Raw genomic sequence first — 132,862 nt, forward strand, 5'->3', positions numbered from 1 at the left:
ATCGATTACAACTTTTACCACTTGGTGACGCACCTGCTGCTGTTGCGACGTGTTTTCGGAAAATGCAAGATATACTAAATGTATTTTACCGCTAGACGGTGCAGTAGAGCTCCAATTTGGTCACGATTGAGACCAATTGAAATAAGATGATCCCAATGATAAAAAAGTTTGGCGGATATTGCTAAAGAAACATTCCTAAATGTCATTAGGACGAATTAAGCTTGTTTACTGCCCTCGTGGATACAGTCGCTGCTGCGAAAACAACTCCATTTCATCCCGACCTTATTAAAAATCTCTCAAAACATGTCGGTTACCCCGATAAGCAGCAATTGCCATCCAAACTGGGCGTAAATGAGTCCTTTACGAGTTTTCCATTGGCCTCTTTACACTCCTTAATGGAGGCATATTGAAACAGGATGTGCTTTTTAGCCACTTTGACAATCCGGTTTGCCCACCAAGACCCCTGGAATCTTCTGCAGCCTTTATCGACAGCCATCGTGCATGTCAGCTCTGCTAATGAATGTTTATCTTTCCGGATTGACCGCTATCAGCATTACGACAAAGATCGTGTAGTGAGACATCAACGGCCGATTCCACATGGAAACTCATGCTAAAAGGTGTGGTGGGTTTAAAACCTGTCACCTCTGAAAGGTTACGTTGGTGTTGAGGTTACGGCATCAGTGCACGGGCCAACTTCCCCGTACATGTTTGTTTTTTTAGCGTTTTTTGCTGCCAAATGTAGGTGAAGGGTGGGATTTGGTTTTGCGTGTAAATTTAAAGGAAACGACATTTTCCACAATGCATGAAACTCCTGCTGATGCTGGCGAAAGTAACAATCACACGGCAATGCGCCTATACAGTCATCAATTATCCATTCCCATCGTATTGCTTACATATGGTCCTGGGTTAATTTATCGTGCCGTATATTTCTTGTTAAATTATTAATTCCATTCTCCAGCGCATTCTATAAGGGCGTGCCTAAAAGTTCCGTTAGGAGTATCCCCAAAGAATTTGGCAAACACGACATAACAATGTTTTGTGTACTCGGCACACCAAGCCTTTATTAAAATAACCGCACTCTGACGCACATACACCGGTGGCAGGTCGATCAAAGTCGAATGTGCGTTTTATTGCCAGCCCGCCCGGTACGTTTCTTGTTCAAACATTCCCAGTGCTGTTAGGCCGTAGAGCATCATAAAACACTATTACGCGTTAGTTCACGACAAAGTCTGACAGTTCAAAAATTACAACTTTCAGGGCGTCTCTCTTTATTTTATAGATAGAATAACCTTTAAATAACGTGATAAATTGCCACCAAAGGCTATCGATATTTTTGAAAGGCGGTTTACGATTTCCTATTGTAGCACTTTGTTTTTGTATTCACAGCGCTCAAAAATGACACTAACAGTGCAACGTTAAACACATCATATGGTTTACGGTGTCACATGGTGAAACGCATTAGCGATCGGTGCATTACAGGAACGTTTAAATCTTAGTTAAATGATCTGGTTTCGGGATGGACCTATCCACCCAGGTGGCATTCGGGGTGGTACTGCAAACCACACATATCTAAACAGAGGGAGATTGGCAGCCACATATCTCCACGTGTTCCTAAATCTGGCGGATGCAGGTTTCCCACTACACGTTTCGACACTTTAATCCCCATGTTGGGTTACGTTGATGGCTGGGAAATTAACGTTTTTGTCAAATGTGATGGTTATCTTCCATATTCCGGCCGTGGGGAGAAAATGAAAGTTTGAAATACATGAAAGAAATCATGTAAATTGTTTTCATCGTGGCCTCGACGATGAACTTGAATAGTTGAAGCTCAAAGCTCACGAAATGAAGATATTGAATATAGATTTGTAAACATAACACTTCTCATGCATGTGAGCACATATTATATATACCTTATACAGCGGTACATGTGATTTTAACGTTTACGCGAAACAAAACGATTTGCTTTATTCTGTCTATAGGTACAGTATATGTGCACAAATTGACTTGCCCTTGTAATGAAGAACATGGTGAAGAACAAACAACATACACTTATCAGATTTTCCTACCTTGTCATTGCGATAGATTTCAGCCCCGGTCTTCCAGAAATTTCTTCGGAAAGTGACAAATTACGCATTCAAATACAGCCTTGTTTTTCCAGCTGTGATGGTATGATTGTCTGTTTAGGCAAACATTAGGCGGAGTTCGTGCACTGTATTGTCTGCGAATCGCAGGCTTAATTGTACACTCGCGTCCGCGAAATTACCATATAAGCAGGAAAAACATTGATTCCGCTTTAATCGAGCCAAAATAGTGCGGCCGTTTAGCTCCCGGATGTTGTGAAGGTGCGGGCACTTGGGTTTAATTACCCTTCGTTTCCAATCGACACATATTCGGAGAAATTCTCGAATCCCGACTATTCGAAATATGCTAATCAAGTGCGGGTGTATCTCGTCTCCTAACATTCGCTAAATCACCATTGGGATTTTGAAAACTCGCTAAAACACCAAGCCTGCTGGAGTTGTTGTTTAGCATGAGTTGAAAGGGCACAAAATGGCCTTGGTGTCACCAAGAAAAGATTAAGGTGCCAAATGTCATGATAAGCCCATCCCTTTCCACCAGCTTCAAGGTTTCGATTGTGCCTTGCATAAATTGAAAGATTATAGGATAAAAAAATCAGATTTTCCACAACCACGATAATAATTAAACCAAGAAACTGGTTCTACAAAGATCAGTGAAAATACACGTAGAACTTCGGCCCGAAATTGATTCTGAATACCCTTATTTAGAATCAGTGCTTTTATAGGAACTATACTTTACCATGCGACGACGTCGGCCGTCTTCGCACTTCACGGCTTCCTACAACGCCCAAAACCGCCCATAACCTTGCTTCCGGCCCCCGCAACAAACTAAACATTTCTACTATCTTTACTCTCGATGTATGGGCAACGTGTCTCGCTTAGAGGCAATTAAAGCAGGGCGTTCCTTGGCAAAATGGGCCACAAAACCGCAGCGTGCCGATGTCGTGTTACCAAATCAAGTAGAAATGCCACAGACCCCACAGAAAGCCTTAATACACGCCTTCATATCTAACTTACAGGCGAGCCAAGACGATATCTTTGCCGCGGCGCCATTGGCGGCTGCAATCATTTCTTGAGCAAATTGTGGTATTAAGGATTGCTGGCGGTTGGCTGCTATTTTGGGCCAATACAAGGAATTGGCCATCCGAAATTAAGCGCCGGATTGAGCAATTAACCACACATACTTATATTGCTTGCTTGAGTAAGTGACCTTTAACGTATAAGTACAGACGTGCAAACAAGGCGCTTATATGTGACTAATATTCTCCACACAAACACTACTTTGAAACGGAGAACTTGTTTATATATATTTATCAACACTACTCAACATTACGCAAAATAATTTTAACATTAATGAAAAAGCATGAATATTAATCAAATGCAACCACAGAGAAGAAATTGCAAAAAAAGAATTTGATATCCTTCGTAAATTCATCATCAACAGATGTTAGAGTTAAAAACGTATTTTAAGGTTGTATGGTGTGTAGGGGGATTTTTGGCCTACACATTTCAAAAATATAACCTAATCTGTGGATTACGAACGATTATTACTGGGGACAAATTATGTACATATGCATCAAAATCAAGTACGAATGCACAATTTTAGCAAATACTTCGCCCATTGCACAAGAGATACGGGCATAAGGGGTTGTCAAATGTTGAAAGAACGTTTTTTTGATTTAGCATTCACAACTTAGTTACTCAGTCAGACCCAGATTTAAACATTTTGACGTCCCAAAAGCTCAGACGATACATTTGCGACCTCAATTTGAAGAAAATCTTCCCAACTTACGAATTGAATGACCAAAAGTATTTTTTTACTACTCTTTGTGATAAAACTTGACTTTGATGACAAAAAATTACGTTGGTGATTTGCCAATCCAATTCCAGCAGATCGTGGAATTCCTTGAATTGCAAGGGATGTCGTGTGTGGTCAATACCACAGAGCGACTCTCGACAAACCTCGTCCCGCGAAAACACGAAACTTCAATTTGGGATTGAATGGCGTACCGCGGGAACTCTGATTTGTCGACCCTGACATTTTTTCTCAGCCTGATTTCCTAATCTGAATGCCTTGGCGTGCGATAAAACGATTTAATTAGACGTCAACTGATAGGAATCGCGCGCTTCCGCTCCAAGCAGAAAGAAAATAAACAATGAAAGCCTGGTTTTATACATTGCGGCTTATCTCGTCTCATACGCCCCGAAAGCCCTTCGTTTTGCCTTCCTTTTTAACTATGACGCTTCATCTCTAAATCGGTCGCCAATACGTGGAGGTTGATTGTAACACAGAGGCACCTTTGCAATAACGTTGAACAAAGAGGCCAATTTACCTCATTTATTTAGGGTTTGTACGGACTGAAAGCACAAAAACGATGAAGCAGTGTCCATATACATATATACGTATGAGCGTATGTATGCGTGACGTTTTGCTTTATGCCTGTTATTTTTCCTTCGGTTGTATTTAGAGGTATTTCATAAAGTTTTATTTTGACAAATGCGTCCAACTTCACTATATATTAAGCATTTTGATATACACCACGTCGTTATTATAATACTGCGACATTCTAACAAATAGAATAGCGACAATTTTTGAACATAAAAACTATAACTAGAACACTTTAAAGTCTGCTGCAGGTACCCCCTTCCAAAGGCTCTAAAACAAAATTTCCAAATTAACTCCAAAAATAGTTTATGGCGCCATCACCAGGGAAAAGTAGAAAAATAATTGGTGCTAAGCGAAGGTGTCACTGATTAATAGCGACAATCGATTCTCGTGTTTACCTTTATCGCCAAACGCGACCAGCGCCCGACTGCAAATGTTGAATCGACGCCGCCGCCCCATGTCAACACCCGGATCGTGCGCGCACGCGAACCTTGCCACGCTATTCTGCTATTTCCTACTAAAATTCGACCACAACGATAGTTTCAAAACAACCACGCAGATGCAAGGCGGGATCCTTAAGCGCCCTAGGAAGAAATGGAACTCCCTAAACGCAAAGATACATCAGCGTGCCGGCGTTGAAATACGTTAGGGTGCGGCGCCAAATAGAAAGTCGCCTGGGCGAAGCCTACCAGGCCCTATGGGTTCGCCCGCAGGGATCAAATCCGTATCTTCCGGCACCCTCGGCCGTTCAATTCTCTTTGCCTCGCTTCAAAGAAGATTGACAAATGCAGCTGCGCCCAATCCTCTTTGTAGAAACAACAGTTGCCCCTGAATACATGGAGACGGATATTTTTAGGTCGGTTTGACCTCCACCCACTAAAGGGTTGATGTTGTTGTTGGTTTTAACTGGTAACCAACTTACACACATCCCACACACATACGTAGGCATTGAATAGAAAAAAATGGGTACATTATTGCATATTCCCTTAACATATGGGAAGAGACCTCTTTCTACTAAGGGTACCCACGGTTGTCAAAACTATTCTTTTACCAAGAATTTTTACATTGGGAATTGACGAGGTATTTTTTCATTTGGAATTGACGATAAATAATAGAATCTGCGGCTACACACGCAAGAAACTATAGACAAACGTTTCTTGGTTCACACGATACCTAGAATTATTCATGATATAGGAAGGGAGGATTTGACCACAATTTGCGTATGCTTTGTACTGGCTAAAAGGGATTTTTGACAAGCTGGTTTGGTCGCAAACTTGTGCAAATAGTCTGTTTCCTGACCATTGCTTTCGGCAAAGCAAAATTGCGGTGATACGGTTGTTGGGTTTTCCACAATGCAATGTTCCGGACCAAACTTGGCATATTTCCACAACACTTTACACTCGGAAACTGACCACTTTAACACCACGTGCTGGGGGTTTGATTTATCGCGAATTCAGCTGTGTCCGCTTTACACGTGAAAAACGAAAAAATATAGGATCTCTAGCGAAATTAACCTTTTTTATTTACACCTATTGCTATTAACCTATGAGAAAAAAGTTTAAATCGTTTTCGATTTTTCTCTGTACTTGATCCAAGCCGACACAACCATTATAATTATAGATGGTGGTTTTTCACATTTTTTTGGAGCCCAACTTAAAAAATGGGAATTTTTTCTCTGTTCGTGTTTCATTTCACATTTTATTTTAGACGATCTTAACATCGTCTTCGTCACACTTTTGTAAAACTCTATGTTTTTTATCTCCGCACCTTAAACACATACACTCAGAGCTAAACGATCTATAAAAAGTTACATCGCGTGCTAATTGCCTTCACCAAGCCCCGCATCCTTTCAAAGACCCACGTCAAAGCATTATGTTCAAACCCCTGCGACTCACAAGTTACCGTGACGTAGACAGCAGGTTGTTTACGGTCTCGCGTCACAAAAGCGCCGACGTCGGTTGGGCCGTTGACGCCCGGACCGTGGATCGCGTAACGGCCAATCAAACAGGGTGTGTTGCTCAGTTAGGGAGATTTAGGCATTATGACTTTACCGGTGCCGTTCCTGGGGCTGGTTATCACCTTGGGAAAGGAATGCAAGCTTTTCAGGCTTACGTTCCACAGCGCGCGGGCAATCTCACGGGCCCTTGAAGATAGTTTCACATACGTTCATTGTCGGCCTTCCTACGCAAATTGTCAATATCCTGCAGGGCTTTGGTAGCGCGTACTGTAAGTGGCAAACGCGCGTCTTCTTAATAACGTCCACTTAGACTGCAGACGCTGCCGCGACCGCAAAAGCAAGTTGGCTACTTGGCCAATTAGCAAACATACGCAGGGCAATTAATTAAGGTTAACCACAAGTGAGCCCCGGCCCGCACACAACGTGGCCCGGAACGCGGCGCGCTCTTCGTTCAACTGACAAATGGCATGCCATCCTTCTTCTGGGGCATTTTTTCGCCGGATAAACAAAGCACTTGGCGTTTCGAGTGTTCTGTATTTAGAATCGCGCGGTGAACTGTAATTGCTTCTTCAGACAAAATTCGCCCACCGGTGTTGCGCGTCGGTGTTTGATGTTCCCAGACCGGCACGCGAGTCTACGGAACCCCAGCCTTCCAGTGCTTTACAGTAGCACCGCGGCTTCTGCAGCACATCTCGGCATTCGCGCAGTTGTTGTGCGTAAGAGTCGTCGGTTACTTTGCCTCGCTTTCAGAACAGATTAAGTTACGCCTAATCTCTTGTTCACTCGTTTCGTAGAATTATTATGCCGCGCCGCTGACTGCTGCTCTCACAGCGCGATTAGAACAAAAAGAGCAGAGTATCGATTGGTTCCTCGTCTGCTCATGTGTCTTAATGGCAGGATTTGTAACAAAATGTGGACGTGACCTCAATTGCTGCTAAAAGCAGCAAGCTCGACGACCAACTTGCACAAAACCAGGACAGAATGTCGTCCTCTTTCCCGTTGGAAATCCCCTGTGAATGTTTATTCTTAGTGCTTGCACCAATTTCTAAATATGTGATTTTTAAATCACCGCATTGTCTTGAAAAATGTTGCGAAATGGTACTTACAAAGCCGCCAAACCCATTGACCTTTCGGGCAACCTCGAAACGCGTATTGTTCTTTACAGTTGGCGTCATGTTTAATTGCATGTTATTAGGTTGGCATAAGCCTAGATGACATTTACACAGGCGACACTCACACAGGAAAAACATGGACAAAACCCACACGAGATAAAACGGTTTGACGTCTCTTGACAACTATAAATTTATATGCTGTTATGAAAATATAAGTCATCACAGATTTCTTGGGATTTAAACATTTCCGCAGAGAGTTAACTGAAGGATGAATAGTTGCACCCCCAACGCAAACACGCCGACACCACGAAGGGTAGCTACCAAAAAAACGCTGTTTCTCCATGTTGTTTGTTTTAACTACAGCAAGAGTCAATTATCCAAGATATTTCCCCTTGATATGTTTTCATAAATTCCTAAGAGTGCCGCCAAAAAACACATATTTTATCAAATGAAAGGAATTTGCTCCCACTGCCAGGAGGAACAGGTGGCCGGGTATGATCCAGACATGATTGCGGTCGAGCTTGCGTAATACTTCGCCGGGTCGGCGTTCGTGGAAAGGCACCAGCCAAGCTGTAATTGTGACTTCTTGCCCGCCCAACGCCACAGGTCACCGCGGTTCCCACAACTGTGCTACGACCCGCGCTCTCACGCAACGCCAGTTGGAAGCATTCGCTCCATTCCGGTTAACATCCGGAGTTCCGGAAAATGGGGAACAAAAATAAGCGGTGTGGCGAAATGTGGTGAACTAAATTTCTGAAAATGGGCGGTTTCCAAAATCCAAAGTGCACGACCCACTGTTGCATGAGTTTAATCTCTCAGCGCCAAACTTTTGTTCAAATAAAATCTGCGCCTACCGACATTTCAAAAACTTTAATCAAAATTACATCGGATTGCGACGATGTTTTGCCTTTAACCAAATGCCCGCTATTTTGCTCAAACTAATTTCTTTATTTAAATGACAGAGTTTTGTGTTTTCTAAAAAAGTTAAGATGTTTTGGTAACGTGTTATCAAGTAAAATTTCCAGATTGGGTAGATTGGGTAATGGGAGAGGCCAAGATCTCTATTGTTTTTAACATACACCAGAACTGACAGGCAATCTTTGACCCTTCAACCAAAAGACAAAGGCTTAGTCGACTAAATGGTTTAGGGGAAAAGGTGCCTAGTCAGCTCCACAGTTCGTCTTTCGCGCCTAATTTTGTTTCGCCGGCTTGTCGGGCGTGGCGGTGACTCTGCAGAAGGTTTGGTGCGGCAATGCCTGTTGCTGAGCAGCAGGTTTGTTCGACCTATTATGCAAGAATAAGCGTCTATTTTTCTACTTTCAAAGGCACTAAAAGAAACATAATTTAAACAGCAATGCTGCCATGCCATGGTCTGTTTAATTTAAAAAAATCACATTTAAGCACAAAAGATTTATAAAACGTACATGCAGTGAAACGTCATCAACCATCACATTTCAAAGTATCGCGCAAACGCATGGCGGTGCATGTTGACAGCGATTATATTTTGCAGAAGGCCGCCGAAATTTATGCAAAACAAACTGTACCGCCCGGTATAAAGCGCCAGATATATTCACTCCGAACCGGTTTTCCGCTAATAAATGCCACGCAGGCTGAGAGCATTAGAATTCTCGCCGACGTGGCCACTATTTCGCAATCCCTACAAGTACATGCGAACAAGCATGTTAACGGCCCAGTTCGGAACGCTGATTTTCGCAAACGCTGCATATATGATAGGGTTCCCACGTTCGAATGCCCTGTCGCGGGCAGCGGGCTTACGTAACAACGTGACGGCCTTTGATCTCACTCGCTGTCCATTCATGGTAGACACCGGGTCACCGGATCCCATTGTACCCGGCCGTGCGCCGAGTTATTTATAATTCATCAGGGCTCTATTTTCGTGCCTCAAAGTGACTTACGCTATCACTTCACGATACATGTTTTCAAATTTTGATTTACTTCGGATTTCGCGGGCACACCGACACACGTGCGATTCGCGCAATAAACCAGAGCCGGTCAAAGTTCACCTCTGAGCCCTAATTAACCCATGCATATATCCTGCTCTCTCAGGCTATTGTGAAAACAGGCAGCCTATTGGTATTGAATAGCGTGGAAGCGGGCAATCTCGCTTTCAATTTTCGGGGTAAATTGCAGGACATTGCCGAGCTTGCCAGAACTACGAAACTGCGTGCGTGACTTGGACCAGCTGATTGACTGCAAGGGACCACGTCTGATGTTCAGACATCTCTCTCACATGCTGGGAATGCGCAAGTCAAACATACATACATACTAACAGCTGGTGGTGGGTATATGGCCTACAAGTTTGTGACCGATAACACATGGAAACATCTTGCAACAATGACGCTGTGATATTTGACCGAATTCTGAAGTAAACATTTTCGTTTTAAGACAGATATCCACGTTTGCACTTAATATCCACAAGTTTCACATTAATTTTATTGTTTTTCGTTTCACAGCAAATTTTTTTGGGTTATGGGCGATTCGTCTGCTGGTTCTTTTATTCTACGGGTGATTTTCTAATGGCCAATAAAGTCTATCCGACAAAAATAAATTGTGTTGTGGGCAGCGCTAAATTTTTCCTTTTCCTCTAAAAATATAGCAAAGGTTTTTGTGGGCGTTTTTCCAACTCTTTCGACATCAGTGAGTGTTTTGCAGCGCTCCGTGTCGCGTCGTTTCACTCTTATCCCACGCTCTCAGTAAATATTTATGTTCCAGGGAATGCAAAGGCGCGCGCACCACACGTGTTGAGGAAATGTCGCAGGTTGTAAACGTCCCGATAGCTCCCCAGTTTTGGCTTTGATGCGGTCTACCCTCGACTAAATATAGAAGGTTGCTGGCCTTTCGTTCACTCACTTCCAGAGCCAAATTTATGCAAGTATTGCTAAATTGGTGGAACAAAAAAATGACCCAATGGGTTATTTTGGGGAAATTGTGCCGAGTATCAGCAGCCTAATGATAATTTATTGACGGTCTGTTATACACGAGTTTTAAATGTGCCCAGTCGCTATTGATATCGCAATTTCAACCGATGTCATGTAAGTATACAAAGCACAGGAGTTTAATTTTGTTTATCCGCAAAAATACTTGTGGTAGTGTTAAATAAACGTAACATATGGAGGTATCGTGGGATCGACGTCATCGAGACTTGTTTGCAAATGCTTTAACTGAAGTGAATGTACAAACAATGGTTATATTTTGCAATACATGTGCTGATAGCGGTCGTTCATTTGTGTATTTCTAAGTCGACTCCCTTTTGTAAAATATTGCATGTATTACTCGTTAGTTACTTGACTTTGACACTCCTGACCGTTTTTTTATATTGCGCGACTCGTTAGTGCTTAACATTCAGAAGAAAAAAAGGTGCGAACGAGGCACGTTTGTCGGAGGCCAAGGTCGACAAGCACTTCGCCGTATGGCGCTCTATTCTAGGTATGCGCACATAGCTACGTGATACTAGGAGTGAGACAATGTGTTGCATAAGACATTTGGCTGAGTTAACCCCAGTCGCCATTTTTCGAGGCGCGGAATTTCGGCGCTCTCGTGTCGGCGTAAACAAAGTCACTACAAGGTTAATCCCTGTGACTGCGGCCTATTTGCTTTCCACGTTTGTATACACACGCCGTGCAGACATTTGTACTGGCTCGTCTAACGTTGTTGCACTACCCACATACTCGTCTGTATGTGTTAATGGGTAAAGCAAGCATCGCCTGCACAGCGCCGTGCTTCCGAACTGGTAAACAATATAGCACTGAGATGTTAATGAGCTTGTTGCAATAGACAGCTGAGAAATACTGCAATGAATTGAAGCCTCTTTATTATTTTGAACTTGGTAGTGCACGCACACACACACACACACTCTATAACGAGAACACGCAATGACGCGAATTTGGGTCGCGATAATTTTGTCGCTCGTGAAACAACAGTGATTTTATACCACGTTCCAATAGTGCAAGTTGGTTGTAAATTTGCAGCCAAGTAAACGTTTTATGTCATGAAAACAAACAAATATGGGATTGCAATGGCCGGAGTCTGGCGCCTGGCAAGAATTTGGAACGGTGGCAAGATGGGATTGTATATATCGACAAAGCAATGCGACGGATCCCGCGTTTGGCGCAGTTAAACTGGTTAGACGGTGTTTCACGCGACGACGTATTTCTTACAACAAGCTAACAAGGGAACTTTTGCCGGAACGGCAATAGAATGGCCAAAGACGCCTTCTCCAGTCTGTCGCTTCGTTTCACAGTGTGGAGCACAGTTCTACATTTGGGCCGCCGGCAGCCACTGCCTTTTGCCGCCGCGATTGATCGCGACGCGATCTTCTGATTCTCCTGCTCAACACACCTCGTGTGAGAGCTCGGCACGTTCGTTGGAAATTGCTCGCTTCTGATCGACGCAAAATCTTTAGTTGTTGAGCATTCGCACAACGCGAGGGCAGTAGTGTCGACGAATATGCATCACACTGCATTCATTCTGGCAACAGTCTCCCGAGATGCCCCGCCGTATGCGTGCGTGCTCCACTTCGAAACTTGGTAATTCTCCAACTGCTTTTCTGCACGGAAAAAATGCATTTTATTAACCACTGGCCTGTTTCCTGTTATAATTTGAGTGCCAGGTTCTAAATAGGGCTGCACTGCAGAGTTATTTAACAGAAGTCTTCTCCCACGATTCCCACGAAATGGTGTTACCGCAGGGCGAGACAGTTAGCCGGGCATTTAGCAAACATCAGAACGCCATTGCGCGATAATACCGGCGTATTGACAACGAATACAACTTCTCGGTGACGCTTTGCATCGGCTTACGGCCTCCGCGATTGTTTTGTGAATACAGGCGATGACGTTACCTGATAATTCGCCTTGTCAACGGCTCGCTCAAGCGCTGCTCGATCATTATGGAATCCATGGAGTCGACAGACCTCCGTGAGCGACTGCGCATGATCCTTCGGATTGCTGCAAAAAAAGACCTCGTTTTTGAATTGCACACTTGCAAAATGCCATGCGGTATACGTTACAAATACCAACTACGCCGGGTCCAATTTCAGTGGTTTACAAAACACCGAATCGACTTAAAATCAGGCGCAAACGTCAATCCGTGTGCAAGAAAGAACCAGGCATGTTTGACATAGCACACGAGGCGAGGTGTCGGCAAGCAATACTTTGGTTATTTGCACAGAGTTAACGGGTCAACTGTCTTCGCACCTGACACTTGACAATGTGCACCAAATTGCCAGTACTGCGTCAGCAATGCGATTAACCTGTATTGCATCTCGGTTGCATTGGAGGCAGAAATTTTATACAATGCTTTTTGCATATACCGGCTTACGTATGACATAAATGTAATCGTTCTTACCTTTACGGTAGTAATTATTGTATTTCCTTATGAGCATCCTCTCACGGCTGTTCGGCCGATGACCGCACACTTTCGTGAAAAGGTCCATTAAGTTGCCTCCACAAGCTCCAGTGAACCTCCCGGAGCAGATTGATACAAGGGCGAGAAGGACGAGAATTGCCAATGCAAGCTTCATGTTGTGTTTCGAGACGTGGTGGTCGACGTTGTTTCAATGACTCGTTTGGCGCGCGCTGATGTTCTTCGCCTTCAGACTGGCTGTTGCGAAGCATGCAGCAATGGCACTCCAATTCAGTCTAAGTTCGTGAATCTATTAGCGTTTATTCGTAAGGAAGAAATAAACACACTGCGGTTAGTCAACAGCAAACATAACTCAATGCACACCGTTGCACACTTATATGTTACACAAGCCGCGGGCGCGTTTTTCTCTTAGCTCGAACATTACAAGAGCCGCCTAGACCTTATCGTAAAAATCAACAATAACAATACAAGTGCCTGTCCCTCCCGCCACGCTCCTTGCAATGCTTTCAATGGAATCCAGCGGCACCCGCGGCTGTGCTTGGACACCGGCCGGCCGAACCCGCTGTGCGTTTACGCGTCATTTCACTAAAAACCCGCCAGATCTTGTGGCGCAAACGATTACCGCAATACGCAACAGAGCACTGGCCTATGGGGGTCATAAGTCGCTGCGCTTTGTTTATTGATCTACAAGCTGACGGTCCTTTTTCGTTGCATTACGCGGACCACTAATTGTCGGCGTTAATATTGGCCGTGCAATTGGCTGTAAACAAATCTTGTCCCGGGTTCACCCTGCGTCGAAACGCACGTGACTCACTCACTGCATCTTGTCGGTCAACAATGCACCAACAGATGGATTAACTCTCCACCAGGCGTTGGTGTGCAAACAACAACAGTGCTAACTTGGAATTTTTCGTGGCGCTCAGCCCTGTTAATCAGTAACTTGGTGGTTATTAACAAGCTGCGCTCTATGACCTTCCTTTACAAGGTCGAGCAATGCAGTCTTTACGCAAGCCGCTACCACTCACACGAAGCTGAGCAAACTCGACAACTTACCTCTCGCTTGGCTTCTGCCTTCCGCGGCGTTGTCTCGAGCCCGCGAGGCTTATATACCAGTGCGATTATGACGTTGCTACTTTTTCTCTGTGCTTGAAATCACGCGTCGTCCCACAACATTGCCGTTCGCGGAAAGATTTTCTTAGTTTCTGTACCAAAGGCTCGGGGTTAAAACACGAGCAGAATGATTAGCTGTAAAAAACGCTTGATGAAATTAGTGGAATTTTTAAAAACAATGTTTCTACAATCATATTGGCACATGTTAAGTACAGTCGTATTGGTTACAGCATTTTGCATGGGTGCCGCCTATTAGCTGCCAGTGCGCATAACAAGTTTTGGGTAAAGCTTACCCCACTTCGGATTTACATAATTTTTTTACTTGGCCCGAGGTTAGTCATGTAGGTGACTCTACCTCCACAGCTAGGTTTGCTTGTTTACGCCATGTTTTGCCAATCAGCTGACGGCGTTCGGACGTATACGCGTCACCCAACATCGCACATTTACTTCCAAGACTTAGGCGCTGACGTACCGCAACCTGTCCCAGTCTGACCTTGCCTGGCCTGGACTGCAGGGTCATGATGTTAACCCGCGACCCTAGGTGCACAGGCGGTCGCATCGACGCTGCATGAGGTAAACAGGGGATATCAACTTGTCCTTTCCGCATCCATGTAGCGGCCAAATATAGAAAGCCATTTGGTGGCGCATTCGGACGGGAGCTTGTTTGTTTTGGAAGCGTGTATTGTTTTAGACGTTGTTGTTTGGCTCTGCGGAGGGCATTGTGCGCCGCTGCGGCCGTGTCATAAACCCCAAGCCGCGTTGGATCGGATTTCGCCAAGAACAACAGCGCGGAACGCTTATCGGGTTATTGTTCGTCGATTAAGAAACCCACTAATCAGCACCGATGTCCCTCATCCGGTCGATAAGATGTCGCGGGTGCGAACTACACTCACCGATGCTCTTTTCTGCAGCAAGGCATTGACCAAACCCTCGTCTAAAGTTGCGAACATTCCCCCTCGCTGCATGAACTCACAAACTCTGAGTCATAATTCCGCCGGCACATGAATGCTAATCCGCCACTCGAGAAGGAGTTGTCGGCGCTGAAGGCCAAAACCACAAGGTATTCTTCATTTTTGTATCTCCAATGCAACGACGCAACGACACTGCTTGGGCAGCGGGACCTTGCGTCAATCGACTGCGGATTTTTGCACTCGTCGCAAAACCCAAATGACTTTTGTGCCAGCAAGTTTGCGGCCGAACTTACAACGAAACACACATTTTGGTCGGTTTCTCGGAAACAAGAATGTGTTGTTTTCATTGCACAATTGTTCAGTTCAATTGTGTATAGGAAAGTTGTCCAACAACAAAGAACGTCACCCTAAAAATAGTCTTCTTTCTCCCTACAGAACACTGGCTCAATTAGCTATTTTATATATCTATTCTTGGAATCATGTTTTTATGGGAGAAACAATTCGCTAAATGTTGTTTTGGCGTTGGTGCATTTTTATAGCATGAGAACATACATAATATTAAAATGGGCGGTTTTGTGCAGACAACAACTCTATTAGCTATCCAGTACAACCTTGACTGCCCCCATGCACTTTCACGCGATACAAACAACTTCATGCATCCCAAAATGCCAAGCTATCGAACTTGTTTACCTGTTACGTCACAATGCATAGCGTTCAACTGAGATCGTGACGCGGCCTGTTTATCACGTGACCAACGCGTGACGTCACAGACCTGCGCGGTCGGCGAGTACGCCGCGTCTAAACAAACTCACCACGTCGATGTGGGCTTCCACTGTTGTCCGTTGATGAATGGTTCTCATTAGCGTTTGTCCGCGAAAAATCTATTTTTCGCCTTATTGTGGCTGCTTGGAAATGATGTGATCTTCTCGGGGTCGATGGTTACATTCCGAGGTGACGAGGTATTTCGACTATTCGAGTCGGTTTTCATTCGTTGCGCCGAAGCCTTGGGGGTTGGTTGTTGTTCAGCGCGTGCCGGGGTGCGGGGTCCCAAACCTCCCATGACGTTCTCAGCGACAACAAGCGCAAGTATTTGGGTGTTTTGGAGCCGATTATCAGGTTCGCACGCAAAAACACAATCTCCGAATGTCAGCAAGATTTATAACGCTGTTTTCTAGGCGAAAGCACCACAGGTTCCAGAAAACAAAGTTTCGCGCGTGTGTTTAAACATGTGTTGTATTTCAACGTTCATTCACAAAACAACAACAAACAAACTAGTATAAGCGACATATAATGTTTCACGCATGATATTTTGCCATAATTGAAACTGTCACCAAAATTTTTTTGCAAGCCTACTTTCTGAAGTTTCAGTAGCCACTAAGAGAAATGCAAATTCCCCCACAGTTCATGCGGGGTTTCGAATCCTGACCTCAAACAATAGTCCCTGAAGTGTCGTAAATGTATTGTAACCACTCTGGGAAAGTTTCTCGGGAAATTTGCACCGTGACATACTGCCACGTGGGTGTGGAAGAGGGCGCGTTAGTTTTGCAAACCCTTTCTTGCCCTCGTCCGATAACTTTGTGTGTTAAATGTCCGTTCAAACAAAGTACCTCGAAATTGTTCTTGTCCGGTAAAACTAATGGCCATATAGTTCTCGTCAAGCAACACAATTCCTTTCATGTCAAACTGTTTTCATTGCAGTGGCCGCTTATTGTTATAATCCGAAGCAGAGGTCACAAGGTGCACGCAAAATGTTATCACACCGGCGGTCTGACCTTGAGTTGGCCTGCATAAGCGGATAACTATCGGGATGACGCTTCCTTCATCTGCGGAATTGTCGCTTCTTAGATTGTTAGCGTCCGACATCCGTCGAGCGTATTTTCGGACGTAACGCTTATTTTTTGCTTGCGAGGCAACGCCAAAAACTCTCGTTCTCGTTGATTGCAGGCTGTCACCTTGCTGGTTGCCCGACCGCTGGACAGGTGAGCCGCCTTTGGAATTACAATTCATCGAAGATAATCGCCACCGTGGCGCTTTATAGAGCCTTTGTGCGGCCTTTGCATTTCAATTTGTCCGGAGCCTGCAATTAAACGCCCAGAGCAGAAAGTTCGGTCTCGTTTGGAGGCGAGCTTAGCACCTGTGCAGAAAAAGGAGGCACAGGCATTCGCGTGCGGCCGCCATATGTGCGCTTGTTGTCCTGAGCTAGAGAGAGACGAATTCCGAGTCTCTGAGTCAGAGACCGGTCGCGTGCTACACTGCAATCACCTTGAGAGCTGCGAAGCCGCACTCTGCAAACTTGGAAACGGCATCGTGAGCCGGCCGGCAACTTCCAAATCCTTACGTTGGGCCGACGTTACTTCGCTCGAGCGTAGTAGTTGAATGACTCATCCAGAGTCAAATGATCCTATTTTCGGACTGGGTGTCTTTACTTATGCTACACGGGTCATGTTTGTTTGGTTAAATCTTGCTTAAACACGGCGGCGACTTTGCGAGAAATTTAAGCCCGGCGGCGACAAATATTCACACCGTTTTCTCACCCGCCCAACGCATGGGTTTTCGACAACATTTCAATGCATTTTTGTTAAGACGCTTGCGCAAATAGATGCAAAAAAGAGATAAATTTTTGATTTTGTATTTTGATGGTCACAGGATTTGTTTTAACAAAGTCGTGTTTAATACCCCAGACAAAAAAGAGATGGAATTGCTGGTTTTATAGTGGGCGTAAAGAAATGCAACCAGTTTTAAAAGAAATTCTACCGTTATGTTTGTAAATCGCCGATTCATATTGAACAAACCTTTAAAATGTTTGACTTGATGTTTATCGCGCCTTCTTCGTTAGGGCTGCAAACTTATATAATAGCAATGATGTTGCAAATATGTACGATCTGCGCCTAATTATTCCTACATGTTAGCAAATTAACTAAGAAATAGTCGTCTTTCTTTGTTATTCGAGTATCTGTACAAACCCCTTACGTTTTCTATATGCTCAATGCTACATGGCCAACGGCAATACCCAACATATTTTCGTCGTATGTCTTAGATATGTGATTTGGTGACAAGTATCGCGCAAATGGCGAAGTTGATGGAGGAACAGATAAGTTCATTCTCGTATCAAACTTGAACTTTCAACAAGCATCAAAACTTTACCACCACCCCATACATTATGATAAATCAGGCGCAACAACCAAGCTCCCAAAGCAGCTGCAGACTGGGACCACCTAGTCGCATCCTCTTCAAACCCCACTGCGCCATACAAATAGATTTAAGAAATTGCCACCTTTCCTGTAGTAAAGTGTTTGTGAAAACAGACGTGGCGAAGTATTCTTTATGCTTCCTTACTCTCCGTCAAAACCTTTGAATCTCTGTGCAAAGATAAGCCCGCGGCGCGACGAGGTATGCCATTATGTCGTCTTCCAATTGCTCCCAGACTGTTGTCCTGTTGTGCGGTGGGTTACCTGAAACAGGAAGGACAGCTGTTCCTGGTAGACAACAATGGCAACAACGCCTTGATATCGCAACTTGTTTTGAGCACGGTTTGCAAAAGCGGGTGTGTCTGCAGATTAGTTGGTTCCCGCAATGAGATTGTTCTCAATTGGGCCTTGTGCGAACCTCTTAACTTAATTATCCCCAGGGTTTGCGCTCCGAAAAAGGGCTGTAACACTGTTGGCCACATGCAGAAGCCTAAACATGGGCGAGATTAGGCTGTTTTTACCGATAACAAGCAAAATCAAGTGTGGGTTTCCGATGTTGATAGGCCGGGGTGCTTGAAACCGAGTAAAACTTACAGAGATGCGACCGGGCACCGTGCATTGGTTGCCACGGTATCAGATAAGAATGCGCCAGGCGGAAGCCGCAACCATCCCTAATGCAAAAACTCGCCGCGTATGTTTAGCGAGAAATCCCTATCGCATTTAACCACTTTATAGGCACATTAACATGCATGCAATGACGTGTGTAGATGACTTAGAGCCTACTCAAATACAAAGTGTGTTCAAATTACTCGACTCTGTCAGATTAAGCTTGGTTGGTGGTTGCTGCCCTCACGCCGCGTTTACGCAATGTCACGGCTCTGTTTTCAAAACATCGCGTGTGGCAACCTGCAAGCGCGCGCGCATGACTGTCAACGGCCCGCTGCAGCAACAACAGATGCATTCACCTCAGACTGTATGACGCGCTTCTGGCCTCGTCGTCTGTCAGCAAATGCAGAATAACTCAGACGACATACTGACCCCCAATAGCCAGTTTGCCTTTGTTTACCAACGCCACGCCTCCGCGAAACGACGGGGAATGTTGAGCTCGAATCCAACTCTTTGATCTTCCTCCGCGTTTCCAGCATGCGTTTCGGGCACCCGGGGATTACAGGGGCGGGGACGAAGCCGAGCGTGAAAGTCTTTAGTTGAAATCCCCACTTCTCTTCGCCTAATCTGCTTAATTGGCGCGCTGGGGCCGCTCTATGGCACAGAGGGCTCTTCTGTGTCCCAGCACTGTGTTTTGCGCTGCCAAAAACCCCGTGACAAGATAACTCCCGTTGAAACTTTGCTTGACCCCCCCTGCGGTGTTGACAGAAGTCGAAACGAACACATTCAAGTGGTTGCTGTCAGACAGTAGAAATATTTTTGTTGGGATTCGTTACAGTGAAACACAAAAGAACACTGAGCATTCTTATCGCTTGCACAGTGTTGGTGCTACACACAAGGTCAGATGAAAAAAGATTACTCTTCGATAAGTTCAAAGAGAGTAGGAAATCATCCCATGTGTTCTTGGCACAAAATTGTTTCTAGGATCGAGCTGGGAAAAGGTAAAGTAACCGACTGTGAACTCCAACAGGTTCGCCGGTTTGATCGACTGCCGAGACAGATAAGCGACACAACGATGGGCTTAACGTCACAACACCGGCACCGCTTATATTTGTAAACGCCGCAAGATCGCTTTCGCGCATGCTTGGGGGAGCTTTATCGGCATGCGGTTAGCTTTACGTAACCCGAATTTCAGCAGCGGCCTTGATGTGGCTTCATACTTATAATAAAGCACTGTCACGTTGCGTGACCAGGATGTATATTTTCGTCTCATTGTCTCTCCATGACGATGATAGGGCTCCTTTTTATTGCGATCTAATTCGATTGTTATCCTCGAATAGCCAATAAGACGCACACCCAACGGAAGCGGCAAACGTTTCGTTAGCGGCCTGGCTGATTGGACGTTACAGGCGGCAGCCTTGCAATCAACCAGACTGGGCGACGGGTGTTGGCTGTATTCATTCCGCTAATTTTGGATGCCGCTTTACGCCTTCGCAGAAAATTCCCTGTAAAGCCACGTAACCGAATACCGACACAACACGCTTAGTTTTTCTGTCTCGTTTAGGTGCAGCATTGGTAAGCACCAAATAGAGAACGTACCAGCACCGTACATGATTGGGAGCAACGAGCAGAAAAGACGGTGCTGCCTCCAATCTGCAAACAAGGGGGGGACGTAAACCGATCGTTTGACAGTTCAGTGGCCGCTTAAAACTAACAAATTGACTTACGTGTTTGACAGTCCGAGGTCGAAGGGCCAGACGCGTGCTCTGTGTGTTTGCTGTGCATCGTGTGTTGTGGAGCTATCGGCATGCGAAACATTTTTACCACGTTTCTGCAATCTCTCCATGTACCCCTGGAAAAACTACGTGCGTGGTCGTTTTATATTTTTGATGCTGGATTTTTGATGCCTAACTGGACCGACTGCACAACGATCGTTTTTTTTTCAATTTTTCATCGGTGATACGTGTATCGTATGGACATCATAATATATTTGGATTTGAAAGATCCAAAAATAGTTTACACAGATCCCGACCACAAAACCAAGTCACTTTTGGCAAAGAATTAACACAAAGACCAAAAAATTATGCGAATTTTCTATTGAAACGCATTGTTATAACAATCAGATTTGACGAAAATATTTGAACAGTTTCACATTTCCAGGGTATTGGATTTCACACAAACGACGATTCTGTTCAGTGAGCCCAAAATGAAACATAAGTGCAAAGTGGGTCATTCACCATGAGCATTTCAACCCTGAAAATCAACGCGTTATATTGCCTGCACACTTCGTTGCAGACAAGTGTTGGGTTTTTCCCATGAAACTGCCTGTTGGTCCACCCAGGTGGCCAAAACCGAGGTGAAATTTGACCTAAATTGAAACACAAGTTGCATCATTCATAGAGTTTTGTTTTCTGGTCTGCTTTGTATCAAGATTTTGACGATTGTGATGGGTCAATATTTGTCAACCTTCTGAGTTCGAAGAGAAACTGTGGGTATATCCCTGAAAAAGACCAACGACTTTTCGATTTTTTTTTTTTTTTTTTTTCTTTTTTTTTTTACCACACCGCGCGTCCGAGTTACATTCTGTTTGAGGTTAGAGCGACACCAGTCGGTGACTGCTGGGAAACACTGTATTGGGGTTGGTTGCTCGCGACCCCCACCTAACGTGAGCATGATGTGGGCGCGTTTCGCAAGATAAATACCACACTTGACAGCGAAAGAAGAAATGAAAAATTTAAATTTGTCATAAAAACGGAAGTATCAATTTTGGTAAGCAGAGTACCACCGTCAGTTTCTGCCTTATTCGAATTAATGAAAATGACGATGTCAATTTTACATGGGGACATGTACATGGTATTTCTGATTTTTCAAACAAAAATCACTCTTCGTTGTTCTGAGAGTAAATTTAGTTTGTGATTTTTTTGTCAAGACTTTGCCCACATACTTGTTGACGATTCTGAGTTTGTAATTTACAAGCGCAAGGTGTCGCTAATGCATTTACTATCTTGGTTATTAAATACAGAACATGGCAGTTATAGGGTTGAGAGTTAACAAATCACCCAAGCCACATACCCTTAGGGGAGTTTTGTCAATGATGAGTCAAGTGTACGACGCCTTAGGTCTCATTCAGCCTTTTCGTCTGTCCATGCGGCGCCCTTTACAGGGTCTGTGTAACTTAAGTTTAGGATGAGATAAGATGCAGTAGTGCACTAGGAAGAGTAAATTAGACAAATGCCTCTGTTGGAACACCTGCACCTGCTCGTTAATTAAGGCCACCGTTAGGGTTTACTTCTTTACAATTACATTGCTTTGGGGATACTAGTAATTTAGTGTATATGGTGCAGTGTGCTATACCTTCGATTTGTTGACTGGGTTGGTCATGCCAGTATTCCATTAGTACGCGGCAAAAGCCGAGTCACTCCCGATGCACGTAAGATTTGTCTCCTAGAGGCAGCATGACTTGTGTTGCTTTGTGTTTGTTCTGTCGTTTTATTAATTATAAATAATTACGTGATTATTATTTGGGGGTTGGAATGTAACGGACAGAACATGGTATGATTTCTGTGGGTTTGCTTGGCGCATTTATGCGAGTAAACTTGTCTCGTGTTTGTGTAGTGCGAGCTTGTAAAGTTTGTAAGTGTATCGTTTGCAATCTGGTTTATGTTAGGTTATTGGCCGATATAAGTTTATTTCATTTGAATAAGGTGGAGTCGTGTAGGCATTTAGCTTGGAATCGTTAATGTTCTAGTTTATTTATCTGTTTGCTGTGGAACTGTATTGGAATTTGAACGCATGCCAAAATACACGGCAATTGAGGATCTGTATCCTATACACGGCCAGTAAACAGCATGATGGTCATAGGAATTATAAAGTGTATTTTTTTAGAATGGCAGTGAATGTGAGTATGTCAGTGGTGAGATTTCAGACGTGATTTTACGTGGATGTTCGCAGTGAACATTTCGACGAAGTCTTTTTTACTGACTTACTTTAATGAACTAAATTTTGATATTACTGCGATGTACAGATTGAGAATAACTTGATTGTATAGTTACCATACGTAAAACGATGGATTGTCGTCCAAAAAAATCCTTGCTTTGCAAGCCCGAGTAAGTCACACATAAAAATAAACGCCTATTGGTATATTTCTGTTTATTTCAGTTATCTGTAAGACTTCTGTTTATTTCAGTTATCTGTAAACACATAGTATGTAAACACATATTCCGGCAACTGTCCTCCGTGATGCCCCGTCGTATGCGTGCGTGCTCCATTTCGAAACTTAATTCTTCAACTGCCTTTCTGCATGAAAAAAAAGCATTTTCTTTACCACCAACATGTTTCCTGTAATAATTTGTGTGTCAGATTCCAAATAGCGCTGCACTGCAGAGTTATTTAACAGAATTCTCTTGCCACGATTCCCACGAAATGGTGTTACCGCAGGGCGAAACATATAGCAAACATCAGAACCCCATTTCTCGATAATACCTGCGTATTGACAACGAATACAACTTCTCAGTGACGCTTTGCATCGGCTTACGGCCTCCGCGATTGTTTTGTACATAGAGGCGATGACGTTACCTGATAATTCGCCTTGCCAACGGCTCGCTCAAGCGCTGCTGCTCGATCATCGCAGAATCCATGGAGTCGACAGACCTCCGTGAGCGACTGCTCATGGCCCTTCTGAATACTGCAAAAAATACCTTGTTTTTGATTTTTGGCACTTGCAAAATGCCATGCGGTATATGTTACAAATTGCAATTTCAGTGGTTTACAAAACACCCAATCGAATCAGGCGTAAACATCAATCCGTGTGCAAGAAAGAACCAGGCATGTTTGAATAGTACATGAGGCGAGAAGCAGTACTTTAAGTATTTGCACAGAGTTAACGGATCAACTGCGTATCCGCTGATGTTTGACAATGTGCACCAAATTGCCAGTACTGTGTCAGCAATGCAATTAACCTGCATTGCATCTCGGTTTCATTGGAGGCAGAAATTTTATACAACGCTTTTTGCATATACCGGCTCACGTATGACATAAATGTAATCGTTCTTACCTCTACAGAAGTAATTCGGGTATTTCTTTAGAAGCCTCGTCAAACGACGGTTCGGCCGTTGGGCGCACACTCTTGCCAAAACGTCAATCAAGTTGCTTTCGGAATCTCCATTGAACCTCCCGGAGCAGATTGATACAAGGGCGAGAAGGACGAGAATTGCCAATGCAAGCTTCATGTTGTGTTTCGAGACGTGGTGGTCGACGTTGTTTCAAGGACTCGTTTGGCGCGCGCTGATGTTCTTCGCCTTCAGACTGGCTGTTGCGAAGCATGCAGCAATGGCACTCCAATTCGGTCTAAGTTCGTAAATCTATTAGAGGTAATTCGTAAGGAAGAAATAAACACACTGTAGTTAGTCAACAGCAAACATAACTCAATGCACACCGTTGCACACTTATATGTTACACAAGCCGTGGACGCATATTTTTCTTAGCTCAAATATTACAAGAGCTGCCTAGACCTTATGGTAAAAATTAGCGATATACGCTGCGTTTACGCGTCATTTCACTTAAACCCGCCAGACCTTGTGGCGCAAACGAAAAACGCAATACGCAACAAAGCACTGGCCTATGGGGGTCATAAGTCGCTGCGCTGTGTTTATTGATCTACAAGCTGAAGCTCCTTTTTCGTTGCATTGCGCGGACCACTAATTGTCGGCGTTAATAAATTGGCTGTGAACAAATTTTGTTCCGGGTTCACCCTGCGTCGAAACGCACGTGACTCACTCACTGCATCTTGCCGGTCAACAATGCACCAACAGATGGATTAACTCTCCACCAGGCGTTGACGTGCAAACAACAACAGTGCTAACTTGGAATTTTTCGTTGCGTTCTGCACTGTTAATCAGTAACTTGGTGGTTATGAACAAGCTGCGCTCTATGACCTTCCTTTTCCAAGTCGAGCAATGCAGTCTTTACACAAACAGCTACCACTTACACGAAGCTGAGCAAACTCGACAACTTACCTCTCGCTTGGCTTCTGCCTTCCGCGGCGTTGTCCTCGAGCCCGCCTAGCTTTTGTACGACCGTGATTGTGACGTTGCCTGTTTTTCTCCGTGCACGAAATAGCGTTTTCCCACAACATTGGCGTTCGCGAAAAGATTTGCAAATTCTACGCCAAAGTTTCGGTATTAAAGAACAAACAGAATGATTAGCTGTAAAAAACGCTAGATGAAACTAAGTGGGAAAGTTTTGTTTAAACAAATTTATTGTTTTGATTGAGCAAGATACTCCAGACGACCAATGTTTCCGCAATCATATTGGCACATGTTAAGACCTGTCGTATTAGTAATAGCATTTAGAATTGATGGGTGCAGCCTATTAGCTGCCAGTGCGCATGACAAGTTTTGGACTTCAGGGTCATGATGTTAACTCGCGACCCTAGGTGCACAGGCGGTCGCATCGACGCTGCATGAGGTAAACAGGGGATATCAACTTTCCTTTTCGCATCGGCCAAACTTAAAAGGCCATTTGGTGGCGCTCGGATTTCACCAAGATCAACAGCGCGGAACGGCTTGCAATCAACTAGACTGGGCGACGGGTGTTGGCTGTACTCATTCCGCTAATTTTGGATGCCGCTTCACGCCTTCGCAGAAATTTCCAGTGAAGCCACGTAACCGAATACGAACACAACACGCGTGGTTTTGCTGTCTGATCTTGTGGCAACATTCGCATGCAGCAACTTGCATACAATGCTGCAGCATTGGCAAGCACTGAAGAACGTATCAGTGCCGTACATGTTTGAAAGCAACGACCATACAAACAGTGTTGCCTCCAATCTGCAGATAAGCGAAGCAGCAAATTCCCAGTAAAACCACGTAACTGAATACCAACACAACACGCGTGGTTTTGCTGTCTGATCTTGTGGCAACATTCGCATTCAGCAACTTGCACGCAATGCTGCAGCATTGGAAAGCACTCTATGAATGCAACACATTTTGACAAGCGTTCTTTTGCAAACTAATTCTGAGAGAGAGCGAAGGTTACAAAATTTCGTCATGTCAATGGCGTTGGAGCGTCGTAAGGCCTTACGTATTTAATTTCCAAGCGAATTCCGCAAAAAAATGTGATATCCAGAAAAAAGCCAAAAACTTTTCGGTGCATTTATATTGCATTTTGTTCAAGGAAAATGCGACACAAGTAGTGTTTGTTGGGAACCACTTTGTTTGGGCTGGTTGCTCGCGACCGCCACCTAACGTGAGTATGTTGTGGGCGCCTGTCGCATGCGAAATGCTGCTTTTCAAGTAAAAATTAAAAGCGCATACAAGCAAAAACAGAAATTAAAATTTACTTTTGTGAAATTGTAATAAAGAGAGAAATACAAATTTGGGATAGTATTGCGGTAACGTCGGTTTGTGCCTTAATCAAATGGAAGAAACTGACGATGTTATTTTACCAGGGAAAATAGATATTTCTTTTATTTTTCAAATAAAAATTAGTTGTTTTAGGGCGTAAATTTATTTCGTGATGTCGAAAAACTGCCTCCAATCAATGGACGGTTCTGTGAAATAAACCTGGCCCAAAGATTTTCTGATTGTTTTTTCCTTCTTCTAGTTTGAAATTATTTATTATGATTTAATCAAGATTTTGCCCAAAAATACTTGATATTGACAACAATATCAGTTTGAAACATTCTGATTCTAAAGTTGTATTTACGTGCGCAAGATGTTGCCAATGCATCTAATAACTTCAACGTCTTTGCTTCTGTTATGATTTCACGACAATATTGAAAGTGTTGTGGTTTTTATCGCATTGCTGTATTTGTTTGTATATTGCATACCCGAACCCGGCCGGATATTGACCAATTTTCAATACCCGGACCCGGCCGGATAATACCTTTAATTTTACCGGATAGTTGGGTAAGCATTTTTGTCCAAATAACGGACAAACATTTCGCAAATTACTCGTTTTTGGGACCCAGTCTGTGATACTCGCCGACTTCCGATTTTTCTGTTGTTTGTTATTGAGGTTTTTTGCGAAGTGTTATGCCATATTAATAAACACCCACGTTTATTTGTTCCTCTCATAATAAGCTTAACTTAACATTGCATTCTGTTTGGCAATCAAACATTTTTGCCCTACCGATAAAATACACGAATCGGTGGTAACAAACTGCCGGATCCAAGTTATCCGACCGGATTTAATCGATAACTATCCGGATCCGGCCGGGCCGGGCCGGGCCGGGCCGGGCCGGATGATTTAGAACTGGGAACATCTTAATTACCAATACGACAGGTCTTAACATGTGCCAATATGATTATGGAAACATTGGTCGTCCGGAGTATTTTGCTCAATCAAAACAATAAATTTGTTTAAAAAAAATTTCCCAGCGTTTTTTACAGCAAATCATTTTGCTCGTTTATTGACCCCGAAACTTTGGCGTAAAAGTTAGAAATCTTTTCGCGAACGGCATTGCTGTGGGACAGCGCGTGATTTCGTGCACGGAGAAAAACTGGCAGCGTCATAATCACGTTAGTACAAAAGCTAGGCGGGCTGGGGACAACGCGGCGGAAGGCAGAAGCCAAGCGAGAGGTAAGTTGTCGAGTTTGCTCAGCTTCGTGTACGTGGTGGCTGTTTGTGTAAAGACTGCATTGCTCGACCTTGTGAAGGAAGGAAGGTCATACAGAGCAGCTTGTTCATAACCAAGTTACTGATTAACAGGGCTGAGCGCCACGAAAAATTCCAAGATTGCACTGTTGTTGTTTACAGGCCAACACCTGGCGGAGAGTTAATCCAACAGTAGGCACATTGTTGACCGGCAAGATGCAGTGAGTGAGTCACGTGCGTTTTGACTCAGGATGAACCCGGGACAAAAATTGTTTACAGCCAATATAAACGCCGGTAATTAGTGGTCCGCGTAATGCAACGTAAAAGGACCGTCAGCTTGTAGATCAATAAACAAAGCGCGACAACTTATGACACCCATATAGGCCAGCGTATTGCGGTCATCGTTTGTGCCACAAGATCTGGCGGGTTTTTGGTGAAATGACGCATAAACGCAACGCATATCGTTAATTTTTTACGATAAGGTCTAGGCGGCCATTGTAATATTCAAGTGGAGAGAAAAATGCCATCACGGCTTGTGTAACATATAAGTGTGCAACGATGTGCATTGAGTTATGTTTGCTGTTGACTAACCGCAGTGTGTTTATTTTCTTCCTTACGAATTAACGCTAATAGATTCACGAACTTAGACCGAATTGGAGTGCCATTGCTGCATGCTTCGCAACAGCCAGTCTGAAGGCGAAGAACATTAGCGCGCGCCAAACGAGTTCTTGAAACAACGTCGACCACCACGTATCGAAACACAACATGAAGCTTGCATTGGCAATTCTCGTCCTCGCCCTTGTATCAATATCATTCTGCTCCAGGAGGTTCAATGTATGCGAAGGCAACAGGATGGACCTTTTGATGAGAGTGTGCGGTCATCGGATGTTCGGGTGTGAGAGGATGCATTCAAGGGATTACCAGAATTACTTCCGTACAACTAATTACTTTTGTAATGGTAGGAACGACTACATTTATGTCATACGTAAGCCGGTATATGCAAAAAGCATTGTATAAAATTTTTGCCTCCAATGCAATCGACATGTGATACAGGTTAATCGCATTGCTGACGCAGTACTGGCAATTTGGTGCACATTGTCAAGTGTCAGGTGCGAAGACAGTGACCCGTTAACGGGGCAAATACTCAAACTATTGTTTGCCGATGCCCCGCCTCGTGTGCTATGTCAAACATGCCTGGTTCTTTCTTGCACACGGATTGACGTTTGCGCCTGATTTTAAGTCGATTCGGTGTTTTGCAAACCACTGAAATTGGACCTAGCGTGGTTGGTATTTGTAACGTATACCGCATGGCATTTTGCAAGTACGCAATTCAAAAACGAGGTCTTTTTTGCAGCAATCAGAAGGAACATGTGCAGTCGCTCACGAAGATCTGTCGACTCCATGGATTCCGCAATGATGGAGAAGCGCTTGAGCGAGTCGTCAACAAGGCGAGCTATCAGTTAACGTCATCGCCTGTATTCACAAAACAATCGTAGAGGCCGTAAGCCGATGCAAAGAGTCACCGAGAAGTTGTATTTGTTGTCAATATGCCGATATTATCGCGCAATGGGGTTCTGATGTTTGCTATATGCCCGGCTAACTGTCTCGCTCTGCGGTAACACTATTTCGTGGGAATCATGGCAAGAGAATTCTGTTGAATAACTCTCCAGTGCAACCCTATTAATCTGGCATGCAAATTATAGCAGGAAACAGACAAGTTTCCAAATGAAGTTCGAACTCATACAATTGTTCATCTCGGAGGAATGTTGCCGGAATGAATGCAGTGTGTTGCATATTCGTCGACACTACTGCCCTCGCATTGTGGGAATGCTCTGCAACTAAAGATTTTGCGTCTATCAGAAGCGGTCTAATAGGCGTTTATTTTTATGTGTGACTTATTGGGGCTTGCACAACAAGGAGATTTTTGGACAAAAATCCATTGTTTTATGTATGGCAACTATAGAATCAAGTAATTCTCAATCTGTACAACACAGTAATATCAAAAGTTAGTTCATTAAGTAAGCCAGTAAAAAAAAAAATTCGTCAAAAGGATCACTGCGAACATCCACGTAAAATTACGACTGAAATCTCAACACTGACTCACATTCACTGCCATTCCAAAAAAATACACTTTATAATTCCTATTAACACCATGCTGTTTACTAACCGTCTATAGGCCAGTTATTTCCCTAAAGCAAACTTTCCACTGACTCAAACCCGCATTATCCAACCTTGGACCGTTCCGCTTCCGCCCATCGGACTCAATTGGATCGGTTTCCTAGGAAAAAAATCTTGAAGGGCCGTAAACATAGAAATGTAGCCACGCGAAATAAACAAATATACCGATTTCGTTTCTTGTGCGCGACGGACAACGATGATGGGCCGTTCTTAACAATCTTATCAATACAATGGCACACGATTCCTGAAAAACTTACAGAAAGGCAGTTATACTAGCAGCTCAGTGGATGTTTTTTTATTCAGAAAAGTATATTTCGCTTGTGATAAAGTGCGCGATCGACAGCCTGGTACATTCGTTTCAACACATTCAGACTAGTTTTACTATATACTGCTATTTTTGCTGCCAGGCATAGGCAGAAGAAAGATTTTGATAAATTAGTTTTACTTTTCTGCAAGAGCCAAAAATATTCTGACGCAGAAAAAAATTGTCGACATGAGTGCAATACATTTTGACAAGCGTTTAGTTTGCAAGGCAATTTACAAGCGCAAGGTGTCGCTAATACATCTAATAACTTATTACGTTATTGCTTCTGTCATGATTTCATGACAATATTAAAAGTCTTGTGATATTTAACGCATTGTCGAATTTGTTTGTGTATTGACTCATGTGTGAATAATCCATGCATTTTTGAAGGTCAGCTGAAAAGTAGAAAATGATGTAGTTAGAAATCTAGAAGGGCTTGTAACAAAAAGTGGGCAAAAGGATGTCTTTACCACTGTGAAGCGCACTATATGCCAAACGGATCTGCTTGGTAATCGATAGTGCAAAAGGCATAAACACCAATGCAATATATGTGCAAAGAAGCCATATTATTGGAAAACTGCAGACAGGGTGTGTACATTTTGACCTGTAAGGTCTCATCAATGCAGCTGTTGAGTGGCACTGTGCTAGCGTTTACACTAGCAGGCACACTGATCTCCACTTTGTGGTACCTTTCGGTCAACGTCGAACTGCAAGGTACCCTATACTGAGTGCCGAACACTGTGCCTGCTAGTGTAAAAGCTTGCACAGTGCCAGTATCAACAGCTGCATGGTATTTCTATGAAAAATGCTATGGTATTTCTATGAAAATAAATTTCGGTGGTGTAGAATGTACACCGTGTAGACCTCTGTCACAATGGAAAGGGCATGTCACAAAGCAAACCAGTAATCCATTGGGATCAATTTTTCGGTTGTGAATGGTCTAGACCCCACTAAAACTACCCCAAACACCCTAACATTCGCCATGACAACAGCACATATATGTATGTTCATTCAACCCCAAAAAGAGCCCCCTATCATAACTGGTTTACCCTGTGGCGTGGGTTTTGCTACCTTTTTGTTAGCGCTCGTCGGTCTCCTCAGGCATCGTTTGCCATTGTGTTGATGAGATTGTTTGAACGACCCATCATGCTTGTCCGCCGCGCACAAAAAAACGAAATCGGTAGTTGTTTATTTCGCGTGGCTACATTTCCATGTTTACGGCTCTGCTTGATATTCTTCCGAGAAAACCAATCCAATTGGGCCAGATGGGCGGAGGCGGAACGGTCCAAGGTTGGATAATGGGGGTTTGAGTGGAAAGTTTGCTTTAGGGAAATAACTGGCCTATAGACGGTCAGTAAACAGCATGGTGGTCATAGGAATTATAAAGTGTATTTTTTTAGAATGGCAGTGAATGTGAGTATGTCAGTGGTTAGATCTCAGACGTGATTTTACGTGGATGTTAGCAGTGATCCTTTTGACGAAGTCTTTTTTACTAACTTACTTAATGAACCAACTTTTGATATCACTGCGATGTACAGATTTAGAATTACTTGATTCTATAGTTGCCATAAATAAAAGAATGAATGAAAAAAATTAAAGAAGAAAACGCATATTAGTCCGCTTCTGATAGACGCAAATTCTTTAGTTGGAGAGCATTCTCACAATGCGAGGGCAGTAGTGTCGACGAATATGCAACACACTGCATTCATTCCGGCAACAGTCTTCCGTGATGCCCCGTCGTATGCGTGCGTGCTCCACTTCGAAACTTGGTAATTCTCCAACTGCCTTTCTACATGGAAAAAAAACATTTTCTTACCACTGACATATTTCCTAAATAGTTTGTGAGCCAGATTCCAAACAGGGCTTCACTGCAGAGTTATTCAACATAATTTCCACGATTTCCAAGAAATGGTGTTACCGCAGGGCGAGACAGTTAGTCGGGCATATAGCAAACTCCAGAACCCCGTTGCGCGATAATACCTGGGTATTGACAACGAACTTCTCGGTGACTCTTTGCATAGGCTTACGGCCTCTACGATTGTTTTGTACATACAGGCGATGACGTTACCTGATAGCTCGTCTTGTCGACAGCTCGCTCAAGCGCTTCTGCTCGATCATTACGGAATTCATGGAGTCGACAGACCTCCGTGAGCGACTGCGCATGATCCTTCTGATTGCTGCAAAAAAAGACCTCGTTTTTGAATTGCGCACTTGCAACATGCAATGCGGTATACGTTACAAATACCAACTACGCCGTGTCCAATTTCAGTGGTTTACAAAACACCGACTCAACTTAAAATCAGACGCAAACGTCAATCCGTGTGCAAGAAAGAACCAGGCGTGTTTGACATAGCACACGAGGCGGGGCATCGAAAAACAATAATTTGGGTATTTGCACAGAGTTAAGGGGTCAATTTTCTCTGCACCTGACACTTGACAATGTGCACCAAATTGCCAGTAATGCGTTAGCAATGCGATTAACCTGTATTGCAGCTCGGTTGCATTGGAGGCACAAATTTTGCACAATGCTTTTTGCATATATCGGCTTACGTATGATATAAATGTAATCGTCCTTACATTTACGGTAGTAATTCTGGTACTTCCTTGAACTCATGCTCTCACGGCCATTCGGCCGATGACCGCACACTTTCGTGAAAAGGTCCATTAAGTTGCCTCCGCAAGCTCCAGTGAACCTCCCGGAGCAGATTGATACAAGGGCGAGAAGGACGAGAATTGCCAATGCAAGCTTCATGTTGTGTTTCGAAACGTGGTGGTCGACGTTGTTTTAAAGGCTCGTTTGGCGCGCGCTGATGTTCTTCACTTTCAAACTGGCGCTGTTGCGAAGCATGCAGCAATGGCACTCCAATTCAGTCTAAGTTCGTAAATCTATTAGAGGTAATTCGTAACGAAGAAATAAACACACTGTAGTTAGTCAACAGCAAACATAACTCAATGCACACCGTTGCACACTTATATAAAGCACAAATCGTGGTCGCATTTTTCTCTTAGCTCAAATATTACAAGAGCCGCCTAGACCTTATCGTAAAATTTAACGATTCGCGTCATTTCACTAAAACCCCGCCAGATCTTGTGGCGCAAACGATAACCACAATACGCAACAAAGAACTGGCCTATGGGGGTCATAAGTCGCTACGCTGTGTTTATTGTTCTACAAGCTGACGGTCTTTTTCGTTGCATTGCGCAGACCACTAATTGCCGGCGTTAATATTGGCCGTGCAATTGGCTGTGAACAAACTTTGTCCCGGTTTCACTCTGTGCCGCAACGCACGTGACTCACTGCATTTTGCCGGTCAACAATGCACCTACTGGTGGATTAACTCTCCTCCAGGTGTTGGCGGGCAAACAACAACAGTGCTAACTTGGAATTTTTCGCGGCGCTCGGCCCTGTTAATCAGTAACGTAGTGGCTATGAACAAGCTGCGCTCTATGACCTTCCTTTACAAGGTCGAGCAATGCAGTCTTTATACAAACCTCTGCCACTTACACGAAGCTGAGCAAACTCGACAACTTACCTCTCGCTTGGCTTCTGCCTTCCGTGGCGTTGTCCCCGAGCCCGCATAGCTTTTATACTAACGTGATTATGACGTTCCTACTTTTTCCCTGTGCACGAAATCACGCGTTGTCCCACAACATTGCCGTTGGCGGAAAGATTTGTAACTTCTGTGCCAAACTTTCGGGGGTTCAAGAACAAGCAGAATGATTTGCTGTATAGTCTGCACATTAAAACGTATCTTTTATTAACCGACGTTTGCTGTATAGTCTGCACATTAAAACGTATCTTTTATTAACCGACGTTTGCTGTATAGTCTGCACATTAAAACGTATCTTTTATTAACCGACGTTTGCTGTATAGTCTGCACATTAAAACGTATCTTTTATTAACCGACGTTTGCTGTATAGTCTGCACATTAAAACGTATCTTTTATTAACCGACGTTTCGCCTGCTATCCAGCAAGGCTTCCTCGGGGTAATGGTACTTGTACAACACACAACCAACAACATCAAGAAAATCTACCAACACGAAAGAACAACGCTAACACCGCTTGTGAAATCAAGTGATGTTATTAAAAGGGCGGGAAACAACAGTTACAGCAAGTTGTTTTAAGCACCGGGAAATACACGCACTGTTCCTTATCGTTAGTACAGTGCTTGTTCTTGTGGATATGGAGCGCTTCTACGAAAAGGCGCTTGGTATGATCCACCTCCCTTTCCAGAACCTTAGCCTTGTCGAACGATGACCTTCTAAGGCAACATGCTTGGCCAACGCTATCTTACTTGCATCTTTTGATGCAACGTCGCGGCGGTTCCCTAATCTCCGTTGAGATTGCCAATGTGGTAGTAATGGAGACGATTAAAAATAAGGCGCTTGCAACATTTGCACATTCAAACTAGTTTACTATTCTGCAATATAATATTAGAGCCAAAACTATTCTGACGCAGAAAAAAATTGTCTATATGAATGCAACAAATTTTGACAAGCGTTTGTTTTGCAAACCAATTTCTGAATATAAGAGAGCAGAGGTTACAAAATGGTTCGTCATTTCAATGTAGTTGGGGCGTCGCAATTTTCCTTGAAGGCCTTATGTGTTTAATTTCCAAGCGAATTCCTTCCCTGTGTAATATCTTTAAACAAGGCCAATAACTCCCGTATTACATTTTGTTTAAGATGAGTGCGACACCATACTTGGTGATCGTTGGGAACCACTGTATTAGGGCTGTTTGCTCGGTACCGCCACCTAACGTGCGTATGTTGTGGGTGCGTGTCGCATGGTAAATACCATATTTAAAACCAATTGCAAACAAAAAATTCAAATGCAAGAATCTGACGATGTCAATTTGCTGGGGGAAATTTACTTTCTGTTTTTCACAAATTAAAATCACACTTCGTTGTATTGGGCGTAAATTTACCTTGTCATGTCGAAAACGTGCCTCCACTCAATGGACGGTTCTGTAAATAAACCTGCCCCAAGATTTTCTGATTGTTCTGTTCTTCTGCATGTTTTTAACTAATTATTATCGTTTTATCAGGACTTTGCCCATACTTAATGTTATTAACAATTTAATTTCCAAAATTTGAGTTGAATTTACAAGCGCAAGGTGTCGCTAATGCATCTAATAACTTATTACGTCATTGCTTCTGTTAAGATTTTATGACAATATTAAAAGTCTTGTGATATTTAACGCATTGTCGAATTTGTTTGTATATTGACTCATGTGTGAATAATCCATGCATTTTGAAAGGTCAGCTGAAAAGTAGGAAATGATGTAATTAGAAACCTAGAAGGGCTTGTAACCAAAAAAGCGGTCATAAATATGTCCTCACTCGTGTCGATTTAAATAATCGTATGCCCCAAACGACTTAACGTAACATTACTGGTTTTGCAACCTACTATATGTCCCCAAATGTGCAACGATTAAATCCTCTCAGTTGTGACACCAAAAATCTCGTTATTCAACGTTACCCACGGCAACAGTGACGCACATCGGCATTGTTTGCGTATGTCCGGTTTGTTTATTTCCGTGGACGAGTTTCGGGGGTCCACGGTGGTCTGCCTGTTGACAGAAAAGCTCCTCGGGGCAGGAGCATGCACTTGTGACGTCACAGGGAGCAAGAACAATCACCTGAGCACGTGTTTGGGGCATGATTTTCAGTCGCACGTCTTTAATTGCCGCCCGGGCGAGTCGCAAGTGTCGTGAAAACTCCTTGGTTTGGGGACAAGGACACAGTTTCGAGTGCCCTTTAGAACAAGAGCGCGCGAGCCTCTTTGTTTGTTTTTGCTACGCGGTCTCCCCCCTTCAGCTTAAGCTCCCTGTAAGAATCACTGAAAACGGCCGCTGGGTTTTGCTGCCTTTCTGTGAGCGCACGTCGGTTTCGTCAGCCATCGTGTGCCATTGTATTGATGAGATTGTTTGAACGGCCCATCATGCTCGTCCGTCGCGCACAAAAAACGAAATCGGTAGTTGTTTATTTCGCGTGGCTACATTTCCATGTTTACGACTCTGCGAGATTTTCTTCGAGGAAACCGATCCAATTGAGTCAGATGGGCGGAATTGGAACGGTCCAAGGTTGGATAATGGGGGCTTGAGTCAGTGGAAAGTTTGCTTTAGGGATCTCTGGCGCTTTTTGTGCGCCGGAAATAACTGGCCTATAGACGGTCAGTAAACAGCATGGTGGTCATAGGAATTATAAAGTGTATTTATTTTAGAATGGCAGTGAATGTGAGTCAGTGTTGAGATTTCAGACGTGATTTTACTGTCTTTGGCAGTGGGCATTTTTGTCGTCTTTTTTGCTGGTATTCTTGATGAACCTACTTATATGTTGCGTTGTGCTTATTTAGCTTCTACGGTTGTTAAAACATAAAACAATTGACTGTTGTGCAAATATCTCCTTGTTTTGCAAGCCCGAGTAAGTTACACATAATAAACGTCTTTCGGTCTAACTCAGTTAACTGTATTGCTCCAAGTATATATGTATTTTTAATAGCTTTATAAGCAGGGATATCATTTGCCTATAAGCAAAAATATATATGCAGCTTTGAGACGACGCAGTAGGTAACTCTAAAACATGCTATAGTTTTTGGAGTTGTATGCCATAACAGCTTACTAACAAATTAATGGAAAAGGAAGAAAACTAAGAAATTGCTGTGAATGAAAGACAGCCATAGTCAAAATTTATAAATGTTTATGTTCGCTCTGCTGCTTGATTTTTCATAGATGGTAGAGTGGCATTCGTTTACCGACAAAGTACTGGGGGCCAGTTGAAGACTGAAATTCCACACTCACCGGCTTTGTATTGTGTTACATTTGTGACGAAAAGGCCGTTTCGATTCTTTGTCGGACATTTCTTATAAAACGCCCCGACGAAGAGCATTTGGTCGCAAGAGACTCTTTCTGTTAGTTACAATAAATAGGTTTAAAAATTCCCGATGGCAGCCTCCGTAACACATTTCGTTCTCTTCAGAACACAAACCCTAGAAGTCCGTAAAAATGTGGTTTCAGTCATGGTAATTGGGCAAAAATACGGATAGGGATTAGGAAGAAGAAAACTGTAAGTTTGTCTGTCATGCACTGTGTGACTTCGGTGCATTTCTGACAAGAAACATTTGGATACTGCTGTTGTTTTTGTAAATCGGAAAGAGTCAACAACCCCACTTGATCATGCTGTTTATCAAAAGCTCGCGTAACGGGGGCTTGTTTCGGAACTTTCTTATCGTAAGTAAATTTGTTGAAGCTTTGAGAAGAACATTTTTTCTAAAACACTTTTTACTGGTATGCTGAAAATTGCTCTGCACGGTATAAATGTTTATCACAGTGAATGTTTGCAGGTATTTCTGGCGGCATTTGCTCGTATGGGAGGCTCAGACGACAGCGCCATTCTAAAAGAAAGTAAGTCTTGTTTTCTGACATGACCAAAGCTATTATTGCATAACATAAGTAACTACAGTATCTACATGGCAAAATTATCAAGCGAATATGCGAATGTGTAAGAGCGCACTTACCTCCCAAAGTACCCTGAAACCCTTGATAATGTTGCTAGGAATTTCCCAGTTTCAAGGGTTTTTAATTAGCGCTTAGCGTGTTTGAGTCATTCTTTTCAGCAGTTAACAAAACCCATAATGTTGCAGTGCCAAAGTTAACGTTTTTATTTTATTTGGGACGGTTTGTACCAGTATACTCGGTATCATAGCTACATCACTTTAACGAATGCTTGGAAACGGATTAGAAATGAACGTATGCTTTAAGAGGTATCCGCTTTCGCCACGTTGGTCCCGAAAAACTCATTTTGTCATTCTCCAGGTCAACTTGCCACTTAGGTTTAAGATGCTTGAACGTCTAGGTTAAGAAAATAGAAGTGGCGTTGCCATTAGGCGGGATACAAGATTTTTTTCGGCAAAGTTCCCGCGCATTTCTTTTGCGTTATTACGTTTACTTGTTGTAGATGAATTTTTTGCGTACTTGTTAAATTACTCATTACAAAATTGCCATCATTTTACTTTTAGTTGAGAGGGACTTTGTTCGCGTTCGTGGAATGAAAATGGGTACGTAGTGAATGCTGTTTAAAATTGATGCACCTGTTAAACAACAATAAAATGTATAATTTAGACAATTTTTTAAGCGAAAAGAAACTTGACGTCATATTTCATATTTCGTGGTTTAAATTAACGGTCACCCAACATGCACTTTTATTTTGTGAATAATTATTATCGTAGGCCTACGTTTTATTTTAGCAGTAATCAAGGTCACTCAAATTAGCTTATGCGACCGTTTGGAGATAGTTAAAAGGCAATTTGACGTGTGTAATTTATCGAACGGGCACCTGTTTGAATATTTATGTCTGCTTAAACGCTTTTATGTTCGTGTCCTTTTGTTAGACGTTTCTGTTCAATATCGCCTAAGACATTGTCTAAACATGTACATAATGTAATATTCTTTGCAACTGCAGATGAATACAACTTCTTCTGGTCGCAAATCGGTCTCAGTGAGTGCCTAAGAAACTGCTTAGAAGAGACCACCATGTTTTGTCAAAGCTTCTGCTACAGCGCGGAGGCCAGGGCTTGCTCCATATACGAGAACGCCAGAGACACCGCACCCCCGGCCTTCTACAACCCTCCTGGGACTTTGCCTGACGACCCATACGGGAATGTAGATTGGGATTATTTTGAACGCAAGTCGGAAAAATACAGAGAAATGGAAGACCAGGTACAAATATAAGAACGTAAAGGGTTATCATGATCTCGCAAGAAAACAGCAGATAAAACACGGACATTTAATTTTGTGCAAACTCAGATATCAAACAAGGAACACAATCATCTGTTATTGTTGCTTTAGTCTGCACGTAAGCACAACCACATATTACCAATTTTGACATGTCTTGTATCCATTGCATGCTTGCCGTCGTATGTAAGCTTGTGTGACTGAAGACATTCTTGTCGGAAGAATAACAAGATTAAATTTTATTAAGTGGCAATTTATTAAGATTCCGTCTTGAAAATCAGGAACCAGGCGTCATACACTCTATATAGAATTAGTTACAGTCATTTCGTTCTTCGCAGATCAACAAATTGAAGAACTTAACCGAAATCGACGTGGAAGAGGCAAGTACAGTGCTGAACAATGTAGCTGGTCTTGTCCAACCTTCAGAGGTAGAACCTGGTTCGGGAAGTGAAATTACTGCAGGGACAGCAGCCATTCTGCCAAGCGAGTTGGAGATTGCTGGAGATTCCATTCTCGTAAGCTTGAAATTAAAGTGGATTTGTACGAAGTAACATTAGAAAGTAGTTGGTGATCACAGGTTTATTCGTTCCACAAAATGGGATGATCATTGCATCACGCCGAACCGGATAGACCTTCATCTTTTTTTTACTAGGAATTTACCCGAAATATCGATCCAGACATTTGTGGTTTATTGTTATTGTTGTAGGGATTTTATTTATTTGAATTATGTAAATATAACAAACGTTTTCGCAGGCTGTCATGAGACTTAACCCCATCGCTGAAACGTCGCTTGAGGGCGTTAGAGAATTCACAGACGTCATCGCCAATGTCAGCAGTCTGATCATTGACCCCAGTTACGCCGAAGCCTGGCAAATGGTGCAAAAAGTAAGCTCATTTGTTTGTTTCATCGTTAACTTTTGGTCATGTTTTCGTGAAAATTGTCAACATAGAATGCTAGGAGTGTGCGGAGGAACGTTCGGGTGTTTGCGTTTGGTCGTGTGGTCATGAGACAAAATGTGTTGCGAGATTAAAAATGGCCGCCTGGAACTCTGGTATTCTCTGTTTGCTACACCTCTGTTTGTCATATTCTCCGGGGTAATACATTCATCTCCGAATGGCCGTAACTATAAACGGTTGTTTTCTTGGGTATTCTCAATGTATAGAGGACTGTGTATTTGTGACTTTGTTTATTTAGACTAATGGTTCCACTGTAAACCGAACGTCAGTGCGATATTGCCCTTTTCGGCCTGTTGATGGAAACAACAAAAGATAGGTCGGTCACACAAAAGCAGGGAGTTTGTTTAGCCAATCACAGCTGTCCACGTGTTTATTCCAGGTCGCTGTGGCGACTGACATGAGTTCATCGCTTGTCTAAACAGTAACAAGCACAGTGCTTGAACTTTGAGAAAAGTTATTCTGTGGTTTCACCAACGCGAAATAATGTTGTGGATTTGAATGTTTTGTTGTTGAACCGTGACCTACACTACAGACTAAAGAAAACTGGGTGACGATACTGTATTACGTCAAACCACAATTTCAAATGCGAAGTTTGCATAATTGTTTTCTGTCTGCAACAACTGTCGTAATTCATGCATTTTTGTGCCGCGATATTTTTATCTTTTTAAATTATTGAGTGCCTTCTTTGTTTGAAGGGGAACGAAAATAATACCTTTTGGCTTCAATGTGTTACTTTTATTTGCCTGGGAACTCTCGCAATAAGTTGATTTGTAGGGGAATAGGCCGACACAAGATAGAGATTTATATCTGACAATTGACTCTATTATTTGCATTAAAACGTTGACTGCACGGGTTTTTATATCTGAACAAGAACATAGTTTATTTCTTTGAGAAAATGGCAAAAACACACAACAACAATACAACACGGCAAAAACACAACACTGTTAGTTGAACACTAAAAGCGCTCGGGTTTAGAGGCCTGAACAAGGTACAAACAGTATGGAGACGTGATTTTGAAACATCGGGACTTTCAAGCTGTGGCCGATCGTGGCACAAGCCAGATAAACCAATGCAACAAAAACTGCGGTTTAACAGCTTTTCATTAAACGGAAGACGTCGAGTATGAAACGGTCGGTTGAATAGAATGTCACTGAATAAGACGAGGTCGACGGAGTAAGCATGAATAGACAGCTGAGAGACGATTATCGCTATGAAGAACATATGAGCAAGACTCTGGCATTGATAACACCTACACGTGTGTGTAAAACAGCTTCGAAGCGCTTTTTTTATGAGGCTGCTTGCTGCTGCTCACCCTGTTGACATGTATAACATGCAAAGAAACAGTGCTATCATTTAATTTTACCTGGTCAAATCAACACTTTAAAATGTGGCGAAGGGCTTTTGTCCAGTTATGTTTCGTTTTGACAGCTTATAACTTATAAAAATCAAATCTTCTTACCTTTGTCACTCTTAGCACAGGCATTAGTGATCAAAGTATCGCTTTGTGTTCTTTGGAAATTACTTTTTGTCCATTTGAAACCTTTTGGCAACCACATTTACAAAAACAACCTTGAAATTTACCAGGCCCATGTAGTCATGTTGGAAATCTTCCTCCTTTACCGTGCAACTATCTTTACCTTAAACAGCTCCGCTTTGGATGTAAGGCCGAAGTTGGTGGGCCAGGGAAAGGCAGGCTCTACTCCTGGCTTCGATTGCTCAACATAGCATCGCCTCACAATGCTGGCGATATAAATAAAGAGTTGGTGACGCGACAGATCCATTCCTGGGCACCGGCGGGGCCCAAAGCCCCAGGACACCACCTGAGACACTTTGTTTTTGTTCAGCTGCTGCATTCCCGTTTCGTCCTCATGCAGGAAACGCTCCGGATTAAACTCTTCCGGGTTCTCCCAGAGGTCCGGATCCCGTGTGGTCTAAGATCAAAGAAAATCGCTTACAAACTTGTACAGAAAATGTAAATTGGAAGGACGCATGTTGTGTTTAAAAGCAACAAAATGTGGCCCTTCCTATATTAATGGTGTTTCCATAACGGTGATAACCCATGTTATGTGTTTCGGTGTGGTTGTTGGCGCATCAACGTGCATAATGTCAAACGAAAAGCTGCGCGCTATACTGCATTTTCGTCAAAGATACACAAAACCTGTCGAACTATTGCAAAAGATTCTAATGCCACGAGCAAACGTAACATGCAACGATATCCTTGTTAGTCGATCCTGGAAATCGTCCATCATTCTATCGCAATGGCCGTAACGATTTTAACGCCTCTTAGTTTATACGACATACATAAAAAAAAAATTCCAAAATTAATATCCATTGTTTTTTTTACAAGGCAATTATAATTCGCTTCAAAAACCATGACCAGTGTCTATAAATAAGACTGACATGCCATAACCTCGGATAAAAACGTTTCCACATATGCGCTATGCAGAGGTATTCCTACAATTTCTTCTCACTATAGGAATATTTCGTATACAATTTTCCACCACATGCTCACCTCGTGGACGTTAAAAAACACGGTCACCCCTCGAGGTATGATGCAATTTTCGAGCTCAGTGTCCCGAACGGTGGAGTGGGGTAGAAGAAGTGGGATAATCGCCACGTGTCTGAACATCTCGTATATGAAAGCTTGGATGTAACATGACCGCTTATTGTGCAGTCGAAAGGAAGGCTCCTCGTCTGCAGGTATCACAGACTCGACCTCTTCCCTTAACTTAAAACAAAGACAGCAGTTGTAAGTATCAACGTACTCGGAAAATAGTTTTAAATGTATGTTTTGTTTGTGGTATGTGTTTACAAAAGGGGTTCGGCAACCTGGACCAAAGATCAGCGAAGAACTAAATATTTCAAGGAGCATTTGTGACAACACAAAAATGGGACTTTGTGTACAATATATTTGATTGGAGTCCAATTTGACTATAGTTTTACATCAGTTCTGAAATGTCATTTCAGTGTTAATAATCTAATGGTCAAGTCAAACACTGTGGAAGACAACCAAAGCAATTGTCCCTAATTTTTGGCGATCGCCACATTACAGGCAAGCAATTCAAAGTTGTTCCGCAAGCAGGAAAAGATTATAGCAATCTGCCGACACTATCAGCACCACTTGTGACAGGGTACTCAAGCCGCAACAAATATTATTGGTATGTTAAGGAAGTCAACGCCTTCGACATAGATCTCATGACTCGATACAAATGACGCATCGACGAGGTCGCGGAAAGTTCTTTACCTTTTGCTGCACGTCTGGATACGCAGCCATGTAAAACAAAGACCATGATATAGCCGTGTACAGTGTATCGTAGCCAGCACCGAACACGTCACCGGCGTCGGCACAGATTCTCCTCTGAGTCAGCTTCGGCCAATAGGAGTCCTCTTTTGGGCCACTGCTACCATTCATTGCCGCATCAAATGCATTTACGCCGTTACATCCATTCTGTTCGGAGGCACCGTTTTCGTTGGTTTTGTATTCCAGGTCATTGGTTGGAGGCGCTGCGGAGCCGTTCGCGTTAACGTCACCGTGATATTTGGTGCTTAACTTGTCGGCGGAGAACTTGAGACAGTCGACGATATCGCGTAAGTTGTTAGGATCGTACGTGTCCAAATGATCGTCCAGGAAGGAGGTCACGTAATCCCAAAACGAGTTGGAATACGATTTCAGGTTCTGCACGAAAACGTATGACTCAATGCTTGGCTTTGAAGCACCATATTTTCTCAACAAATGTGTAATCCATAGTGCTCAATTAAATACAATTACACTAAGTTTTAGTTTCTATTATACGTGATGGTATATAGGTAACATTACAACTGATGCAACATAACGTTAATATCCTTCACAAAAAAAGTCAATACATTCTTCTTCGAAGGACGCAAAACCCACTCCTTTCATTGACGTCATACACACATGATTCCAGTTCGTCCAAGCGGACGTAAGAGTTATTTTAGTGCATGAGATCGAGATTTTGTGTTTGTGTGCGTACAACTGCTGTCGCCCGGTAGTTATCAAATTAGAAAAGAAACCACATATAAGAGGTGGTTTTACATCACCGTCGGATCACCTTTAAGAAACGCCAATTAGTTTGGGCGCGAGCTTGGGAAACGGGTAAACGTAATGTGGAAGGTGGACCGCATTGCAGTTAAACACGCATATAGCCAATTATTCTCTGTTTAGCCTATTGCGTCATTGTACTTATGTCATTTAAAGTTGGCGAAACGACAAAATATAATGTTGTGTGCTTTAATTCGCAAAAAAAACGTTGGATCAATGAAACACAAATTTCATCGATCCAATCTCGCACGGATAATTAATAGTTGAATTGCGACCCAATACAGAAGATATGGGGTTTTTTATTGTTACTTAGTATCACCTGAGCAGTTTTTAATGCCCGTTTTGTCGTACAACTTTACGTTAGCGGAAATTCACCGCAGATTATGAGAAAGATTTTTCTCGTTTTGACAATCTGTTACACATGTTTTTTGACGGGTTTTCCTAAAAGTTAGGTTTCCTGATTGAAATGAAACAAATTAGCCCAAAAAAAATACCTGGAACGGTCGGCCGAGGACTGGTACGTGCTTCAATATAGGCCATATGTTGACAGCTTGGGCTGCTCCCATCGCTTCGTCGAAGTTCTGGTTGATGGTGAGGAAGGTTCTGAGTTTCGGGTCGTTCCATGTAAACATCTTCCCGAAGCACAGTTGACTCAAAGAATTGAGAGCACTTACCATAGCAAATTGGTCTGGGTCGACTGATCCATCTTCCTGTTAAAAGCAAGTGTTTTCATGTGAATAGTCTTGGATACTGATCTTACATTATCCAGGGTGTATAACAAGTGGAGCCTTTTCAACTGAAACGTTGTCTGTTTATTGCAGCTCACGAATATTTGAAGGCAGTTTACTATGCATACTTTTTTTTGTTCAACAAACTGGGAAAGATTTGCAAAATAACAACTTACATGCCCTCAACGAAAAAATAAGAATAGCCAAATAAGAATAGTGATATATTTTGCATATATTATGCGATCAAGTAACAATACGGATGAAATTATTGTGTTTTGGTCGGTGGGCAAGAAGGAGTAAAGTGATTAAGTTCATTCCCGTCGCGTTGGCGTAGCTTTATGGCGCCTTCACTTTTAATTCCCACACCGACCCGGCAACCATTTTTCTTCTGTAACGTGGATACATACAGCCTAGTTATTAGCCAAAATGGCACCAACGAGTCGCCGAAATTTTGTGTAATTGCAGAGTGACGAAGCATTTTTTGGCATCCCGCAATTGGCATTTCATTTTATGAAACGACCGTTATTAAATTCGTTAAAACGCAATCTCTATTTCAAAAAAATTGAGACCGGGTAGGTTATAAATAAATGAAAACTAGGCAATCGGTCTCACAAGTAATATATTGCATTGTATCATTGCTTGGCAAACGCGTTGAAACTACGCAACGTTAAAAAGTTGTAACTACAGGACTCGAAGAACCTTAATAAAATAATTGAGTTCGGTGAACGCTTCTGCGTCCGCGCCAACTGAAATATTTTAAACACAAAGCAGGTACAGTTACGATTTTGCTTTCTGCGGATAACTTCGGCTCAAACAGAAACCATTTCTTTTTGAAATTAGGACAATATAATCATAAGCGATTTTGTGTTGACGCACCGACGCGGCTGGAATTCATCGCATTTCAATCGAGACAGCGAGCTTTTGTGCTTTACAACTCTCGACCGAACGCTACAACGCGCTTGGGCAAGCGTATCGCAACATTAAACTGGTCGATTAACAGCTGTTTTGATAGGCGCCGAAATACTCTTTATAAAAACTGCAATACACCATCAAAGGTGTTGGTGGTCGAATTATCGGTACCATGATATCGTATCGTGATATCAGTTGCAACTTGTATCGGCTTTGACCAAAGTTAGTAGATTAATTAAAGTGTAAAAATTTTTTAGGCCTAAATATAAAAGAAATAAATGTAAAATACATGAACCAAATCTTTCTGGCGTTGTAATTTTACGTCACGCATTGTGACGCCAATGACAGAAGTGATATGGTTGCCTCATGGGTGGTAAAGATTTTTCATCTCAAAATGTTCGGTCAAAAAAACTCACGTCTAATTGCATGCCCTGGTTTATTTCACGCGATAGAAATCCCCGGGAATTTGAGTAAGTTGTCATTACACACCCGAAACGTGACAGAATGTTCCCAAATCTTGCAGGGTGCGGTATTAGACCATATTTCAAAAGGGCTGTGCCGGCCCAACGGCATTTTTGAACCGAAAAGGGAATTTTTCCTCACTTATTTACAGCAGCTGCGAGTTCGGTTCGATGGATTTTGGCATTAATGTTTTGTCCACCCTTCTAAGTCACTACCATGGTCGTATAATAATTTTGTTTGCCAAACTTTCTCACGAATCGTGCCTGGCACGAAAAAAGAAAAGAAAACATATGCCAAAGAACAAGCAAAGGCGTTGAGGAAATGTGGCGTCTGGGTCGATGTACAAAGCCGCGATACTCGTAATGTTATGTTTCTCTCAGTGTTATTCGACTTTAAACTTTGTGGATAAAACGAAGTTTATTTGTGAAGCATATTTTTAGACATACCTCTGAGCAGCATTTATCCACTAGTTGGTCGATCAATTCGTTTGCGAGTTGGTTTGTCGTTTCCTCCATTACATTCCTCTTGTTTGGATCTCTTCCTGTCGTATAGAGGAGCAAGGCTTGTTTGGTGCATCGCTTCCTTTTCGACCATTCGTGGCTATCAGAAAACAAACACAGGCTCTTACAGCTTATATAAAACGTTCTTACACGTGTAACAAAACTCATTATTTGCGTTGGAACGGCTGCAGAATTTTAACCACACATCAACTGAAAACTCTGCTCTAAAGAAGTTTGCCCGTTCATATTACACGAAAGTTTCATGTCCATAATTTTTTGCAGCTCCCATACAACACAACGTTATTGTGTAATGGTTAATTTACTAAAACAAACAGCATACAGGCACAAAAGTGTCCAAACAGTGTCAAACCCAAATCCCCTATACTGTTGACCTAGAAAAAGTAAATTGCAAGAAGAAAAAACAACCATGATGTAACTCGTGAATTTCTTTTCAAACAGACTCATGGTGATTATTTAGAATAGACAAAACAATTTTTACTTCAAGTCCTAAAGCAGGCACTGATGCGTCCTGTACAATTTCGACCAAAATGGCGGCATAATCGTCATGTTTTGTTTATCAATGTACCTGTAGGTCTCAAAGGTAAGACTGTCTCCTCCGCAAATCAGCTTGGATGTTTCATAGGGTGGTCTCCCAGCAAAATCGCCATACTGTTTCAGATTCGCTCTCCTGTGGAAGAAAGTAATGGAAAAAGTGACTTTTGTTTTATGGATGAGCACTGTATTTGTGTTACTCCCGCAACCACCACATTACACATCATCAGTAAAATGTCATTCAAGCAATACTGATGCACAATTTTACTCTTTCTTCGTTCATGCAAATATATTGCAAAGAAGTTGGGTGCAATCAGTATGAACAATTTTAGAGAATTTGGCTCACTTGATGGCTTGGAGGCCGTTGACAACAAGGACGTCGTTGAATCCCATCTTGATGCGATAGAGTTTGCCGTATGTCTTGGCCCATTCCGTCAGAACCAAGTGCGGTTTGTCGCCCAGCTGCGTCACGTTCCCAAGTATGGGGAAACCCCTGGGAGAGGGCAGATCGCGGAAATGAATCATTTTCTCGGTGTTGCTCATGGCGCCTGGATATTTCAAACATTCGCGCATTAGAATAGATAGACATAGTTGATATCAAAAACGATGTTTAAGTTGTTCTCGTTAACCATAATACATTTCCAAGAATGGCTTTTTGTTTGTTATTTCACGGAAACACCACAAAATAATTTTTTAAAGCAACAATCGTCTTTTTGATTTTTTCCAACATTAAACCTCCTGAATGCACCAATGAACAGATTGCGACAAATGTTACTGAGATTGCAAGAAAAATATTGAAATATAAACGGTTATAGGTTTTAAAATGCCAACGGTACAATAACGATTCACTCCGGAACGAGGGGAAAAAATATTTACCGGTATCTTACTATTCAACGCGTTATGGACAACCCTGATGTTGGTCAATTAACATACCGTCCACTTCCACATGTCGACGCTGTCCTCGAAGCCACCAGAACGCAAAGGTAAAAAATGCGATCCAAGTCAACAGCAAGGTCGAGGGCTGGCACCACAAGTCGACGACAAAAGATGTAAATGACGTCATTCCACACGACATAATTGCACGGCCCTAAAAGCGCTGTGACGTCATTCTGCAACAGCAAAGGGGCAATCATGCAACGATCGACGATGCTAATGCGCGAGCCTCGGGGACCGCTGCAGTCGTTTACACACTCGTTATAACTGGTTGTGATCTTATCTATAGGAATGCAAGGTTCTGTGACATCTGCGCGAGTTCGTTTGGCCGCTAAGAATTGGAAACTGGTTTTAGCCTTGCTGGGAAAATTGCAGCAAAAACCTTGAAACTGTGCTGGCTTTATCTCAATCCTGTTCATTATCTCACGACCATAAACTGCCCCTCGTGAAATCAATTTTAATTTTAGTTTATTTCATGCTCGTCTGAGTTTGTATGTTATACTAGTAAATGTCCACATAACGCGTATAGCTCACAGACAACTGGAATTTCCTCAAAGCAAATTTGCAACTCAGCTTTCAAAACCAGATCCCATAACTTGTCGCGACAGTTTGACAATTATTGATTTTCGCCGGAAACAAAAAGGTTTTCGCTTTTCCTGGCAGGCTTTAGAGGTTTCTTTCTTTTATGTCCAATCAGTATTGATAAATGCGATTTGTAACTGCACTTAGCTGCAAAACAGCGTCATAAATATTTTCGTTGAATTATCGGTGGATCGTTTGCAGCAGTGAGGAGCGTTGCGCACAACACGGAGACAAAAGGTTGAATTGATTTGAATCTGACACTGATGGCCTGAACGCATTAGATTTGTCCACTAACAGCGGTTGAGCACAAGTCCGACTGTTATCGCGGAAAGTCCCATTTATTTCTGATTTTATTCTTATGCTTTGAATGAATTATTCACATATAGGTTGTGAACCCGGAAAACTCCTTGTATCTCCCTCCATTTATCGGCTATATTTGCAACATTCAAATCAGCGATAAACGCAATGTTCTTTAAAAAACGGCCTCTTGGAACAAGTTAAATTCATTTGTAAAAAGCGGAAATGCAAATTCCCAAATTTACTTTTGGGATGTTGAATTAGTAAACAGAAACTAAAACGTTATTATGTTGTTCAAGATCATTTCCTGGACAGTTATTTCAAACAAACATTTGGCGATTCTGCTTTTCCATTTAACTTAAAAGGTTTATTTGTCTAGGTCGGTATTTTTTTCATGTGTTGTTTTATATCATAAAAAAGTAGGGTGTTTCGTGAAAATTACATTCGCTAGAACGCTACTAACTCACTCTTTTCCAACGATATTACGCCCCTTCACATGTATGAACCCGAATGAAATGACAGTCGAATGCACAGTTAAAATAAGATCAAATAACACATTATACCACACAGTGTGAAAAATCTACGTCGGCGTACTTAAGCTATGCCAATTTGTGCCGAAAGGTTAGTTCCTTGAAGTCTATATTATGCCTTTTTAAACACCACACAAAACTGTTAACAGATTCAATCCATTTGTGCCGCTTACTTCCACTTAACCTCAACTCCAGCTGCCGTCAGAGCTAATTTCGTTTAAAAAATCCTTTCCCCGTCTCGGTCCTGCTACAAACACCACAAAACCGAATCTTCGAGCACCCAAGCCTTACTAAAACAATTGGAACGTGATAAACGGGCGTCATTGCCCGCAAGGTTGGACCCAGACCTGTTGAGTTGAGACCAGCGTCGTCACGCCTGTTGATTTAACCGTATTCTAGTCACGCGATTTCTGTATACCGCCAGGAGATCAAATAGTTACAGATCGACGTTGTTGCGACGCACCTCCGAAGCAAAACGATCGGGAGTTAGCAGCCCTATCTCGACCTTTGTCATCGTAACCGGTCGACCGATTTGGTTGCTGTGGCTTCACGGTATTATGAAGTAATAAAAACATTGACCCGGTGAGAGGTATTGAAATGTGTTTGGTAAACCAATACTACCCGTTAATAGGTTTATTAAATTGCCAAAAGAGCGCAGCAATGCGTATCGGTTGTCCAGTGACCTTGAATGAATACAAGTAGTTGGAGATTGGCTCTATTTTTATACTTCTTTTTTTCTAAAGAAATGCATTGACTATAATTGCATGAAAAACGTGTGATTCAAATACAAAAAAAACGTTATTCATATAAATGTTGCTATTGTTGGAGAAAACAATACAAGAATCTGCCGACCAATTATTTTACAAAAACCCCTCGGTGATCGCTATTTGTAGAACCGGGTACACAGACTTTGCTATTGACAGGCGGTCACGAGATAAGCTGATGCATAATTTGCGAATCGTACAAATTCTATTTACGCCTCCCCTCCTGTTATGGATCAAACCCACCTTTCCAGCCATGGTCACAAACCGATGAAAGAGAAACGTACTTGAACGTGTTTAATTGTTCGTTGGCCTTTGCGCTGCCTAATCCAAATGCGTACGTGTTTGTCTAAGGGACCGCTTGAGGTTAACAATTGCCTGACCTTACGATCTAGGCAATGGTATCGCGACCCTGTATAACGAATCCCTCGGGCCCCTTCGGGCGGTAAGTCGTACGCCTGCATTGGCAACTGAGACCACATAACGCACTGTGAAAGCACGCAGCGACGCCGAACTTGCAAATAAACAAAAACGGTATTGTTACTGCAGACACTGTAGCGCTTTGTGTCGAAATATTCGTACACAGCTTCTGTTTCACACTCGGGTGTTTATTGCACCATATAAAGCCAAAGACCTAACGAACGTAGCGCCAAATTTTACATTTTATTTTGGGAATAATACTTGCCGCAAATTTGCTATTCTAAAATTTTGACACGAAAAATTTGGCAAAATCTTTGTTTGTTTTAGTGGAAGCCTACCTTGCTGCACAAACGCCGCTTGCCTGCAAACCCTTAACATTTCAAGTGCGTCCGACCGAGACGCGCTGTGCTCTACTTAAATTAGCGTAATTCGGTGATGGCTGCCAGGCCCCATCAGTGCAAAATGAAACACCCCCACAGTTTAAAACGCAAATAAATACCTTGCACCAATATGTCAGAACTCGTTCGGCGACGAAACACATTTAAAGGTTGTCCCAACATCCCAACAACGTAATGGCTGCCAACAACACACGGAATGGTATTAAAACATCAAAACATTACACTGCGGTAACAATATCGCGCCTGTGCTATTGCCCCAGATTCATGGTCAACCGATGCCAAACACAATCCTATAAAACTGAACAGTTTCCGACACGTCGCGAGCAGTGACTTCCTCAGCCCTGACAGCAGTCGCAATGAATGCCGCCCAATGGCCTGCAGTCAAGGAAAACCTTCTTTCTGCGTTCTTGGCATTCCTGAGGCGCAAGCTGCCGCGGCGAAATCGCTAGTACAGTGCCTGGTGTTTGCCCCTCGACGACGTGGTTTCGTGTAGTGTTGTTTAACAGGGGGCGCTATGTTGCCGGGATTCAGCGTAAGGGCCTTGCACCGCTTCTGGCACGTGACAAACACAAACAACTTGGCGTTTCGGGCCAATCCGATAACTTTAACCTGATAGTGCCGCTGTGTCATCGCCCGTATTACCACACCACTTTACTGGTTGCTGCCGCTGAATTGATACCCCTGACTTACTGTTAATCGCGCTTAAATAGCCTATCGCCTTTTACTTTTCTCAATGGACGAAAAAACGCTCTCCCCTCTATTGGTGTTGCTGCTCATTTCGCGGGCAATGACTGCGAAGTCGCGTGCCACCGCATGGGCGAGCGCTAAGCCTCTGCGTAATCCCCGCGCATAGAAATCGCGTGACGAATGGCTGCGGCTTGGTCGCGCACCTCTGGCCATTAAACGCTTGTAATTATCGCAGCGCGTGTTCCGATCTTGCGGGCCGGCAAGGTCTTGTGGCTTCGCGGACGCCACTAACCTGCCGCGGTTCATAACAAACGAGTAATTAAAACGCTACCGACCGCCATCTCCCCGCCACTTGAAAATTCGCGTGACACCGCGGCGCCCTCGTTTCTGTGAAGCTGCCCGAAAGAAATAGACTTTGTCCGCAGATCGCGTGCGATGCTTCCTCAGGCCGTCAGATCGTGTGGGGTCGTAGTATCGTTTTGTTTTAATTGCAGCCGTTTCCTCAAAGAGCAAACAGTCGGCGCAGATGCCCTGATCACAAGTACGGCTGCTCATAACTCAATTTATTGATGGTCCAACCCCTTATAACAAAATGTCAGAGCTATATAACACGAACGTAAAGTATTTGAGAGCAAAGCCACAAATACCTAATCCGTTTTGTGCCCCTAAGTGTATGTTTGGCGCTTGATATTTATATGACATGCAATTTTTCGTTGTGATTTTGGAAACTCAGAATCTAACCACAAATTGGAAGAAAATAGCCCCAAGGGAGTATTTCAAGAAATTGCTGAACACCGGGAATCGTTAGAGCAAAACAGCTCATAAAACTACGCAATTATCTGTAAACACTTTGAGCCACTTTGTAAGATAACCGCGTTTGTAATAAATTTTCAAAAGCCTTAAACTTCCACTTCTCAAACGGAAAAAATCGTACGAGTCAAAGTTAAACTTGCAGTATTTGCTGTAAACGACTTTGTATTGGAAGCTCTATGATGTTTGGTCTATTACACCAGGTTAGATTTCGACTCAAATGGCGCGAGCGGCGTTGTTTCATCATCATTCGATATTTGAAAAAACGATTGTGGACCAAATCAAAGCATATCTGTCAACAGCCATCGTTGCTGTGGTCGAAATGCCAAACATAATTCGGGGTGAAACGCTGATAACTAATTGATCGGTCACATCCGTACCAAACTCCACTTTCGCCCTAAGCATGACCTTTGGATTGCAAACATTCCTCGAAGGGTGAGACTGGCGTTGTTTGCTCACACTGGGTCACGCCCTCATCTTTGCGTTTTCATTCATTTACGATCGCCGCATTCCGGCTTTATCGCAAAATATGTGCATTTATCACTACGGGGCAGTATATGGAGCAATTCTCAAAAGCCCGTCTGTCGTAAACCGACGGCCCGTCAACCGCGAAACTGGCCGCGCAGGCACGCGTGACGGTGCACGTGACAACTGAACTCGCTCCACGGCGCACCTCGGGTGAGAGTGCCGACTAAGAAATAATGCGTACACAACACAGAGCTTCGCACGCGATTTCTTCGCCTGGGCCGCCGCGTTTCCGTCCAGGCAGACCCTCTGAGGTGTGGGGAATGAGACGAGCTTTTGGTTTTCGCCGGCCATTACGACATTTCCATGTCCGGCGTGCCGCGGTCGACCTTGCGCTTGAGGCTACTTCAAGGATTTTATCTGTGCGCACAGCGATAACAATATCGCGCGTGCGGTTGAGCACACGTCCCCTGTAGTGAAACGCCCTGCATGTAGCAGATCATCATTAGGTCATGTTGCTGATACAAAAATGAGCTTAATCAAGTTTTTTTTTTGTTTTTAATACCAACATATGAATAGTTTTATTAATAGAAGCTCATTTGCACCCAATATATTTCCCTGTCGCCCATTCGAGACTTCCACTGTAAACACACTGGCAGATTGTTATAATTTAAAAAACGAGGAACGCTTTATTGGGACGGGTAGAAGTGTCGTGTTTGGGATGACACAAACAAAAAGTGTGAACGTTCAACGTCATGAAATTATCCAGACATTTAGTGTCCTTCATGTCCTATCCTGCAGTTTCGTGGGGTGAAGATGCTTAATCATCGTATGACAAGTCTCTGCCTGTTCTGTTTATCGTGACTGCACACAAAGGGCAACTGACGGTATTTAAATTTCTCCTCTTAAACCTATAGTGCGTGCGAAGGCAGTGTGTTTAAGTGAGACCCGCAAACCCATGCCAGGTACAGAATTAGCACCAGACATAACGGTGGCACCATGGTCCTGGAGATATCTAACTACTACAGCTGGGGGTGTGGGAGTTTTCGAGGTAAGCTATAAGCTCTCGGATGTCTCCAAGCCGATTTTCGATTGAAAGCGGCAACCACCATAATTCCTTTGGGTTTTCTTGCCACCCCCACGGCGAGGCCGTTTATGTCCGTTACGTCGCCGCGCTATATGTGACTTGGCAGCTTTGGCGCAGTCACGCTATGCGGGGTCCAGGATTTCCGATGTTGAAAAGTGCGGTCGGTACCTTTGAAACGAATGTCGTCAGGGTGTTCCACTAGTGCATTGCTTTCACATGGCGAGATTGGACTAAGTCTTATTATAGCTCATGTTGGGAAAATGTTTTTTCTTTGTGATTTTTCGCAACCGCGTTGTCTATCAGGTCATTTTTTACCCTTGCTTATATATGGTTTCACTGTATGTCGTATTGATTGGGATTCGATTGAACGTGGTGGAATGTCTGTCGAAATTAACTTTTCATGGCTACAACATTGCAGTCTGTCAGCTAAGCAACGTTGATACAGAAATGCTCCTTAGGTCGGCACTATAGTATGTGGATCGCGTGATTGACATCTGCACAAATACCTTTGCACACTGGGCGGGTGAAGGATTGGAAAAGTCGACAAATGTACAAGAAGAGAAGGAAACTCCGCGAACCGGGAAGAACAATCACCCTTGAAATGTGTTCAAGTAGTGCTCTGCAGATGCCTTTCTTCGTCAAAACGCCCAGTTCCCGAAATAAAAGGGGACTCGATGAGTTTTGAAGACTTATGCGATATGTTTGTTTCGGCTCTATCACGTGGCATTCCTTCTACGCGAAAGCATTCACATTTCGAACTCCATCTTGCCAATTATTTTGACCCCTTCGGCGTCGTTATCCTTACAAGGCGCGCCATTGTTCTGCCACAAGGCAAAAGTGAACACACCAAGCTCGACATCAAGTCTGAACCCAATCAGGCAAGTCACCCCCAAGTTGTTTGGGCGTAACGGACGGGCCATCAAAGCGAAATTTTTTGTTCCTGCGATGTTGGCTATTTTTAGCTTGAAATCGATATTAATCGTTCGGGATTTCCATCCATCACGCATCACAGCGCTACCAGATCACAAATTTGCTTTCGAAACTGTACAAAAGGGTATTTCTTGTCCTTTCGGCAGAGTAATTCACAACCAAAACCGTTAAATTTATCTTTATGAAGATGATCCGTTTATTTGCAGAACCCTGTGGCTCCGGGCAGTGCCGGGGTTGTGTCAACAGCTGAAACACTTTGCAGGGAGGCGAGTCATCATCTTCTGGCTGACAACCACAACTCATCTCATTATATCAAATCAGAAGCTGAATCAGTCGGTATGTTTATATCCTTTGATGCACCGAATCAAAGTAACACAGTATTTTGACTCTAATGCTGTTTTAAAGGATATATGCGTATAAAATTGCAAAGGTTATAATGTACAGTTACTTACTATTCATGAAATCACAAAATTAAATAAAGCTTGAAGGAAACAAAGATGTTTTTCAAGGGTGCTTTACGCTGAGCGTATGGCTTTGTTTCTTTAATTCTGTGCATACAAGGACAGTAGCAGACTTACATCAGGAACTGGCAAATAATTTTTTCAAAGTTGTTTCCCGTTATAATCAAATATCTCCTGTGTAGCCTTTTGGATGGAGGTGGTAGAGTCGGTGGAGGGAGGTGATGGTGATCCTCTCGTCCGCTCCTCTGACACATTTTCAAGCAGCTCCGAGGAGAGTTTCGCCTCGTCGTCATCCTCGTCCTCGTCTTCGTCTTCCTTTACGTTCCCGGGACCAGATGAGATTGCGGAGGAGGAAAGTGCCGACAAGACGGACGACCGCACCACCACTAGCGCCACCCGACGGCCACAAGAAACTGGAAACACGCAAGGATGTGAGTTGTTGCTTTTGCCTGAATTGTGTGAATTTGCCTCCGTCTTTCGTGTTGAAAGTTGATCTCTCCGAAACAGTTAAAGAGTGCGTTTTGAACAACTTATATTGTTGTGTAGCTTTCGCGTCATCGTAACAAGCTTTCTGTGAAAAAAAACGATTCCTGTACTGCAAATAAAAAAGACAGGAGCTGTTTCTCAAGCTACACGCTTTGCTTAAAAAGAAATTTTGGGTCATAAACAACTTTCATCACCAAATTTTTGGGTTACAAGAAATAGTCTACAACAAAAGAATGCTCCGACAGGATAAAAAGTGTTGTTTTTTATCATCCTTCACCTTCAGACACGACATATCCTCCCAGAGGAAGGGATTTTCTCGGAGACAAGATCACGTTGCCGAGACGAGCCCTGGGTCGCAAGGCGGTTGTCATGAACGTTCGGTACAAAAACCTTGATCGCTCAATGCCAACACGCAAAAACGACGACAAGTAAGTTGAACGTTTATGACCACAGCAATCGTTACGCTAAAACGTGAAGAAATTATTTTTGCAATCACGTTCCATGCATAGCAATCACTACGCCAGATCGACGACACGTTATTGCGCTTTGCTGTTGTCTTTCGCGTAACAGAAAATAACATTTCTGTACTTTTAAAATAAATGGGTTGTGTGAGACCCTTGCCCTCAGTTATTAAAAAGTCAACATTTCAAACTCTCAAGAGAACTCGGCTTGGGATAGAAACCCTCTAAAATCCTGGTTTAATCTTGTTTGCGATGTCTTATCGTACATACAACGTGTTTCATTTCTGCAGGCTGAGCAAGGGCGAGAAAGTGAGAAAAAACGTCATCAACAGCGCTGTCCTCACCACCACCGTGCTCCCGCGTCCTCCTGAGGAGGTCTTCCGCAAGGAGCCCGTCATTATTGTGTTTCGCCATGAAAGGGAGGCAAGGGGCAACGTAACAGGATTGGACAAGGAGATTCGCCAAGTGAACGGGACAACCACTGCTCCCGACACCTCATCTGTCTTTCATAGCGAGGAGACTCTGCATTGTGTGTACTGGGATACGGAGAGGTGAGACCCTTCAAAGTTTCATATAGTTATGGGAAGTTGAGTACTTGTAACGACATTTCGGGGCTATCGCAACGCCTGTCGCTTTTATTTGGTTTCAGATGTACCTTATATCGTGTCTACCTGTAGCAAATATATGCAACGACATAACTATTGCCAAACGTGTATTTTTTTATTTTTTGTTTGCAGTATTACCTCATAGTAGACTAAATTCGCGTTTGCTTCGCCACCGCTACAGGGCATTACATCACATTTAAATCACTTACAAAAAGTGAAAGTTGTTGCGAAACTACGGCGGCGTCTCGTAAGACCGCAGTCATCACGACATCGCGTGCAGACCGCCGACGTCAGTCCTTCTACCGCTCCCGATTAATCCCGTTTCGTTTCCGTCTGTTGTTCTCGATTGTCACATAGCTATTGGTTGTATGGCAAACCCCCCTTGTCTTATTCGGTCTGTTTATTTACGCACTGGGTGACAAACCTATGCATTCGCCAAACACGGCTTTAGTGTCAACGACGACTCGCTTCTCATGATTAGTTTCGTCGTCAACTTATGTCCAAAACAGTGATTGTGAAGACTCGTGTGGCTTACGGTCGATGCAAGCAACCAGCGCCTGTCTGATGTCGCCCGCTCTAAGTTTTACTTTCCTTGGTAGTGACGGCGAATTATTTTACAGAATTACAGCACATATAAAAAAGTTCGTGCGAACATGACCACAATTTCCTTGGATCTTACTCGGCCACGTATGTGCTTTTGATACAAAGTATTTGGAATAGATTTTCGATGCTGCATATTTTCAGTCACAACAAACAACAGCGAGATTAAGCGTTCTGAATAAACTCGAGTAACCTTACAGCTACGCCCAACTACACTGTACCGAAGTCCGTAGAGCAGATACGCATAGTAAACACAGGTCACAACAGCCAAGCCCAAAGGCGCGTTGACCCATTCCACGTTAAACAGTAACCCAGTGTTTGGCGTCAAACGTAAACATTACGGTTTTACTCACCTTAACGTTACGACGGCGACGATTTACTTGTGTTTTCCTCCAAATTTAGCAGCGGAGAGGCCGGATCGTGGTCAACCAAAGGCTGTTCGGTGTCGTTTTCCAATGCCACTCACACGGTGTGCAACTGCACGCACCTCACCAGCTTCGCTGTACTCTTGCAGGTGTGTTTGTTCACTTACATTCAGATTCTGTTGGGCCAACAAATCCGATCTGAAGTGTCTCTAGGTTTAGAAATACTATTTATATCTTTGTACCAGAAACTCCTCTTCACAGCTACCTATTTTTCGCGTTCAGTTTCAACAAACAGTCGCAAATAATCTCATTAAAATGGCTATAGTGATTTGCGCCTATATAAGTTTTCCTTTGTAAGAAACCAACGACAGTTTAGCAGCACTGTTTAAAGAATTTCGGAGCACTAAATTTACAAGAACCATGTTAAAATGTAAACCTGTCATCTCAAAAGCTTGACTGGAAAACTTTACGTCGCCAGAAGAAAGATTTTAATATAGATATCGTTAACACCCATTCATTAAAATCTGGTTTCAGATCGTCGATTACAATATGGACGACGAATCGACCGCCGCACATTTGAAGGCACTCAGCATTATCTCGAAGATCGGCTGTGTTTTATCATTTCTTGGTGTGCTAGCCATGTGTGCAGCATTCATTAAGCTCAAGTAGGTATTTGCTGGTAGCCATGTTAACATTGTGGGAAATGTTCGAAGCCGCGTTAACATAGATTACCGGACTCCCAACTTGAGACGCAGGCATGTTTGGACAACAAACTTATTTCCGTTCGTTATCAGCGGGTTCTTGCTTGCGTGGCAATAAAACGGTGTTTTAATTGAGGGTCAGGAATTCCATCAAGCGCTGTTGCTGTTTTGTGGAGTTGGTTGTCACGTCCCTTCTGTTGAAGAATTTCACTTGTTGGTGCAATATGGCCGAAATGCGTGAAATGCCGACTTTCACTTCACATAAGCGCAAATATTTGAGGTTTCAACGCACTTTCCAGCATGCTGGATCACAACAAGTAATTTATTGTCCAGGTTCCACACTGAAAACATGAAGATACACTTCAACCTGGGCGTGGCAGTGGGACTGGCCGATCTCGTCTTTCTCTTTGAAGAACTTGCCGAGTCCTCCAGCACAACATGCATCATAGTCACCATTTTGCTCTACTACTTCAATATGTCGGTGCTTGCGTGGATGCTCATTGAAGGTGCGGTTTGTAGCTCGCGTGCGAGATGCAGGAAAGTCCGGTAGCGTGCCGGGATTACCATTTCCTCGCGTGCGAAGGCACTGGCGTGTCGTTAACATCCAGATTTTGGGCCAGATTACGAATTTTTGGATTTAATTGGACGCGTGGTGAGAAGGTTCCAAATTACCTGGAAAGTTCGATCTATTCCGAAAAAGTTTAAGTCGCTTTGTGCTCTTCTCCCGTTTTCCAGGCCAAATTGAAATTAATTATCCATAAGACAGACAGTCGCTGAAATTCGAAATGTGGCGAGCAGTAACGATATAAAAATACACTTGTTTGTAATTTTCAATGGACGATGGTTAATTTACTTTATGCCTATTTGGACATTACAGGTACCGACTATAGAAATACAGGGTTAAAAATATATTAAAAAGCTAAATATACTTTACTAATACCAGCCACTTTATTCTTTGAAACGAAATGTACTATATAGCTTCACAACACACTCTGTTCAATCCAATTCGCTTGTTGAAATTGGAGTTTTTGCTGGTATAAATCATAACTAACAGTCTATAGAAATGTGCCCAGTAGAAATTGTAAGACCAAGGCGTGTGCGCTAACATGGGTGCAGCAAGAATAAAACTACTCAGAAGCATCGCAATGTCGCCCGACTGTGCTGCTGCATTTCGCTTTTGCTGCAATCTGCTGCAAGGCAATTCGTCAAGAGCACTTCAAACACAACCTTGAGGTTTTGGCTCCAAACTTAACAAGAGTGTCAACGTTTTTGGCAGGGATCCACCTTTATTCACAAGTGGTCGTGGTGTTCGTGTCGGCGCGGCGTTGGGTGAAGTACTATATCTTTGCCGGCTGGGGTTTGCCGCTACTCATCATGGCTCTGTCGATGGGAATACTCAACGTGAAGCTTGGAGCACACGGAGTGTAAGTCCAGCTGACGTTTATTGGCAGTTGCTCGGACGACGCTTTTGGCAGTCTCTTGTGTTTAAGTGGCCACAGCAGTCTGTGCTAATTTTGCACAGAGCAAGCCTATGGGAGTACAAAAGGGGAATCTATCTTTTTGAGCGCTGCTGAATGTACCAGAAGTGTTGAGTTAAACATAGAAATCACAAAGTGTGACGGCTTAGTTTTATTTTCGGTGATATCTTTCACAAAGGCCCTATTAAACGCTAATTTGGTTTGGATGATAATCTTAACAGGGCCTAAGTGTATTACATAACACTAGTTTGATTGGATAAGCGCTATCTGTTTTGCGTATTCACAGTTGTTGGTTATCGCCTGCGGACAATTCAATATGGGCGTTTTCGGCTCCGGCTCTACTGGTGTTGATTATCAACACGGTCATCCTTGTTACTGTGGTGCGGGTTATCCTCCACATACAACCGGAAAAATCAAGCAACGTAAAGCTGGCAAAAACAAGGTACAAACGATTTCAATTTATGAGTGTATCGATCATTTGCACACCACGCAGAAACTCTCGACTCCGGATTTAGTAAACGTACATTAACAAGTGAAATTAAAACAAGAAGTATGCGGTCAAAGCAGTGGTTTTAAAGCTGGTTGATTTTAAAGTAGCTCTGACGCGCCACCCAGTGTACAGTTTTATTCACTTTCGCTGCTTTGCGTCAAAAGAATTTGCATCGCTTGAGTTTCGAAACCATCGATTAGCATAAAGCAGGGTCTCGTCAGTAAATTTATTTTTCCGTACTGGCAAACTCGTTTGTTTTTTTACAAAGGAATGCAGTGAAAGGAAGTATTTTTCTATTTCCTCTGCTCGGCACGACTTGGTTATTCGGCTTTCTCTGTTTGAGTGAAAACACAATCCTCTTCCAGTATCTCTTCGCCATAACCAACTCTCTTCAAGGCTTCTTCCTCTTTGTCTTCCACTGCTTGTGCAACTCGGAGGTATGTTTTTTTTAATTCAAGAATTCGACATACGTGTTTCCATTAGCGGAGATATGTATGTTACTGTACTCAAAGCAATTACAAAACAAGTTTATCATGTAACTGTCGCTTTGTCGTCAGCAACATTATTGCCTTTATTGTAAAAAAGACCGTGACAAAACGACCATAATCCTGATCACTTCAGTGCATTAAAACAACCCGATATGCTTTGTAGGTGCGGGAAGATGCCCGTCGGCACAAGTGGTTCGGATCCAAAGGGCTCGCCAAGCAACAGCAGCAACACTCCGCCGCGTTTGGCCTCAACGTGGCAAATGGCCTTCGTCGTTTCCGTAACAGCATAAGCTTTGAAATGCCATCTTCATCTTTTAATAGCTCGGACCAGACCTCCAGTGAGGGGAGTGACGTGGAAAAGGTGAAGATCAAGAGGTTACGCAAAGTCGCCAATTTATTTCCGAAGGTATGTGCTAAATTACACTCACAGGTTCGTAAACTATGTGATTTCATATTCAGTGCTGCCACCTAGATTTAATAGACCAAAAAAAGTTTGCATTGCCGTGAAAAAATATATTGATACTTACACCGGTGTTATGTTTAGATCTTCACCTCCAAGTTACCCTCGACTATCCAGGAGGAAGGAGCAAAATACGAGGTAAACGCGTCGGGGGATGACCCAAGCACCACTACGTCATCGATGGCAAACACCCCCAAACCGAGGGACACCCCCTCGCTGAAAGACAAGGGTCTTCCCCTGCCGGGAATGCCGGTTAAAAATGACAGAATCATTTCAAGCACAATTTCGAGAATAACGTTGCCGAAAGAAGCACAGGTAAAAGCAGATCTGATGTCTGTTGAGAAACGCTGTCCTGGCGTAAGTACGATAAAGGGTGAAAGCTCATTATTTAGATCTATCACGTGTGACGAAAGCCAACAGCCTTTTTTGAAACGTGTTGTTAATTGGGCATTAAAAAAAATCATCAACGTTTACCGCCAGCAAATATGATATTTCCAGACTATTGTAAAATAAACAGTTGTAACAACCGCTTTAAAAAAGTAACAAATCAATATTTCAGTTGAAGCTTGATCTGATGCTGGCCGACCAGATGGTGAAAAACATAGAGGAGGAAAACAAGAGTGGAGCAACATCCGGAGGAGATGCCGACGACAGTCTGGGCGAATACATTAAGGAGGAGGAGCGCAAGATGAAAATGAGTTACGACTCGGGATTGAACAGTATTGACAACGAATCGCTCCTGGATGAAACGGACGAGGCTTGGATGGCGTCTCTTCTTGACAAGCAGAAAACGCAAAAAGTAGAACAGAACGAAGCCAGTAGCGAGATTCGCGGGACGCCTTTGTAAATATTTACAGCTGTATTTTTTCGCCTATGGGATGTGTGGGTGAATTACGGCCTAACTGGGTAAGGGCTTGGGTCGCATGCTGTCATGGTACTGGCTTCAATAGCCTGATAGAATAACCTTTGTACAGTATTAAATATTCTTTACTCTTCGATGTGGTTGTTGCACAAATGTCAAAATGCCAATTGTAAATTTCACATAACATATAGGAAAAGGCGCGTTAGTTTACCAAATTTGGTCTACAATTGCTGTGCGATATCATCCAACCCTGGTAGTACTGATTCGGGATATTAGGGAGGTGCGTAATTGCTTGGATAAACGAAACGTTTGCAGAATTCCTCGGAAATTCATTACTATAAAAACAAGAAATGTGCTATTCTTTCGTAAGTTTTGCCGCCCTATCCTATATGGAAGGGTTTCGAAGATAGCCAACCAACAAACAATGTAATGATCAAACAGTTTGTTTTGCTTCTGTTTGTGTGTTTGTATCATTCACTATGAGGTCGCGAAATAAAATAGGTTTGTAGAGAAGAGCGATAGGAACGGACTGCTTATGTATATTTTGTTTCACTATAGCTTGTATGTAGGAAAATTATAGGGTTGATCATAACGTAAGTGTTCGAAGTGACGAAAATTATGCTTTGTTTTTTTTCATGGGGCAGATATCAACTTGCATCTACAGGCCCTGACAAACTGTCTCACAGGACAATTTTTTTCATTAAACTCATCTATTGAATATGATAGAAATCTCAATTGCACACAAAACCGTTACCATATAATAATAAGAAAGGAAAACTAAAAACCAACCAAGCAAAATAACAAGAATTTGGAAAGCAAGTTTCGCCGGCTTTGACGTTTTTTAGATTACGGATTCTTTCGCATTCAGCAGAGGTCGCAAGTCAGTTTGCGTTGCAGCTGTTGCCAATTTGAAACGTATTGGACTGGTTGCCATATCAATCATCATTTTTAGAGCTGGAGAAACACGACAGGATGAAGGTGAACAAGTGACCATTCCGTTGGATCGTGAAAATTCGTTCGACAGCTTTCCTGTTCAAACAAAATGTAGCGGTGGGCCTTTTTTTAAATTGAACTTTATCTAAAATAGATATCTCACTACGTAGGTCTTCTAAATCAGCAATTGATGCCTCTTTTTCGGAAATGTCAGCCAGAAATCCACTTTCGCCGATACCGGATGAAAGATATGTGGGTGGGGAGTCCATTGAGCTTCTACCATGTGTCTGTCAATATAATATAGGTTGTGTAAGATAATGTGTGGTGGATCTGGACCCGGCGGAGCAGGTCAAGAATGGTCGTTGTGATCCAACATGAGCGAAATTAAGCAAATAAATAAACAAAACAATTATTCACACAGTAAATAATACCCCGCATATACCTGATAATCGCATTCCCTTACATCTGCTGGTAAAGAAGAAACGTTCATTTCTGGATGATCGTATTTAGGTTCATGGGCGCACTGCTCTTGCTGCAGCGATGATGCAAAGTGGCCCAACTTCCCATCTTCATATGGGTCTTCATCTCCGTACAATAGTACGGGTTTGTCCTGAGAAAAGCAAGTAACCCCAGCAGGAGAATTTTGTTGATGCATGTTGCAACGCATTTGACAGCATACAAATCATTTGCCGATTGTTTCATGCAAAACATATTTTAATTAAGCGACAAATACATTTCTTACAGGTATGGGATATTCGACCACTACGTCATCAGCGGGGTACTCTTTTTTCGCAAAAGGCATGTCGTTCTTGTTGGAGGGCAATTTAGAATATCTGCGTATTTCACAATATCAACAGGTAGCAATATCTATAAGATATGAATGGATACCTCTCTAAACCATGCTGCGGAATTGGTGATAGACGAGAATGTTCAACCTCTTGCTCTTCTAAAAAGTAACAATGCTTATTGCGTATATCGGCATCAGAAGTTATAGAAACACAGTTTAGAATAGAAACTTACCCAAGAAATTAGAAATTGATGTAAAATTCCAAGGGCTCCTCTGCAAACATTGTATTTTTTTGTTGATATTTACAAAATTTTAGCAAAGAAAATCACCGGCTTAAGGTGTTTAAAAAAGTATATCATTCAATTTGTTAAACAAAACTTTTATCGAACCTTAGATGAGGTAAGGCGGCCAATGCGGTCGCTCATCCAATCGCTTTTTGCTCCAACCGGAGTCGATTGATAGGACGGAAGGCGACGAACATTGTCCACTCCACCAGTATGTAATGACCTTGCCTCTGGAAAGAAGCCAGGGTCACTGAAACACAGACAAATATAGTAACCGTGTTGGCTTGCACGAGACAAAATCTGTAAGCGAGCTACAGTCACCTTTCAGTTGTGCATCGGGAATGAATCTCTGGGTTCAAACGATGAAACTTTTGTCTTTTTCGCTTGGGTTGGTGATGTAACTCGTTGCCTGCTGTGATAAAATTACATTAACCGTTACAATGTTGCAATACATAAGCAGAGCGTTTCACGTCTGTACTTACGATCCGAGTGTCGTTTCTTCTCTATTTCACCATCTAAATCAGAAACCAATATATTTGAAAACAATTAAAAAGGAGTTCAGTACTTTGCAAATTTATCATTGATAAAAAGTCAACAATAGTTATTCTGCAGTAAATTTGCCCCCTGTGTTATTCTACCTCTTGTGTCGGACTTGTCAAATGAGCTTCGAATAGTTCTTGACACCTGGGACAAGTTCATTATATCCTGAGTTTTTTCGTGAGATTTTGTGCGTTTTCTCGATTTCTTTGCAATGGCCTGTTGTTTTAGTAGTTGTTTTCTTTCAAAAAAATCCTAAAAATATAACAGAGAACTGACAAAAGTAGCCTACTCTTTATATCGTTTTGTGCAGACAGGTGGTTATTTAAGAAAACGTATATGTTCCAAGACAACAGCGAACAGATTTCAAAAATCTCAAGAACAGTTATACCTTTTGACGTTGTTTTTCATTGTTGAACGAACGTGCATCGCCTCTGTAACAACATAGTTTAAACAAGGAATTGATTTACATAACTGTAACAAGTCATGTAATATTGAGTGGGTCGGACAACAAACATGACTGTTTTACCTGGCTTTGCCCATCCAGTTCATACTGCTTGATATTTTTCCTACAAATGCAACATCTAAAGTGACAATTGAATTATTTGATCTGAAACAAGGATTAGGGCATTTCTAACAATCGCCAGTCTATTTTTGAAAACGAAATACACCGTAAAAACGCATAGTTTATTCTTCGATTAAAAATGTTTGTTTACATCTTAAATCAAATGAGATCAATGTTTCCATACGGATTTTAGTGTTAGTTCTCCCTAAAAAAATTAAACCTTTGCCAAACAATATGTTTTCGTGCGTCTTGTAAAATGCAAGGAAATATTTTTAAATGTTTGCAGATTTTTTTTCACGAAGATAACAGACTGCTGTGACGAGAGAGAAACTACAAAGTCAAAAAAAAAAAAAATGAAAAACACTGACCTGTAGTAATTTGGTTTGGGGGAAATTTTTGCTTGGATCGGGCCTTTACGGAAATTATAATTTTTTTTGCTGAAAGACAGGAAGCGCGCTTTTCTTGAAAATGGCCGTGGTAGATTCCTTAGATTTGCTTTTAAATCAAATTGCTGGTGATGTCAAAACATTTCAAGCCACTATTACAAACGCGTTAATTCTGGTTGGTGCGTGGTATACACTAAGGATTACTGTTAAGATTGGAGCGTTTGCTGTTGAATGCCTCAAATGCTGCCGTTTAAAGCAAAATTTTGTCCAAAAGTATGGAAGATGGGCAGTAGTAACTGGTAAAAACAAAAATAATGTTTGCCGCAACTGATTTTTTGTTGTTTAATATGTTGAAAACTAAATGCAGGTTGCACTCAAGGCATTGGAGAAGCGTTTGTCCACGCCATGGCTTCAAAGGGACTTAACATTGTATTAATTTCACGCTGTAAAAGCAAATTAGAAACCCAAGCAAGGTAAATAACATTACATGCTTAAGTAAGTTTGGGCTAACCAATATTAATTTATTTCAGGTTTATTGAAAACCTGTATGGTGTCCGCACTGTAATCATAGAGAGCAACTTTTCCAACTTCTCGCCAAATGATACGAAATTAATACAGGATACTTTAGATGGTTTGGAAATTGGTATTCTAATTAATAATGTTGGCATGCATTATGATCACCCCATGACGTTTGCTGAGGTAATGCACAATCACCCTATGAAATATAGGAGCTTTATGTATACTAGAAAAGTTTGGGACTTGCTGGATGAATCCTCTATGTATGGCATTTTATTTTAGATAAAAGGAAATTTTGTCAATGCTTCATATTTATAGTTTTTGTAATTGAAGGTTAGTAAAGAAAATGCTCAATCGATGGTGGATGTAAACATGAAAAGTATGGTGTCGATCACACATGCAGTATTGCCAGGAATGATTAGAAGAAAAAAGGGGCTGATAGTGAACATGTCCTCCTCTGCAGCTTTGTTCCCCACTCCTTTGATAGCATTGTATTCTGCTAGTAAAGTAAAGTACTTTTTGTATGCTGCAATTTCCAAGCTTGTACATATTCATATCTTCTGCAGGAGTTTGTTGACCACTTCTCCAATTCTCTGTATTATGAGCTGTCGCCCCTTGGTGTGCATGTTCAATCTCTTACACCGATGTATGTTGCAACTAGGATGACAGCTTATTCACCTTCTCTTCAAATGATGAGCATTTTTACACCTTCACCGGAGACTTATGTAAAACACGCAGTAAAAACCTTTGGGTGTTATCAGCGAAACTGTGGTTATTTTCCACATACCATTCAGGTTGATTATTGTTATATTTTGATTCACAAGTTTCACTGCATTTGTCAAGTTTGCTTTTTATGTTTTAGAGATTTGCCATGTTACTCCCTCCAAGGTTTGTGTCGATTTATATTGGACACTGGCTGCACAGTTGCCTAAGATCTGAAGGAGAGACCCACATAAAAAAGTCTGACTAAATTTGTCTTCATGCAGTGTTGTTGCTGACAAAAGTTGCTATTTGCACTAATTCAGGAAATCTTGCGTAGAACTAATGCTTTTATCTTGCCAAAATCAACAATTATCGCATGTGTAATGGACAGCAGATATCTCATGCAATTATTTCATCAGGCTACTTTCACCTTACTGTGTTTGTTTTTTTATTTGCTGGCATGTGCAATAAAAATCTACAACCCCAAAATCTCAGTCATGTTTTTTTTATGCCGAATTGGGTAGAGGTTCTCCATTTTCGTCAAAGTATTTGAGCCAATGCTTAATTTGATAAGTGTCCAGCAGTTTCAATTGTGGAATGGTTTCTGCAATTTCTTCAAATGCATAGCATAAGTCGCGATAATGTCCCATAGTTAATTCCCATGGCCTTGTGTTTGGATTTACACCAGAGGATTCAAACATTTTTGTCACAAGATCATCCCTTTTGGGTGGAAAAAGTGAACTGTAACAAAACAAGCAATTCAAAAATATGATTATTTAAAACCTACATATATATATGTACTTACGCTGCACCGAAAGAACATTTTTTTTGACGAAAATGCATCACATGTTTTACCACATGATCGACACTGTAGAACGGCAGATCAATGTCGAAAACCTTCTTGGGCACAATTTTTACAACTGAAACGTCCACTTTAGGAGAGGGAACAAATGATTCTCTGTGTATTGTGAACAACTCCGATACATCACAAAGGTACTGCGTAGTTATAGATAATCGGGACCGTTGTCTCTCCATTGGTTGAGCACACATTCTCTAAAAATATGTTGAACTAGTTGGCATGTTGGATAGGTGTTATATCATTATTACCAGCAATTGGTAGTTTGTATACAGCACTGTCTAACTTTATGAAATACTTTCATGACATTTAAACTACAGTTCAAAACAAATCAGGTGCTGCTCTCAAATATTTCCATGTACAAGTATGTACCCACCTCTGCCACCTCCTTTTGCAAAGTAACGATAAGCGGTATTCTTCCTAGGGAGTACACCCATGATTTTTTTGACATGTGATCGAACAGTTTAAAAAGTAGTGGCAGTGAAATGTTAAAAGGTAAATTTCCCATTATAAAAAATGGAGGCGAGTCTACAAAATGAAACAACAATTTAAATGCAAGCCAGGCGTATTAACATAAAAAATTAAATGCACCTTCTTTCCATTCCCGTGCTAACTCTTTTGGAAATGCCTGCATTATATCATACTGAAGTATATCTCCATGAACAAGCTTTAATTTGCAATCAGAAACATCGCGTACATACTGCAATTGACAATTGTTGTCAAGGGTCATCACACTTCTTTGTCGATTACATTATGATAACAAGGTGTTTTTAACTGTCCCACCTTCAGCATTGGAATAAATCTTGCATCTTTTTCAACAGCTGTTAATGAATCTGGATTTCTCAACAGAATCGCCCGCGTAATTGATCCGGGACCTGGACCGACCTCACAAACATGACATCCATGTAACCTTTTTCCCGCAGCTGCAGCAAATCGATCTTTTGAAATAAAAAAACACTTGTTCAGTGTAGTAATGTCTTCACAACTGTTAATAAATGCCACATAGCCCTGGACACATCTTTGAAAACAATCAAGTATATTGCAATCAATCAATATTGCATCCACTCAAACTGCATGTTTCAAAGAATTTTTAAAGTTAATTTTTAAATTAAATTGCACAATCACTTTATTTTAACACTTCAACCTTCATTTTGGTTTGCTTCTTATTTTTTAAACTAATTTGGGAGTAAGCAATATTTGTGTACTTTTTTGGGTGTTAATAATATTACTCACTGACAACCGATGGGTGGTACAAAAAGTTTTGTGAAAGGTGTTTAGTTGCTTTTACGTTGTACAATTTCACCAATTCCTGTACAGTGGCCAGTGGAGGAAGAGGAACTGAGCTAACCTTTTTATCCACCGCAAGCTGAAACACATTAACACAATTTACATGATTTTTATTTGGATTGACTGCACACCAGGGTTATCCAACTTTAATTACCTTTGCCTGTTGCAGCAGCCTTGTCTTAATCTTCATTGCATTTTCTCCAGAAAAACTCTATTCCACAAACACTAAAAACAATTACCGACACTTGTAAGTATATATGTAACTTTTCCACTTTTGCAGCATTATTGACCATATTTAAAACAATATTTAAATGGATAACACATAAAAATTTTTTTTTGCAATATATCTCAAATTCTACCATAAAAATCGAAACAAGTTCTTTTAATTGTCAGTAATTTTAGAACATAGCAATAACCATGTTGCCGCAAATTATTCGTGAGCAAGTACACGAATGACACAGTACGTACACACTATACAAACCAAATAAAACAAGGACATTAATTTGTTATAGCCCAAGAGGCTAGACAATGAAAAATACAAGAGCAAATAAAACATTGTTCGGTAATTTGCTAAAAACCTTAAACTGACACGGGGTTCAACATGTTGCTTTGCAGCAGGACTTTTGCAGTCTGTGAAGGGAAGCAAATAAAATCGCGAAAATTTGCCCACAAAATCTCGTCGCTCACACAGTTTGTCAATTTTTTTGCCATACCTCTTTGTCAGGCAAACCGAAACTTTATACAGATATCTAACAAGGGCTGCATTCTCGTAACTTCTTATTGGCTGAAGTTCAGGGTCACATTTAGGATAAATTGGTAACTTTCTGATGTTGTTTATCATCTGATACTTGCCAAGATCCGTTAACTGGACATGACCTTGCTCATCCACAAAACAATCTGCTGCATCTGGGCCCAGCGGATTGGCCTTATCCCCAATTGATGAGGACATACTCTCATCTAGGTCAGGGATGGGTATTTCAAACAGTTCCGATAACATCTTTATTGCATCTTGAAGCTGTTGTATGCATTTTCTTGAGGCAGCATCGGAACCAGTCAAATGCCCGACCTCAGATAAAGACTCCAGGCCAATCATTTTCAACACTTTACTGCTGAAATCTGAACTATGGTGCTCTTTACTTTTTTGTAATGAAGCTAAAGCCTGTTTGCATGCAATAAGTAATTGTTTGACTACATTTGGCAGTTCTTCAGAGTACATGACTTGGGTTCTGCTACTTAGCATGCCAGGAGAACCAAGGTAACTGCCCGGTAAATGACGAAATGACTTCTCGAATTCGCCTTCTGCCTCTTCAACCATTTGCATTAAATTGGGTTGAGAAAAGATTTTTGCTACTCGATACAACAGCAAAGAGTTCATATGGTTACTCAAGTCAGTGCGCAGAAAACGACTCAACACATCAATCAAAAGCCTTGTGTAAAATGATAAGTTCTGTTGGATGAAGTTGAACCACGCATTGGCAATTTCTCTGCTCGAGCTTAATCGCATGTCTGCATTGTTCACTGGGGCAGATATATCTGTATATCTCCATGGTTGAATGTAACTAAGCCAAGTCTCCAAAACAATTCGAAAACTGGCATTTAAAGGCCACACTTCAAAACAGTAAAGGAGAAATTCAAACAACTTTGGCTGCAAGCAATTTGAAGTTATTTTCAGTTTGAATTGTTCCATCACAGAGTCATTGAGGCTGGAGTACTGCAGTGGAAAACTGCTTGCATTGGAAAAGTGGTGAATGTGCTTCACCAAGCGTCTTACTGAACTGACCAATTCCTCAGATAAAAGTTTTCCACGTTCTTTGGTAGCAGACTGGCCAAGCCAGAACTCTATTAAAATGTGTACAAGGATGTCTGAACGCCAGATTTCATTCTGTGTGACACCCAAACTACCGACTGTTTTTGCAGGTGATTTTCTCAGCATTCCAGTAACTGGAGCGAACCAATGGGATGCCTGAGCAATTGGTTCTTTGGGTGAAGTGGAAGTGTGTACAGACGACGGACATGGTCCATCCAAAGGAAGAAAATAAAATAGATAAGCATCAAGCAACATACTGTAGGCATTTTCATCAGACGATGTTGTGGACTGTAAGTTACCCATAAAGGGTTGTTGCACAGGGGGTGACATTGGGGGGTTTACTATGAACCTTGCAAAATGGTAGAAATAAAACTCAAATGCAGACAGTCGGAGGCAAGTCTGACCCTTGAACATTGTTGAACCAACAGTGAATTGCCAGGGCCCGAGAAACATGTTACCCCGCTGTCCCCTATGCGCCAGTGTTTCAGGTCCAGCATCAACGGAGGGTGGTAAAAATGTGACTGGAAATTCATACCACAGACTAGTGAAGTCGCTTTGCAGTTTATGAACCATTTGCAGCATCGGTCCCCGAATACCAAGGAACTCCTTAATGCAGTTGTACTCCGCGCATCTGGTCCTTGGGTTAATTTGGTGAATGTTCCAGCCTGGAGATGACACAGAAAAAATTTGATGCACCAATGTAGCAAAGTTCTGGTGAAGGACTTTGATGTTTGATTTTTCAATAATCTTTGTCAAATCTGCGCATTTCTCCAGCAGGTTGACCTTCGACAGAACGGCACCAAATCCATTCCCATTCTCTGGCGATTGCATCATCACTGATTTCCAATGAAGCTGTAACTGAATTGTATATGAACTATTTAACCCAGTGTATTTATTGCCCTAACCACATACCTACAAAATGATTTTAGTCAGATGATAAGAAGGAACATGCAACTTTTTAACTGCAATTAACTGAAAGTATTTTTGGTTTATTTGTTTGAAAACTGTAGTCAATTTACTAAATATATATAAGGAAATAAAGGGATTTTAAGTGAAATTTTGGTTTGCAGATTGTTTTACTGTGGAACACAAGCCCAACACTATGCAATTTTAACACAACAATGAAATATATGCAGCAGAAAACATACCAACACACAAGACTGGTTGAATTTCTTTCCGATACATAATTATATCCCACCTTTTATATATTCCTTATCAACATACATATTTATCACATGTATGTCATTCAACACAATACAGATCTACACAAATGAAAGTTGCATGATGATGCAAAAACTTAAAATTTATCTGCCAGTGCAATGATTCTCTGTTGATCATCTTCAGCTGTGTCATTGTCATTTCCCATGTTTCCAGCATACTCCCGTATTATAGTTCTGATGCTTTTAACAGAGCCTCCCCTTAAGTTTAGGATTTGCAAAACCCGCTGTTTGATTTGGGGCGATCCCGAAGCAGATATGTCCACAATGATGTAGTCAGTTTGTTGCAAAGTAAAGAGACCAGACTCCAAGCGGCGCAAGTAAAATTCTTCTTCGAGATCTTCGACATTCTCTCCTTGTTTTATGAGTTTTGTCTTTTCTATTTCAAGTCTATTATCCACTGCTTGAATTCTGTTGTAGTATTTAAAGTGAAGCTCCAATAGTCGATCCACTTTTGCAAAATCTCCTTCTGAAAATTTCGCTATAAGGCGCTGTCTTTGTGACCCTTTTAGGTTGTGCAGCATTGATGCAACTATGGACACACTGTGCTCCTCAAAGTCCTTCGTTGAAGATCCGAGTTTTTTATTCTTTTTTGGTGGACGCATAAAAATGGGAAACAGTGTTCTGAGACCAAGAATATCCACAAATTTGGCACAATTACTTGACCCTTCCTTACCACTCATAGCATGGTCCAGAACCTTCAGTGCACTATTTCGTGACATTTTCTTTTCCCGCATCATAAGGTTCATCAGTTGCAGACCTTCGCCATTGAGAAAACGTTCACGATTATTTGCCAGTAACAAAGAGGAACACAAGCAGTTAAACAGGTTTTCCATGTACTCAATTTCTTCTGAGCCTTTTGGGTCATGTCTTTTAAAGTTTGCCAACTGTTGCAGCAAAACGTCAATACCATCTAGTTCTCCCATTTGTTGTCGTATTTCATCATAGTCCTGCAGAAGAATGGACAGGATTTCTGAGCTATACAATTTGTTTGAGTCAAATGGCATTTTTGCCTTGACTCTTTTCAACAGCCATGTTAGCAGACCTTGCTGTGCAAAGGTGGTACCAAGAGTTGGCTTTATTTCAAGTATGTTCTCCACCACAGATAGAGAGTTGTAAACGCCATTGGCTTCTTCCTTCACAGTTTCATCCAACCTTTCAAGGTTTTGTACAATCAAAGAGCCAGCTTGTTCCTCCATTAGTGCGTCAATGAGAATTTCAGCACCCTCCTCATTTTCTGTGATTGCGTCCACATCAGTGAGCTCCTGCATAAGGTCAACCACTGCAATTGAAATATCAGTATTGGCATGATTTAGAAGGGCTAATAGGGAGTTCACAGACCTCAGTTCTACCAGGTAGTGATATTGATCTGGCATGGTGGCCAATGTTTTCATTTCTGTGATGACATCGTTCAAGTCCAACTCTGACTCCATGAAACGCTCTGGGTTGTCAGGGAACTTAATTCGCATTTCCTGGTTTTTAAAAACCTTCTTCTCAAAGGAAAGGATCAGTTTCTTCACTTTTTGATCGTCATACTCTTCCACATCAACATTTTCACCAGAGCCCTTTTGGACTTTTTCCTCCCACATTTCAAGGAGTTTCATCTGACGTTCTTCTTCTGTTTCATCTTTAACATTTAGGTCCTCCTCCTCCAGTGTTTGAGATGGAACTTCAGCTGATGCCTGTTTTCGCTGAGTCATCTTTTTCTCAGATGAAATTTTTTCAATCTGCAGTCTACCTTTCTTTTTATGTCTATTTTCAGCAGCCACTTTTTGCTTTGCATTTCCAAAAAATGTGTCCAAATCCTTTTCCATACTTTTATCAGCAAACTGGCTTCGACTGCCCCCTCCACCATGTTTTTGCTTTTTCCTTGGTTTCTCTGCAGCATCATCAAGGTCCCTTTTTGCATTTACCACAGGTTTAAACGACAACAACTCCCCAACATCCATTGTTACAACTTAAAGCATTAGCTTTGAAAATATGATGTGTAATAAATAGTACCAGAGTAAATATACCTAAATACCACCCAAGGTATAATTTTGTGTCACATAAAACTATTGTGTGCAAGCCTCACAGAAAGTGGCATAAATTGCATATGGCACCTCACAAACATTTAAAGATTTACCAGGTTTAGTACATAATTATGTGCTAGACATCATCATGTTGTTAGAAACCCTAAATTACGTCACCACAACCACAAAGGTGGAGTGAAGTTCCGCCAATTACGTCCATGTGACGTCTCTGTGCGAACTTACGCACTATCGAAGAAATACCCCATCCGGATCTAGTGAATAATTGTTCTTAACTATGTCAAAATAACACCAGGAAAACAAGGTCACCGCAACAGACATCCTGCTGGGCATATCATCTCCAGAAAAGTGTCTTTTCGAAACGGGCCCAGCATTTTTCCGCCCTGACTGAACTGATACCTCGCACTTTATTGTCGAAATACATTTACTGTAAGGTAGCCTTTTCTGTAGGCTGATTTAAAAGAAAATCATTTAATCGTAATACACTCCCAAAACTAAATCAAAAATAATATTTGTGGCGGGCTTTCATTTTAACACAACATGAAGCGTCGCACGCCTATAATTTCGTCACTAACGGGCGATAGAGAATATTGTTAAATTCTCACTCTCTCCAAATTTTCGTGCTGCAAGGTAATCCCAGTTTTTGCATAGAAGTGAATGGTTGCCATACGACTTGATTTTTCCGGATATTTTGGTGAACAGAATCTGCGATGGCAAAAATTGCAGTAATGTCTGGGAATTTAACCTGACACTTCTTATGGCCGATAATTTAACAAAGATAGCATTCCGCATTTGCGAATCCAGGGAGCCGATGAATTAAAAAGTCCATCAGCAATACATGACTAAAAACAAAACATTTTGAACTTTGTCTCTTCCAGTTTGTGTCGCTGTTATGGCCATGCTCGTGAAAAACCGCGGTGCATTTGCATTTTCAGATCAGTCTGCTAAGCGTCGGCCTGTGTTCATTCAATTCTATATTAACTTTATTACTGAGATTAAACAACCCATTCGCCGGCCAGGAATTTTCTACCATAAGTCAGATAATAAACCGTTTATTTGGATTAAACTGTTTTCCAGTGAATCCCACAGAGAGACAGTTTGGAGAAAAAATTAGGCAGTTGGCCGAGAGGCGTACATGACTCACTGCGGCTGTGTCATCGATCATCCAATTTCTGCACTGTCAAACTTGCAAGGCAAAGACCAAAAAAAGATATTTACTCAAACAGAGTTATCTGCGATATATGTGTTGTGCCAAGACAAACAAACGATTTTATAAGTAAGTATCGCTGATGACCTTATTTTTGAGTCCATATGGTCTCTTACTTACGGAATATAGGCTAAATTCTTTAAAATCCAAAACATTTAAGCCTGTTTTTTTTTTCTTATAGCTGACAAAAAAAAAACTTAACACCAACATCCCGGACGCGTGAAAAAAGTGACAAAAAACATTTGATAATTTTGTTTCATTTCTTTTTAATTGCTTGACAATTATACATGGATCAACAATAACAAAATGCCAACTCTTGTAAAGGGCCGGAATACATCACCGACTGGGTTTTGTTGAAATAAAGCATGCTCCTATCTCGTCTTAATGCAGGAACAAGCAGCCTATTTCCAAAGACCTTTCGCGATCGTGCCTATATCACGTGTCCATTAAAAGGTAGGGTTGGCATCGCAATTAATTATATCACAGCCCCTTTTCTGTGGCTTGTCGGAGCAGAATATGGAAAATTAAGCTTCCGTTACTCACACCCCTAAAACATCATTTCGTTTTTAATTTTTTTTTCTATACTGTATCTTTGTTTCTAAACAAATGCGTCAGATAGCCTAGGCAGTGGTGGGAATCAAATTTTTGTCAGATGGTTCTATCACAAATTAAAGTCATATTTTTCAGCCGGTTCTGTTACAAAAATCCATTGACAGTAACCAGTAATGCTAACCGGTTCGCTGATCTCATAAAATTTTCGTGAGACGGTTCTATAGAACCGCGGTGCGAAACGGCTGAATCCCACCACTGTATATAGGCTAGTGTGATTTCCATGAAAAGGTAATAAGATATGTGTACAACTCACCTATCATACATAAACGAGTATTAAGTTAAGTATTTAAATTCATACAGATAGATATGTCCTATTGTACGGGCATTGATTATTGGTCTAACGCTTGGACTAATGATTTTCTGTCCGTAATATTCAAATTATTTTTTCGCGAGCTCTAACACCTTGTCAATATACTAATATCTTGATACATTGGTTGTTAAGCGGGGTCATATTTTTCTGTATGTTTGGAAACCAATAAACCGATTGTTTATAGAAATATTTGTTGGCCTGTAAACAATATCACCGGGTTAAATATTTCACCGCAGTAAAAATGGCGATAATTGTGGATAAACTCCAGCGCGTTTTAGAAACGTGATCGGGCAAATGTCAAAGGTGGGGCGTTATTTCAATCGCTGTGACATCCGTCAAAACTATTACGTTAACACTGCTTGCCGCCAAAATCCTAAGATGCCGGTTTAGGCGGTAGCGCTTAATTAAGGCAGATTATCACAACCTGACAACCGCTTGCTCACGTAGCCAGAGGCTGACTAATTTTGCAGCAATGCTGTGAAGCTGTTATCAGAAAAAACAGAGACGATGCGACGTTTGATTTCCAATCGAAAATGAGACTTTCCTAACCGTGACGAACGCTTCAATCTTTTTCCTGGAAGGAGCGTTTTACCGGGTTGAAGTGGCACAATAGACGGTCTGTTGTCCACACTTCCGCGCCGGAAATCAGAGATTTCGATAACTAGGATCGCTTTTGATTCAAACGTATTGCTGGTATACATAGCAACTTTAATAGGATTTGCTTTTTTTACATATTTCGAATGTAAATATTCAGAGTTATGAAACCCCTTTCCTTCGATACTGTGTCGGATTATTAAATAATATTGGGTATTACCTTTGCAATCTGACGGTTTTTCAATATCGCATCTTTTCACGCTGGTGTATGCAAAATCTGTCCTTGCAAAAATTAAGCAAAGTTGACTTGAACAACCCTTAGGCGAACGAACGCTTGCAAACAGAGTTTTTCACTTCTTTTCTTGGGGTAATGATACAATCAGCAACCCCATACGACCTTCGCGCCGTACTGTGGTACGTGATTCGTTGCGTAGCGTCTGTTGCATCAACACGAAACGCGCTGGCGGAACGCCGGCCGGTGTGTTTGTACGCAAAATGTTTTAATCAAGCCAGAGATCTAGACAGGATATCGCGGGCAAGAATTTCGCAACATCACCGACGGCAATGACCATCCCTGCCTCGAACGAATTCTTGACCATCGCTCTCTGGATAACTGTTTTCTGTTACTTTCAGTTTCTACATGGCTGCCACCATTGTGCAACGAGTTTCTAGCTAAGCTTTGAAGTTTGTTTAAATCCGTGTAACCGTATATGCTGAAATAGAATTGCTTTAATTTACAAAGTGTTTTATGCAAACAAATCCCTGTCCTTAGTTTACATTGATAGAATCCGTTACTGGCGCTGCACAGCCATCTATAGCAATGTAACATGTCACAATTAGCTTATTTTACTGCGTTTCACATTGAAAACCGATCGGAAAAGGACTCCATTTGTTTCGTTTTTGTTGGTCAACCGGCAGATACCCGGCCAATGTTGCGCGGGACGCATTCATTAAAAGTAAGTATTTTAAACCGTTTGCAAGTAACAAGGAGGCGTAATCGTTATGACCTCATAGTGACAGGGGATTATTGTAGGAGAATCCCTACTTACGCCATGCCACAAGATTAAGTGCAAAGATAAAAGAGATATAATTTAAATCTATTTACACGACGCCCCTCGCTCACTTTAATTAAGTTTAGAAGCGACTTTCGTGGTTTGGCTCCAATCTCGCTGTTATGTGTGTTTTTTTGTATAACCGAACGTCTATGCCAGCGCGGTATGAATGCAGCAGAGAAACTTTTTTTATAAAACCTTACATTTTTTGGAATTGCGGTATTGACGTTACAAACGTTTGACAACTCAGCATCTGAACTCTAGCTCTGTAGGTATACCGCATTTATTGTGGTAGACGACTTCTATGACGTCATAATCCTGACATTTTAGGTTGAGGTGTGCCGCCGAACTTTGAAAGTTTAAATGTGACGTCAGTGAACGGAAGATTGGTGAGCTCTGGTCTGCGCAGTTAACCAAGTTGCATCATCAATACTGAACCATAATTTGCTTGATAACTTATTTTTAAGTTTTAACTGTAAAATTGTCCCTTATTTCCATTCTCGTTACTTCTGCGTATTTTGCCAGCGTTCCAGCTCCCAATGGCACCACGATGACGTAAGAACCTCTTTTAGCCTAATGTTCAGTAACGACCCGGTCTCAAATCCACGGTCGCCGATTTTCGAGAAACATCAATATCAAAGCAAATTTTGCGACTCGTCACGACGTACTAGGAAAAGCGGCTAAATCCGTTCCGCTGTGCTTATGTTGTGCCGAACCAAGTCGGTCACGAACTCATCTTAGGGAATGCATTGACAGTTGGTCGCTTTGTAGTCTGTCTAATCCGCTTTTCCGATGTTTTTCGAAGCCGGGTTCGTGGAACGACGTTGGTTGATTGCATTTGTTCACGAAGGCGCGAAAAAATCGCCCGACCTGATGCCTCGGTTTAAAATCACCCCCATCGGCCCTCGACAGGCATTTGAGACAGCTTACAAGCCATATGGACTGAAGCGGGTGGTTTTATTATGTGAGGGTATATGCGTGATTTTATTTCAAATCAGCCCTGCGTTGGGCTGTATGCAAAACGATGTGTGTAATGCTAGACAGCAACAAATAAATTGAAGCATTTCTAGTAAACGAGTTTTGTATCAAATATATATATATATGAATTTATATTTAGCATTTTCGGAATCAATTTCAATTGCAAGTGTTCTGTCATTCACTAAATGCTTCATGTAGAATTACCGTTGATCATGTTGTTGTTCTCAGTCTATCATTGCAAACGTTCGGCGACCATTTTGTTTGGCCCGCTTTGCACGTGAGTCAACAGCAGCAACATGTTTTCGAGATTATTTCATCGGCTTTCAGGAAAATATTGTGTTTGACCTTTCAGTGTAATTTTTGTGGTTAGTTGGCGACCAGACGTCGGTAAGACAACAAATTAGGCGCCTTTTTTGCATAATAGTGTATTTCATGCAAAAAACAGATGCTTTTTTGACACAGCTTAAGAGTAAATCTTACTTTGTAAGCTTGTACCACATACTTTTATTCGACATAAATAGTTTAAAAAATTTACAGAGAAATGGCTGCATTTGTGTTTTGCAAAAAATGTGAAATGAATTGTTTGGAGTGGTGGATACCAAATGACAAAATTATGTTCCATTTGACAGTCATTACATTTGCTTAAATACATTGTCAAAAGTTCAATACGTTAGTTTTAATTTTAAAAAGGCTTTTCAAGTTGGCTGTGTATGAAATATGCATTGATGATAGCGTATGTACCCTTTTGACAAAATCATTTCACACTTAAGTGCAAAATATTTGGAGATTGTGATCTTGAAAATAAATGCCATAGTTATAAAATTACAAACTAACATTATGCAGACATTTCAAACTTAACTACAGTTGTGGGTCAACAATTGACTGTCACTGGCTGTTGTGTTCGAAACGTCTGCATAATGTTAGGTGGCAATATCATGAGAGCAATAGTACTCATGTCATTTATTTTCCATTTCCCCTATTTTATAAAATTTTTATTTCTTTAGCAGGTAAAAGTAAAAATACAGGGGCATGTTTATTTTAATCCGATGTTCCCCAAACATTTTTATTACAGACCGGTTGTACGCTGGCAGCATTTTTATGGATCGGCTTTCTCGATGCTTATATACAGTATAATGAAAAAGGGAATGCAAAGAACTCCTTCAAGGCTGTATCAGTAAGAGCCTGGGCAAAGACAATGCGACAGTTACTGGTTGCAGCAACTTGTTTTTCGTTGCTGTTTGCCTGAAGCGTGTAGATCTTTTTCTTTATATGCGGAGGGGCACCGGTCTAAGGCCGGGTTGTTTGGGACCCCTATTCTAATCTACTGGTCGTGCAATAGTCATATATTCATATAGAAATGGACTAGCTTCTGATAATAAGGGTAACTGTTATGGAGTGGGATACTGTTAAAAAACTGTTAAAACAATGTACAATGTACCTGCCAAGTGTTTTGAAACTAACCGTGGAATAAACGTATTTATTTACGTTAAACACGGCAACCAGAACCAATGTCGCAACAACAAAAATACTGTACTTGGAGCGAACAAAAAAATGTTGTACATTCTAAATTTGGTGACAACATAGCTTTCAAATCAGATTGCAAAATAATTAAAGAAATTTTTCTAAGTAAAACCAAAATGATTACTCGGAAGGAAAGTATGATAAAAATTCACCGAAGTTTGTCGTGTGGCACACCGTAACTGTCACCGAACTCTCAAGCTGTATCACGCGGCATCCATGCAGCCGTGCCTGATTTTTTTGACTACGAATTTACGGATTTTGAGGCCGAGTATAGCCCGGCGCTATGTAATTAATCCAGAAATAGAATCGGACCGATATAGTTGTGGCAATTATGGCGGCTTAATACTCGAGGTCAATGGAGCAGGTTGCAGTTGGACGTCGGATTATTCAGACACCGCAAATTTTGACTTAAAGCGCAACGCACAAAAGAATGCTGTTCACCCATCAAATTATTTATAATTAATGCAGAACTTTCATACATGTTTACCAATCCTTGCTAGAGTTTTCATCATTTTCATTTCATATCTCTTGCATGAAATGGCAAAACTCTTGTAGATTTTAACCGTGTTTGCCGATGGGAGAGGTGATAAATTTGTTTACAGATTCAGAATTCGAACTTTGTGTATTACATATGGCAAAGTATTGCCAGGGTCGACCAGTCTTTGACAAACTGATGGTTGTGGTCGTTGCAGGTTGCAAAATGCCGCTCAGGGCAAACACATGATAAATAGGTGCAAAAAGTCACGCATCACACACCGCAATGGACTATGTCCCCAGCCAATGTCTGCTTTGGACTCAGACTCAACCGCAAAAGTAATACGAATTATTGCAGCGTTCGCAAAACGTAGATACCGCCAAAAAAACACCTTTGGATTTTTGCCTCAATTTTCTGATCTTAAACCTTCCCTGTGTATAACAACCAACAGTTTCGTAATCATATTTGTCAAAATTTTTTGATCGGTGTGTTTTTGCCTGAAACAAGTCAACACGACTTACATATGCTTTGGCGCGACGAAACGTTTTGACATCCTTGCAACGACCAACGGCAAAACACCAACGCTGGGTAATCTGCAGCTTATCCCAGCGTGCAAGTCGACTTTGCCTGAGTTGGCAAATACTACTTGGGTTTTAGTTCATCCGAGACAGGTGTGGACGTTTATTGACACGAACGCAGAGGTCATTTTGCGTCCAAAGCGATCCGAACGTGACCGTCTTGGTTTTACGTCACACAGTGGTTTTTCGATTTATCATCCACTCCAAGGTGGCCATATGACCGACAACGCCAACAAGAAAGTTAGTCGCACAACTCAGAGAAGGTTAATTAAAAAGCGTTGCTTATGATGACGGCACACAATTTCGTTCAATTACAACAGTTCCACCATTTTAAAAGTCGAATATTCACGATAAGCTCGAATTTCGGCGTGAATTCGTTTGAACTCGTCACGTGTTGCGCAAGCAGTGCAAAAGGAAAAAATGTAATTTCAGAATTTGTCGACATTCAACGTTGGGAGTTGGGACGTAACTGGAATCACCGCTTGTAAATAGCTTACAGACTTTGGAATAACTGTTTTTAAACCTTCAACAGCAAATACAAGACTTTAACGCATTTTTAAGTAAATAATGGCCGGTTTCATTGCATTGACAAAAGGAATTGCCGGATTCTTCTTTTTAGAGGTTAATGTTGTTATGCACCCAAACTTTCAAAAAATATCAAGCGTTTTCGTTCAAACTTTCCCAACGTTTTCGAGCTACGAACAATAGGATGTTATTGTGTTGATTGCAATACACCTATAGGGCACACCTAGCTATCGTATTGATGGAAATCTCTTCTTTAAGATGCGATCTTTTGAAGGTACCGCCGCCGAATCTTATGCCCTAAATTGGCGGAACGCTTTACCCCTAAGGATGTTATCTGTTTAATTTTGTGTCACATGGAAAATCGCTTAAAACCTTGACGTCTTTTCAATTTCTTGAGTGATTTTTGGTATACAGTCATTCGTGACTCAATCGCTTCATATTAACGCTAGTGCATTTTCAAAACGGTGGAAACAGAAACGATGTAGTGGTGACATGTTTTCGGGTTCATGTCTGTAGCAACCGCAAAATCACATAAAATCCTCCACCGTAGATAAGGCGGGACAATATCTTATTTGTAATGGCATGGTAATTGTTCGCTATTCGGTAATATCCATATAGACCGACCAACAGTAGCTGCGTCAGCGGTAATTGATTGTTTTGAACCATGATGACCAGATTCGTTGAGTTTCCCCTGCACCAGACGTATCTGTAAAATCACGGCAAATGTGACGTGAATATGTACATAACAACGCACAATTGCAGCAAAGAATATCCTGCAGTAGGAACGTCAAGCAACCACTCTGCGAGGCCCCAAAATATGATCAACGTGTTCGCTTCGGCTTGTAATCCGCTTGACCTTTAGCGTTCCGACCTTTTGTGCGCCCGTATAAAAGAATGCGAGCAAGGGCGTCGGCGCCCAGAATCTGTCTGCGTAAGGCACCAGACCTCCATTTGCCTGTGTTTAGGTTTTAAATTTCGACCTTGGCGGTTTCGGTTTTTTGAAGAGGGTTTGTTAATATCTGTTCGTTCTGTTTTTTACCGCATGTATATTGCACGATTTTAGATGCACTTAAAGAGGTATTTGCAACTGCAAAATGTAAAAACGGGTGTATTTGTATGGACGTATTCCGTCTGTTTGTATTCAAGAATGTGACAGTGTTACAAAAATATATAAAAAACATACAACTTTAAGCTGTATTTTGCAATGTTTAGAAAACGTAGAAATCAATTTTATTTATTTCGACAAACTGAGGGACAGTTGCCGACTTCTACCCAGTGACGATGGAATTGAAACGAACGCAAATGACCTGTTTTCCCAAGTGTGTCCGATTGCAAACATTATGCGGATCTCTGCAGCAGGGGCTCTACCTCGCGCTTTGCATTTTCGTTGTTTTTGGGGCTTGCGCAGGTGGACATCGTCGCAGGTCGCATTATTGCGGCCAATCACTCGTAAACAAGTTGTTGGAGCATTGTCACCCTCGCGGAATCCACAGTAAGAACTTTGCATACGATTGGCGATGTTCATGACCCCTTTCTTCTTAAACAAACATAATCAAACATGTCGAGCGCTTAAAAACAAGAAAATATGTATGTTTTATTTTTTATTTGATTGAAACGACGTTAAAATTAAACTTGTTCACAAACTCGGAATAGTGGCGCTTTCTTAAAGAAACCAACACGCAACCACTAGCACACGAATACTAAGATTTGGTGTTGATTTTTAGGGGGGACGCGCCTCATACTGGAACAGAAGTACAACATGCGACAACGTTACACCAGAAGTCTCGTGAGGCAATGTTGCCGCGATGAATGCACGCCCGAAAAACTGGAAAGGTATTTTCCCTTATAATTTAGTTTTGGATAAAAGTTGAATTGTCATAAAAGACTGCAGGAATCAGGCTTTACATCAGCAGAAATATCCAGCAAAATAACTCAAGAAATGCAAAACAAAGGATGTTATTGATGCTCATCGTCTCAGAGTTTTCTAGATAGTTTTACATATTTTACAAAATGGCTTTTCTTGATGTAGGTATTGCGCACGAAGACCAGCGAATCACAGATACAGAAACGTTCACACAACCCAGGTAACTGTCACTGATTGTATCGGTTCATGTTTCACGGCAAATGATTTCAAAACTATCGCAATAGAATATTGAATAACTTATTTTCAACCCTTTGAATTTGCCTCCAATCATATTTTGCAGCAATCTACGCAGTTTCCATTCACCACCCTCACTGCTACCACCAAGCCAAATACTCTAGCAACGGTGGAAACTACAACGTCAGTTTTCCTTATTAAGGCGCATTACGAGGACGACATTAACGAAGCGAGCGCCAACCTACAACACAACATACACATCAAACCTGTCGACTCCAATAAGAGTCTAACCAACATTAAGGATCGACGGAGGCTGATTGAGGTTCCAGCTGCAGACCTGCCCCGCCAGAGTGCCAGAAAAGGGCCAAGGGAGTCCAGTGGAGCGCAGAGTTCAAGCGGAACATTATACGCCCGTTTGATATCGGAACGAGATGCCGGAGGTTACACAAGAAGGAAATATGCCTAAAGGATTGAGATTTTGTCGCGCGTTGATTACACGTGGGTGGCCCATCACGAGAAGGACAATAGGAAGAGGTAATAGCGCTTCTGATGCCTGTTTCAATAGATTTGCAGATCGTACGTTTTCATCGTGTTGTCTTATTTCGTCTTTCTAACATTTATATGCGAATAGGATCGCGGAATGTTTATCACCATATAACCATGTGCACTTAAACTGTTCGTTCGTTCAAACCACAAAACTGTAAAACAAACATTGGCTGGGGACGAAATACTTGGGTCGTCAACGCCAATATCACGAAAGGTCACAATTTACCTTTGACGCAGTTTTGCGGTTTTATTAGATTGTAGTACAGTCTATAGTATTGTGTGCACTAAAGCGAAGTGCTGGCGCTTTGAAACAACCTCAAGGAATTTTCCAGATCCCGCTGATATTTATTGCTTCCCGAGTTCATGCTTATGTGGCCTTCCGTCTTGCTTGTGCCATCGAAAACTTGTTTATCGACGGTTTCGCCAAAATGCCATTTCCCGGAAAGGACGCGCTAAAGTTGTTTTCACTGAACACCAAACCCTATATGTTTCACCTTGCAGTAACCCTAAGCGCGGGATCTTGATTTTAATCAGGAAATCTCAACATCGGTATATCCTAAACGTGTAAATGCTTGTTTGTGATTTGCTGATCGATTCACATAAAAGCTGCACATACAAAACTCGCTTGGAAATTTTCAGTATCACTTAATTTTTTCATCTTTTAATATGTGACCTCTTCAAATGTACAGTGTATAAAGTTTAAGCAATCACTTCCAAGTAATTGCCACAAACGACGAAAAGCTTTTTACGGGAATATTAGGGCGTGGTTGATTTTATAAGAAAAGAAAAAAGGGGCCTTGATAAGTTTGACGTTGTGCATAGATAAACGCGCAAACGCGTTATGGAAAAACCGTATTAGCATTTAAGATGTCAACCGCTGATAACACCAGCACGTAAATGATTTTTCATGCAGCACACAATTTTGCCGCGCCTTATTGCAAACTGTTTTGTTAAAATATTGGCAATTAAGTTGCAACCTTACATGACGAACTAACAAAATAATGCAACCTTATTAACGGTTGACTGTCAGTTGTATTGTTTTTTACGCAGTTCTGTTTTGAAGAAAATGTTTTCTATTTTGCAGCATATTCGTGTTTGGTACGTTGTTGTGATGTGTTTTCAAACAAATAAACGTATTGAGTGAGTCAGTTACTGCGAGTATACTTTTGACACCAACCTTTAATAAGTGCGTTGTATGTTGAGCAGAAAAATAACGGATCCATCCAAACTGTTGCCTGCATTTGCGTTACGAGATTAGCAAAATGCCGGAGAGCAAATACGCCAGATTAAGAATACAAACCTCAACAAAATATTTTCCATACCTACCAGACACATGGATGTTATCCTACAGTTGCACAACAAACATTGTTCAGTTAAATTTGATAAGCAGGACAAATATTACAGTCTTTCCACATCTTTAAACGATATTTTAATAGCAAAATTGAAAACAATGCTTGCTACAAACAGCAAAGTACCATTTTCTGGAAAGTGATCATAAAATCCAAATACCGTATTTACTCGATTGTAAGCCGCGGCTTATAAAGTTTTTTCACCTACCGTTTGTGCGGCTTACGATCGAGGGCGGCTTATATTCGAGGGCGGCTTACATAATTTAATGTCACGCAGATATTTTGTCTGCGCTCTGTTTTTTAATGAAATTTACCATCAACTCGCTCCATCGTACCAGTATGTTTGATCGCCCAAGGTTGTCAGCGTATCTGACAATTTTAAACGACAGATTTGTTGACAATTATTGTTGTAGGGCACCTAAGTTTGTCTTTAACATTAACGTGCGGCTTACAATCGAGGGCGGCTTACATTCGAGGGCGGCTTACAATCGAGTAAATACGGTAGCTAAACTTTGAAATTTACTGCACTATGACGTCATAATTATGTTGTGCCGGACGTACATGCGAGAATACGAAAAACAGAGAGCGGGTATTGTTGAAATCACTTTGGATGTTTTGCCAGTGGCCATTTATTGTTCCTTGCTCTCCCACCATACATTTAGGAAAGTTTCTGCTTTCCTATTTTCTCCCTTAAAACTTGATGGAAGAAAAAGGAACACTGTGGTATTTTTTTTTTACAATGGTTTTCTGTTTATAAGTCCCGACGTGTGACCTTGTTTCCAAAAACCCCAACACTCCATTAACGTGCCTGTGGTGCTTTTCGTAAACATGGTAATCAATTTGCATACCGCATTAAACCGCATGAAAGCTTAAATCCCTAACGGCACCTTAATTATCTGTTCCATCAAAAATGATCAAAACATGTTATTCATGCATTACCCGTCAAACCAGTTACCCGGTGGTAGGAGTTTGTTGCATAGACACATTCAATTAGAGCGGAAAGTGGTCAAAAGGCTTGACAACAAACAAAGTTGCAATATTTTTCATTTGCTGGCGGTATTTATTTGCACCCCAACACTATATATTTATTAAAATCACAAACCGTCCTAAACCCCAAATGCAACTGGACATAACCGGTTAATAGCCTATAACCGAATGGTTTACGTTTCGGTATCTGCCATTTAATTTTCCATGTTGTTTTATCAAAACTAAACGAAAATTGTTAGCGGATTTGTGAAAAGGGCGGTCGAACTCGGGGCAAGCTATGTTTGTAAACGGTTCGGGTAACGTATTAACTCAAGCGTATTAATTTTTTGATTTTTTCTTTTGGAATTGTACAACACGAGTAGCCTGTTATTACAACATAATAGTGTAAAATAGTTTTTCAGGCGCCGTGTTTTTGTTGCAATGCGTTACATGCGGTTAATAACGTCTTCAGTACCCAGTGTTTTGAACAGCTGGGTTTCAGCCGGTATTATCATTTCTTGTTTAGGTTTTTATTCGCATTTCTTGTGCGTTCATCTTTTTCTTTTCGCTGTATACTCCTTTTGTATGATCTTGCTGGAGTTGTTTGTGTTTTATTCTTCTTTTTTTAACAGTCTGCGGTTATTTTTTTCATTAGTCAATAGCTTGTTTTATTGATGAAAAAGTCATATTTTTACTGCGGGAAAACCCCGTTGTGGGTTTCTCTTGTCACGTGAAACTTTATGGGTCAATGCGTTTTCTGCTAACAATTAAAAAGTTTTAATAGTGTTATTGTTGCAAAAAGTTCATTAAGTTGAGACTATAACTAAGTAATGCCTATGCGTTTACACTAAGGTGATCAGGAAACTGAAGATAAACATTTGGTGTCCGCATCGTAGAATGCAATCTGCGATTGGAAAAACCCTCAAGTTTGTACCTCTGTATTCAAGTCGTTTCATTAACACCGGGTGCATTGCAATGTCTGCAAAAGTTGCCGTGGTAGGCTGAAGGGACCTATATTTTGTAGAGTACTTTGTTTTTGACACACTCCTGACAAAAAACAACACTTTTTTTGTAGATTTTGTCTGGTTGCGGAGTGTATGATGGATCAGAAGTACATGAAGCATCAGCGTACGTTACATGAAAATTAATGTTTTTTTCTTTTTTTGTGATGTTAAACAATCTTCCATATTCGGAAATAAAATGCCACTGAAGATTTTGAGTACAACAATGCCGATTATCAAAACAAGTTTGATTCACTTAATATCTAATATTACATTTTTGTTGGTTTCAGATGCCTTGTTCACCTGAGTAGAGCTGGAGCAGATGTGAAGATGTATGCCCCTGATGTAGATCAGATGCACACCATCGATCATACAAAAGGGGAAGAAATGCAACCAAACAGAAATGTCCTTTGCGAATCTGCACGAATTGCTAGAGGCAACGTATCAGCTTTATCCCAGTATGCTTGTCCTTTTTTGTGGAATGTTTTATGCAATTTTACAAAATTATATTCAAACTATTTCTTTTTAAAAACAATGTGAGAATGCTTGTATTTGAAGGTTAAATTCTTCAGATTTTGATGCTCTTGTGTTTCCTGGTGGATTTGGTGCTGCAAAAAATCTGTCAACCTGGGCGACAGAAAATGTTAATTGCAGTTTAAACTCAGATGTTGAGAGAGTAATCAAGTCCTTTCATGCAGATTCAAAGCCCATTGGGTAACAAGTTATGCAAAAATACTGTTTTTCAGTTGTATTTCCTTGAACATTTTTGATTAAAAATGAATTTACAGTGACAGGGACTGTTTTAAATGACCTGGCCTGTTTTACACTGCTATTATTTATTTTTTGCTGCCAGGCATACTTATAAATCAGAATTGCTCTTCTGGCACTTCAGTTTCTAAAATTTTATTTGAAACCGATGTTTCATCTGCCATCCGGCGAGACTTCCTCAGGGTTATGTCAACAATCAGGTGCATAAACACTAAAACTTGGCCTGATGTTTTGTCATTTGTAGGATGGCATGCATTTCACCAGTGTTGGCTGCTAAATGCTTGCCTGGTGTTGAAATCACTGTTGGTCATGCATCTGAGGAAGGTGGCAAATGGCCTTATGCTGGCACTGTGGGTGCTTTGGAGCAATGTGGAGCTAAGCACGTACAAAAAGATGTTACAATATCCTTTATTTTGTTTACATGCAATGTTGCTTATACTTGCATCTGTAATAGATTAAAGTAAATGTCCATTGGATCAATTTAACTTCACATGATTGTTTGCAGTTGTTGTACACAGTTGTATTTCCTTAACTTGTCGGTTATCAACGAGGTGCATGTTGATGCCAAGGCAAAGTTGGTGACTACTCCAGCGTACATGTGCAACACTGCAGTTCATGAAGTCTTCGATGGAGTTGGTGTCATGATTTCTACTATGCTTAAAATGACGAAGTGAACTAAACTGCATAAGGGGTGCATCATCAGCATTACGTATTTTCTTGGCAGCATGATTCGGCGTTTATTGTGTTGCGCAAATAAATCAAGTTCAAACATAATGAAAAGGTCAAGAATTTAGGCAGGTTATGCGGAGCACTATGTGTAGTAACAAAAGCACCAAAATGTGCCTTAATTTGTACAGAAAACAGGTAAAGCATATCGCCCAAAGGAGTCATGTGAAAACAGCATACTGCATTAATGGTAACACCTTGGGTGTGTGTCCTATCAAAAAGGAAGCTGAGCACTGGAGACAGCACAAGAATACACAGCACAGTTGCATGGTATGCGATATCAAAACAGCAAGTACCAAATTGAGAATGTGAACATTGAACTGGGAAAATCAAAAACGATTTACAAACAATCAGTTGGAAGATTCTGCAGGCCCTCGCTTTTTTCGCTCAATCATGCGCTTGAGTGCAACATTACTCTCTAATTTTGCCAATATCAGGATATTTCCACAGCCGGGAAATGGACACCTGCAGAAGGTTAATACAAACGGTATTTTAGATTATCAGGCAATGACAGAAACACACAATGTTTTTAACCCACTTTGGCTGTTTCTTGCGCTTTAGGTTCTGTTTAATGTGAGCAGTAATGGCATCCTTTTCAAAACAGTGGCCACAGGTAGGGTCTTTCACGGGGTCTGTCATTTCACACTGCAAAGTTTCAATGAAAAAGTAAATGGCCCGGCTTTGCCAATTTGCAGAGGTTTTGGCTACACTGAATCATACTTGGCATACAGGGGAATTCAACCATTTTTTTTATCATGAAATTCATTCATACTAGTGGCTTACAGAATGAACAACAAATTAACCGTACTCTAGTAAACAGAAATGGAAACAATAAGATTGCACAAGCAACAATGGTATATATTTTTTCGAAAACAGAATTATTTTAATATTTTCATTCTTTTTGTGTGCCTTAGGCTTTAAACTGCAGGGAAACACTTTATTTTACATTTCTTGATAAACAGCAAGAACAATATCCACTGGTTTACAAGGCCTAATTTATTTGAATGGAGGCAATGACCATTATTCTTATGGCTGGTGCATTCGACAAATGTATGTTGTCAACACAGTGATAAAAATGTAGTCATTTATAAAATAAGGTTCACAGGCTTCACAGCCAAGGCATTGCAGCCAAGCTGGATCAGCCATTTTTCCCGACAAGTCGGAGCGATATCTGAAAAATCATGCTCCCGGTGAGGTTTGAACTCACGACCCTGGGCTAACCAGGCCCAACGCTCTACCAACTGAGCTACAGGAGCTCAGTGGCTTCACGGGGTATATTGTGGCCAAGGTACACTGGTGCGCAAGCGCACAACTTGTCAGGCGACCTTCACATGCGTAGAGGATCTCCACCACCGTAATCAGACAACGCAGAAGTAATGCCATGCTTACGCATAGCAAGGCGGGATCGCCCCACTGCGCAGGCCCTTTATATTTGGCGATAACAGCTCTAATATTCTGATCATAAGGTTCACAGGCTTCGCAGCCAAGGCATTGCAGCCAAGGCATTGCAGCCAAGCTGGATCAGCCTCTTTCCCAACAAGTCGGAGTGAGATCTGAAAAATCAAGCTCCCGGCGAGGTTTGAACTCACGACCCTGGGCTAACCAGGCCCAACGCTCTACCAACTGAGCTACAGGAGCTCAGTGGCTTCACGGGGTATATTGTGGCCAAGGTACACTGATGCGTAAGCGCACAACTTGTCAGGCGACCTTCACATGCGTAGAGGATCTCCACCACCGTAATCAGATAACGCAGAAGTAATGCCATGCTTACGCATAGCAAGGCGGGATCGCCCCACTGCGCAGGCCCTTTATATTTGGCGATCACAGCTCTAATATTCTGATCATAAGGTTCACAGGCTTCGCAGCCAAGGCATTGCAGCCAAGCTGGATCAGCCACTTTTCCCGACAAGTCGGAGCGAGATCTGAAAAATCAAGCTCCCGGTGAGGTTTGAACTCACGACCCTGGGCTAACCAGGCCCAACGCTCTACCAACTGAGCTACAGGAGCTCAGTGGCTTCACGGGGTATATTGTGGCCAAGGTACACTGATGCGTAAGCGCACAACTTGTCAGGCGACCTTCACATGCGTAGAGGATCTCCACCACCGTAATCAGATAACGCAGAAGTAATGCCATGCTTACGCATAGCAAGGCGGGATCGCCCCACTGCGCAGGCCCTTTATATTTGGCGATCACAGCTCTAATATTCTGATCATAAGGTTCACAGGCTTCGCAGCCAAGGCATTGCAGCCAAGCTGGATCAGCCACTTTTCCCGACAAGTCGGAGCGAGATCTGAAAAATCAAGCTCCCGGTGAGGTTTGAACTCACGACCCTGGGCTAACCAGGCCCAACGCTCTACCAACTGAGCTACAGGAGCTCAGTGGCTTCACAGGGTATATTGTGGCCAAGGTACACTGGTGCGCAAGCGCACAACTTGTCAGGCGACCTTCACATGCGTAGAGGATCTCCACCACCGTAATCAGATAACGCAGAAGTAATGCCATGCTTACGCATAGCAAGGCGGGATCGCCCCACTGCGCAGGCCCTTTATATTTGGCGATCACAGCTCTAATATTCTGATCATAAGGTTCACAGGCTTCGCAGCCAAGGCATTGCAGCCAAGCTGGATCAGCCACTTTTCCCGACAAGTCGGAGCGAGATCTGAAAAATCAAGCTCCCGGTGAGGTTTGAACTCACGACCCTGGGCTAACCAGGCCCAACGCTCTACCAACTGAGCTACAGGAGCTCAGTGGCTTCACGGGGTATATTGTGGCCAAGGTACACTGATGCGTAAGCGCACAACTTGTCAGGCGACCTTCACATGCGTAGAGGATCTCCACCACCGTAATCAGATAACGCAGAAGTAATGCCATGCTTACGCATAGCAAGGCGGGATCGCCCCACTGCGCAGGCCCTTTATATTTGGCGATCACAGCTCTAATATTCTGATCATAAGGTTCACAGGCTTCGCAGCCAAGGCATTGCAGCCAAGCTGGATCAGCCACTTTTCCCGACAAGTCGGAGCGAGATCTGAAAAATCAAGCTCCCGGTGAGGTTTGAACTCACGACCCTGGGCTAACCAGGCCCAACGCTCTACCAACTGAGCTACAGGAGCTCAGTGGCTTCACGGGGTATATTGTGGCCAAGGTACACTGATGCGTAAGCGCACAACTTGTCAGGCGACCTTCACATGCGTAGAGGATCTCCACCACCGTAATCAGATAACGCAGAAGTAATGCCATGCTTACGCATAGCAAGGCGGGATCGCCCCACTGCGCAGGCCCTTTATATTTGGCGATCACAGCTCTAATATTCTGATCATAAGGTTCACAGGCTTCGCAGCCAAGGCATTGCAGCCATGCTGGATCAGCCACTTTTCCCGACAAGTCGGAGCGAGATCTGAAAAATCAAGCTCCCGGTGAGGTTTGAACTCACGACCCTGGGCTAACCAGGCCCAACGCTCTACCAACTGAGCTACAGGAGCTCAGTGGCTTCACAGGGTATATTGTGGCCAAGGTACACTGGTGCGCAAGCGCACAACTTGTCAGGCGACCTTCACATGCGTAGAGGATCTCCACCACCGTAATCAGATAACGCAGAAGTAATGCCATGCTTACGCATAGCAAGGCGGGATCGCCCCACTGCGCAGGCCCTTTATATTTGGCGATCACAGCTCTAATATTCTGATCATAAGGTTCACAGGCTTCGCAGCCAAGGCATTGCAGCCAAGCTGGATCAGCCACTTTTCCCGACAAGTCGGAGCGAGATCTGAAAAATCAAGCTCCCGGTGAGGTTTGAACTCACGACCCTGGGCTAACCAGGCCCAACGCTCTACCAACTGAGCTACAGGAGCTCAGTGGCTTCACGGGGTATATTGTGGCCAAGGTACACTGGTGCGCAAGCGCACAACTTGTCAGGCGACCTTCACATGCGTAGAGGATCTCCACCACCGTAATCAGATAACGCAGAAGTAATGCCATGCTTACGCATAGCAAGGCGGGATCGCCCCACTGCGCAGGCCCTTTATATTTGGCGATCACAGCTCTAATATTCTGATCATAAGGTTCACAGGCTTCGCAGCCAAGGCATTGCAGCCAAGCTGGATCAGCCACTTTTCCCGACAAGTCGGAGCGAGATCTGAAAAATCAAGCTTCCGGTGAGGTTTGAACTCACGACCCTGGGCTAACCAGGCCCAACGCTCTACCAATTGAGCTACAGGAGCTCAGTGGCTTTACGGGGTATATTGTGGCCAAGGTACACTGGTGCGCAGTGGGGCGATCCCGCCTTGCTATGCGTAAGCATGGCATTACTTCTCATTTATAAAATATTTGTGTTTTTGAGTAAACCCCTGGAATTGTAGATATTAAGTCAGTTTTACAACAGGCTGTATGTAGGCATCTAGAAAGTTTATTTAAACACCAACCTGTGTAATTGGACATTTCAAAGCAACCTGTTCTTGTCGTACTTCTATTTCTTCATTGGTGGTTTGGTTGCTGCTGGTACTGCATCCGGCAGAGCTACCATTTTGTAACATAACATCTACAATGATGTACAAATGTCATTAAACATTTTTTTTCACTTTAAATGTATAGTAAGAATGTAAGATGCATATTAGTTTGCATTATATTCAGTTACAGATTATCCTATATGAGCAGATATTAAAAATATATCAAGCTGGTTGCAAACAAAGAGGCACATAGTTTGGGTTTATTAAGATGGTCAATGTGTTATGAACCATCTATACAATAAAATAACTGACAAAATTTAAAAATAATAAAAACATTCACCGTTTTACATTCATAAAAACTTGATTCACGAGAGATCATGGGCTTTAAAACGTTGTTGTGTTTGGTGGGTTTATACATATTGTATAACTTGAAAGAGAAGTACATATTAAATTAACCTGGATCTGCAGCTTTCATTTGATCGACAAAAGCAGTCATAAACTCATGGTCCCACAAGTGTTTCTCGTCCAAGGATCTCTCTTCTTCAGCCTTTAGATCATTCTGTAGCATCTGTGGCATATATATGTTTAATGATGAACATGTTTATACTTCCTCAAAATTATAAAGAAAGTTTTTTTAACTGTAAAGTGAAACTGTCAGATTGGAAAGTTTAAAATGAGCGCAGAGTATTTTATTTCGCCGATTGCCATTTGCGCAGACAATCCCAACGTTTTGTGTATTTTAATGCATTAGCTAATTTTTATTGCGTGGAATATCAGTTAAATTTTGCTATGGCACATGGTATTTTTTTTCCTATCTGGTATATATAAATATATTAGTAGCGTGCAACTTTTCTTGTGTACCAAATTGAAAAAAAGTGAGCGAGTTGTCCCATTTTTTTCAATTTCATCACAAACATGCACAGAACAAATCAGTTAATACATTACGCATATGCAAAAATGTTGGATTTTCCCTGTAAGCAATGTTTACATAAAAAAAACCATCCGCTTAAATTACAATTTTTCCAATCCACCTTGTGCATATCACTGAAGATTTGTATCCACAAAAATAACTAAAGTCTGCATTTGCATTATTCACACCTCAACAACATCATCGGAATCATCGAGTTCTCCTTCCTGCCATCTTGTTTTTATGGTATTTACCGACTGAGTAAATGCTTTGACACGTTGTTCGGCTTTTACTAATTGCAGGATGCAGTCTTGTAAACTGTCCATCCCAGGGTCTTCAACTGAAGTTCAACAAACTAAAGTTTACATTCATTAATGTTCAGCATAATTGTACATCAAACCTTTGTGTTCGATTAAGTCCATTCCCACTTCAAGAACTTCTTGCTTTCCCGTTTTTATGTATTCTGACATCTTGTTAATATTGCTTAACGCACCTTCTATGTGCCGGTCACTGGTGGTATCAGACATCTTATAATTTTGCTCGCACACAAAATAGCAATACGCTGCCTCTTTTGGACACTTTTCCTTGAAAACTTGTCAAAAAAATTTTCAAAACAGTAGGCCTGTTTACATGATCGGGACTTTCGTCGGGACTTTCAGCAAACGGGACTCCAGGCAGGAAGTGACGTAATTTAAGTCAAGGTACCGAGACTTTTATCGGGACTTTTGAAAGTCCCGGTACGAAGCAGGTCTCAAACCAAAAGTCCCGGGAGCCATCTAGCTAAAGGTTTCGAAAAACAGCTGCCCAGTTAAAATAAAAACGTCTTTTTGCATAAAAGCACAAAACAAATATGGCCGGATACCATATATGTTGCCGAAAGTTGTTACAGCTTGACATCTTTTTGCGTTAAAAATCGCCAAGCAAAATATTCAAGTTGGTATAGTTACATTTTGTGGCACAGGCGCAAGAAAATTTTAGTGCTGAAAAATGGTACCAGAAAATCTGACCAACTCCTCACCAGGAATTGTAAAATACACTTGGCAGTCCCAAGACAGGTGAAGAATATGGTAAGTGAATCATAGGTATTATTACAGATTTGCTTTAAAAACAAACTAACTTGATGTATTTATTAAGGTTGGGTTTTATGTTTTACTTTAAGTGAGCTACCCAATCATACACTTTGGCAATAAAACCCAAACTTACAAAGAAATTGGTGTAGTCTGCTAAGAGCAGAAATTGCAAAATAAATGTTGTAAAGCAACAATATTTTACACTAAAATTTTTTGTGTTTTTAAGACCTATGAATTGAACCCATGTTCGCATCAAATGTATACATCCTGTTCCTGTGCTATTGAATCTTCAGAATAAAAAAAGGTCTTGGTTTTTCCTGAGAAAAGCTACATTCTACATTCACAGGGCATGTTTGCTGTTGGCATTATTTTGCAATAAAAAATTCTGTTTTTATTTTGTATTCATAACATTTTGTGGGGATATTACATTGTATTGGTTTTATTAAATTTTTTGTGCTTGGTTAACTGGATCATTTGTCTTTTTGTATCAATTCCTTCTTTCATCTGGTAGTTTTGTGAATAAACAAACAAGTCTGTAGTTGTTTTATTGCTTTCTTTTAATAGGTAAGGAAAAATTACAAATTTACATCACAATTTTCAACTTTGAGAGATAGGCTACAGTAAGTAGTAATGTGGTGTTTAGAATGCTGCCTTGCAGATACATGACACTTTATATTCTTTAAATACAATCATTGCAAAGCAAAATGACACAAACGCACATACAAAATTAGTGGAAAGTAATATTTTTATTACCAGAGCATGCCAATGCATATTTGATTTAGTTTTCGTTTTTATTTTGATAAAAACGCACGACGATTGTTTCTATATCTCTTGCAGTATCAATCAAATATGGCCGACGTCAAGCCATTCGCAGCCCAGACTTAATTTCTTCGTCCAGTCTTATAGAAATTGGTGATTTTAAGTTTTGCTAACCCTAACACTGCGACCAGCATTCAGTGCGACTTTACGCAAAGTCCCGATCATGTAAACGGAGATAGTCCCGGGACTTTAAAGTCCCGAGACTTTTGAAAGTCCCGGGACTAATAAGTCCCGATCATGTAAACAGGCCTAATAAATCATGTTTTCATGTCGCAAACCTTCATGTCGTATGTCGCGTTAAACTGTCGCTATGCGCATACCGTCCACACTTCCCACCTCTCCTTATCTACATTTTCGTGTTCAGTGTGAGTTTATTTATTGAACGAAATAAAAAGGTAATACCGTCACTCGGGTTTGTTTGTTTGTTTTACCCACAAACCATTATACCGTTGCGTTGCGTGAATTATTCATGGAATAAGGTACGAAATGGATAGCCTGCCAGATCTAGTTTTATTTTGTGATATACTTAACTGCGCAAATAAAAAAAAAAAACCTTCTACAATCTTTCTCTGTCAGAAGACCATCTTCGTGTGCTATTTTGTTATCGGGTTGACAAGCATTCCAAAAGTGGGCAATAAACACTTTATTAATTTACATCCGCGAAGAAAGCTTAGAAACAAAATACAAGCAAAAAAGGCAAATAATAAAACCAAAAACCTAACATTTTGTGTCTATAAACCGAAACATCGATATTATGGCCCAATCTTTCGGACATCCGAACCGCCGCTGCCCTCTCCAACAAAAATGGCATGCACTGCAATCAAAAATATATTTTTGTTCCCACAACAATGTCAGCGATGCAGACACAGTTAAATATGATCAACATATTAAAATAAAACAACAACAAAACCACTTATTTTGCAGTACAGCCAAGATGGGTTTTATCGTCATATATTACACTGTTTCAAAGTAAAAACACTGTCTATTTGTTTGGCTGTGAACCAAATATTTTTATTTATTTCAACGAATACAGATGAAGTCGATATAAACCTTTACAAGGTTTTAAACATGCTTAAGCAACTACTCAAGGCATTTCATGCCACATCTCATTACAAAGAAGCCTCACCTATCGGTTCACAAGTAGGGAAAGGGTTGCTCCACCTTCCGCTGCCCTCAACATCGAAGTCTTCATTGCAGATGGTGGACTTTGATCCCTGCAGTTCATATCCTTCATCGCAAGTAAACACGCATATACTCATCAAGGCATTTCCCCTGCTGCAGATGAATTCACCGTTTGCGGCGTGTTCAATGACAGGACATGATATTCCTGAAAAGTACATCCGAAGTTTAAAGTGATGATAATGCGAAACTAATTTCACTGACACTGTAAAAATGCTGAGACATAATACTTATTTTAGCTTAAATTAAGATCGGGTTTCAACATAAACATTGAAAAATTATTTGTAAAGTCAAACCATCGAAATCCATTCTATCCAGGTTTGCGTCTATTTATAACAACAAAGTGGTCCAGCAGTTTAAACATAATTAAGTCAAAAAAATATATAGTCCAGATTACACAAAAATATAAAATAACGCAATGTGAGTAAACATGACCCAATGTATTTTTTCATGTCTTTTTAAAAAATCAAGCTTACGTTCACATGGGTTGCCACATATTTCTTCACTTATTTGATCGGCGAAAACTTGGGTAAGACTGGCGAAACCGGAAGTTGGTATGAAAAGTCGATCCTCGCTTCCAGCGATAATACTCAGTTCTGTGCGATTCAGAGGTGTTCCGAATGTTGGAGGATGGACGCCCAACGCAAACGTCTGTGTTCAATGCGTATATTCAGTAACAGAGAATAAAGTGTTGCAACGCGTTTATTTCTGTGCACAATCTGCTCTAATGAAAAGTCTCCTAACGGTTTCTAAGCAACACACAAAAATGTATTCGTTGGAGGATTTGCGCTAGTGGTATAACCAGTATATGCATTTCGTGTGGCGAAAGTTGAAATAGGTTGCACAATCTCTACGCAAATGTTTCCAACACATGTGTTTAAAATGCGTAATTAGTGCTTTCTCGCATAAATAAAGCCACCTTCGGTCATACAAAGAATTTGACGAAAAAAATCCACATCATATACCTTTACGCCCATTTTTCGTAAACTCCTAGCAACCTCGTCTACTGAGTCGTCCGATCTGCCGTCGGTAATGACTATCAACAAGTTGCTCACATTCTGCCGATCCCCGCTTGCTCTTGTGAAGATATTTTCCCTTGCGTGTCGCAGAGCGTTGCTAGTATTGGTCCCTGTTAGAGTTGTTGTAAATTATATATACCGCGAGGTAATAACGAAATGCTTGTGAGCTTTATTAAAAAATGATGTTCATGAATTCTTTTAAAATCGATACGATTTTTAACAAAATTCCAACTAACATATAAAAATGGAGAATTTTTGTTTTTTGATACTCTAATGCATAGGACACAAAAATTGAACTAACAGGAATTTTTAGTATGTAACATAATGCTTAAATAAACCGGTTTAAAATGTACTGAAATTTGGGGGTTATTATATGTAAGTACATCTTTGGATAGTCAAAGTGTACCGTCAGCTTTGAGCCATTGAAACTCGTCAAGTGCATGTAGGAGTCCGGGTTTGTCGCCGATAAAATCGTTGAAGCGAATCTCCGAGAAATTGGTCTGTGCTGTTCCATAGTTGAAGACGGAAAAACGAGCCACATCTCCAAGCATGTCGAAAGCACTATAGAGACACATACAACATGTCTGCAGTTCACTCAATACTATAGGCTCTATTGTTTTTAACCATAATCATTAGTTCAAGTATTAGGAAAAAGATAAGAAGAAAAAAATCAACATTTCAACAACCATGGCAAAAAACGCTCTACCTTATAATTCGCTTGGTGAAGTTTTTCATTGTATTCCAGTTTTCCAAACCCACAGAGAAGGTGGAGTCGAGCACAAAGCACGCATCCATAAACGCGTGTGGCGGACACAGTTCTACAAGAAAAATTTAAAGTTTTTTTTTTAATTGGACACCACGAGACAAGCAGTATTAAGTGCAAACAGTTTTTTGTTCAATCTCACCGGCACAACAGGGTCTTGTAACTTTCCACTTGTTGTCAGGTATTGTCCATTTGGGTTTAGGCTGTTCCGCTTGAGTTAAGCTCGTTGAGCCGCAAGTGGTAATGTTGTCACGCATGGGTGGGTAAGGTTCGCCGGTTGGACATAAGATCTCGCAATGAGAGCGGAAGTTAAATTTATCTGAACACTCGAGGTCGCCGTTGAGCACACTTAATTCTTCGCAAGATTCGCCTGAGAAAGTCAAAGTTTAAGGTTATAATATATATAAACATAGCAATTCGTTACTAGCAAATCATGCTGTGATTTTTCTGATTTTAGGCTAGAGATTTATTTAAGTGCTAAAATCATACAAGAATAATCCCACATCCACATCCTAATTAAAACGTATCACTTGTCAAGCAATACGACATGAGTCGGTTCAGTGCCGTTATCAGACATTGCCATTAAGATTTATGATATCAAGCTTTGTGGTCAACAATACACAAACTTTATTCCTACCCTTTGGGACGCATAGAGGAGTCGAGGAGGTCCAAACACCTTCGCTGTCTCCGTCCTTATCGTCTACGCAGGTAGAAGAATCAGAACCTTTTAGCTCATAGCCTGGATAGCATTCGAAGATGCACACACTGTGTATGAGGTTGTCGAACGAACAAGCCATTTCGCCGTTAGTGGGCGCTACGTGCGACGGGTTGCATTTGACCTCTGAAATGGAAGAACACGTTTTAATTTTGTTCAGCCTTTACTTGTGGTGAATATAAATAAAAGTTAAATTGTGGTCTTTAGACAGATTAGCCGGAGTTGAAACCAGCGAACATGTGTATACTGTGCTTGCACAATTTTGTCATAATATATAAATATATTCTCCAGTAGTTTGAAACGAAATTCGTAAATAATAAAATGTAAGCGTGCATGCTTTCAATAACGTAAAGTCGAAAAAAGCAGTAGTTTTATGCCTAAAACTTGCTCAAGGAAAAGCTTGATTTCTTCATAGATAACAAGAAAAGCCACAACTTCAGTACCTTCACACGGGTTGCCGCATATCTCTTCATTCATACTGGTCGAATATATCTCAGTTCCCAGGTCTTCAAACCCAGCATCGGGCATGAACAACCTATCAGCCGATCCAGCAATCATCATTAGCTGGGTCTCGTTCATCGGGGGTCCATGTGGGGGATTCACCCCGAAAGCGTAAGTCTGATATATTGGATAAAGTTTTGTTGTTATTGCAGTTTTAAAAAGCCAACCCTGTCAGTCCTTTATAAATGGGCTACATAATTATAAACACTACATTTCCTTCCGATTTTTGCAGTTCATAATGCAGCATCACCACCATTTGTTTGAACTCCGCAAACAGTGTAACTGCATATAGCCTTACACTTTCATTATGTTTTTCAATTGGCGATGCAAAAATTACCTTTTTGCTTTAAAAAATCAAACATAAATGTTGATGTTTAACCCGACATTTTGTTCAAACATAATTCCTACTGTGTTTCTTACCATAACTCCTCTTGCTCTCAGCTCCTCGGAAACGCTCTCCACTTGATCGCACGACACGCCGTCCGTTATAACAACCAACACGTTGCCTACTTGTGGCCTGTCACCGTTTTCTTGCTTAAACACGACATCAAGTGCATGCTGCATGGCTTTACCAGTGACAGTGCCTATCGTATAGAGAACTCATAATAATAATTGTAAGGGTTTGTTTTACATGTTATAAGGATTTTAACCTACAAATTGTTCAAAAATAAGGGTTATTGGTAAGTTAGGTTTATATAAAGACAGATGTTTTTGTTTATTGCTAGTCTTTTTTTATTGCAAAAAGGTGCCAAATTCATTATTGGCGAAAAACTGCTTCTGTCAATATAGCAGTTATAGAAACCGGTAATGTCTTTACGAGATCACTGTTTGAATTTATGATATGAATTCTTATTGAAGAATGATTGTAAAAGAAGACACTTTAGTGTAGATTGTGGTTTGCACTAGAATTACTGTTTAGCAAGAAAAAGAATATTTACCGTCGGATTCCAACCACTCGAGTTTGTCTATGGCGTCGATCAAGCCTTGCTTGTTAGCAATGTAATCTCCCAGCAAAATTTGGGCTTCTTCGTCAAAGTATGATCCGTAACTTATAACTGAGAACCTGGTCTGATCCAAATCCATGTCGGCGTCCCTAAAAAATAGCATTTCAATAGATAGCAAAAAAAGAGTTAATGCGATTTATTGACTTCGTAGACGTTTGTTCGCAGTTGCAGTGATTCCCATACAGAACGCAAAATAGATGAAACATGAATAAGCAATAAAGCTAATATTGTTTTTTATATAGTGAGCTGCACTATTTCGACTTAATAGGTCTCAAAAAGTAAAGTATTACTGTATGATTCTTTTGGTGAAGTTCTTTATAGTGTTCCAGTTGTGCAAACGAACTGATGAAGAGGAATCGAGGATGAAAGAAACATCCCTCGGAGGACACGATTCTGGAGAATTAAAAAACACTTTAAACCGGAAAATCGCAAAGTTGCAAATACCAGACGAGGTGTCACTAAAAAAATACAATCAAACATATCGCCAAAATATACCCCAAATAGAATATCTGGCATCACCACACGGTTATACATCCTGTACTTGTTATTAGCCACTTAGTTCTTAAAATCAAGAACTTTACAGCAGACAGTTAAACCATAGTGGTGGCGCCATTTTTCAACTTACCAATGCAGCATGGTCGTTGGATATTCATCCTGTTGCGCGGTATGTCCCACTGTGGCTGGTTATATTTGCTCCTGTGCAGCTCCGTCATGTTGACGCATTTTATAGTGTCGGAAAGTCGGGGATAAAGGCGGCCTCTTTCGCACGTTACCTCACATCTGGAGTCAAGGAAAAATTCGTCGGTGCAATCCGGTATTCCACCTTGTATAACGAGGTCGCTGCAAGGAGCCACTGCGCAGAAGAAAACTCAGTAAGATGATAATCTGTAACCACACTGAACAAAATTCACATACAATACTCCTTTACTATTGGGACGATGTTCGGTAGTGAACATTTCAAAGTTGCGTGTTTGTTTGATTGAAATAACGCGATGTTAATTCTGATTTTATGGTTTCAAAATTTGTAACAATTAATTAAAAAAAACACACAAAATGAACGAATAATTGTTTATTTTTTTAATTCTGTCGACTGCTACCACTGTATAGCACTACGTGCTTGGAACTTAAAAAAAAAACTATTAAATGCTCTCGTAATATGCGTGTACAATCAGGCCGTTTGCTTCCAGCTATAATTTCAACAATATATCGTATACCGACCTATGTTTAAGCAGACGGGAGGTTTGTGATTCCAGTTACCACTCTTCTTGCCATCACCGTCACAAGTAGAAGTTTTGTTGCCTTTCAGTTTAAATCCTTCCAGACACTCAAACGAGCATTCGCTACCCTCGAAATTTCCATGAGTGCAATTGGTGACGCTATTCTTTGGTGCAGGTGCATCGCCACAAGATATCTCTGTGTATCAAAAGACAGCACTGTAATGCTTTATTAACGCTTGTACCCGCATTTCATTGTATTGCCATTGATGAGGCAAGAGGAACTCGCATAAGCTCGTGTTTAAAAGAAAATGAAAAATTGGCACCATACATGCTTAGGTAGTATTTAAGGTATTATGTGGCCTGTGAAGCCAGCAGTGTTGCTCGACGCTGCAAGTGCCATGTTAATAAAAGTTTAAAATAAAACTGGTTAAAGCGGATTCAGCGATTCTATTCTGAAGTATGTATTATTTTACTTTGTCACGTCATTTGCAGCATCTAATAAAGCGAGGTTAGACTCGCGAAACCTCGTGCGAATGAAGTTTTTAAACAACCGATCTGTCCAAAATAGTGCACCAGCAACTACTTGAAGTTATAGACTTGAGACTGACACGGCGTATTGCAGAAACTGGTGTATTATAGTTGTAATGATCAATGATGACATCAAGTATTTAGTTATGCACAACAGTTGTGTCAATAGTTATTTTTGCTGATGATTTATAAAAACAACTTGGGGATAACTGACTAATACAAAACCCATCCCGAAACATACCAATAAGTAGCTTTCACGTGACGAATATTAAGTTATAATACTCACGTTCGCATGGGTTTCCACAGATTTCGTCACTCATGGCTTCACGGAAAAAGGTGAGCGTAAGATCTTCGAATCCAGCTTTCGGGATGAAGAGTCTGCTTTCGTCACCGGCAATCGTTAGAAGTTGACCACGGTTAAAGTCTTTACCTTTGGGAGGGTAAACCCCCACAGCAAGTGTCTACATAAAAATTAGGAATGTTTGTCGGAAAAAAATGTGTTACGGTGATAATTGTTGCTTCAAGAGATTTGTTGTTTTAAAGTTTGCAAACTTATTTCGTTTTTGACTGAAAAATTACCTCCCTGTTAATATTTAAAGTACATGCTTTTGGACATAGACCATATCTGGCCGGTATGTATACAAAACATATTTTAAAATCCACCTACAGGTTTCGCTATTACAACGCACTATAGTTAGATATTCACCAAAGTTTTTCTTGTTGGTGTTCAACCATTAATATTACCAAACTCTTATGTATTTGATTCTACAATGACTACCCCTTGAAAGCAATTGCTGCTAAATTTCCCCATACCTTCACACCGTCGTATCTTAATTCTTCAGATATCTTCTCGATGTCGTCACATGACTGTCCGTCCGTGACGACAATCAACACGTTGTCCACGTGAGGGCGGTCGCCGTTAGCTTCTTGGAAGATCACTTCTCTAGCATGACGCAGTGCTCTGCCGGTAAAGGTCCCTACAAGATCAACATGTATGATTTGTTGCAAAATGAGTAATTTTGTTTTGTTGTATACTCTACCGTCAGATTGCAGCCATTCCATTTTGTCGATGGCGTCCAACAAGCCCCACTTGTCTTTCACGTAATCGTTCAATAAAACCTGAGTTGCGTCGTCTGTGAACATTCCATAGCTGAACACTGAAAATCTCGTCACGCCGGACTCCAGGTCGAACGAACTGCATTTACGAAAACAATTGGAAATATTGAACCTAGAGTCTGGAATCGGATACGTATTAACTAGTCCCGGAAATATTTAAAGAATGTTTTTTTTTGTGAAAACAACTTACTCAACAATGGACTTTGCGAAGTTCTTCATGATTTTCCAATTCTCTTCGTGAACGGAATATGAAGAATCGAGTATGATAACGGCGTCCATGTAAGCATGAGGGGGACAAGGCACTAAAAAAAGAAAAGATTGCGTTTTAGAATTTCTTGTTCGTTTCAATTTACAATAGGTGCTTGGCTAAATACATTAGTTCTACTAAATGATATCAGCATAACTTAATAATCTGTTCTTCTGGCATATATAAAACGTAACACATCACATGATTTCACAAGCGGTGTTAGCGTTATCCCCTTTTTCGTGTTGGCACGTTTTTTGGCGTTAGTTGTGTGCTGTACCTGTCTCATTACCTTGAGGAAGCCTTGTTGAATAACAGGCGAAACGTCGTTTTATATATGCCAGAAGAACAGATTATTAAGTTACAATATGCCTGGCAGCAACAAAAACATGATATCAGCATAGTTGTACAACCTGTTGGTAAGGGCTTGGAAAGCGTAGTCAGAGTTACACAATGACATCAAAAAATGACATACCATCAGCCAGTAAGTAAAGGGTATCGAAATGGCAGCAACACAACCGCATAGATTACAAAAACAATGCATAAAATATTTGATCGGGACACTTACATGAGCAACAGGGTTCTTCCACATTCCATCTATTTGGAGGAACGCTCCACTGAGGTCTGAGCTTGGGGTCGCTCGAGTTGCCACAGAACAACACGTTGTCATTCATGGGTGGATAGGGTTCTCCCGTCTCGCATTGAATCTCGCAACCCGAACCCAAACGGAATTCGTCGTTGCATTGATAATCACCGTTTAAAACCACGAGTGGATCACAGGGAATATCTGCAAAGAAATAATAAATTTTTTTCAATAAATTAAAAATAAACACTGCTAAAAATTACACAGTATGTTTCGCACCCAAATATACTGACTTGAACTTTTATTCAAAGCACCATTTTTTGCAACACGGATTTGTATCGCCACTTAGCTGAAAATCTCCACTTACGTGGTTCGACGCACGTGGGCGCTAGGGAGCTCCATACGCCATCGGTAAATCCGTCAAACCCATCCATGCATGTAGATATTGGCTCGCCGTCCATTACGTAACCCTTGTCGCACACGAAGTTGCAAACACTGCCAAGAGAGTTTCCGTCCGTGCAACTTACTCCGCCGTTAGTTAGCGCCTTGTGCGCCGGGTTGCAAAATATTTCTACGGAGATGGGAAGATAGTTATTTTGTATGTAATACTTTGTTTGTAATTTACGCTTATCAGGATTTTTGTGCACACATAGTGTGTCTTGTTACGTTTCTTTATTTAACTGACATTGTGTCACCAAAATAACCAAATAACATAAACCTAAAACACTAACCTGACTGCACATAACATTTTTATGCGCTTGCAACACATAATGGATGAAGAAAGAATAAAACTATTAGTACCTCTACATGGGTGTCCACAAATCTCGTTTTCTATCTCAGCAACAAAAGCTGATCTTGCTAGTTGACGGAAACCTTCCTTAGCGGTGAGCAACCGATCTGGGCTTCCGGCTATCTCAAGGAGCTGATCTTCATTGAAGAGTTTCCCAAAGGGAGATTCGACACCAACTGCAAACGTCTGTAAAGAGGCAGAAACGTGAGATCAGTAGTGTGTCAGATTTTTCCAACTAGCTTGACACTGGTTATTTCGGATTACAGTTACAGGTCTTTACCAAAAGCTTTGCAGGTTTCAAAGGTTGCTGCTTTAAGTTTTGTTGCGGTATTAATGATGTACACAAACATGGCGAAATATATTTAAAAATTTAATTCAAAAATTATTAGGGTTTTAATCCCATTTAAACTTGTGGGGCCGTGAAGTTCTATCTATCTGCACGCAAGAAACATTTGTTGGGAAGCAAGATTATTTGGACGGCAGGACATGCCACAAAGCTGTTCAAAAAAGTTACGTCAAGGTGGTAACATACTTTGACACCAAGCTGGCGAATTTCTTTCGATACGTTGACAACAGGATCGGCCGATATCCCATCAGTAATTACAACAAGTATGTTTTTGACGTTGGGACGATCTCCGTTTTGAGGTTTGAACACAACGTCTCTAGCGTAGGAAAGAGCATTTCCAATGTAGGTTCCTACAAGTGCATTTGCAATATTTAATGGTGTTTAAATTGACGTAGCTTGACAATTTACTCAAGATGTAATTTTTGTTTCGTTTTTTTTTTTAAATATATTAAATGCAGTGGTAAAAGTATTACTCAGAATAATTGAACTGGGGTGTAATAGGTTAGATTTTTTAGCGTTATTGTTAAAACAAAACTCTTGGAAATAAAAAACTTCATCAAAAATTAATCTTTTTAAAGCCCCAATGTTAAACCAAAGCTACATAGAAAATTTTAGGATGAACATATATAACAGCAGTCAGCAGATGTTTTAAACCAGTCAAGCTACAAACCGTCTGCGGCTTGGTAGGGAATCACGCTTACAGCCTCCAGCAATGCTTGCTTGTCATCTGTGTAAGTGTTGAAGAGAACTTCGAAGCTTGTATCTACTTCGATACCAAACGATAACACAGAGAAGCGAGCACCGCTTGGACCCATGTTGAATGTCCTGTGACATCATAACGTACAATTATTTTCACAATTTATGAAATATATATCTATCATGAGCAAATTTTGTGGTCGTCAAATTCTTCTCAAACAAAAAACAATAGATTGAAAATCTTGCAGTCGTTTCAGAACGTCAGTCGAGATCTTTCTCAGAATAACTTACTGTATAATTCCAATTGCAAACTCCACCATAATTTCCCAATTATCTTCCTGAACAGAGAAGGAAGAGTCGAGAACAAGAGCGATATCGACCAACGCGTTTGGAGGACACTGCGCCGCTGTAAATGCATATAATCTTAAAAACCGAATCATTTATAACTTTTATGCGGAAAATAAAAAAAGTGTTCTTCCAGCAACTTATTTTATACGTATAAATACTTCTGACAAGATAGAATAATTTGCGACAAAATTGATTGTTTTTCCTTGTTTTTAGTTTGTTTTAAATTCAATTTCTGTTTTGAAGTTGCCTATAACTGTTATCTGTTCATCGATGGGACAACTTCCGAAAAAAAATCACCCAAGTATAATTTTAATACATGCAAATAACTTTTGTACATAACACACGTAACATGTGTTCACATTCCTATCACAGCTATCTAAACTTACATCCACAGCATGGCTCAGATATATTCCATCGCAATCCGGACAAGTCCCAGCGTGGGGTAGCAGAAGATGACGTCATATCTTGACACTTAACTGAAGGCGGGTAAGGGGTGCCTACGTCACACTGTATCTCACAGGTGGAGTCGTAGTTGAAACCGTCCGTACATTGGAATCCACCGTTCCTCACTTCAAGGTCATTGCATATAGGACCTGCAAATGGGTTATTAGTACTTTATAAATTGTAAGTGTTGCTTTATACAATACTTATCCTACTAAACATGTCAGGAATTTTAATTCGGACAAACAGTTAGTTTAGCCATGTTTAGACTTTCTAACACAACGCCCCTTTTCACACATGCACCACCCTCATTCCGTATCCTATATCACGTACCGAACATGCGGCATTTTGGGTCCGGGTGACTCCAAACACCTTCGTTATCACCGTTGCCGTCGTCCAAGCAGGTTGAAAAGTCTGAACCATACATGTCGTAACCTTCATCGCAGGTAAAAGTGCACGTGCTGTTGAGCAGATCTCCGTTGGTGCACGATAACTGACCGTTAGCTGGTGCCACGTGAATCGGATGGCAATGGATAGCTGTAATGCAAAAAGGTCCATGATGATTATGTGTTGGTTTGTCTATACAAACGGGAGATTTTCTTATGTAGGTAAACGTGTTGCTGTACAGTTACGAACAAGCTTTTCCAATAAAAACATCAGTGAGCAAAACTGGCAGGTATTCTTTCACTGGCAAGGCTTGTATGTGACAATGATGCACATGCTGGCTACGAATAAGGACTTTAGGTTGTAAACAAGGAAAAGAAGTAATACATGGACGAGTTGACTACATCCATAAAGGATCGTTTCAGGCGCTTATCAGATCAATATGCAAAATAGATATCCAGTTTGTGGTTTGTAACCAGGCTTGACATGGTCATGTTCTGATTCAGGTGTGGTAAAAGTTAACATTTCAACATCTCATGAACAGTTTTACAAAGTTGAAGACATTTCCCATGAAGTAGAAAGAGAAAAAGTATAAATAATAACAGGGAAATTGTCTATTCTTGGAAACAAAAAGCAACTTGGATATTTGCAAACCTTCTGCTTACACCAAAAACAACTATTTGTAAACATTTGCCCACCAAAAGATGCCCTGTCTTGATAATAGCGAGTTAACTATACAAACAATCTCTTACTCTCGCATGGGTTTCCGCATATCTCGAATGTGACCCTATTGGCGAGCACAGTGTCTCTCAAGTCGTCGAAGCCGAGCGTCGTCGAGAAAATGCGACTTTCTTCCCCGGCAATCTGCATCAACTGCTTCTGGTCTGCTTTGCCGTGTTGCGGTGTCACAGCAATGACAAAGATCTGTTGAGCATCAAGTTGGTGTGAGAAACCTTTCATTAAAGTCCATGCAAATAAAGATAGGAAAACATCGTACTGTTTGAATCATTTTTCGTTTCTGTTTTTACCTCAAACTTTTTAAACGGTTTTCGGGCTAATCGTTTGAAAGTTCTGAATATAAGTATACACAAATTTGGAAACATTGGCTTGGTCGCTACACGCTTTCAACTAATTTCAATTCACGTACAAGAAGAACCAAAACACGTTTGTTTAACGGTGTTAAAGCTTTGTTTAACCCCCCGTGAATAAAGATCAATTCAGCAAATCTTAAAAAAACATTACAACACCTTAAAGGCAATATGCTTTTGGGGAACTCAAAAGAAAATGTACGATTCGCCCACCTTTACGCCACGGTCACGCAAAACTTGCGAAATGACCTCGACGTTGTCGTGTGACCTTCCGTCGGTGATGATGAACAACACGTTGGGAGCAGAACTGCGGTCGCCATTCGCATGGTTAAACATGGTGGTGTTGGCGTGTGTCAGCGCCCGTCCGATGAACGTGCCTAGATGAGAAGATACAGTTTAGGTTTGTTGTTGTTGGGCACTTGAGATCCGCTCACGATGACATGCGGCGCAGAAAAGGGTGGAATTAGTGGTTATATTCGTCCTTAAACCTGAATAAAGTATATTTTCTGTGTCTTTTATTCTCAGTGTCAAGAAGCCAAAACCCAATGAGTTTTGATTGTTAAACCAATTGTACATTTTACGTCGTAATTGTTTTTGTGAAATACGTGTAATGACATGTGGTAACGGGGCACATTATTTGAAGTCGTCGGCAAAATAAAACTATTATTTTACCCAACTTGATATAACTTATTACAAATATTAGTATACTCTCTTTAATAAAAGCCACAATACTTGGATTATTGTTAAGCATTATAGCCCTATGCGTTTAAAAAAAGGAAAAAGTAAATTTGCAATGCCCAAGACATAAAAACCCACTTCCTGCTCTTAGCCAGTCAAGTTTTTGGACGGCTGCCACCAAACCCTCACTGTGGCGAACAAACTGGTTGAAGAGGATCTGCGACCGACTGTGGGGGAAAGTACCGAAACGGAAAACGGAAAATCGTGTGCTTCCAGAGTCGACGTCAAATGATCTAGAGAAGCACAGACAGTGTTTAATAGGTTGTTGGAACATATTACGTAAGCGTGGTCAGAATGATCAACAGGCAAAGACGGACAATTAAAATATGCAATGGTTGTATGAACAGTTACATTGCAGTTAAAAGCGGCACCGAAACTGGCAATGATTTGTTAGCACTTACTGGATCATACGGACGGCAAAATTTGTCATGATTTCCCAGTTTTCACCGCCCACGGAGTTGGTCGAGTCAAGAACAATACAGGCGTCCATGTGAGCGTGGGGTGGACATTGGTCTGTTGGGAATTAAAGCATAATGAACAACTCTTGAACCAAGTAAAGCTCAAAATCAAAGTAAAAATAACAAATACATCGGAAATTGTTTGCAACCAAAACGCCATTTTTCAATGCAACAGGTATTGGCCTACCACAGGGGAAAATGTTTAGACAGTCAGTGCAACGGTTTTAAGTAAAATGATTTTAAAGATTAAAATCTCTTAGAATAAACTGGCCACAGGCCAAAGCAACAGTTAAAATACAGTCGTTGCTCAAGATCACATCAATTTCAAACATGTTTTCAAAGTGTTTCAAAACTAAACCCACCAACGCAACACGGTGTGCTGACGTTCCACCTCTCAGGGGGAATACTCCACCTCGGGTGCGGCTGTAGATGGGCGGGTATCAGGGGATTCCCGCAAGTGATGTTGTCGGAGCTCGGTGGGTAAAGTTGGCCACTGGAGCAAGTGACGAAACACGTGGAGCCGATTCTAAACCCGTCTGTACATTCAAAGCTTCCCCTGGACAACACCAAGTGGTCGCATTCAGGCTCTGGAAAAAAACGGGATGTTCAAAATTATGATAAAAAAAAATATGATGATAAAAACTTTTTCCGCTATGAATTATACTAGAAATCATAAGAAGTATTAATACAGTCGGGTTAGGATGTTTGGTGAAGACTGATTGTATAAAACAGCGTTACAAATACATTGCGCCTTACTAACTAAAAGTGTCAAGGATCCGCACTAACCGGGTCGTGGGCTGGTACGGCCCGTGGTGGGTCAATTCTAACCGGCCCGCACATCAAAAATAGTGAGGATGCCACACGATTCATGCAGCACGGTACGAAAACATTTTGTTCCCTTAATCCAACTACCAATAGTTATCACGTCATTCGAATGAAGTTTTTGGGCAAAAACTTTATCTTTAGAATATTTTATGCATTCGGTTGGATTTGCCAAACCTTAAAGGGGGTTCGTGAGCAACTGACAATGACTGGTGTCTTAGTTATTGCAATATTGAACGCAATCACCTAGTTCTTACCTAACAACTGACACACAGGCGTGGGGTGAGTCCAAATGCCCGAATTGTCGTCGATGGAATCATCAACACACGTTGTACGTTTGCTTCCAACGATCTGGTATCCTTCATGACAGTTGAAAGTGCATTCGCTATCGAGCACGTTTCCATCTGTGCAGTTCACCCAACCGTTGACCGGTGGAACTAGACCTGGGCATTGAACGTCTGTGGAATGAAAACATAGCTTATTGTATTTGTGGTTCTAATTCAGTAAGGCTTGCAATGCCACCAAAATGGAATAAAAACATTTGGTCATGAGATCGGTTTAATTTTGGCACACCCGTGTTGCCAATATGACTAAACAAAATTTACGCGATACTGTTATGGAGTGTTAGCGTAAACATGGTTTTGCTTTTTGATAGTTGCTTCACTATCGTTGGTATTATCTACAAATTTTAAATGAAGGTGATTTTGATGAGATAATACCACAGATTCATAACAGTATGTGCAAAATGATTGTGGAAAAGAGACAAATTAATAATTAGTCTAGAATACTAATCTGTTCAAAAAGGAACTAATCGTTATTACATACAACTCAGTCATGTAACGTACAGCACATAAGAATTTTTGTTAATTTTACTTTTTTGGTCCGTTTTGTGCGATGGTCAACACAAACTTACATTCAAGGCACTGAAGTTGTCGTTTGTTGCAGAGGTCAAAGTTGCAGCAACATTTGCAGTGAGTGTTCGGAGCGTCAATGTTGCATTGTGAGGGAAACCAGGCAGCTCGCTCGTTCTGAATGGGAATGAGTTCAAAAACAAATTGTAGTCAATTACCATTTTACAGTACAGGCGCGGACTTTATAGAAGAATAACAAACAAAAAAAGGTGGGATATTGTGTGGGAGTATAATTTTAAAACAGCAAAAAGTAATACGTTTACAGCCTTGAGGCTAAAATTTGAACTTCACATGTTCAAATCAAAGACCTTCACAAAAAAGAGTTTATTATGTGCCTCTTGTATACCTGCCAAAACGTGATATTGTGAACGCATTAATCGAGCACACACCTGTACAAAGTTGTTGTCGCACGCCAACGCCTGTTTACACCTCTTCGTGATCTGCAGTCGGCCGTCATTTCGTCGCATCTCATTCTGACAGGCGCCCTGCAAAAACCGCTGGTTTCAAGCATTTGCGTAGTGGTTTTTGGAGCTTGGAAGTGACAAGCCATGGTCTCTATTCAAGACAGGCCGTGACCTCTCAAACGCATTCTTGGTGAAGTAATTACACGCCTTTAATTGTTTTCTTTCAAACAGCGCAACAAACAATATCGGATACTTAAAATGACAACGGTTGGATACAGAAAGTATCAGTTTTTCGCCTTGCGCAACCGAATTTAGAAAATGTTTCATAGTTGCCAAAACAATTGGTTTAGAGACGCTTCTAATCCTCAATAGCTTTACCAGCAGTCTCAAACTTATTTACCAAAATATTTGATCAAAAGACTCACTTCGTTGGCAAGACATTGTTGCAATCGACCGTTTCTCTCACATTCTGCGTTGCTGCCGTCGTTTTCACAAACCCAGCAGTTTAAACCTGTAAAAATTGATGAAAAAGGTTAAGTCACATGCACATCTGAACGAGAAAGGTTGCGAGACCAAGCACATTTATTACATCACAATAGAAGATAACATCTCACTTCGCTTTCATATTGGCAGTAATAATTGTGCAGAATTTGGTCAATTTAAACAAATAGGCCTACACTATAAAGGTGTTTTCTTTTCACTGAAAACTGTACTGATATTTTGTTGTTACTCTTCTGTAAATAAGGTCGCAGTATATTTTGATTTAAAACTTACCTTGAGTTTGAAACACGCAACACGCCCACAAAACGCCCAGAAGCAATATCCTCATTTCGTTCATCAGCTCTTGTTGCTTTAGTAATAGTTGCAAGCAGGTAAAATTGTGATATGTGGAAGAAAACTATCGCATATATATATACGAATGTGTAAAGGTGTAAGCAAAAAAAGTTAGCCAAGCCCTTGTTCAAAATACTTTTAAGGAGACAATTCTTGGAAGAAGTTCACGACTTAAGCTGTTGTCGGTCGATCGCACGATAACAACGCGGAAGAAAAAGGCTCGGTAATTATGCGGTCGTTTGCGGTTACGCCAATTACATAAAAATCACGTTTTCGTCGGCTGTTTTTGGAATATTAACGGTTAGCGGAATACCAAAATAATTTCAATTGCGGGAAATACTGTGCGCGTGGATTAAACTTGGATAGACTTTGACCCCAAAACCTTTTGTCTGAAACTTTTAAGGCAACAACATTTCAGTGCAATATGAATATTTCGTGTGGTCTACGTTGCTTAAGAAAACAAAATGGAAATTGAAAAAGACAGTAACTTTAACCTTTTTTCCGAATGATTACATGTGTCATTTTTAATGGAATGTATATTTCAGCGAATGACGTCACCTCTCACGTGCTGTACATCGTGTTTTCAGCGAGGGCCAAACCCGCCGACTGGTACCACTTTCCCTACCTGGACGGCCCGCGGCTCATCTAATTCGGGGATTTTATTTCGTTTACGTTCCAACACGCCTTGGTCGTGCGCCAAAATGTTGTGTGTCACAAGTTTAAGTCCATTCATTCCTATGATTAATGCAGAGTCTTGTTACAACGCAATGATGGGCGAATGTATTACTTTCAGGGATGTCCGCCCGTAGGGCTTCATGGGAGAATATTTGTAAATATATTTTTCAATACCAGGGTGGCTTGGTTCACCGATCCGGTGTTGTTTATTGTTTTTTCATCGGTATATTTTTCAATTTTATATTTTTTGAATAGGGATAAATACGCCAGAAGAGAAGAAGTACATTTATTACGTGGAGTCGAGTCAGTTTTTGTTGCTCCGTGTGATCAGGGATGCAAAACAGTTATGGGCATTTTTAGTTGAACTATTTAAAATAAACCTTAAACTTCTTGGAAATAAACCCACTTGACCCGAGGTAAAAATGTTACAAAGTAACCCATTTGACCTGAGGTACAGTTCAGAATAAATCTTACATATTGGTGAATATTATATGCACATTTTTCAACATTCTTCCGCAATCCTGTGCGTTAAATTCCACTTCTGAAAACGCAAATTCTGTTTTTCTAAAAGTCAAATACGTGAGGAGTGCGCATGCCTCACCTGCGAAACCGGGTCAATATGGAAATACTCGACAAACAAACTACGCGGTCGCCAGTTTTACATTCAACGCACGCAAGCAATGTGTCAAAAATTCACCACAAACATTTCCCATCTATTTACCGCGATTTCGTACGACAGTGACGTAAGCTGGACTAAAAAATTCTTTGGGGATAATAGAGGCATCCAGATGGGTGACGTCTATGCGCGGGTGTCGCGGGTTTGTGCTTGCATGACGCTTTGATTAGAATTTAGATAAGTGGCGAACCACGGGCGCAACAGGTACTGCCAGTTTTCTCGTGTTACGCAACGAAAGCAAAGTTGTTAACTTTTCCAGTCAAATTCAACAACACAACACAAGGTCAAAATACTGCTTAAAATGGGAAGTTTTGTATAATCTTAAGCACTGCAAACATGCAATATTTCATGATATTTGAGGGTCTATGTTAGTTAAACAGATTAAAATCCCTTTAGCAAAACGAAAGCAACGATAATTTTCAAACCAAGGATATGAGGATAATACACTTGAGTTTTACAAAACTAAACTTGCGAAACATTAAAAATATCTGTTGAAATGCTGCAACAAAGTACTATCCGGGCATAGGAATTTGGCATTCAGACGCAAAGTTCGTCTAAACAAGATTACAAAAACGTCCCGAAACAATACCACAATGTAACAATTAGTTTCGAAGCATAACACATAAGTTGGTACCATTTGTTCGGCAATTCGTCACGACCAACTTTCCACCGCATTCAAAAACATTGTCCATTTCACCGCATACGGAAAGTCCGAATGACTGCGGTTAGGTAATGTCACTTAAATGAAGGCTTTTTCGAGAAGCAAACCCATTATTTTGGCAACAGATTAACGACGAGCCGCAATCACGGCAGTTCATGGCCGTTCCGTTCTCCCCTTTGACGACCCGGGTAAATCTGAACAGCACTTGGTTTTGTGGTTGGGAGAAGTTTCGCTGCATCAGTGCAAACGTGCATAAGATGCCATATTTTTACACATGACGTAGTGATCAACTGCTGGTTGCCGTATATTTTTAAATATGACGGATGAAAACTCGCACATACCTTGTTTAAACCTATTTTGCAACTGTGACAACTTCTGATCGATCATTTCAAAATATTTTTGACAAAAGAATAATCAGATGTTCAATAAGTTTTCCGGAAACGCTAGATAATGTGTTGCTTTCATTTAAATGTTGGCAGGTAGGACATAATTCACACGCTCTTGAGTAAAAGTTGGCAAAGCCATACATTTTGAACTAACGAGGTTGGTAAACTAAATCACCTCATTTGTACAAGAGTTTTCTTGTCGTAAGTGTAACCTATGCCCGGGCAATCGATTCGCCATTACACTACAGTTGCGAAATTTTGGTGGAGCTGAAAATTTACTCACTCTTTTTTGTTCATTTCGCAAAACTTCAAAAGCTCATGTAATTGGGTTGGGCCATGGCCCTACCTTAGCTACGCCAATACAGGACAATAGTATTGCCTTTAACCATATACAGACAGATGGATATCTAACCATATAATTATTCATTACTCAACAAACATATTTTTTTAAGAACGCTGTGAAAAGACATTCAGTTTATTGAATGATTTTTGGTTATTTTTACTGACAATTTGTTCCATCTAAACTAAAATTTGATTAAAATTTTTGAGGTAAAAGCTATGAAGCAAGTACAAGAACCCTGATACACACGAATCGCCACAAGTTGAATCGATTTTATTTATTTCGGAGCAAACGCATCACTTATGACACGCGAGGGCGCGCTTGCTGCTGGTTTTGTTGCTGAGCTCCGGGGCGGAACCTCGGTGGTGGGGTGCGGTCCTTGCGGGCCAAACGGGAACGATTCTTTACCAACCTACGGAAGAATATGATGTCATTACACGCTCTGTATGTATATAAATACTCATAATATTAGCAAGCACTGCTAAAGAATGACAAAGCTGTGAAGTGACTTGGAAAACACAAATGTGTCGATTTTGAACTTGTGTGCTTAGTTTTTTTCATCTAAACGTGCATAATAAATCATGTTTTTTTTATTGATGGTAACCCTATATATAATGCACATGCACCACTTAAATTTGTGCATTGGTTGGCTACTGTAGGTCTACAACTTACTACATGAGTTTGAATGAACCAAAATTCTAAAATGTGTCCAAAAAACACTTCTCTGGTTTTAAACCAGTTATGAGCATGAAGTGGCACACTTGCTGTTCAGGTAGAACAGACACACCTTCAGCATTTTACATAAACACATTTCCAAATAAGTACCTCAATTTTTTACCCGCAAAAATTTAACAAATTCGTGTTAAAGGCAGCTATGGGGAAAAATCCAAAGAAATGAAGTTTATCAAACAGTTTTTTGATTATATTCCCAAACATAGTTACATGCAGTATATATGCAACTTTCACAGGTACATCAACCTACCTTAAATGAATAGCAGCAGACACACTGTAATATACTTTGTAGTACATTTTAGGCAAAGCATAGGAATCGTAGACACTTGCATCAGACAAATCTCTCATTCCAGCAGCATCAACAATGTTTCTGTAAGCACACAAAAAAGTTTAAACACTGCTGGCTCTGTATACAAAGTTTTGTAATGTCTTATTACTACCCCAACTTTTGCAATAACATTTATGAAACAGGCACTGCATTTCAACATCTTGTATGTTGAATTTTAGAGTGCAACCATTGGTCCAGATGACATGGCAACTGCTTGAAAAACATGTTGTACTTCATTATACAAAACAATGACAAAAAAGCCATTTTTTAAAAATATTGCCAGGGTGTACACAATGTGATGCCAATTCCTCAGCCCAGGTAACAAACTTTTTAATCTGGCATAAAAATCCCACTCTAATGCTTGTTTGACTTCAAAACTACAAAACAATTGTTTTGTTTGCCCTTACATTTAACTATCACCTGTGCCAGATCAGGTAGCTAAGAATTGTTTTGTTTGCACCTGTGCCAGATCAGCTAACTACATTCTAGATTGGAAAAAATGTCTTTTTTGCGAAAATTTACCAATAATCTGCGCAAAATCAAATAGCTCATACATAAACATACTAAAAACGTTGCGATCCTTCATGTAATTAATGATGGTCAAAAATCCTCTGCAAAAATAACAAACTTTCCAATCTGGCCATGAATGTGGTCCAGATTGGCCAGCCTGCAGAGTATGGCAACTGAACGCGCAAGTTTGTCTTCAACTTTTTTTGTTTGCACGCCCAATTTTGTTGACTGCACATGAAAATTTTTCAGCATGCGAATGTCTTAACATAAAACAATTAACAGAAAGCACCATAGACATTTTATCGTTATCTTTGCATGCGAAAAGATTTAGTCCTGCACGCCCTAGATCTCATCGGGAACTGCCATATTCTGGAGACCGGCAGATTGGAAAGTTTGTCAAAAAATTATTTTTTCCAAATTTTACCTATAACTCATGTAGTAAAAACATTAATCATTTGCAGAAAAAAATACTCCACACAAATAACAAACTTTCCAATCTTAATTCATGATGACCCAGCCAGTAAGTTTTTCTTCAACTTTTTTTGTTTGCATGCCAAATTTTTCTGCACACGAATGTCTCAACATAAAACAACTAACAAAAAGATGTTTTATAGTTTTCGTTGCACGCGGGTTTAGGGGTCGTGCAAGCACCCTCTCGAAAAGATTTAGTGTTGTACGTCCGAGATCTCGTCAGGAACTGCCATATTCTGCAGACTGGATGATGACATTTTTAAACCTAGCACAAAAATTACCCTTCTGCAAACATAACAGTAATACCACTATCCCTACCACTACAATTACTTAAGGTTTTCTAAAGATGTGACGTTGACATTTACAACAGATTCTTGAAAGATTTTGAACACAAGCTGTCTAACAGCTCTTTGATGCTAAATTACAGTTTTACCTGATGATGTATTTCTTGATGGCCTTGTCCTTGGGGACTCGGGCACCGGAAGATTCGCATCTTACATATTTTACATGGCCTCGGCCTTTCTTATTCCTCCCGTTGTTGCGACGTTTCGTTGTCATCTTTCCTAAATTTCAAAGCGGATTTTAACAACCCACAAAACGTATTTCGCTTCCACATATTCAAAAGTCCTTAGTTATTGCATGATGCATGTTCAGAAATCTTTGTTTTAACCAAATCCAACGAGATAATGCCAGATATTACCATTGATTTAATAAGATATTTACATACCCCAACACACAGGACCTCCGAGCAAAAAGAGGCAAATCTAGCACCAAATTGGAGTAGCTCTCATTCGTTTTTGGAGTCGAGATTAAACTGCAATATCTTGCCAAAGTTTTGTAAGCAGTGGCCTTACGTAGGTGTTTACTAACACTGATAATAAAAATAGTTTTATTTGTTAAAGTATTCTCCAGGCGATAAATTTGTTGAAAGATTGTACCAACGTTTACAACAAAAACAACACATTTTAAAAACGTTTCAACGTTGAAACACATATTTTTTTCGCATGCAGTATATTCATCATTTGCAACGTATTGCAAAAAACACGTTTTTAGTACTTTATATACCGCCGTAACTACAAAATTTTATTTTTTAACACATGTGATGGCGCTGATTAGTTTTTTTTTGATAAATTAAAACAGGGAAAGTCCCCTGAAGGAAAGCTGGTAAAACAGAAAACGCACAGGATACGCACGTGTGCGTAATCATTCCATTTGTTCTTGTTTTTGTGCTGTTGTTGTATACGTTATGAAAACGATCTAACTTGCACAATGGTTGAGCTTGTATTGCCATCTTCGCCTGTTTGGTATCAAACAAGGGGATGTGACATCAGTGTAGAGGGTTTTTTCGCCTTTGCTTCCAGAAATCTCATTTACGTTTTCGATCTTCGGAATTTGCAACCTTTGCATCATGGTAAGAAGAAACAAGCATTTCACATAAAGACCTATGGATTTTTAGGGAACATACACAGAGTCACAAGCAATTTGCAGAAACAAACAAAAAATTGTTGTTAGTTTGTGCATTGTCCCTGCAATCAACATTCGCTAAAAAAATCCCCTTTCATTTGCTGATAAAATCTTGTGCAAATTATTGACCTTCTAATCAGATATTTTACTTTAAGTTGAAGAATTTAGTGCAGTGTTTGGCATATTAGGATGTTTTAACAATTTATCAAGTTAAAAACACAGCTGCAAATGCACCACACAATGCTACTAGAAATGATCATGAGCAAATATTTAAAAGGACACACTGTATTTCATCATTTTATTGATTGGTATTTTACCTAATGTGCTTTAATCCTTAATCTAAAGTTTATTTTACAGCAATATTATGTGGACATGAAGACAGAATTATTTCCTGTTCCTTTTCTTCAACAAAGTCTGACGATGGTTTTGTGATGCTCGCATCAACAAGTGATGACTGTACAGTTAAAATGTGGAGCATTAATACAAAATCTGTTGTAAAGGAGCACAAGGCTCATGGATCTAACAAACCTCTTACTGTTCATTGGTCTCAAGGTAACCGTTTGAGTTGTGTATGGCATATACATGCCAGATTGGAAACTTTGTTATTTGCGCAAAGAATTTTTTCAGCGACTGTTAATTGCGCAGGTTATCGCAATGTACCTTGTATGTTTATGCATTAGCTAATTTTCATTGCACAGATTGTAGGTAAATGTTCGTAAAAGTGTGCGGAGGATAAATTCCTTTTTTCACTTTTTCCAATCTGGTATACGTATATCTACTGGATTAGGGTATTCTTTTTAATAATGAACTTAATTCCACTAAAATTACACAAGCGGTTTTCGAGATATCACCTCCTAAAAACGGCCACTTGGTGGTGTTGATTTGTATCACATGATATTAAACTTAAAATATTTCTTATTTTATATAGCATGGAGGTAAGTAAAGTGTATATACATACATTTTAGGGGCAAAGGAATTCAATAACAGAATCAGAAATGCTCTAAACTGAAAGGGCCAAAATTTGAATAAAAAAAATTGTTTTTGCTTTTTGTCCTTAAATATATATAACAAAAATGCTAAAAAGTTTATTTTCCTACTTCTTTTTTAATTTATATTTTTGTATCGTGTATATTTTTGGTGTACAAACTGTTGTTAGTTGTACATTTTACTTACTATTATGTTTTCAGTAGAACACTAACCGGTTTGATCTTCTTTAGGTCTAATTTTGGCAATTTATTTTTCTTCTAAGTTTTGTTTCTTTCATTTGATTTTTGTTTCATTGTTTTAGCAGAAGCTAAAAGTTTGTTTTTTAATAATCAAAATTGCTATTTTAGTTATTTCAAGACTGACAGCTTTTTTTCCTAACTATTGGTTTGACACAGCTTTAAATATTTTACAATCTAGAAGATAACTTTCAATTTGCAACAATAATGTACATGTACATAAACAGTAATTTAACAAAATGTTGTGGATAAAGCGTACAGTAAATTTAATAAAAAACAAACACAAAAAAACACATACATGTGAAGATCAACATTTGACTAATATCCTTTTCGTTCGGATTGATTTCGATTACTGTGTCCAGCCAATGTCCATCATAAACAGCAGCAACATAATCCATAATATTGAGGTGAAGTGTATATTCTGTACAAAAATGTGATAAGATCCTTTTTCTTCATCTACTTCAGTCCACTTAAATGAAATACAACCAACAGCCGTTGGAATTAAAACATGAAAATTTCTCGTGCCTGGAATCATGGTGCCATGTATATGATGCAGTGAAAGAATGTTTCTGGTGAATTTTGTTCTTCTGATGTGACAAAGAAAATTGTAGTTTCCTTCCTACTTGATTGACAGTATGTAAATGGTTCCATGGCAGTTAAAATTTGGTTCGATTTGGTCCAAGTTATGCTTTCATATATTAGGTTACGCTTGATTGTGCCTCCTCCTCCTTCGCAAGGTGACTTCCCATGACTTGTTGCAAAAAAGTTCCAATTTGCATTTAGACCGAAGTCTTTATAATGATAAGTGAGATTCAACAGATTTTTGAAGTTTTTATGACCAGCACATGTCCGAAAAGTGTTTTTAATTGTAGGATTGTAAGTTTCCAAAGTTGGCATAAATTATTTTGGCAGTGGTTCATGGTTCAAGTCATCTGAAAAAAAGGCCATGGATTTACATTCGGTCAAACCTGATTGATAAGAAAGTAGACTATAATTGTTGAATTGTACATTGCTGTTTGTTCCAGTGATATGCCTGAACTTCATCCTGAACTGTTACTGTGTAGTTTTCTGAAAAACCAGCTGATAGTAGGCAAATATTTGGTGTTTGTGCAAGATTTTTTTTGGGACCTTCAAGTGTCGAGATTGAGTTTTAGCAATAAAACTTTTAGAAACTTCAAAAAAATTAGAATGTGCTATAAGGTGGTCGATTTTCTTGGACAAAAATTCGTAGAATTCCTCAGCATCCAAAATATGAGTGTTTAAATTTGTTCTATCTGTAGTTTTCTATTGTTGGTAGGTAATTTGGTCTTCTGAATCATATGCTGGAAAAAACTGTTTGTTGTAGGTGTAATACGGCTTGTTTACCAGGGTACGATATATGTGTAACATCCATATTATACTATCAAAATTGCAAACAACCACTTTAACTAAATCTTTGTAATGCAAATCAGACACAGATGCAGCAAGAATGGCATTTTGGTTAATAGAACACATGCATACTGAATGGCTGCCGGAAGAATTAAGAAGTTTACACCACTTGGACCGCAGAGAACAAATATTTGAAAAACCAATTTTATGATGAGGATAAATTTGCTCTATCAAATTTCCCAGAAGAATTCTTTTTTTGCTTGTGCTGTTTGTGTCCAATGCTGACAAAGTTTTTCATTCCAGGCTATTTTCTAGAAATACTCTGAATCATGATAAAACAATTAAATGGCACTTTTAACCTCATTTCAAGTTTCTTTTTGGGTAGAGTGAAAAGGATCGGCCAAAATTCAATTATTTTTTATAGCTTTTTGAACAGAATTTGTAGTTAAATAGAAAAACCTTGCTTGTTCTGTTGTCCGTGATTGGGGCTTGAGTGTTAAAATTTGGATTTTTTCAGCATATGATAGGCCTACTTTGTTCAATTTTTATTTGAGTTCATCCATTGAAAAATGTAAATCTTGAGAAAAGTTAGATGGTGTATCCGAAGAACTATTGTTGGCAAGAGGTGATAGACCAACAGCAGTGAAATCTGATTCCATATTTTAGTCACTCGAGTTTTATGGTCTTGGGCCTGTAAAATCTTTTGTCGTTTCAGGTTGAGGATGAAGAGAGGGGAAATATTATTTTGTGTGAGAGAAGTGTTGAGAATAGAGTGATGGTATTCTTTTTCCAAATTATTAGATACAAAAGACAAATCCATTTTTTACTGTCTATAGAAGTAGGCTAGGTTCAAGTGTGGAGTTGACACATAAAAGGCAGGAAATACAAAGTTGTTCTCCTGGGACACTATACGCATAGAATTCTTCATGAGGTATTTAGCTAATGATAATAATATTTCCTTTGTTGATTTGGGTTTCTTTCTCTCTTGGTGTGCATTAAAAACATTGCTACATTTATTTTTTTAACCTCACTGTGTCCTGACACACATAAAAACTTGTCATTCCAGTTCTCCACATCAACATTTCTAAATCTTCCTTACTGAGAGCATACACATTAATGTGTCCTTTCTCTTAGCATACCACTCTCTGTGGCAAGGATCCTCAAACTTTTGTTTTCCATCTGTACAACTCTCCATATTTATATAACTAGCATTAGTTGGTTTAAAATGAAATGCTTACCTTTGTGTGCTTACTAATTATGATGTCATTATGACATTATTACCTCATAATTAGCCTTGTATGCACTATGTGCTGGTAGTCAGACTTGTGAAAGATAGACTATTTTCAGACAGCTTGCATTACTTTGTGCATTACTGAATAGCCAAATGTTTGTCCTCAGATGTATACGTTTTTTTTTATGATTTTTTTTGATTTACTGTGTACTTTACCTACTTTATTTTGTTAAATTGTGAAACATCTTCTTGTTTATAAAAAAAAACACGTGGATTTGTTATGAAGTTATGTGAAACCATTAGTCAGGAAAAATAGTCAGTCTATAAATAACTATAATAGCGATTTCAATTATTCGAAAACAAACTTATAGCTTAAAATAATGAAACAAAAATCAATTAAAGAAATAAAAAGAAAAATAATAAATTGCCATAATTAGATCTAAATGAGATCAAAGTGGTTTGTGTTCTACTGAAAAAATAATAGTAAGTAAATGCACAACTAACAACAATATATGCATCAAAAATGTACATAACACAAAAATGTACATTAAAAAAGTAGAAAAAAAACCTTTCTAGCATTTCGTTATTTTGAGGATATACCTTGGAATTATAACACCAAAATAAAATTTTAAGAATTTTTTGAAGACCTGAGTTACTGGAGGACAAAAAGCAAACACAATTTTTTTGGGCACTTTTCCTTTTAGTTTAGAGCACTTGTGATTACATTTTTACCTCCTTGCTGCATAAAATAAGTAATATGTTTAATTTAATACTATTTGAGACAAACACAATGCCACAGAGTGGCCATATTTAAAGTCAATATCTCGAAAACCGCTTGCCTGATTTTAGTGGAATTATGTTACATAGTTACATGTTTTTTGTTGGTTTTTACTCACAGCACTTACAATAAATTGTAACATGGCGGGTTACAAAATGCCTAAAATTCGACTGTATTATAATGAAATGACTCATATGTATCTAATATTGGTATCATATTATTCTGTACCCAGTGGAAATGGTGTCAAATATGTATTGATTTTTATGTTGTGGGCTATCAGACAAAACATAAATTTCTAAACCTTTTTGAATGATGTTGTGTGCGTTTGCAAGCACAGACTTCAAATAGCATTATTTCCCTCCCTAAACTTTGCAGCCAATAAGGATTTAATTGTGTCGGGTGATGAAAAGGGTTTTCTCGTTGTTTGGAATATTGAAAAGGACACAACAAACAGATATCTGCCAGAGGGCATCAGTCAGAATCAATTAACATGTGTTTCATGTTCCCCACATCATTGGAATCTAGTGGCAGTTGCCTACAAGTCTGGAGCTGCCTCTATATTTGATATATCTGGGAATGGACATGTAAGTACCCATCAACTAAATGAAGCAAACAGTTGTTTTGTTTTTTGATTTGATTTGTTATTTATGTCAACAGGGTATCTTGTGCTAGTTAGAAAAGTAACTGTATGCATAAGTGTAGGTTTCTTGGTCTCTGCACTGCTAACTTGTCAATAAACAGTTTTCCTATTGAAATAGTAATATATCCACAGTATCTTGCAGTAACACAAAATGTATATATACCAAGCTGAAATTACCATATGTTAAGTTTGACTATCTCGGTTAGTGGTGCATAGATTTATATTTTTAGGTACTAAGAAAACTCAGGGGTCATGGGAATGAAATTCAAGCACTTGCATGGGCTCCACATTGCATGGAGGATGTGTTTTATGGTGAAAATGAGCAAGAAGTTGGTCCTAAGACAGGTAGTAAAAGGTAAAAGTTGCTTATCTTCTCTCATAACTTGAATTAAGAACTGTGAGTGAATATAATGTATCTCACAATATCTTAGTTTGCCTTTGGAAGGTTTGCTGGCCACTGGCAGCAAAGACAGAACAGTGAGAGTTTGGAGTTTGTCGAAAGGAAAATGTTTGAAAATTCTGAAACTTCCATCAAGGCCATCCAAAGGTTTGTGTCATGTGGAGAAAAACTTTAATAAAAACATATCTTATAATGTTACATATTTATTCTGATAGGAAAACGAGTAAATGATGAAACTACTCGACTTTATGTCACAATCATGTGGCCAAAGGATTCCAGGTCAATGTTTTATTCTTCATCATTCAATGGCGACATAGTTTGCTGGGATGTTGGAAACAGTGACAAAGGCCTTCACAAGGTAAGCTAAGTTGACTTGTATGTAAAAGTAAAAATAATTGTTATTTCCAGATTTCAGCCAGTAAAATTTTTTCTCACAAATAGTTTGGTGTAGATATAGCCAAACTACTGGTAGATGTATTTCCAGACTAAGAAGCATTTTACCAATTAAAACATTTGTTGTGTGTTTGCTTCTTGTATCATCTAGGTTTAAAATAATGTTACAACTTTCATCTGCTCTGACATGTGCTTTATGTTTATTGCAGATTCTGTCAAGTGACAACCCAGATGCTGGTCACCAGAGGGTGGTGTTTAACATTTGTCAATGTCCAACCAATCACATGGTCACCACCTCGATGGATCGAACAATAAAGTTTTGGTCAATGGAAACACCACAATCGCCACCAGTGTGGTCACTGCCAAGTTTGGGTGGATTTGTGTATGCCATTGCTGGTAAATTATTTTGAAAAGTTTTGTAAAACAACTTTCCAAATAAAGCTTTAGTTAAAGAGGCACATTTTTACGTACATTTGTAACTTGTAAATGCTTGTTCAAATCCACTTTTTTAGCATCACCAGTTGATCCCAGTCTCATTGCTCTGGGAGTGGGTGATGGTGTTATTCGTGTTTGGAAAACGAAGGACCCAAGAAACCAGTTTAATGTCTTAGCTTTGTGGCAGGGTGTCAAAGAAAAGGTCAGTGGTTCTCCACACATAAGTTGCCGTTAGTGTAATAACTCTTTAAAATAGCCTGAAATATTGTGTGATTTAAGTCTGTTTTATCCATTTTGTTTAGGTGATGTCACTAAGTTGGCATCCACAAAGAGAAGGCCTCCTAGCTTTTGGAACAGAAGACGGCAAAGTAAGTCCGCCATATTTGGCAAACAATCCAGTCCATATCTATGTGGAAAATTAAACACGTTTTTTGTTACAGGTTGGATTGTACGACATATTGACTCAGAGACCGCCCGTTATATCGGAAACCTACCACATGAGGGCGGTATACAGTATGTCTTGGGGTCCGCACTGTTACGGCGAAAGTGACGCAATGAGTGATGTCTCTGACCCCGTGTGTCTGTACACTTGTGGCGGGGAAGGTGTTATTTTGATGCACAAACCTTCGGTAAACGATATGGTCGCATATTTAAACGCATGTGACGTCGATATTACATGTAATTGTCGATTAAATTTTACTGACAAAAGCTTAATTTTTATCACTTATCACACTTCGTTTGCCCATGAAGCGCAAAACATTGAAAGTTGCACCGAAAAAAAAACAGTATAAGTGACATTATGGTTTTTGCAAATGTTACTCACCGTTAGTTAATTATAATACATCGCGCCAATTTCATTTAAGGGGGTCCTGTGTTTTCTGTGTTATGCATGATGGCTTTACCTACATTGATTTTTATGGTTTTCGCTTTTTTAAATACTTTACTTGTGCGCAGGAACTCAGCCGTGACGCAGTAAACGTGAACAACGTAATCCAATCGACCAACGAGCGTTACAAGTTCCACCAATCAAAACACAGCGACGTCAAATGGAGAGCAGATATGACCCTCGTGGCGGTCGGTAACGATAATGGGTCAGTTTACTTTTTGTGCAAAACGTATATAGTATTTATTATGGCTAAGAAATCTTGAAAAATGCGATGTGAAAAGATTTCAAATATACTTTTTTAATTTTTAAAGAAACTTGAAATATACGTTAATAGCAACTATAGTGTAACACATATTGGAGAATTTTGTTTGGTGTTTTTAAAATTTAATTTATTGTAAAAATTTAGGTGGTCCTGTGTTTACGGCTAACATAAAGTCATTTTTTGAAGGACTTTCAACATCTTTTCTTCCCCTCACCTTCATATCGTCGTTACGGTAAAAGTTCACAGCAAGATCATAAACTGTCTCGCTTGGTGCCCACACAATGCTTCAGGTTGGCAGAGTAACAGCCAATAGTAAGGTTACACGTAGTTCGGCTCTAACTGTTCTCTATTCAGAATCTTCCCACCTAATCGCCTCCGGATCAAATTCCTCCACTGTTTCTGTAAATGACGTCAGCCAAGCTGTCAAAATGGAAAAAATGAGGAACTCAGCTGATGATTCGAAAGGTAAATTAAGCGTTTTAAGCAGCATGTACTTTTAAATCAGCGCTTAGGCACCAGAGGTTTGTATCACTTTGGATAAAGAAAAGACAATTCATGTGGAAATCAGGGGGCTAAAGTCGAGTTTGCGTATTCAGGTTTTACTATTCCTGTGATCAATGAACCGTTCCGCAGCCTCTCGGGCCACACAGCCAGAATAACCAACATTTCATGGAACGCCAAAGATCCAAATCAACTCGCTTCAGCTTCGTACGATGGCACAGTGGAGGTAAAGCCAGTTCAATGTACAACACCACTCAATTGTGCAACATTCACCAGAAAATGTTACGAAAATGGCTGTAAACTTGTTTTAACTTAGTTAACCCTTGCTTCTGATCACAGTATTTTTGTAACTAAACGGTCACGACGAGGCATCAGATCAGCATATCAAGCGCCAGTTTGTACATCCAAACGTTCTTTTTTGTTTTTTATTATCAAAGTTTCACTGTCGCACAAAATATGGAGTTGTTCGTTTGCAATTAGGTTTGGGACGTTGCTAACGAGCGCCCTCTTGCGAACTACCGAGGTCACGATGGCCGAATTCTCTGCGTTCACTGGAGTTCGGTTGTTGAAGAAGGCGAACAGAGCGGACTTCTCTACTCGGGTGCTGACGATTATTCCGTTCACGTTTGGAAGCAAGAGGAGATGCAACACACTGCGCCACCTGCCGGTAGATTTGTGTAACGTTGCTTGACGTCCTATCTTTGGCAAGTTGGTACTATCAGCTTGTATTGCACGTGATAACCCAAATTGATATAATTGACGACCACAAGTGCATTGTTTGTATAAAACCAAACCAGTCCGTTTAAAGCAAGAAATCATTGCAATAACTCGTTTACTTACGGCTTTCGTGTTTTCTGTGTTTGTTGCAAACATATGTGAAAAACATGTGCTGTAATGAAACTCAAATAAATCGAAAATGAAAATAATTTATCCTTTATTAACATCGGGCTTCGAAAGTTTGCAAACCATGCCAATAACAAAATATTGTCAATGGTTGAAGAAGTGATGATGTTGCTTTGTATTTTCGGTACACAGTTTTTAATTCGCTTTTTCCGGCTTGTTAGAATTACAAACAGTGGGATTCACCCAAAAGCAAAGCGGTCAATGGAAGAGAAAAAACAAAAAAAAGAAATCTGCATCTTCCAAGACTGACGTCACGCCCGAACCTCATCAACGTCGCAAATCTCCAGCCCCAATTAACAGTAAGTGACATTTTGACATTATTTGATTGGTGTTTGGCGGTTTACTATCATAAGAAATGTAAGCATATGTTTTTGTTATTCGACAATCGGACCACAAGCAAATTTTGATTGTGTTGTTTATTTCACTGTATTATTTTTTTATCTAAATTTATCATCATCCAGACACAAACCGAGGTACAGGTAAAGAATTTTACCAACCGAACGATTCCGAACTCGATTTGCTGCTGGAACAAAAGAAAGCCGAACTTCTTGCTGAAATCGACATCGACAACGGGTCAGACAAATGTTTTATTGGAAGTTGCTAGAAAAACAAACACATGCCTAATTTTTTAAATGCCAAGTAACATTTTTAAGGCAATTTTTGAAAAATATCTTTTTTTGTAAAAATGGAGTTGGGGTTACTGAAGTGCTTTGATTGGAGTGATATGTTTTTATTCTAATTGCATGAAAATGTGTTTTTAAATCTACATTTGTTTTCACCATGAACTTTCAAATATTCTATAAACGAGTTTTATCTCTGCAGAGTCGACGAAACACTTCCACCACTCAACCCCGACGCAAGACCCTTCGACCCCATCCCTAGCGAAGCCCCCAAAATTTCAGCCACACTTCGTGACACCCTTGAAGAACTTTCCAAGGCAAGGTCGGCTGGCGAACGTTACGTGATCGCCGATGACGAAACCAGTCACGTGACGCGTAGGCGCCGTGTCAAAAATTTGTTTCCAGTTTCGGTTGCGATGGTGAGTGAAGTTGATTTGCTGCGAATTCGTAACCTGACTTCGTAAATTAACTTTATTTCTATGTCGGAGAAATTTTAGTTATTTCCTGTTTGTTTGCCAAGATATGTTGGTAAATTATTTTCGAATTTGGGTATTTTGTTTGTCTTTAAGCAACTGTTTTTATGAAGAAATTCATGTTGTTTTAATTTGCTTTTGAGTTTTTTGAGCCAGTTTCTAGTAGTATTTTTCCAGCAAATATTTCTAATAACTGGAAAATGCTGATGTATTTCTTGCCTTTTTGCTCCACAGGATAATCGCAATAAAGAACATCAGCAGTTTGATTGTGTTGATATAGTCAGACTTCGTACCAACAAAATTTCTTCATCTGTGGTCGATGAAAGAACGAACTTGGGTCTGTACGGAAATCGTGTCACTGCTTTCAGGTAAGAGAGCAATAAATGGCAGTGATGACAGTTGTATCAGCCGCAGCAAAAGGACATGTTGCAAGGCATGGTTACTTGTTAATTCAATATGAATTTTTGAAACCTCCCGTACGCAAAATTAATTTAAAGCAATTAAAAACATGCTGTTTTTACACCTAATATCATTGTAATTGTAACATGTAGAAGTACGTCTAAAAAATGTTTGTTTAATCCGGCATGCCACCGTTTTTTAATCAATAGTCACAGCGACTATTAAAACTCCGGTTTCCTTCCCATTAAGAATGTTCCACCAAGAAGAACAAAAGCTTTCTGAAATGGAAAACTTGGACGGTTCATACACAATCAAGTCATGGAGAGGCGACATTGTGGGCAAGTACATCTGCTTTAACTTAATACCCTGCACCGACATAATATCCACTGTGATGCCCAGGTGCCATTGAAGAAGCGATTGAACGCGAAGACCTCACTGACCAGCTGGTGGCGCTAGCTCCTCTCGCCGGATATGACGTATGGCAGCACGCGGCTCAAGCGTTTGCCGATCAGTTGGTAAAGAGTGGAATGCACATGCACGCATCACAGTACTTGGTTGCTTGCAACAAGGTGGGTGCAAATGTAAATTTATTATTTTTTTCTTCATTTTCGACTAAGCGTTTTGCTCAGTTTGTGTGCCTTAACATTGTGCACATTGCAGTATTCGCATTTTTACATCCTGATGAAGGCTGCTGCATGGTGGCCGAAACGTCGATATAATAAAATTATTATTGCAGCAATAAAACAAGCCTGGCAGCATCAGTAGTAATTTATCGTTTGGCTTTTATTTCTGCAGCAACATTAGAGTTAAGCAAGTAGCGAAGAGTGAAATAACGTCTTTTTCAGGTCCGGGAAGCGGTTACGTTGCTACGCGACAACAAACATTATCGCGAAGCAGTTGGATTGGCTCGCGCTCGGTTGCTTGACGACGACCCTCTCCTCATAGAAACGGTTCGACTCTGGGCAAATAAACTCAAAATAGGTGAGCGGAGGACAGACTTAAAACAGCCTTAACTTACGGCTTGTAAATGTCGTTGACAACAGGGGGAAGCCACGATATGGCGGCAAAATGCTTTGCGTCTATCGGCGACTACATCCGATCAGCAGAGTGTATTTCCCACCGAGCCACTGTTAAATCAGTGATGGGTAAAGATGAGCTTCAGGCACTTTTCGCTGCTTACACGCTCCTGAAAACGGCCGATAAACCAGTGGAAGCGCGAGAATATGGACGCAGAGCGCTCTCTAGCGTGTGTCTGCGAACAGGCATGTGGCAGCAAGGTGACGCTGCGGCGAAAGCTTTCGAAAAGGAAGCTGCGGTGTATAGGTGAGTTTATGTTGGTTTTGGGTGTTCGCCAACATTTGTTTGGTAAAGGTTAATCGCAGATCACTTGGTATAATCGTAAGACACGCAATGATTTGTCACAAACTGAAAAATGCAATAAAATCTTGTACATTTAGTAGTATAGTACAATTTGTGTTTTGAAGGGCTGCAATGCACATCCATGAAATACTTGTCACAAACTTTTTATTCAAAACAAGTTCTGACGATGAAATGTCTCTGGAGAATTCGTTTTCGCATCCAAGTCCTTTATTGGAAAAAGAACCTGGTAATAGCATTTCTGAGGTAAAAATATCTGCATACTTTACCTCTTTACCTGTTTTTTTTTGCAGACGTACAGCATCGTCAATTAACTGATATTTTGAAAACCCAAATCAAACTAAACCTCCATGATATGCCGGGCGCTTACGAAGAAGCTTTGGAAATATCGAAGTCGAATGCTGCAATGACCAGCAGCAACCCAACAGTGAAACAAGTTCTTTACCAGGTAAGAATACTATTTGGTCTTAATATAATTTCACGTTAATGGAATTATTACATTATCTTCTAGTTAACTGTTGCACATAAGCAGGGATGTAGTGGCAATTTCGTGGCAGAATCTCTGCCTAAAATTGTGCTTTTATCCATAATGTTAAACGATTATTCGGCAGCGCTATCGTGCACATATGTAGTAAATCCACAGCCTTCTGTCCACTTAATAGGTTTATGCTAGAATAGAAGTTATCTGGTTTTATTACACACGCAAGTTTGCCTGCGCGGGCATCCTCAGTGTTTGCAAACACGAAATTGCTTTTGTCTTTTGTCGTTAATTTTGGCGATTCATTAACCATCGATGATGGCCATGGTGCGCACCGTCTACGAGCATAAGGCTGCTGCAATCCGTTTGCCTGTAATTGTTCATAATATTGCCAAAAGACAGCGGTCGTTTGTAAACGATTCTGGCTTGGTATTTTAATTAATGCCAGAAAGTATTAAGTTTGAAAGCCTTCAAGTTTCATTCTTTAATGATGACAATTAAATCCCTGTTCTTATCACTAGATGTCGCTCTATTTCACCGCCGCTTTCATCGGGTTTGTCAACCAAGGCTCGAAAACACAACATAATGATGCCAAGGAAG

General features: G+C 40.7%; 17 protein-coding genes and 7 non-coding genes across 30 annotated transcripts in view; 6 read left to right on the forward strand and 18 right to left on the reverse strand.

Annotated features, from left to right (window-relative positions):
• Nucleotides 1-11,340: 11,340 nt before the first annotated feature.
• LOC145911658 (uncharacterized) lies at nt 11,341-14,054 on the reverse strand. Of its 2 annotated transcripts, none has more exons than XM_082999064.1 (4): nt 13,969-14,054; nt 12,898-13,204; nt 12,392-12,497; nt 11,341-12,100 (listed from the first exon to the last, which is right to left on the reverse strand). In XM_082999064.1, exons 2-4 carry the CDS (start codon nt 13,070-13,072, stop codon nt 11,953-11,955), a joined length of 429 nt encoding a protein of 142 aa, XP_082855190.1. In that variant the 5' UTR covers nt 13,073-13,204; nt 13,969-14,054; the 3' UTR covers nt 11,341-11,952. The 2 variants fall into 2 exon arrangements, with proteins under 2 accessions (XP_082855190.1, XP_082855191.1); XM_082999065.1 differs by having other exon boundaries at nt 12,898-13,190; nt 13,969-14,015.
• Nucleotides 14,055-22,866: 8,812 nt separating this feature from the next.
• LOC145912276 (uncharacterized) lies at nt 22,867-24,110 on the reverse strand. The gene is made up of 3 exons (XM_082999699.1): nt 23,784-24,110; nt 23,306-23,414; nt 22,867-23,026 (listed from the first exon to the last, which is right to left on the reverse strand). The coding sequence occupies exons 1-3, from the start codon at nt 23,956-23,958 to the stop codon at nt 22,885-22,887; spliced, it is 426 nt and encodes a 141-aa protein (XP_082855825.1). The 5' UTR covers nt 23,959-24,110; the 3' UTR covers nt 22,867-22,884.
• Nucleotides 24,111-27,292: 3,182 nt separating this feature from the next.
• On the forward strand, nt 27,293-29,223 carry LOC145912248 (uncharacterized). 2 transcript variants are annotated; one of them, XM_082999662.1, is made up of 4 exons: nt 27,293-27,310; nt 27,488-27,619; nt 27,973-28,283; nt 28,680-29,223. In XM_082999662.1, exons 3-4 carry the CDS (start codon nt 28,091-28,093, stop codon nt 28,787-28,789), a joined length of 303 nt encoding a protein of 100 aa, XP_082855788.1. In that variant the 5' UTR covers nt 27,293-27,310; nt 27,488-27,619; nt 27,973-28,090; the 3' UTR covers nt 28,790-29,223. The 2 variants fall into 2 exon arrangements, with proteins under 2 accessions (XP_082855788.1, XP_082855787.1); XM_082999661.1 differs by lacking the exons at nt 27,293-27,310; nt 27,488-27,619 and having other exon boundaries at nt 27,963-28,283.
• A 1,899-nt stretch (nt 29,224-31,122) lies between these two features.
• LOC145912257 (uncharacterized) lies at nt 31,123-32,694 on the reverse strand. Of its 2 annotated transcripts, none has more exons than XM_082999672.1 (3): nt 32,385-32,694; nt 31,876-31,984; nt 31,123-31,592 (listed from the first exon to the last, which is right to left on the reverse strand). In XM_082999672.1, the coding sequence occupies exons 1-3, from the start codon at nt 32,557-32,559 to the stop codon at nt 31,466-31,468; spliced, it is 411 nt and encodes a 136-aa protein (XP_082855798.1). In that variant the 5' UTR covers nt 32,560-32,694; the 3' UTR covers nt 31,123-31,465. The 2 variants fall into 2 exon arrangements, with proteins under 2 accessions (XP_082855798.1, XP_082855797.1); XM_082999671.1 differs by having other exon boundaries at nt 31,123-31,596.
• Nucleotides 32,695-36,793: 4,099 nt separating this feature from the next.
• On the forward strand, nt 36,794-62,573 carry LOC145910161 (uncharacterized). Its single transcript, XM_082997186.1, has 19 exons — nt 36,794-37,040; nt 37,154-37,214; nt 37,829-37,867; nt 38,272-38,528; nt 38,882-39,058; nt 39,297-39,428; nt 54,818-54,947; nt 55,255-55,503; nt 55,842-55,986; nt 56,310-56,570; nt 57,627-57,738; nt 58,124-58,254; nt 58,624-58,796; nt 59,567-59,714; nt 60,055-60,210; nt 60,527-60,695; nt 60,910-61,152; nt 61,291-61,521; nt 61,766-62,573. Exons 1-19 carry the CDS (start codon nt 36,987-36,989, stop codon nt 62,051-62,053), a joined length of 3,156 nt encoding a protein of 1,051 aa, XP_082853312.1. The 5' UTR covers nt 36,794-36,986; the 3' UTR covers nt 62,054-62,573.
• On the reverse strand, nt 40,362-47,811 carry LOC145910162 (cytochrome P450 1A1-like). Its single transcript, XM_082997187.1, has 8 exons — nt 47,645-47,811; nt 47,058-47,259; nt 46,746-46,847; nt 46,106-46,259; nt 44,055-44,270; nt 42,745-43,176; nt 42,013-42,228; nt 40,362-41,431 (listed from the first exon to the last, which is right to left on the reverse strand). The coding sequence occupies exons 1-8, from the start codon at nt 47,784-47,786 to the stop codon at nt 41,117-41,119; spliced, it is 1,779 nt and encodes a 592-aa protein (XP_082853313.1). The 5' UTR covers nt 47,787-47,811; the 3' UTR covers nt 40,362-41,116.
• Nucleotides 62,574-62,814: 241 nt separating the features above from the next.
• On the reverse strand, nt 62,815-65,273 carry LOC145911745 (uncharacterized). 4 transcript variants are annotated; one of them, XM_082999171.1, is made up of 12 exons: nt 65,139-65,273; nt 65,001-65,043; nt 64,711-64,864; nt 64,555-64,587; nt 64,394-64,481; nt 64,178-64,322; nt 64,022-64,061; nt 63,890-63,947; nt 63,744-63,834; nt 63,444-63,611; nt 63,165-63,288; nt 62,815-63,097 (listed from the first exon to the last, which is right to left on the reverse strand). In XM_082999171.1, the coding sequence occupies exons 1-12, from the start codon at nt 65,159-65,161 to the stop codon at nt 62,910-62,912; spliced, it is 1,155 nt and encodes a 384-aa protein (XP_082855297.1). In that variant the 5' UTR covers nt 65,162-65,273; the 3' UTR covers nt 62,815-62,909. The 4 variants fall into 4 exon arrangements, with proteins under 4 accessions (XP_082855297.1, XP_082855298.1, XP_082855299.1 ...); XM_082999172.1 differs by having other exon boundaries at nt 63,465-63,611; nt 64,394-64,484; XM_082999173.1 differs by having other exon boundaries at nt 62,815-63,022; nt 64,394-64,484.
• A 313-nt stretch (nt 65,274-65,586) lies between these two features.
• On the forward strand, nt 65,587-67,074 carry LOC145910147 (inactive hydroxysteroid dehydrogenase-like protein 1). Its single transcript, XM_082997169.1, has 6 exons — nt 65,587-65,859; nt 65,928-66,033; nt 66,091-66,259; nt 66,410-66,583; nt 66,643-66,870; nt 66,939-67,074. The coding sequence occupies exons 1-6, from the start codon at nt 65,643-65,645 to the stop codon at nt 67,044-67,046; spliced, it is 1,002 nt and encodes a 333-aa protein (XP_082853295.1). The 5' UTR covers nt 65,587-65,642; the 3' UTR covers nt 67,047-67,074.
• Nucleotides 67,075-67,256: 182 nt separating this feature from the next.
• LOC145910146 (dimethyladenosine transferase 1, mitochondrial-like) lies at nt 67,257-69,238 on the reverse strand. The gene is made up of 7 exons (XM_082997168.1): nt 69,076-69,238; nt 68,868-69,000; nt 68,418-68,572; nt 68,226-68,334; nt 68,011-68,162; nt 67,584-67,831; nt 67,257-67,519 (listed from the first exon to the last, which is right to left on the reverse strand). The coding sequence occupies exons 1-7, from the start codon at nt 69,109-69,111 to the stop codon at nt 67,285-67,287; spliced, it is 1,068 nt and encodes a 355-aa protein (XP_082853294.1). The 5' UTR covers nt 69,112-69,238; the 3' UTR covers nt 67,257-67,284.
• A 112-nt stretch (nt 69,239-69,350) lies between these two features.
• Nucleotides 69,351-71,604, reverse strand: LOC145910143 (sphingomyelin phosphodiesterase 4-like). The gene has a single exon (XM_082997166.1). The coding sequence runs from the start codon at nt 71,560-71,562 to the stop codon at nt 69,352-69,354; it is 2,211 nt and encodes a 736-aa protein (XP_082853292.1). The 5' UTR covers nt 71,563-71,604; the 3' UTR covers nt 69,351.
• Nucleotides 71,605-71,678: 74 nt separating this feature from the next.
• LOC145910144 (beta-catenin-like protein 1) lies at nt 71,679-73,912 on the reverse strand. Its single transcript, XM_082997167.1, has one exon. It carries the CDS (start codon nt 73,892-73,894, stop codon nt 72,026-72,028), a length of 1,869 nt encoding a protein of 622 aa, XP_082853293.1. The 5' UTR covers nt 73,895-73,912; the 3' UTR covers nt 71,679-72,025.
• A 9,254-nt stretch (nt 73,913-83,166) lies between these two features.
• LOC145911841 (uncharacterized) lies at nt 83,167-85,483 on the forward strand. Its single transcript, XM_082999279.1, has 4 exons — nt 83,167-83,319; nt 83,552-83,660; nt 83,857-83,911; nt 84,032-85,483. The coding sequence occupies exons 2-4, from the start codon at nt 83,587-83,589 to the stop codon at nt 84,389-84,391; spliced, it is 489 nt and encodes a 162-aa protein (XP_082855405.1). The 5' UTR covers nt 83,167-83,319; nt 83,552-83,586; the 3' UTR covers nt 84,392-85,483.
• A 2,088-nt stretch (nt 85,484-87,571) lies between these two features.
• On the forward strand, nt 87,572-89,335 carry LOC145910886 (glutamine amidotransferase-like class 1 domain-containing protein 3, mitochondrial). The gene is made up of 6 exons (XM_082998101.1): nt 87,572-87,782; nt 87,862-87,914; nt 88,078-88,245; nt 88,346-88,501; nt 88,800-88,956; nt 89,104-89,335. The coding sequence occupies exons 1-6, from the start codon at nt 87,684-87,686 to the stop codon at nt 89,227-89,229; spliced, it is 759 nt and encodes a 252-aa protein (XP_082854227.1). The 5' UTR covers nt 87,572-87,683; the 3' UTR covers nt 89,230-89,335.
• A 134-nt stretch (nt 89,336-89,469) lies between these two features.
• On the reverse strand, nt 89,470-95,300 carry LOC145910887 (E3 SUMO-protein ligase NSE2-like). Its single transcript, XM_082998102.1, has 6 exons — nt 95,035-95,300; nt 94,826-94,974; nt 94,184-94,295; nt 93,704-93,819; nt 89,820-89,926; nt 89,470-89,746 (listed from the first exon to the last, which is right to left on the reverse strand). Exons 1-6 carry the CDS (start codon nt 95,159-95,161, stop codon nt 89,632-89,634), a joined length of 726 nt encoding a protein of 241 aa, XP_082854228.1. The 5' UTR covers nt 95,162-95,300; the 3' UTR covers nt 89,470-89,631.
• On the reverse strand, nt 90,464-90,537 carry Trnat-ggu (transfer RNA threonine (anticodon GGU)). Its single transcript has one exon. It is a non-coding gene; the product is annotated as a tRNA-Thr (tRNA).
• Nucleotides 91,215-91,288, reverse strand: Trnat-ggu (transfer RNA threonine (anticodon GGU)). The gene has a single exon. It is a non-coding gene; the product is annotated as a tRNA-Thr (tRNA).
• Nucleotides 91,584-91,657, reverse strand: Trnat-ggu (transfer RNA threonine (anticodon GGU)). The gene has a single exon. It is a non-coding gene; the product is annotated as a tRNA-Thr (tRNA).
• Nucleotides 91,953-92,026, reverse strand: Trnat-ggu (transfer RNA threonine (anticodon GGU)). Its single transcript has one exon. It is a non-coding gene; the product is annotated as a tRNA-Thr (tRNA).
• On the reverse strand, nt 92,322-92,395 carry Trnat-ggu (transfer RNA threonine (anticodon GGU)). The gene has a single exon. It is a non-coding gene; the product is annotated as a tRNA-Thr (tRNA).
• Trnat-ggu (transfer RNA threonine (anticodon GGU)) lies at nt 92,691-92,764 on the reverse strand. Its single transcript has one exon. It is a non-coding gene; the product is annotated as a tRNA-Thr (tRNA).
• On the reverse strand, nt 93,060-93,133 carry Trnat-ggu (transfer RNA threonine (anticodon GGU)). The gene has a single exon. It is a non-coding gene; the product is annotated as a tRNA-Thr (tRNA).
• Nucleotides 95,301-97,151: 1,851 nt separating the features above from the next.
• LOC145911248 (collagen alpha-6(VI) chain-like) lies at nt 97,152-111,158 on the reverse strand. Its single transcript, XM_082998526.1, has 31 exons — nt 111,044-111,158; nt 110,625-110,736; nt 110,302-110,456; nt 109,699-109,862; nt 109,150-109,321; nt 108,347-108,550; nt 107,959-108,165; nt 107,516-107,630; nt 107,199-107,353; nt 106,715-106,878; nt 106,194-106,368; nt 105,760-105,963; nt 105,378-105,596; nt 104,756-104,867; nt 104,490-104,644; nt 104,263-104,426; nt 103,736-103,910; nt 102,923-103,117; nt 102,330-102,557; nt 101,995-102,097; nt 101,639-101,793; nt 101,121-101,284; nt 100,643-100,817; nt 100,122-100,325; nt 99,627-99,854; nt 99,428-99,539; nt 99,128-99,282; nt 98,668-98,831; nt 98,179-98,353; nt 97,650-97,850; nt 97,152-97,337 (listed from the first exon to the last, which is right to left on the reverse strand). The coding sequence occupies exons 2-31, from the start codon at nt 110,711-110,713 to the stop codon at nt 97,276-97,278; spliced, it is 4,950 nt and encodes a 1,649-aa protein (XP_082854652.1). The 5' UTR covers nt 110,714-110,736; nt 111,044-111,158; the 3' UTR covers nt 97,152-97,275.
• Nucleotides 111,159-116,648: 5,490 nt separating this feature from the next.
• LOC145911141 (small ribosomal subunit protein eS26-like) lies at nt 116,649-119,225 on the reverse strand. The gene is made up of 4 exons (XM_082998391.1): nt 119,159-119,225; nt 118,865-118,994; nt 117,373-117,492; nt 116,649-116,802 (listed from the first exon to the last, which is right to left on the reverse strand). The coding sequence occupies exons 2-4, from the start codon at nt 118,987-118,989 to the stop codon at nt 116,691-116,693; spliced, it is 357 nt and encodes a 118-aa protein (XP_082854517.1). The 5' UTR covers nt 118,990-118,994; nt 119,159-119,225; the 3' UTR covers nt 116,649-116,690.
• A 475-nt stretch (nt 119,226-119,700) lies between these two features.
• Nucleotides 119,701-132,862, forward strand: part of LOC145910420 (gem-associated protein 5-like) — a 13,676-nt gene continuing 514 nt past the window's right edge. The window contains 26 exon segments of the mRNA XM_082997541.1: nt 119,701-119,842; nt 120,253-120,447; nt 124,871-125,079; nt 125,366-125,496; nt 125,567-125,682; nt 125,751-125,893; nt 126,138-126,324; nt 126,441-126,565; nt 126,666-126,731; nt 126,804-126,992; nt 127,318-127,454; nt 127,698-127,801; nt 127,866-127,976; nt 128,108-128,238; nt 128,493-128,679; nt 129,077-129,214; nt 129,377-129,499; nt 129,740-129,954; nt 130,243-130,376; nt 130,657-130,745; nt 130,807-130,976; nt 131,253-131,388; nt 131,451-131,730; nt 131,892-132,013; nt 132,078-132,232; nt 132,784-132,862. The exon segment at nt 132,784-132,862 is cut by the window's right edge and continues 514 nt beyond it. Coding sequence (XP_082853667.1) covers nt 119,701-119,842; nt 120,253-120,447; nt 124,871-125,079; nt 125,366-125,496; nt 125,567-125,682; nt 125,751-125,893; nt 126,138-126,324; nt 126,441-126,565; nt 126,666-126,731; nt 126,804-126,992; nt 127,318-127,454; nt 127,698-127,801; nt 127,866-127,976; nt 128,108-128,238; nt 128,493-128,679; nt 129,077-129,214; nt 129,377-129,499; nt 129,740-129,954; nt 130,243-130,376; nt 130,657-130,745; nt 130,807-130,976; nt 131,253-131,388; nt 131,451-131,730; nt 131,892-132,013; nt 132,078-132,232; nt 132,784-132,862 — 3,814 coding nt within the window.

Source organism: Ascidia mentula, chromosome 8 (assembly GCF_947561715.1).
Source record: "Ascidia mentula chromosome 8, kaAscMent1.1, whole genome shotgun sequence".
NCBI classification, from domain to species: Eukaryota; Metazoa; Chordata; class Ascidiacea; order Phlebobranchia; family Ascidiidae; genus Ascidia; species Ascidia mentula.

Coding starts and splice junctions, on each gene's coding strand:
- LOC145912257 (XM_082999671.1), bottom strand. CDS start 32,559: ATGAAGCTTGCATTGGCAATTCTCGTCCTTCTCGCCCTTGTATCAATC. Junction 31,985..32,384: donor CCAGAATTACTACCGTAAAT/GTAAGGACGATT, acceptor CTTTTTTTGCAG/CAATCAGAAGGATCATGCGC. Junction 31,597..31,875: donor TCGACAAGACGAGCTATCAG/GTAACGTCATCG, acceptor TTTTCCATGTAG/AAAGGCAGTTGGAGAATTAC.
- LOC145910147 (XM_082997169.1), top strand. CDS start 65,643: ATGGCCGTGGTAGATTCCTTAGATTTGCTTTTAAATCAAATTGCTGGT. Junction 65,860..65,927: donor AAGATGGGCAGTAGTAACTG/GTAAAAACAAAA, acceptor AACTAAATGCAG/GTTGCACTCAAGGCATTGGA. Junction 66,871..66,938: donor ATTTTCCACATACCATTCAG/GTTGATTATTGT, acceptor TTTATGTTTTAG/AGATTTGCCATGTTACTCCC.
- LOC145912248 (XM_082999662.1), top strand. CDS start 28,091: ATGAAGCTTGCATTGGCAATTCTCGTCCTCGCCCTTGTATCAATATCA. Junction 28,284..28,679: donor AACTAATTACTTTTGTAATG/GTAGGAACGACT, acceptor TCTTTTTTGCAG/CAATCAGAAGGAACATGTGC.
- LOC145910161 (XM_082997186.1), top strand. CDS start 36,987: ATGCTGTTTATCAAAAGCTCGCGTAACGGGGGCTTGTTTCGGAACTTT. Junction 38,529..38,881: donor ACAGAGAAATGGAAGACCAG/GTACAAATATAA, acceptor CGTTCTTCGCAG/ATCAACAAATTGAAGAACTT. Junction 39,429..54,817: donor CCTGGCAAATGGTGCAAAAA/GTAAGCTCATTT, acceptor GTTTATTTGCAG/AACCCTGTGGCTCCGGGCAG.
- LOC145910144 (XM_082997167.1), bottom strand. CDS start 73,894: ATGGATGTTGGGGAGTTGTTGTCGTTTAAACCTGTGGTAAATGCAAAA.
- LOC145910143 (XM_082997166.1), bottom strand. CDS start 71,562: ATGATGCAATCGCCAGAGAATGGGAATGGATTTGGTGCCGTTCTGTCG.
- LOC145910887 (XM_082998102.1), bottom strand. CDS start 95,161: ATGTCTGATACCACCAGTGACCGGCACATAGAAGGTGCGTTAAGCAAT. Junction 94,296..94,825: donor ATTCCGATGATGTTGTTGAG/GTGTGAATAATG, acceptor TATATGCCACAG/ATGCTACAGAATGATCTAAA. Junction 93,820..94,183: donor AATGAAAGCTGCAGATCCAG/GTTAATTTAATA, acceptor ACATCATTGTAG/ATGTTATGTTACAAAATGGT.
- LOC145910162 (XM_082997187.1), bottom strand. CDS start 47,786: ATGTCGTGTGGAATGACGTCATTTACATCTTTTGTCGTCGACTTGTGG. Junction 47,260..47,644: donor TCGACATGTGGAAGTGGACG/GTATGTTAATTG, acceptor TGAAATATCCAG/GCGCCATGAGCAACACCGAG. Junction 46,260..46,745: donor CTTACCTTTGAGACCTACAG/GTACATTGATAA, acceptor GTTTTCTGATAG/CCACGAATGGTCGAAAAGGA.
- LOC145912276 (XM_082999699.1), bottom strand. CDS start 23,958: ATGAAGCTTGCATTGGCAATTCTCGTCCTTCTCGCCCTTGTATCAATC. Junction 23,415..23,783: donor CCCGAATTACTTCTGTAGAG/GTAAGAACGATT, acceptor TATTTTTTGCAG/TATTCAGAAGGGCCATGAGC. Junction 23,027..23,305: donor TTGGCAAGGCGAATTATCAG/GTAACGTCATCG, acceptor TTTTTCATGCAG/AAAGGCAGTTGAAGAATTAA.
- LOC145911841 (XM_082999279.1), top strand. CDS start 83,587: ATGCGACAACGTTACACCAGAAGTCTCGTGAGGCAATGTTGCCGCGAT. Junction 83,661..83,856: donor ACGCCCGAAAAACTGGAAAG/GTATTTTCCCTT, acceptor TTCTTGATGTAG/GTATTGCGCACGAAGACCAG. Junction 83,912..84,031: donor GAAACGTTCACACAACCCAG/GTAACTGTCACT, acceptor CATATTTTGCAG/CAATCTACGCAGTTTCCATT.
- LOC145911248 (XM_082998526.1), bottom strand. CDS start 110,713: ATGGACGCCTGTATTGTTCTTGACTCGACCAACTCCGTGGGCGGTGAA. Junction 103,911..104,262: donor TAAGATACGACGGTGTGAAG/GTATGGGGAAAT, acceptor ATTTTTATGTAG/ACACTTGCTGTGGGGGTTTA. Junction 97,338..97,649: donor CCCTACTTGTGAACCGATAG/GTGAGGCTTCTT, acceptor TTTTGATTGCAG/TGCATGCCATTTTTGTTGGA.
- LOC145910146 (XM_082997168.1), bottom strand. CDS start 69,111: ATGAAGATTAAGACAAGGCTGCTGCAACAGGCAAAG. Junction 69,001..69,075: donor GGCTGCTGCAACAGGCAAAG/GTAATTAAAGTT, acceptor AATGTGTTTCAG/CTTGCGGTGGATAAAAAGGT. Junction 67,520..67,583: donor AAATGTTCTTTCGGTGCAGC/GTAAGTACATAT, acceptor GTTTTGTTACAG/TTCACTTTTTCCACCCAAAA.
- LOC145911745 (XM_082999170.1), bottom strand. CDS start 65,161: ATGAACTGGATGGGCAAAGCCAG. Junction 64,062..64,177: donor GCCGCCTTACCTCATCTAAG/GTTCGATAAAAG, acceptor CAATGTTTGCAG/AGGAGCCCTTGGAATTTTAC. Junction 63,098..63,164: donor TGATTTAGAAGACCTACGTA/GTGAGATATCTA, acceptor TTGTTTGAACAG/GAAAGCTGTCGAACGAATTT.
- LOC145911141 (XM_082998391.1), bottom strand. CDS start 118,989: ATGACAACGAAACGTCGCAACAACGGGAGGAATAAGAAAGGCCGAGGC. Junction 117,493..118,864: donor ATCAAGAAATACATCATCAG/GTAAAACTGTAA, acceptor GTGTGCTTACAG/AAACATTGTTGATGCTGCTG. Junction 116,803..117,372: donor TCTGCTGCTATTCATTTAAG/GTAGGTTGATGT, acceptor ATTCTTCCGTAG/GTTGGTAAAGAATCGTTCCC.
- LOC145911658 (XM_082999064.1), bottom strand. CDS start 13,072: ATGAAGCTTGCATTGGCAATTCTCGTCCTTCTCGCCCTTGTATCAATC. Junction 12,498..12,897: donor CAATAATTACTACCGTAAAG/GTAAGAACGATT, acceptor CTTTTTTTGCAG/CAATCCGAAGGATCATGCGC. Junction 12,101..12,391: donor TTGACAAGGCGAATTATCAG/GTAACGTCATCG, acceptor TTTTCCGTGCAG/AAAAGCAGTTGGAGAATTAC.
- LOC145910886 (XM_082998101.1), top strand. CDS start 87,684: ATGCAATCTGCGATTGGAAAAACCCTCAAGTTTGTACCTCTGTATTCA. Junction 87,783..87,861: donor TGTCTGCAAAAGTTGCCGTG/GTAGGCTGAAGG, acceptor CTTTTTTTGTAG/ATTTTGTCTGGTTGCGGAGT. Junction 88,502..88,799: donor GCAGATTCAAAGCCCATTGG/GTAACAAGTTAT, acceptor TGTCATTTGTAG/GATGGCATGCATTTCACCAG.